This window comes from Brassica rapa, chromosome A10 (genome assembly GCF_000309985.2).
Source record: "Brassica rapa cultivar Chiifu-401-42 chromosome A10, CAAS_Brap_v3.01, whole genome shotgun sequence".
Taxonomy (NCBI): domain Eukaryota; kingdom Viridiplantae; phylum Streptophyta; class Magnoliopsida; order Brassicales; family Brassicaceae; genus Brassica; species Brassica rapa.
In genome coordinates this window covers 5,611,398-5,755,576 of record NC_024804.2, presented here as the reverse complement: position 1 = coordinate 5,755,576, position 144,179 = coordinate 5,611,398, and the positions used below count along the sequence as shown (strand labels likewise).

General features: G+C 41.8%; 3 protein-coding genes, 3 long non-coding RNA genes and 3 other non-coding genes across 14 annotated transcripts; 6 read left to right on the top strand and 3 right to left on the bottom strand.

The window, feature by feature from the left end:
- Positions 1-5,319: 5,319 nt before the first annotated feature.
- LOC108870410 lies at positions 5,320-26,801 on the bottom strand. Of its 5 annotated transcripts, none has more exons than XR_004452479.1 (3): positions 14,908-26,801; positions 14,696-14,807; positions 5,320-7,339 (listed from the first exon to the last, which is right to left on the bottom strand). It is a non-coding gene; the product is annotated as an uncharacterized LOC108870410 (long non-coding RNA). The 5 variants fall into 5 exon arrangements; XR_004452480.1 differs by lacking the exon at positions 5,320-7,339 and having other exon boundaries at positions 13,969-14,807; positions 14,908-15,045; positions 15,150-26,800; XR_004452481.1 differs by lacking the exon at positions 5,320-7,339 and having other exon boundaries at positions 13,969-15,045; positions 15,150-15,344; positions 18,044-26,793.
- A 16,358-nt stretch (positions 26,802-43,159) lies between these two features.
- Positions 43,160-46,706, top strand: LOC103848390. The gene is made up of 8 exons (XM_033282868.1): positions 43,160-44,053; positions 44,178-44,789; positions 44,873-45,013; positions 45,116-45,238; positions 45,280-45,426; positions 45,504-45,838; positions 45,931-46,012; positions 46,098-46,706. Exons 1-8 carry the CDS (start codon positions 43,160-43,162, stop codon positions 46,704-46,706), a joined length of 2,943 nt encoding a protein of 980 aa, XP_033138759.1.
- Positions 46,707-58,905: 12,199 nt separating this feature from the next.
- TRNAK-UUU lies at positions 58,906-58,978 on the top strand. The gene has a single exon. It is a non-coding gene; the product is annotated as a tRNA-Lys (tRNA).
- Positions 58,979-59,799: 821 nt separating this feature from the next.
- Positions 59,800-60,664, bottom strand: LOC117128959. Its single transcript, XR_004452483.1, has 2 exons — positions 60,299-60,664; positions 59,800-60,236 (listed from the first exon to the last, which is right to left on the bottom strand). It is a non-coding gene; the product is annotated as an uncharacterized LOC117128959 (long non-coding RNA).
- A 12,369-nt stretch (positions 60,665-73,033) lies between these two features.
- LOC117129391 lies at positions 73,034-73,140 on the bottom strand. Its single transcript, XR_004453040.1, has one exon. It is a non-coding gene; the product is annotated as a small nucleolar RNA R71 (small nucleolar RNA).
- Positions 73,141-78,753: 5,613 nt separating this feature from the next.
- LOC117129421 lies at positions 78,754-78,859 on the top strand. Its single transcript, XR_004453070.1, has one exon. It is a non-coding gene; the product is annotated as a small nucleolar RNA R71 (small nucleolar RNA).
- Positions 78,860-92,014: 13,155 nt separating this feature from the next.
- Positions 92,015-104,696, top strand: LOC117128960. The gene is made up of 2 exons (XR_004452484.1): positions 92,015-92,193; positions 101,829-104,696. It is a non-coding gene; the product is annotated as an uncharacterized LOC117128960 (long non-coding RNA).
- A 10,416-nt stretch (positions 104,697-115,112) lies between these two features.
- Positions 115,113-143,920, top strand: LOC103848982. Of its 2 annotated transcripts, XR_004452477.1 has the most exons (3): positions 115,113-121,779; positions 123,362-125,371; positions 125,472-143,920. XR_004452477.1 is itself a non-coding variant. In XM_009125811.3 (2 exons), the coding sequence occupies exons 1-2, from the start codon at positions 120,879-120,881 to the stop codon at positions 123,862-123,864; spliced, it is 1,404 nt and encodes a 467-aa protein (XP_009124059.1). In that variant the 5' UTR covers positions 115,113-120,878; the 3' UTR covers positions 123,865-143,920. The 2 variants fall into 2 exon arrangements, 1 of the variants encoding a protein (XP_009124059.1); XM_009125811.3 differs by having other exon boundaries at positions 123,362-143,920.
- LOC117129303 (protein FAR1-RELATED SEQUENCE 6-like) lies at positions 127,354-128,586 on the top strand. The gene has a single exon (XM_033282867.1). The coding sequence runs from the start codon at positions 127,354-127,356 to the stop codon at positions 128,584-128,586; it is 1,233 nt and encodes a 410-aa protein (XP_033138758.1).
- Positions 143,921-144,179: the final 259 nt, after the last annotated feature.

Genomic DNA, 144,179 nt, shown 5'->3' with positions numbered 1-144,179 from the left:
CGGTAGGAGGCCGGACGACAAGGAGAATGATAACAATCGTCACAGAGTCAACTTGATCATTGGAGGATCACAATACTGCGTGATACTGTTTCGGCCATCAAGGCTTACCAACGGAAGGCAGAGTCAAGTGCAAATTGGCCTACATGGTCTCCTCCCCGAGATGGCCAAAATTGCTCGATCACCTTCACAAAGGAGGAAGCCGGCGGCATCGATCAACCTCAATGCGATCCGCTCGTCATAGATCTCATCATACGAGACTTAGAAGTCGGAAGGGTACTCGTCGACACGGGAAGCACGGTCAATGTAATCTTCCGCGACACTCTCAAGCGGATGAGCATCAAACTCGGAGAAGTAATTCTGACGCCGAAACCGCTCACGGGTTTTTCAGGCGAAGTATCAATGACTCTTGGATCAATACAGTTGCCAGTCATGGCCAAGGAGATCACGAAAATCATCGAGTTCGCGGTAGTCGATCATTCCGCTATCTACAACGTGATAATGGGAACTCCATGGCTCAATGCCATGCAAGCAGTTCCATCAACCTACCACATGGGTCTCAAATTTCCGACCCCAAGCGGAGTCGCGGCTATCTGGGATGCCAAAAACAGTCGCGGCTATGCTTCTTCGCAGAGCACAAGTTAAGGCAAATCACGACTTCTGCAACTGCAAATCGCAAACGCACGAAGATAGATCGATCTTCGGCCAAAAACGCCGCAAGGAAAGACGAATTAACATCGTCTGCCGACGCAAACACATTGGGCGTCGAAACTCAACACGAGTCCGAAGCCGACGCTACAACTCAACCGGAACATCCGAAAAATAGCGTTGACCCGGCCACGATCAACACGGTCAAGGCGGTCAGCGTGACGTCTACCGCCGAGTAAAAACGCTCGCGGCATGAAACAAAACTACAAGATGGCTTGATCCTGGAAAGGGGTACGTAGGCAGCTCGTCAAAAGACGAGTTCAGCTATCCCCCTCTCTAAAAGGGGGGGGGGGAGTGGGTGCGTATACTCGTATACTCCCACTTAGAAAAAGATTCATTATTGTAATCGAGTTTTTAGAAACTTCAAAAACTTTTACTACAATTTACGTTACTCCTTTTTATCAAAAACGTTTACGCTTCAGTTAAACGCAAAAACTTTCAGAACACTCCTGGAAACGTTAAGACTCTTGTCTGCGGCCTCATCCGGCCCAAAATCGCAAAATTATCACCTTTCAACACTTAAAGATACACACATAATCCTCGAAACAACTGCGAGACGTCGCAAAGTTAAAATTCGAAGATAATGCGAACAAATTGTCCGAACGCGACCACCAAAACCTTACACCCCGTTCGTCGATTGGCCCCGACGAACACGCCAGCCGTCTTAAACAAACGCAATTTGATCACTCTTTTGATCTTCAAAACATCCAACACAAGGGCGAAAGCGCGCTACAACAAAAATCCGAAATTTTTGTTTAGCACTTCCAGTTGGCTTAAAAATTGCCTCTGAGAAGATGCTCGATTCGTACCATACAAGTCATATAAGCCGAGAACCTATCGCGGACTTTAAATCAGTACGAGTCAGGAAGAAATCGCAGCAGGAAAAACGATAGCCGGCTAGTCACCACATAAACCTTAAACCGAAAGTAAACCTAGGTCTTGCCCTAAACCCAACTCTCTGGTCTCTAACATCTCAAGGCATGATATCTAAAAATTGATACGAGATCTTAAAACCATGTCTCGCCGTTCGTTTCTAAACGTTCACAAAATTCTGCATCTTTTACGAACAGACGAAAGAACGCTACACTATGAGTTAGGTATGAGACGACAACTCATATTCTTTTATCTCAACAAGTTAAAAAAAATATATATATATATATATATATATATATATATATATATATATATATATATACGCAAACTGAAACTCTTGAAACATCCATCATATATATAAAACCGCGTAAAGCGGTAAGGGATTCAAAGCCACCAACGGCCAGTCCCGATAAGCAATAAAAACGGCCAAAACAGGCCCATACAATTTCTCGAAATAAAGGCCACATTCGGCCACAAACATAGAACAGAAAGACAAGCATCTCCCTCTCAATAATCACTCCACCTCTCATGGTCCAAAGTCAAAATCCCCGGACAACGAAGCACCAAACGCATCCGCGGGATGATCCACTTCCTCGCCACCATCGGGAAACCCGGTTGGAACCTCCTCAGTATCAGGGGAAACCGGGATGGAATCCCAGAACCCTTGGATCCTCTCGTCGATCGAGGTAATGAGCGCCTCAGCGTGGGCACGTTCGTTCATGCCGCTCTTCATCAACCTCATTTCCTTCTCGAACACATAGTCATCGGCTTGCGTCCTCCAAAGACTTCCGACTGAACCGCGGCACTCACGGAAATCGCCCACCGAGGTAAAGGCATCCTTGAGGTTCCCATACTCGACCTGGAACTGAGAGGCACGAGTCTTCATCACCTTGATGATTTCCCTTTTGCCCTTCCTTTCCGCCTTACGGATAGCCCGCGCATGATCGCAAGCAAGTTGTGCTTCTCGCTCCAACATCTCGCCTTGCACACGAGCGAGATCTCGTTCCGCTTTTCTCCACTTTAAAACGATAGACCATAGCTTCCCTATGGCTCGCCTCAATGGCCGAGCCAAGCAAGTTAAGGCCCTGCGAAACCAAATTAACACGTTATAAGCAGAAAAAGAAACACCTAGGCAATCACAAACATTTACGAAAAAATCATACCCCGTTGATAATACGAGACCCTTCCGCGACAACCTTCGGCCTCCCTGTTTCATTCGTAGGTGGAGGAGCATCGAAGCCCGAGGGTAGACCAGCGAAGAAATCATCAAAGTCCGGAATAGGAACCTCGCTAGAACCGCTTCCGTCGCCATAAGCAAGGTCTGGATCCCATTCCGGAAACATGGAATCGTCCATCGAAAACTCTATGTCACCAAGATCGATATCCTTCCCCTTTGAAGAGTTCTACCCCGTCGCAGGAGCGGGAGCAGCGTCGGGACTCTGATCATCAGGCTCGGAGTCGTTCCCCGCTTCCGCAGGGTCGGGACACACAAACCTTAGCGCCTACCGAACTCGTTTCGGCGTAAAGGAAGTCCAGAAAAACGGACCATTCCTAAGAAGGTCCCTCACTTCAATGATATCTTCGGGGAACGGGGCCAGCGGGTTGATGAAGGGACGATCGTTCGGCAACCTCCGGAGTGTGGGATACAACTCTCTTCGATAGACGCAGCGTCTATACGAACAAAGAAGAAAAATTTCTTCCACGAGTTGAAGTTGGAGCTGAACCTCTTAACCACCGACATGAAGCTTCGAGGGACCAGCCTATACTTGTCCCTATCCTTGACAAGCTGTAGCCTCAAAAGCACTTCAAAGTGATCAACGGAAAGGGAGAGACCATGCTCATAGCTCAGGATCAGAATTCCAATAAGGTGCTGAATGGCAAGAGGATTCAGCTGGTTTATCGCTACCTCGAAGCGATCCAATACTCGGACGACGATTTCTGGAATCGGGAACCACAGGCGACAACGCACTACGAACACTTCGTAGCAAGTAAAGTAACCCTCCGGGGGGTTATCAGCATGTTCACCTCGACTAGGAACCCGAAACTCCACCGTACTCGAAATGCGGTAGAACGATCTCATGATCTCGAGGAACTCGCCGGTACTCCTGCTCGGTGCCCCTTCTTCGATCGCACGATGGGTTAGGACCAGGAACGAGTTCTCTTTGGGAGGAGTCATCGAACCGTAATGCGCAACCCACCATGCCTCATTCTCGGCAGGATCTACCGAGTGAGGCACGAACTCTATCTTCGGAACAATGAGCTCTTCATGAGCACTCGCGGACGAAGACCCTTTTTCGCAATCTTTTCTAACTTGACATTTTATACTTCTCTTTTGGGAAAAGAGAGGGAAAGGATGGAGAGAAAGAAAGAAAGTTTTTCTTAAGAGAAATTTTAGGGAAAACAAGAAAGTGAAATTTTTTTGAAACAAGTTACCTTCCTTCTTATAGGTATGAGAATTTACTATTCAAACTCGGACTTTCGGATATTGATTCCATCCAACATGCCTAACTTGCCAAACATGCCTAACCGCACGCTAGGACCCGCTCGGTCGCTACGTAGAGACCGAGCTCGAGCCAAAGCTCGGTCGCTACTTAGCGACCAAGCTCGAGCCAAAGCTCGGTCGCTACGTAGCGACCGAGCGTCCCTCCCGCTCGGTCGCTACGTAGCGACCGGGCTCGAACAAAGTTCGGTCGCTGCGTAGCAAACGAGCTCTTCCGAAACGTCGAGACGACACCAGTCCATGCATTCTCGTCTATCTTACAATGATATCTCCCAAAGACCGTAGCAAAGTCAGTTCATGCCGTCCGACCATTCTGAGACATCAACCAAACTTCGCGGTAAAAACTGCGGAAAGTTCGTTCTTTATCAAAAGAAATCTTAATAAACGTGTCGAGTGGGAAGACGGCCCATAGGGACCTAAGATACGACTCGAGGCCCAACTTGCGATTTCTTAACCAAAACCCGTAAACCGTAGGACGGTTTACGCTTGGTCTACAAGGAAAGATAAATGTCAAGTTTCTGCGGATAAATACGGAAGTTTGAAGATAATTGCGAAGATCAGAGAAAAATGGAATATCTCCATTTTATGTTATGACGGCTTAAGGGCAGAAGAGTAAAAGCGTAAACCGACCTTGGAGCTAGTATATAAGGAGTCCTAGGCGAGGAGCGTGAAAGAGACGATTTTTTCAGAGAAAACTTAGCAATTAGAGCATTTAGGCAATTTTCTGTTTTTGTTATTTCGAGCTGCGACTCAATTAGGTTTAGCCGTCTTAGGGTTGGTAGAACTAGGAATCTCGCCGACAGCTCTCGAGCCCAGACTTATACCTTGTTGTAAACGCTCATACGCAGATTCGGAATAAGATCTACTTTGCTCTCTTTTCGATTTCTTATTTTTATTGTTGTTATTCTCGTGTTCTGATTGTTTGACGTGTGGTATTAGCAGATATCCGGATCCTCTGAGAAATTAGGGTTTTCCTAGTTTCCTTATTTAAACGGAAATCGACAGTGCGAATTTTGATTCCCACACTGAACATGATGGTTGCAAATTAACGCGTAGCAACACTAAGACCAACTCCATCGGGAGTCTCCTAATAGGAGTTTTAAGCAAAAAAAAAATGAAAAATGCAAAATAACAAAGAACCGCTGTCTAATTTGGGCTTATTAGAGCATGCCCATTAGTGAACTCCCCCTTGGGGTTCATAAGAATTTTTAATTAATTTTTTGGTGATGCTATGAATAGTGTTGAACCTGTATAATTTTTGCTCTTGCATTAGTAAACCTGAAGAAGGGTTCATAGGAATAAAAAAAAATTAAAATATTTTTTAAAAGTTTTTATTTAATGTAATGAGAATTCATAAACATACAAAGATTATTCATCATGATTACCATATTTTTCCCATACATTTTCAACTAAATCAGATTTCAAACGATCATGTATCTGTGGATCCCGAATTTGATTGCGAATGTCAAGCATAGGGATATTCAAACTTTTTCTCCTTTTAACCTTGGAACTTCCGCTTGACTCTCCTGCTTCGAAGTCAGATGTATCATACTGAGTGTATCTGTCGCGTTCGTTCTCTACTATCATATTGTGGAGTATGACACAAGTTTTCATAATCTTTCCTATCTTTTCCTTATCCCATAGTAGAGCTGGGTTTTGAACTATTGCAAACCTCGCTTGCAATACTCCAAAAGCATGTTCGACATCTTTTCTGACGGATTCTTAACGTCGAGCAAATAGCTCTGCTTTAGGACCTTGAGGAAGTGGGATGGATTGGATAAATGTTGACCAATTCAGATAAATTCCGTCCGTAAGGTAGTACGCCATATGATATTTGTGGTTGTTGACCTTGAAATTAACTCGAGGAGCTCGACCTTGTAAAATGTCATCAAAAACTGGTGACCGATCAAGAACATTTATATCATTGAGGGTACCTGATAATCCGAAAAATGAGTGTCATATCCAAAGATCATGTGATGCCACAGCCTCTAAGACAATTGTCGGCTTTCCTGTACCACGGGTGTACTGGCCTCTCCAAGCGGTTGGGCAGTTTTTCCACTCCCAATGCATACAGCCGATGCTGCCTATCATCCCCAGAAACCCGCGTGCCTCTCCATTGTCGAGTAATCGTCGAAGATCATCCGCTATAGGTCTTCTTAGATACGCATCTCCAAACAATTGTATTAACCCATTAGTGAAATTTTCCAAACATAAAAGTGCAGTACTTTCACCTAGTCGGAGATATTCGTCATATGTATCTCCCGATTGACCATATGCCAGGATTCAGATAGCTGCTGTACACTTTTGAAGTGCAGATAGCCTGTACCTGCCGTGAGCATTTTTTCTTTGCTCAAAGTATGGAACTTCATTATTGAGGCGATCGACAATGCGAAGGAATAAAGGCTTGTTCATTCGAAAACGCCACCTAAACATGTCCGGTGGGTATGTAGGATGTTCCTTGAAATAGTCGTTCCATAGTTGATTGTGGCTTTGTTCCCGATCTCTTTCGATATAAGCTCGTCTCTTCGGTTTGTTGGCTTGAACATCAACTAGGGAGTCAATGATATTATCAAATTCTTGGTCGAACATTTCTTCAACAGCTTCATCTACGCCATCTGACGATGAGGATGACATTTTTTTATTTTGGAAATTTTGTTAAGTGTTTTAAAAAAAAAGTGATAGAAGAAGAAGATTTGGCTAAGTGTTTAAAAGAAAATTAAGGGAGAGATAGACCAAGGAGGGAGTGTTTTGTGGTATATGAAACTTGAGATACAAGTTTTTAGAAGAGAGGGGAAGAACTTAAAGAACAGAGAGGAACAAGTTTATAGAAGGGGTAGTGTTTTGATGCCGTGGCCTTGATGGAGTGGCCTTGATGGATTATTGTTTTTTTTTTGCAGGTTGAGATACAAATTTAAAGAATAGAGGAACAACTTAAACAAAGATGAGAGACAATTGATAAATGAGACATACGACATACATTTTATAGTCCTTCCTCTTACAATACCCGTGAAGCGTAGAAACAAACAAAATACTACACTTTTACACCCGTGACACAAACATGCATAAGCAAACGTACTTGAAAACGTGTTGTCACTACTACAACCCGTGACAACTTCACCATCCTCCTACTAGAACCCGTGACCTGCCGCGAAATGAAAATACATAAACTGATAACCTGTGGCACCTACTACCCGTGACAACTAGAACCCATCAACTACAAAATAGAACGTGCTGCACCAGTAGAGAAGTAGAACCCGTGACCTGCAGAAGTACAACCCTTGACCTTCAAAATAACACAGAAGAAGCAAGACAAGTTGTTAATCAACTAGAACCAGTGATCAAGTAATCAAGTAAGCAAGTAAGCAAGTAATAAAGTAACCAATTTATGAACTACACAACCTAAACAACTACGCGAGTAATCACCTAAACAACTATCACTGATCAGATCAAAGCATCTCAGAAACGATTTTGTCCTTCAGAGACACCTCACTATCAGTTAGAGTATCTTTTTTGGATAGGAGACGTTCTAGTAATTTCTGTTTGGATATGTTCTATTTCAAGTCTAGAATGCTCTCCGGTCGATCAAATGCTGTTTCATTCCCATGCTTCTTGCGTTTGGCTGCTTTGCAAACCTTAACACCAGGAGGCCTAACCTCTTCCGAGTGAGGCACCGTCTCCACAGGTTCCTTCCTTTTCTCCTTTGCACCATCTTTTGACACAGAGTTTGATCTCCATTTTTGATCAAACCGCAGCTCCCTCCACGCATGTTCAAGTGTGAACTTGACCTGGTAGTCGTTTAAGAAGATGTCATGCGTACACTTCATGACATCGTTCTCATTTTGGCCACTAGATTGCTCCTTCAAAGCGGCCTCATAGCTTCCCACAAACTTACACACCTGCTCATTCACCCTTCCCCACCTCTGCTTACACTGACTCCACTCTCTAGGAGCAAAGCCAGTGAGCTGAGGGCTTGAATTAAAATATTCCTCTATTCTTTCCCAAAACGACCCTAACTTCTGCTGGTTACTAACTTTGGGATCCTTGCTGGTGTTCAACCAAGCACTGATGAGCACAATGTCTTCTTGTGTTGTCCACTTTGTCCTTTGTGGGAACCGAAATTCACACTGTCGATTTCCGTTTAAATAAGGAAACTAGGAAAACCCTAATTTCCCAGAGGACCCGGATATCTGCTAATTACCACACGTCAAGCAATCAGAACACGAGAATAACAACGACAAAGTATAATAAATCGAGAAAGAGAGCAAAGAAGATCTTATTCCAAATTTGCGTATGAGCGTTTACAACAAGGTATAAGCCTGGGCTCGAGAGCTGTCGGCGAGATTCCTAGTTCTAGTAACCCTAAGACGGCTAAACCTAATTGAGTCGCAGCTCGAAATAACAAAAACGGAAAATTGCCTAAATTGGTCTAAGTGCTAAGTTTGCTCTGAAAAAGTTTTCCCATCTGCTCCTCGCCTAGGACTCCTTATATACTAGCTCCAAGGTCGGTTTACGCTTTTACTCTTCTGCCCTTAAGCCGTCATAGCATAAAAATGGAGATATTTCATTTTTCCGATCTTCACAATTATCTTCAAAACTTCCGTATTTATCCGCGGAAACTTGACATTTATCCTTCCTCGTGGGCCAAGCGTGAACCATGCTGTGGTTCACGGGCTTTTGGTTAGGAAAAATCGTAGGATGGGCCTCGAGTCGTGTTTTAGGTCCCTTTGGGCCGTCTTCCGACTCGACACGTTTACTACGAGTTTTCCGCGGTTTCTAATCCGCGAAGTTTGATCGATGAATTAGAATAGCGGGAAACATGGACTGAGCTTGCTACGGTCTTCGGGAGATAGCATTCGAAGGTTTGACGAGAATGCAAGGACTGATGTCGTATCGATGTTCGGAAAGGTTCAATCGCTACACAGCGACCGAACTTTGGCTCGAGCCCGGTCGCTACGTAGCGACCGAGCGAGACGAGTGCTCGGTCGCTACGTAGCGACCGAGCGGGACGATCGCTCGGTCGCTGCGTAGCGACCGAGCGGGACGATCGCTCGGTCGCTACGTAGCGACCGAGCTTTGGCTTGAGCTCGGTCGCTACGTTGAGTTCCTCTCGTTCGGGTAAGAACCTTCTTCGAACACCGGGAAATTCTACTTCTGCGGGAATCATGCATTCCGTGCCGTATACCAGGGCGAAGGGAGTCTCTCCCGTTGCTCGCCTTGGGGTGGTACGGTGAGACCAGAGGACTCCCTCGAGTTCGTCGGCCGATCTACCTTTTTGGCTTCTAAACGTTTCTTCAGTCCGTAGAGAATGGTCTTGTTGATTGTTTCAGCCTGTCCGTTGCACTGCGGATATCTGGGAGTTGAGTTGTTGAGTCGTATCTTCCATTTTTCGCAGAATGCCTCGAATCGGGTGGAAATGAACTGAGACCCCTTATCGGTTACGATTTCGTAAGGAACTCCATGCCTACAGATGATGTTTTTCCATTCGAAATTCTCGACTTGGACGTCTTTTATACTTGCGTACGAGTCCGCCTCTACCCATTTTGAGAAAAAATCGGTAAGGACTAGAAGGAAACGTTTTTGCTTTGAATTATGCAGAGGTCCGACAATATCCATGGCCCAGCGCATAAAGGGATAGGGCGATGTAATGGAGGAAAGAACTTCGGCCGGTTGTCGGATAGTTGGCGCATGCCTTTGGCATTTTTCGCATTTTCGTGCGAATTTCTCGGAGTCTCCGATCATTGTTGGCCAATAGTATCCGTGGCGTTTGATTTTCACGGCTAGTGATCTCCCGCCGGAATGGTTGCCGCAGGAGCCGGAATGTATTTCCTCCATTACTTTCCTCGCCTTTTCTCCTTCCAGGCACGTCAGGAGTGGTCCGGAGAATCTCCATTTGTAGATTTCGCCGTCCACTGTTACATAGCGTGCGGCCTGTGTTCGGATCTTGCGAGCTGCCCATTTTTCGGCGGGCAGTTGCCCGTCGACAATGTAGTCTCGAATCGTCTGAAGCCATGGGGTATCACAGCCGTAATCAGATTGCTCCGATGGTGGTGGTATCGTAATTTCTTCTTCCTCGTCGTCTTGACCCTCTATGAGATTGACGACGACTGGCGGTCCGATACTCGGATGTTCGATGAATTCGACCGGAATTACCCTTTTGAGTCCTGGATCGGAACTTGATGCTAAGGCCGCGAGGGCGTCCGCCTGGACATTCTCGGAATGGGGGATCCGGGTAAGGGCGAAACAGTCAAAATCTTGAGCTAGACCTTGGACCAGTTTGAGGTACGCGTCCATCCGTTCGTCTCTGGCTTCATACTCTCCGCTGAATTGACTGGCCACTAACTGGGAGTCGCAGTAAGCGTGGAGATTACGTATTTTTAAGCCGTGAGCCAAACGTAGACCTGCGATTAATGCTTCGTATTCGGCCTCGTTGTTTGAGGCATGGAATTCCAGCCTGAACGATTGTTCCAAGATCTCGCTCGTTGGAGATGTGAGACGGATCCCGATACCCGATCCTTGCTTGGATGAGTATCCGTCGACGTGGAGGAGCCAGGTGGAATTTGGTTCCTCATTGGTTATTGCTCCCGTTGGAAGTTCGACCAAAAAGTCTGCGAGCACTTGTGATTTTGCGCTCGTCCTTGGTCGGTATTCGATGTCATACTCGCTCAACTCGACCGCCCACTTAGCCAATCGGCCTGATTGACTTGGGCTATGCAAAATTGTCCGTAAGGGAAAAGTCGTGAGGATGACAATCGTGTGGGATTGGAAATATGGTCTTAGTTTTCGGGCCGATGTTACGACCGCGCATGCCAATTTTTCCATCAACGGATACCTAGATTCGGCATCCAGCAAGGTTTTGCTTATGTAAAAAATAGGTTTCTGCTCCCCGCGTTCTTCCCTGATCAGAACTCCGCTTACGGCTGTTGCCGACACCGCGATGTACAAGAATAAAGGCTCCCCTTCCACGGGTTTTGCGGGGACTGGAGGAGTAGCTAAATAACGCTTCAGCTGTTGGAAGGCGTTTTCGCACTCTTCCGTCCATTCGAATTTTTTATTTCCTCGCAGGACGTCGTAGAAGGGCAGGCACTTATCTGTTGATCGTGAAATAAATCGGTTAAGTGCTGCGATTCTGCCGGTCAGTCTTTGGACTTCCCGTTTATTCTTCGGTGAAGCCATCTCGATTAGAGCGTTGATCTGTTTTGGATTTGCTTCGATGCCGCGGTATGTGACCAAGTAGCCGAGGAATTTCCCTGATGCCACGGCGAATCTACATTTTGTCGGGTTGAGCTTCATGTTATGGGAGTTTAGTTGTGCAAAGCATTCTTCGAGATGTGACACGTGATCTCTTACTTTGAGGGATTTGACGAGCATGTCGTCGATATAAACCTCCATCGTTTTTCCGAGTTGTTTGGAGAACATTCGGTTCACGAGTCGTTGGTAAGTCGCACCAGCGTTTTTGAGGCCGATGGGCATTACCTTGTAGCAATAAGTTCCGCGATCGGTAATGAACGCAGTCTTTTCACGGTCGTCGGGATTCGTCCTAATTTGATTATAACCTGAGAAGGCATCCATGAAGGATAAGAGTTCGTTGCCCGCTGTTGCTTCTACCAATCGATCGATATGTGGTAGAGGGAAGCTATCTTTTGGACACGCCTTGTTTAGGTCGGTAAAATCTACGCAAACTCGCCACTTCCCGTTTTTCTTTTTGACTACTACGGGGTTGGCGAGCCAGTCCGGGTATCTTACTTCCGTTATCGACCCAACTTTAAGCAGTTTTTCGACCTCATCGTTTACTGCGGCCGCACGTTCGGTCCTAGCTTCCGTCTTTTCTGTTTGACGGGTTTGAATGTTGGGTCGGTATTCAGCTCGTGACATGTTATGTTAATGTCGATTCCCGGCATATCTTCCGCAGCCCATGCGAAAGTATTTAGGTTCTTTTTAAGACAGGTTATGAGTTATGTCCTTAAAGGCTCGTGGAGATTGGCTCCAATCTCGACGCAGCATTCTGGGAAGGCTTCGTCGAGACAGATCGTTACCAAGGGTTCGCATGTTGGCTCGCGTTTTTCATCTAGAGCTGCGATGCTGCGAGACTGCCAGAAGAATTCCGCTGAATCCTGACTTAGCGTATCTTTGCTGGGGGTCTTTTTCTCCGCTCTCTTAGGAATGATTTCGAGGATCGGTCTCTTTCGTTTTAGTTCCGCGGCGAAACAAACCTGTGAAACTCTCGGATTTCCCCAAATTACCTCGACTCCGTTAGGGGTCGGGAACTTGAGGCAAAGATGATAGGTTGATGGGATTGCGCGCATGGTGTTCAGCCATGGCGTTCCCATGATAACGTTGTAAGATGCGGGGCGATCATCGACTAGAAACTCTGTGACGTTTGTCACGGTTCCGGCTTTGACAGCGAGTCTAATCGATCCATAGGCCATGGTCGTTTCCCCCGAAAGTCCTAGCAGTGGGCTTGGACATTTCGCGACTTCGGATTGATTGATCCCCATCTTTTCAAGAGTGTCTTTGAAGATGATATCGGCCGAGCTTCCGGTATCGATTAGCACTCTAGCGACGTCGATATCTCGAATCGTCAACTCGATAACAAGGAGATCGTTTCGAGGTTTGGCTCGATCGATCGTTTCTCCCCCTTGAATGAGATGACGTTCGCACACGTCGAATCTTGCATGTCGCTCCTGATCGTTGAGTGGTTTTTGCGGGTTAGATTGATCCGTAAGTCCCCCTCCTTCTAGCGCCAAACTGTGGGAACCGAAATTCACACTGTCGATTTCCGTTTAAATAACCCTAATTTCCCAGAGGACCCGGATATCTGCTAATTACCACACGTCAAGCAATCAGAACACGAGAATAACAACGACAAAGTATAATAAATCGAGAAAGAGAGCTAAGAAGATCTTATTCCGAATTTGCGTATGAGCGTTTACAACAAGGTATAAGCCTGGGCTCGAGAGCTGTCGGCGAGATTCCTAGTTCTAGTAACCCTAAGACGGATAAACCTAATTGAGTCGCAGCTCGAAATAACAAAAACGGAAAATTGCCTAAATTGCTCTAAGTGCTAAGTTTGCTCTGAAAAAGTTCTCCCCTCTGCTCCTCGCCTAGGACTCCTTATATACTAGCTCCAAGGTCGGTTTACGCTTTTACTCTTCTGTCCTTAAGCCGTCATAGCATAAAAATGGAGATATTCTATTTTTCCCGATCTTCACAATTATCTTCAAAACTTCCGTATTTATCCGCGGAAACTTGACATTTATCCTTCCTCGTGGGCCAAGCGTGAACCATGCTGTGGTTCACGGGCTTTTGGTTAGGAAAAATCGTAGGATAGGCCTCGAGTCGTGTTTTAGGTCCATTTGGGCCGTCTTCCGACTCGACACGTTTACTACGAGTTTTCCGCGGTTTCTAATCCGCGAAGTTTGATCGATGAATTAGAATAGCGGGAAACATGGACTGAGCTTGCTACGGTCTTTGGGAGATAGCATTCAAAGGTTTGACGAGAATGGAAGGACTGATGTGGTATCGATGTTCGGAAAGGTTCAATCGGTACACAGCGACCGAACTTTGGCTCGAGCCCGGTCGCTACGTAGCGACCGAGCGAGACGAGTGCTCGGTCGCTACGTAGCGACCGAGCTTTGGCTCGAGCTCGGTCGCTACGTAGCGACCGGGCGGGACGATCGCTCGGTCGCTACGTAGCGACCGAGCTTTGGCTCGAGCTCGGTCGCTACGTAGCGACCGAGCGGGACGATCGCTCGGTCGCTACGTAGCGACCGAGCTTTGGCTCGAGCTCGGTCGCTGCAGGATGATCGCTCGGTCGCTACGTAGCGACCGAGCGGGACGATCGCTCGGTCGCTACGTGGCGACCTGTTTCGAGCTTTCGTCGGACATCTTGATTCTTTCTTCCGTAAAGCTTTTTCGTAAGAAAGAGTCTATTTCGAAAAGTACTCTTCGGAGAAATTCTTATTTTCTTCCTCGGATGTTTTGGATGTTAAATTTGTCGTAACCGTTTTTGACCCCAACATCCTTTCCACCGGTTTAGGAATATCAGAAGACCCTACTTCTATGGTTTGACTGCTCTGGGAAGATAATACGTTCATAAACCCGAGAGAATTAAGGGAAAACTGATCTATTTTGGTTTCGGGTGGTGTTTTAAACTTTCTTTGTCTTTTGAGAAGTTGGTTTGAGTTTAGGGTCGAAAGGATTTGCTATGTTTTTAAACTACTATTTTGCTTTGAGTTTCGGGTGGTGTTTCTAACTACCAAACATTGATTATACTTAATTAGACAACAAGTTGTTCACACACTGCATTCATTACACATCAAATCAGTTTTTAAAAACTCGAACAAAAAGTAGACAGAGAGCATTCATCAGAGCATTAATCACAGCAACCAACTAACATAGATTTAATGAAACCTAGTTCAGTTCCTACTCTAGAGAGCATCACATCACATTCAGAGCCTTTCAAATAATACAACACGGAACCTAGCATTATGAAGATCTAGTTTAGGTCCTAGTCTACCTAGTTAAGTTGAGTTCTACTTCAGCAAGCAACCTACACGGGAACATTTTTTTAAACTAAATACTACTTCTACTTCAGTTCAGTTTAGTTTGAGTGTTTACCTTTAGGATTTCATTCGAAGCAGACCTTTTCAAGATCATCCACCTGCACAGTGAGGTTATAAACGTCACTAGTGAGGTTATCAAACAGCAAAGTGAGCCTTTTAACCTGTGCCTGCACATGGAAAAAAAGAAACGTTGTTAGTAACTTAAAAAAAACCTAACTTTACAATTATTAACTTGCTATTCGATACTCTCAAAAAAACTTCACTAACCTCAACACTCTCAATCTGTTTATTGAGATTGGGCACCCACTTGATCACCTGCTCAGCCTCCTCCACACGCTTACGCAGGCGTTCCATCTCCTCCTGGACACCTATCACCCAAGGCTGACGATAATGAAACCCATCAGCCTTGTTGATAACATAAACACATCAGACTCGTACAACTAAAATAAAATTTATACTAATTTGCCAAGTGAGAGTAATGCATGGAAGAAGCGGTTTGTATCTCTTACCTCGTAGTTTATGCAGGTGAAGAAACGCTTCCCAGGAAGAGTGTCGTACTCCTCCTTCACCCGAACCTCGTCAATGATTCTCCCACCACAGGGAAATCTTCTGGGAATCCTGTATTGTGAATCAGCCACGTTTCCCAACATGTTGAAGTACTCCTGTTGCCTCTTTCTATCTCTTCTCTCTTCTGCGGGATCCATCTGAACCAGAGAAGCAAACTGATTACAACATAATCACGAAAAATATGATGAAATCAACACTAAATCGAACCCACATGACGTCTTAAAACCACTAATCGAAAACCCCCAAAATCGATTTTGAACCCTAACTCGAAAACCCCAATTCGATTTTCAATCACTGAGAAACCAACCATAAATCGATAAATCGAACCCACATGACGTTTTAAAACCACTAATCGAAAACCCCCAAAATCGATTTTGAACCCTAACTCAAAAACTCCAATTCGATTTCCAATCACCGAGAAACCGATTTTGAACCCCCAAAATCGATTTTTAACCCTAATAAATCAATATTTCGAATTCCCGAGATCGATTTCGACCCAAAAAAGCTTCTATCTAACCGTGAATCCACTCGATACTCACCTGAGCTCGTGGATGAGACACTCCGTCGTCGATTCGAAGGAGAAAATTGGAGAAAGGTCGGCGTCGCACGAGAAATCGCCTCTCGAACTGAAACCCTAGTTTTTTTCAGAAATGAGAGAAAATGATTTCTCTCCGCTTTCCTCCTCGTGAACTCAATAACGCGTCTCCAATGGATGGCTGACACCTGGCGTGAACCCGTATCATACGGGGTCACTCGTAAGACGCGGGTCGCGGAATTAAACCCATTTTCTCTTTTTTTTTTTGCTTTCGGGCCTATGAACCCGAGCCCATGAACCCCTTTACAACTCTCAATGTGGCTGCTCTTAGAATTAGTAAGAAGCCCTTACGTGGCGGTTTTCTATTGGACCCGCTTAATGTATCTCTCTCTCTCCTTCTCCGGCGTTTGTGCGAAAGAAATCAGTTTCTCTTCCCCCTCCATTCTCGATCACTCTGTCTCTTCTCTCAATCTCATATGATCCTTTTGGGTTAGGCAAAATCTCCTTATGAGGCTATGATGAAGATCAGAAGGGAAGAAGGCTTCAAGAAAAAGCAAAGATTCAGGGAAGGATTAAACTCAGACAATTGCTTGCCGTCGACCTCAGCGACTATTGGTACAGAGCTTGCTCAGCTGATGAGTTCTTCCACTTCACCAAACTCAATCCTAAAGCCGGTAATTTTATGTTAAGCATCTGATTTAAGTTGGTGAGATTTTTATTTTGATGTTGTTGTTTCCATTGCAGTATCTATGGTTAATGAGGTCAGGTTCCGTTAAGAGCTTAACATAAAATTAAATAACAAAGCTGCAATGGGAATCAAAAGCTTTACAACAATAGAGGATAAGAGCTTGAACATATTCAGGAAGGGATGGTCAGGTTCAGAGGACATGTACAGAGAAAAGGTAACGACTTTCTCTGTTTTAATCTGTTTCAGTTTCAAGAAATTTGGATTTTTTTTAATACGACTTGTCATCAGGGCTTGTCAATGTGGATGTTACTGAGACTATCATTCCAAATTCTAGGCATAGTTTACGGAGATTTAGGGACTTCTCCATTGTATGTTGTGACAACCTGTAGCGCACCGACCCTAACCCCTCACCGTGGGAGGAACTGACTCCACATCTACCGGTAGGTTATTGATGCGCTTGGCGTTACTCGAACCCAAGACCTCACCTTTTAACAACTCTCCACAAGACAAGTTGTCACCAATTGATCTGCAGTTCAATTGGTGACAATTTGTCTTGTGGGAATACTGTTAAAGGGTGAGGTCCTGGGTTCGAGGTTCACCAACAACCTAATTATGGAGTTAGAGATAACTCACAATGGAGGGATTAGGGTCGGTGCGCTGCAGCGCTGTGAGCCTAGGGCCCACGGGGCAGGTAGTTCCCACGGGACGGGTTGTCACAAATTGTAACACCCGTATTTTCCAAAATAACTTAAAAAAATATTAAGTCTGAAATCTCCATTTATTACTTCTCAAAAGTCAACTCCAAAGTCGTAAATCCAATAAATAACCATAAATCCAGATAACATAATAAATTCCAAAAATATTGAGAAAACCATAAAATCTGCATGTCTGAAAAAAAAAGAAATAAAACTCCCAAAGCACCAATACGATAGCAATCACTCCTGCTCGCCAGTCTCACCTGAAAGGGGAAAGGAATAGGAGGGGTGAGTAACATGGGAGTTACTCCGTGAGGTATGGGATGCTAAACACGCAAACCACTGACTTGAGTAATAGAACTCTCACTATCGAAATTTAGCTCTAACATGAACAAACAAGACGCCTAAAGCATCACAAAACACAAGCAATGCGATGATAGCATATAGCTAGTCCATACACTCCACATCTCCTCATACAGATATATATATATATATATATATATATATATATATACATACGCTGCATCGCTAGTACAGTCTGTCTCTGTACCCCCGCCCTCCAAAGCTGCGTCGAATGCAAACGTCTCTGCACCCACGCCCCACACAATATGCGTCGCTAGCCCAGACGTCTCTGAGCCCCCGCCCACCAAAGCTGCGTCGCTAGTCCAGACATCTCTGGACCCCCGTCCATTCACATAGTCCCTACTCATAACTATGTATACATACATATATATAGCATCTCTTAACATCACACAATCAAATCAACGGTTGAATCCTCTAGACCCCTAATTCCAGTTTACAATGAATGAAGTAACTAACAATCAAGACTCAATTCAAACAGACTGACCATGATTCGAAATCTAGACTAACATAGAGAGAATTCTACACTGGTACGAGATTTACGGAATGGACCCTCACCTTTGCCAAAGGTTCTGAAGAAACCTGAGGAAACGCCGAATGGACCTTGACAGCTCTAACAAAGCAACTCCGGAACTCTTTGAAATTAGATCAATATGGTATTCTGGCAGAACTGAACCATAGAGCAAACAGATGAATAACTGAAGAACTGACCGTTACCTTTTCGATCCCTCCGGTCCTAATGTAGTCCTCTATGTCCTCTATCTATAGACACCATGTTTACTCCGATCGGACACCATTTGCTTAACCAAAGTAGTTTCATGTCCAGGCTGGTCGTAAACGAAAACTGCACCAACACCTCTCACGAAAACAAGCATAACTCTCAGAAAATAACTCGGAATAACGATCCGCTTGCAGGAGATGATAGATAAGAGAATTAATACTTACTGACAAATTTCCAGACTGAAAGATTTTGTTTCTGTAGACCGTTTCTCACTTACACCGACACTGGTCGGAACTGTCTCTGCAACTCAACAGCTTTATTCTTCGCCAAGAAGAAACGTCAATAACTTTCTACCCGTACGTCGATTTGACGATCGGATAGATGATCTGAAAACCTGGAATCGAGATCTTTCCAATGATATCTCGCCCGTTCCCTGGTTCCTTCTGTATCAACGGTAAAACGCTGATGAAGTTGACTGTTCGCGGATCCGATCTGTAGATATCAGTCCCAAAGAAACAACCATAACTCTTAGATAAAAATTCCAAATGACGATCTGCTTTCTGATACATAATGATCTATGAGTGTAGAACATAACCTCAAAATGTAGCTTCAAAATACTGATATTTGATCGATCGTTCTTCTGTTCTCCCAAAACGTGTCTGCTGAGCTCTAATCTCTCTTTTCGGATGGTGGGATGGCTTCTCTTTCATGGTGGCTATTTGTGGCTGTTTCGGTGACGTTCCGGCAGGACTTTTCCATCCCCAAAAGTCTCTGTCAGAGGCCACCACAAAGTTCCATCTTAAATAAGAAAACTTTAGGGTCTTTCTGCAATGTAATTGGGTCTTACTGGGCTAAAGTTTTCCGGGCCGAGATTTGGGTCGTTACAATTATTCCCCAATTACGAAGAATTCGTCCTCGAATTCAAATCCTGAGTCGGCTATCCAATACCATCCTAAAAAAAATAATCTTCGGATAGTCAATCCTCATCTGAATTTGATCTCACTTAGATCACGCCATGGAAGTTTGATACACTGCTGATAAAATAACTCCAATCAACTGCTCCAATTCGCTCCACTAGAGGATACAGTCCAATGTAGCTCGGTTTTAGTTGCTTCAGCTTATGAGCCTTAAGTCCTCTCTGAAATGTCATTATTATCAGGTAGACTAGATTGCCCATATGTAACTCCAAATCCTTACGACGCTTAGCTGCATAAATCATCTGCTGTCATGGGTGTCCCAAAGACAGTCCTTGAACATGTCCATTTGCTATACCATCTCTTGAACTATTAATAGTTCTAACTCATGTCACTCCCTCACTTTGGTCCAACAAAGTGGTATACGACAAGGTCTACCATCAATAGCTCATACGGTGTCATCTCAATGTTCGAACGATAGTTGTCGATGTAGGCAAACTCTGCTAGATGTAATTATTTCCGATCTTCCATCCCACTGTAAGATACAATCCCTTAGCATGTCCTCTAAGTCTGAATAGTCTTCTTTGACTAACCATCTGTATGCTGATAATATGTTGTATTCATGTGGATCTTTGTCCCAAGTTCCTTCTGAATGACTCCAAAAATGTAGACGTGAACTTAGAATACCAATCCGATACTATGTTGACATCCATGAAACCTCCCAAACTCAATAATGTAGGTCTGCTCCAACTGATTAGCTATGGATGTCTTCTTAATTACTTAGGAAATGGGCTGACTTGGTAAGTCTATCCATGACTACCCATGTGGCATCCTTTCCACATATGGTGATTTAAAATCCAATACCAATGTCCATAATCACCATGCCTCATTTCCACTCCGGCAACAGCAAGCTCAAAAATAACATGATAGATAATTGATCTTCTGACATAGCCATCTGACATGTCTGACACTGTGATGCAATGAAGCTACAACTCTCTTCACACTAGACCAATTATAGTTGATACTTCATATCTTTGTATCCCTTGGTGTACCCGATGGGTAGCAATATCATTCTTGGGATGGACTAGTTATCACGACATCAAGTATTGTTGGATTGCCTGAGGGAAAGAGTTCATATTTCTGGAGTAGAGCAGATTTTATTTGCATATACATGCAGAGGAGTTATTGGATATGGGGAGTAGATGGATTTTGGTGATCATTTCGATGGTCAACATGAGTTGCAGGATCTTCTAGTTATCTCAGAGTATGGAGATGTAATTAAGGCCTTTGGAAGGGCCGTCACCAGCTAGAGGAGATGTTCTTACGATCGAGTTAGAGTCAGGAACAGCACCGGTTTCACGAGTTCTATACCGATTAGCGCCAGTAGAGATGGTTGAGCTGAAAAAACATATGGAAGATTCATCAGACAAGAGATTTATCAGGTCGAGTAATTCGCCGTGGGGAGCACCAGTGTTGTTTGTAAAAAAAGATGATGGTAGTTTCAGGCTTTGTATCGATTACATAGACTTGAACATGGTAACCATCATATTGATGACTTGTTGAATTAGCTGCATGGGAGGTTCATGGTTCTCGGAGGTTGTCTTGGCATCAGGACATCATCAGATTGCTATAGTTGAGGAGTATGTACGGAATGTGTGTTTTCGTATACGTTATGGATATTATGAGTTTTGGTGATATCATTTTGGATCGACGAATGCACCGATAGCATTTGAGAAGCTTATGAATGATGTCTTTCGCGAACACTTGGACAAGTGCGCGATTGTACTCATCGACGAACCCATTGATTTATTTTTGGAGTAGAGGGAGCATGATGAGCATTTGTGGATTGTGTATTGATGCATAAGAATCAGGTCATTCCATATACATTGCATCAGTTGAGACCTCACGAGACCTACTACCCTATTAATGATTCGTAGTAGCTGCAGTGGTTTTTGCGTTATAGTTTTGGAGATTGTAATTGTACAGGAAGGAAGTTCAGATTCTCTAGGATCATTGGATTCTGAAATCTATCTTCATTCATTAAAACTTATACTTGGACAGTGCAGTTGAATTGAGTTGTTAGCAGGCTACAGTTTGGATATTGCATACCATCTGGTAAAGACAACCAGGTGACAAATGCCTTGGGTAGGCACATGAGCGACGTATCATGAGTTTACTGGGACATTTTCTGGTCTCAGATTTTGTGCCATTACTATTGATGGAGAGACAGATGGCCTTGGGACTTTGGAGCAGGCAGTTTTGCTATGGAGGATACGGCAAGCGCATGTTAGCGTTATGGCTTTGTAAGACGATCGAGATTGGGAGTATTGGATAGCATAAGTGTTGAACGGGATAGTTTTGAGCGGGATGTACATGTACCGAAACCGATTTGTGTGTTGGACGATAAGCTGTTAAGAAAAGGGATCTTACAGCAAATACATCACTCGTGTAACTCTAGTTGTCGCACCCCAATCCAAAAGCGATCCCCATGAGTTTACAAAATAACCATGCCTCCAAGGTAGTAAATATACTCATACACACGAATAACACATGCCAACTCATGGCTCACATCTCATACCACATAATCTCCAATAACAAAAACTCGTGGAGCGATGACTTGAAGTTAGGGTGGTGGCAACAATGTCACATATCCACATGCAGACAATCTCTGAACACGGCTGACGAAACTGATACACACCTGAGCAATCTGTCGAGCTGTGGCATCATCCATCTTCCGAACATCTGGTTGAAACCCTGTTAGCTAGAGAAAGGATGACGATGATAAACTCATCATCAATAAAAAAACACTTGGGTTAGAAGTTTCTGAACGGAAAGGTGCTGTATTTTTCTTTTTCTTAAAATGACCAAATCCCCAGATTCAAAAATCTTTAAACCTGATTAAGCCGAATTAAAACCGAGCAAAACCGAGTCGAAACCACGTCCCAACAAATAGCCATCCCGGGTCAGAGCCGGGACGGAACCCCGCTCTGATACCAAATTGTAACACCCGTATTTTCCAAAATAACTTAAATAAATATAAAGTCTGAAATCTTCATTTATTACTTCTCAAAAGTCAACTCCAAAGTCGTAAATCCATTAAATAACCATAAATCCAGATAACATAATAAATCCCGAAAATATTGATAAACCATAAAATCCGCAAGTCTGAAAAAGAAAGAAATAAAATTTCCAAAGCACCAATCCGATAGCAATCAATCCTGCTCGTCAGTCTCACCTAAAAAGGGAAAGGAATAGGAGGGGTGAGTGTAACGGCCCGGCTCATGGCCCAAAATTTTTCATAAGAAAATGGGCTTCTCTACGGCCCATTTGGCAAAGACCTAGGGTATCCCTTCCCCCTTCCTATAAAAAGAGAGGCAACCCTCCTTTTTGTCGGAGTGAGAAACTGAATCAAAGCTCTGCAGAGAATCCCCGGAGACAGAAAACCCTAGCCGTCGAGCTCTCTCTCTTTCTCTCTTGCGCCGTCTCTCTCTCTTCTCTCTCTCTCCTCCGTGCCGCCGCACTCTCTCTCTCTCCTTGCCGGCACCGTGTGGTGGTGGTGGTGACCGGATCTCAACCTTCTCTTATCCTTATTTCTAGATCCAGATCTAGGCTAAGGTGGAGTGTCTTGAACCCATCTTGTTCTCACGTACTGTATACTCCTCTATGTTGGAGTTAGGTTTGATTAGATCCTGTTTGAGAGCTAGGATGATAGAACATGGTTATTACTAGGTTGATAGATGAATGGATCATGATGCATAAGAATCCTCATACTGTTAAATGGGACTTAATGAACTGTCTTGTGTTGTTGTGGTGATGATTGATTGGTAATTGATACTTGTATGTTTGGATGTGTAGTCCCATGAGTGGTTTGTGATTAAAGCTAGGATGCTAGAAAGAAGTGAATGCTAAGTTGATAGTTGAGAATTGATGGTTAAGGTTATTGAGTGAAACCTGAGTGTGATGTGTATTGTGTGTGATCCGTGGAATGTAACTACTGTGGCAAGATAGGACATAGATCCGTGGAGTGTCGCAGGAAGGCTATGGGGAAAATCAAGCCAACTTGACTTAAGCTGATCTGTGTGCTGTGGTCACAGAAGCTAACATAGTTGAAGGAAACCCAAAAATATGGTGGTACGACACATGTGCCACTACACACATCTGTATTGACAGAGAGATGTTCAATACCTATCAGAAATGTAAGTTTGATGATCAAGTGAAGATGGAAAACGTCTCCCAGTCCAAGATCGAAGGTATTGGAAAAGTTGTGCTGAAGATGACTTCAGGCATGGAGGTCACTCTCACCAATGTATGATACCACTCAAATTACTCTAAGGAGTGATTTATACTCTCAAATAAGAGGTCGAGTTGTAGTACTTAGGGACTGAATTCACAGGGAGCTAGGAAACCTAAAAAATCTAATATGATTTGTTAAGCTAGATGGTTGCAGAGATTTAAATGTAAATTACAGTTTTATATTGAACAAGTGTTTGTACAATAGATTGATTGAGGTTTTGGTGCTTAAAAAGAAAATAGTCAGACTTAGGGTTTTTATTCAAAAACTTGGGGTTATAATCCTACAAATGCCTAATGAGTTGCATGCATGATAATGTAAAGCTCAACTACTTAGTTAACAAGTCCATCAGCATTCACAATGTTTGGACTTGTCTATTAACTAGATCTAATGATCTCAACTATCGTATGTCGATCAATAGAAAGTGTCTTCGCTCCGTCGATCGATTATTCAATAATGATATCGATCGACGCGCTTCTAGTTAAGCTTTATGCGCGGGTTGAATGAATGCTTACTAAGCTCACTAGATCAGCTCTCGCCTTACTCATATCAAGAAACTTAGCTCAATTAGAATGTTTTCAGGATGAGAATGTAGCTCTCGCTTTTATCTATCAATGCTAGGGCAAGTTCTAGGTAGCTAATATAGAGACAAACAATAATGAACAATCCTAATGATAATTACTACAACTGAGCAATCTATAGTTGGGGTTAATCCCTCATAACTTATTTAAACCCTAAAATCTAACAATGGAACTACTCAGACATGGCTAAGCAATTCATAACATCAATTAGGTAAGAAACTTCATTAGAATAGTAAATAGATATTAATGGAGTTCCAATAACAAATTATTACTTTGGATCTTCTCCCCAATCTACCAAAATCCTAGAAAACCTTGCTGTAAAAATAATAAAACAAGAAAATCACACTTTGCCTCTAACATGGTGGCAAAGCTTATGTAGTTAGGTTAAAACTCGTCAGGGGTAATCTTGTAAATTGGTGAGGACTTGGGCTTCAAGTTGGCTGTGATCAAACGGGTTTTCTGCGCGCTTCGCTGACGATCGATGTCAAGATATGAACATCGATCGATTAATCCTCTCCAATATCGACTGATGGTCGAGCTCGATGGTCATCTCGGGTGATTGCTCCAAATATCTCCAAAATGCTCCAAAATCATCACTTGTCTCGAAATCACTTCTGATCTTATAAATATAATAAATAGACTAATATAATAAGTATTAGTAAAAACATCTATAAACCATGGTCTATCAACTCTCCCAGACTTACCATTTTTTTTGTCCTCAAGCAAAACAAATAGGCAGTTTCTCTGAAAGAGGTTTTAAAACAGCAGAGACTCACATGATTTAAAACTTAGAATCATAACCTCTACAATATTGCAATCCACATCTAAAAAGTCATAATCACAAAAGCACATTATACAACATCCTACCTTAGCAACCAAATTCATCTAGCCAACAACTTAGCAAAACTTGTCTGACATTCCCCTCTACCAACCACATTTCTTTGCATAAATAAAAGTATAGGCTTTACCTTGGGGGTATCGATCACATGATGCAAGGATTTTCAAACAAATATCTGGACCTGCATGTAAACATTAGTTCTTATCCTCTCTCTCTAGTAATTTTCTCTCTTAGTCAAAATCTGCTTATTTAGCAAGATCATTGACCAAGATTGAACATGCTTCCATGAATCAAGCCTTAATGGTGGTTACCACCAAGTCCTGTTCACTTCTTTGTTACCTATATCCTAGGATTATTTGTGAAGCAAGCCTCAATGGTTGTAACCACCAAGTCCTGTTCTAATCCTTTACCTATAGAATTCTTACTTAATAGTTGTAGCCGCCAAATTCTGTTCGAATTCCTTCCTAATAAATCTCTAATAGATATATATATTATTATATATATATATATATATATATATATATTTATCTATCTATAATTTCGAAATAGAGAGAGAAAGGGTGATTAATCTATCTACACAATGCTTTACTTTCAAGACTTGTTTGAAGAATCCGATCCATGCATACCAAGCCCCAAGACAAGCAGTTGTGTCAAGTTTAGTGTTGGAGGTCAGCTTTGGTTTCCTCAAACAATCTCAGCAAGTGTGGATAGTTGACAGGTTGATCCACTTTAGTATCTTTAGTACTATCTGCAATCAGTAAGTCTAGAATGGTGCTAAAGAGTGGTTAGATAACAAGCAAAAATCTATAAGTTCATTATCCCCTACTTAAGTCAATAAAACTTTTTGAAAAACATTTCAATAAAATTCATAAATAAATTACTATCACTAAACCTTCCCCTATACTTAAACTACACTTTTCCAAGTGTAAATTTAGTCGGAGTTATGGTGATAACTAAATCATAAGGACTCAATGTAACAAGTTAGAACGATATACCAGACCGGAATGGATGTCGACCGATGTAGGGATGTTGATATCGGTCGCGACAGGTTAGACAATGTCGATCGATGTCGACAACTTCTCGACGATCGATACTCACGGCAATCGTTTACTCAGAGCTCTTTTTTTTTACTTTTTTTTTTATTTTTATGACCTGCAATAATTAAAAACCAACATAAATAGTATATCAATAAAAACTAAATAAATATAACCTAGTCATGGGTTGCCTCCCGCTCAGCGCTTTATTATAGTCATTTAGCTTGACTTTGGAGGTGATTGGGCTAGTAGTGTTGAAAGCTAGAACTTGTTGGAAAACAAGTATCCATCTCTTCTTTGCGCTTGTCGAACCATGTACGCCATTTTTCCTTCATTGTTGCTGTTGTGTTTTCCATCCTCTGTAATCTTTCTTCAAGACTCTCAAGGTTGAACTGATGTCTTCTAAGTGTGGCGTAAGTGTTAGCTGAGATCTCCTCTCCATGGTAATGTGTGTCGGACATGTCTGATGTTATCTTTGGTACTAGCCGGGCTCGGTTTGTAGCGTCGTCGACCGATGTTCGATGATGAATGTCGGTCGATTTGTTGTTTTGTGTGTCGATCGATGACGATGCTTCTGGTCGACGGGCAATGTAACTCTGAATCTCCACCAATACTCCTTGTATAGCTTCAATCTTGGAAGTCAAAGCACTAATGTCAAGATCCATTGGGAAATAGATGTCATCACATCTCCCATCAAGCCTTTCTTCTGTATTTTCCAGAGCTCTATAGATCCCTTCTACCAGCTGATCTATCTCTTCCCTGGTGTGAAAATTTTCTTGAGATTTCATCGTATTTGGGCGTGGTGGATGTGGGAACCGAAATTCGCACTGTCGATTTCCGTTTAAATTGGGAAACTAGGAAAACCCTAATTTCCTAGAGGTCCCGGATCTCTGCGAGAGCCAACGACAAGTGACCAAATATATGCGGAAATCATGAAAAGATAACAAACGAGTTTAGAGAAAACAGTTGATCTTATTTCGAGTCCGCCTAAGAACGTTGCGATCATTACAAGAGATCATAAAAGCTTTGGCCGAAAAGGATGTCAGCGAGTTACTTAGTTCTAGCGGCCTAATAGCTCAAACCTAGTTGAGTCGCAGCTCGATAACAAATGACGAAATAGATACATAAAAGGTTTTTGATTGATTTCGGACTGAACCTTGTTAAAGGCTGCCTACGTACCCCTTTCGAGGATCAAGCCGAACGTAGTTCAATTGATAGAGCTGGACAAGAGATCGAACTGCCTGGGCGACTTCGTCTAGTAATTGAGTGCCAGTCATAGAAGCAGAACTTGTCGAGAATAAAGCCTAAAGTTTCTAAGTGCAGAGAATTCCAAGTCTAAAAAGTTCTCTCATGCCTCTCGCCTAGGACTCCTTATATACTCACTCCAAGGTCGGTTTACGCTTTTACGCTTCTGCCCTTAAGCCATCATAGAATAAAATGGAGATATTCCATTTTTTCCGATCTTCGTAATTGTCTTCAAAATTCCGTATTTATCCGCGGAAACTTGACATTTATCTTCCCTTGCGAACCAAGCGTAAACCGTCCTACGGTTTACGGGCTTTTGGTTAAGAAATCGTAAGATGGGCCTCGAGTCGTGTCTTAGGCCCCTTTGGGCCGTATTCAGACTCGAAACGTTTATTGCGACTTCTTTCGATAAAGAACGGACTTTCCGCAGTTTTTACCGCAAAGTTTGATCGATGATTTAGAATGGCGGAAAACATGAACTGAGTTCGCTACGGTCTTCGGGATATAGCATCGAAGGATAAACGAGAATGCATGGACTGGTGTCGTATCGACATTTCAGAAGAGCTCGGTCGCTACGTAGCGATCAAACGGGACGGACACTCGGTGGCTACATAGCGACCGAGCGGGATGGACGCTCGGTCGCTACGTAGCGACCGAGCGGGACGGACGCTCGGTCGCTACGTAGCGACCGAGCTGTGTGCATGCTTGGTCACCGCGTATCGATCGAGCTTGGCTTGTCTGCGGTCCGATTGCCATACTCGAGCTTGTCCGCGGCCGATTTGGATACATGTCTGTTGCCTTCGGACAATCGTATTTAGTGGTTCGATTGAGATTTGAACAAGATTTTACCGCAAGGCTCTTCGTAAAGATATCTTTACGAGGATTACTTTTTGTAAAAATGTTCATGCTGATTTTTAAGGACTTTCAGACATTGATTTCGTCGTGACCGATTTTGACCCCAACAGTTAGCCCCCCAGCTCGTTAGAACCATGAGCTTCTAGCGTGAGGTTCTAGCGAGTGGCTTGGCAAGTTAGGTAAGTAAGGTGAGTTAGGCGGAATTAATGGTTGAAAAGGTCAGTGAAAAGTGGTCTTCTCGCTCTTCTAAAAGTAGAAAGCGATAAGATTGGGGCTGCGCCTTATGATGGCTGCCTACGTACCCTTGTTGAAGGGATCAAGCCTTTCGTACTTCGTCTTGGAGTTAAAGTTCTTATGCCTAGTTTTCCAGCGAGACCTTTACGGTCTAGTTTTTATGTAGCGGTTATTAGGAGTGTTGCTGCCGATGACATTTTGTATCGGTGTAGAAGGAAGACTACGAGTTGTCATCTCGTAATCTAACTCTGTTTGAACTGCTATATCTGTAATCTGTTTCGAGAGTTTTCCGCAGTGTGTAAACTTGCGGTATTTTCTGAAGACGTTCGAAATATTGGCAAAGAGACAAATTTTGAGATCTCGTATCAGGGTGTTTGATACTATGCCTAGAGATGTTAGAGACCAGTGCGCTGGGTTTAGGGCAACACCTAGGTTTACTCTTGGTTTTAGAGGGTGCGATGACTAATTCGACTTACGTATCCCGTTTCAGTTTCATCCTGATTCCATACCGATTTAGAGTCCGCGATAGGTTCTCGGCTTATACGACTTGTATAGTTGGAACCGAGCATCTCTCCAAGGATAATTTTTAAGCCTCCTGGAAGTGCTGACCAAAAATTTTGGGTTTCTTTTATAGCGCTATTATCCTTGTGTCGGATGTACGAGAGTCATCTCTACGAGATGGCTAAGTCTGTTTAGGACGTTGAGAGTTTGTTGTGATCAGCAACAAATTTAATGGTAAAAAATACCGTTTCGAGTCTTCGCGAAGGATATGTTTTAAGAAGATGTTAGTGCGTATGACTGTCTGGTCTTCCAAGAAAATGTTTTTATCGAGGAAGGAAATTTCGTCAAAGAACGAATCTTCAGGCGTCTGCGACGTCTCGCGATGCTGAAGATTTGTTATTCTTTCGTATGCTGCGTTTCGTGCTTGAAATGTTCGCGGGCTTGAAGATGTTTCGCGATGTTGCAAGGGTTTAGTCTTAGCCCTGCGTTTGAGAAACGTTCTTGTTTGACTACGGATGTTCGCAGCAAAAATTGTTGTTCCTGTTTGGATGCTAATAATTTGATTTTTGATCGAGGAATTAGGATTGAGGTGTAGCGTAAATTTATCCATGGGAAGAAGCGTTTTCCTTCATAATGTCTTTTGAAGTGTTGGCCTTCCGAGATCTATTTCGTGCATTTTTGAGGATGTTTCGTATAGCTCTAGAAGCTTTGTTACGAATTTTTGTCCTTACAAGCCGCGTATTATAGGTAAAACGTTGCGGGCTTAAAGTGAATTGTGGAGCGTATTGAACTTGGTCAATTTTCGAAAAGTTTAGATTTTCCGTTAACCGTTTGATTGTTAGGACTTAGTTTCGTTACGAAGAATTTATCATATGCTTTCCGACTGTGGGCTATACGATAGTTTATCATAACATATAACCAGTTTTACGAAGGTTGTAAATCAGTGATATGTATACATATGTCAAAGTAGCGTTGTTTCTGCGGGTTTTACGAGAAACGTTTCTGCTGTGATTTTGATCTTAGGCGAAAGTTGCTTGGAGTTTCTCATGGAGTGTTACCGAAGTTTATTTCAATACGATCTAGTCGCAAAACGTTTTTCATAGGTTTTTTTTTTAGAGGATTCTCATGACACATTCGTTTCTTGAACGAATTGGTCAACCAGAGGTGGATCTAGCTAACCATCGGGAGGATAGTGCTCCTTTTAATGTGCACGATGCTACATCTATTCTCGAGTTTTTTTCGTCGCAAATGTTTTCGATGCTTTTCCGTGACTTACTTGGTACAACGGAAACTAAAAGAAATGCTTTGGTGATTGAAGATTTTTCGTCGAAATTTTTAAAACGAAACTGGCTTTCTGAAGCCGGAAAAGGCTTCAATACTTTGGCTAATCGTCGAGTTTCAGTTTGATATTGGTACAAGTTTTCTGTACGCATGATTGCGACAAGAAATGATGTATAGTTTTTGAGATTATGTTCATGATCGTCTGGATATGTTGATAGCGTTTAGACGAATATTAAGATTTCCGTTTGCCTATTCTTGACGATTTGCAGAAGTTTTTGAAGTTTGGGAGTATACGAGTATAGTATACGTACCTACTCCCCCCCCCCTTTTTTTTACGAAAGAAAACGGTTGAACCGATACTTTGAAGGATTGTGTACGTTTCTTCTTCTGATGTTTGGAATGATCGATAATTCGTGACGATTTATAGACGACGCTTGGACTGTGATTTTGTTGTTTCCACGTTCACGACTTGGGATATGTCGGTTCCGAGAAAATTGCCAGAAACAAATCGGTTTTAAGACAACGTTCATGTCTCTTACTTTTTCTCTCTTAAGGAAGCGAGCTTGATATGCGTGGCGATCGTTTCTCGACTTTCGGAGAGTTTAGATCGGTTTGCAAGATCTGGATGAACAATTATGGAACAATATATCGAGACAGGAAAAATCGCTAAAAACTTAGTTCGCTAGACTATCCGCCTAGGTTTTACGTTCCCTAAAGTTCTATGGCAGCCTCAAAGTAATTTCCTACGAAAATTCCAAGTCTGATTTCAAAAATTTCAAGTCGGAAATACCTTAGTTCTCTCGAAGATGCAGTTTTGTCTCTTCTCAGTTTTGCTTGCTCATTTTCCTTTCCTCTTCTCGTGTATGTTTGTCATTTCCGATATTAGTGTTTATCCTTTGAAACTTGACATTTATCTTCCGAACTTGACTGTTATCTTCTCCTTTAGATAAGACGTCGATTTTTGTAAAAAGGTTAAACGTAATCGTATAGTTAAGGCGGCTAAGATGTTAAGTTAACCGTTGCCGTTTTATACGATTAATCTGAATCCATGCGATAAGACGTCGATTTTTTCAAGTTTTTTTTTTTTTTTATCGTAAAGTTTCAATGGTAACTCCGATAGAAACAAGAGACGTTTCGATCGAGATTTGAAGGTGAATACAAAGCTGGAGGTAAGGGCGAGTAGGAGCAAGCGAAGGAGTTTAGACGAGTCTTATTTGTTTTTATCGTAAAATCTCGACGGAAACTCCGACTGAGACGAAACGAAAAGTGTTTCGATCGGGATTCAAAAGAGAACACAAAGGAGGAGCTTTTTGAAGCCTGAAAGGTCGCAATGTAGCGAGCTGGGGGTCTGACAGGTCGCTACGTAGCGAGTGGAAGCAAGCCAGGAAGAGTCCTACTTGTTTTCGTCGTAAAATCTCAACGGGAACTCCGATTGAAACGAAACAAAATTCGTTTCGATGAGGATTCAAAAGAGAACCCAAAGGAGGACTTTCTGAGGCCTTACAGGTCGCTACGTAGCGACTGACGGTCTGACAGGTCGCTACATAGCGAGTGGAAGCAAGCCAAGAAGAGTCCTACTTGTTTTCGTCGTAAAATCTCAACGGAAACTCCGATTGAGACGAAACGAAAAGCGTTTCGATGAGGATTCAAAAGAGAACCCAAAGGAAGACCTTTCTAAGGCCTTACAGGTCGCTACGTAGCGACTGACGGTCTGACTGGTAGCGAGTGGAAGCAAGCCAAGAAGAGTCCTACTTGTTTTCGTCGTAAAATCTCAACGGAAACTCCGATTGAGACGAAACGAAAAGCGTTTCGATGAGGATTCAAAAGAGAACACAAAGGAGGAGATTTTTTGAAGCCTGAAAGGTCGCAATGTAGCGAGGTGGGGGTCTGACAGGTCACTACGTAGCGAGTGGAAGCAAGCCAGGAAGAGTCCTACTTGTTTTCGTCGTAAAATCTCAACGGAAACTCCGATTGAGACGAAACGAAAAGCGTTTCGATGAGGATTCAAACGAGAACTCAAAGGAGGACCTTTCTGAGACCTTACAGGTAGCTACGTAGCGATTGGAGAGTTGGCTTGAGCTCGGTCGCTACGTAGCGACCGAGCGGTGTGCGTGCTCGGTCGCTACGTAGCGACCGAGCAGAGTGTGCGTGCTCGTTCGCTACATAGCGACCGAGCGGTGTGCGTGCTCGGTCGCTACGTAGCGACCGAGCAGTGTGCGTGCTCAGTCGCTACGTAGCGACCGAGCAGTGTGTGTGCTCGGTCGCTACGTAGCGACCGAGCTGTGTGCGTGCTCGGTCGCTACGTAGCGACGGAGCAGCGTGTGCATGCTCTGTCGCTACGTAGCGACCGAGCAGTGTGCGTGCTTGGTCGCTACGTAGCGCCGAGCTGTGTAATCGTTTTGTTGTGTTTCCTTTTTCCGCGATTAACCTAGGGGTTTTTCAGCGGTTTTTGGAAGAACAAGTTTTATCCTTCCGAAATGTTTTCGGAAAACGTGTTTTGGTAAAACCCTTATGCATCGAGATTTCTTTTGTTCGGTAATGAGCCAAACTTACGGGGTTTGATAAGATTTATCGTTTCCCTTTATGTTTAGAAAGAGAAATCGTGAGCTTATTTTAGTGCTCTTCCTGTGGCGGAAGGTCGCAACTAAGTTTTCGATTTTGTTGAACAATACGGCATTTGCGTAAGCGTTAACCATAGGAGCAGTCAGTGCTGCGAGTTTGTCTTTCATATATCCAGACATCGTTTCGATCAAGCGTTTTGTGGCCATGAGTAATAGTAATCCGTAACCCCCCCTCCCTCTAGCGCCAAACTGTGGGAACCGAAATTCGCACTGTCGATTTCCGTTTAAATTGGGAAACTAGGAAAACCCTAATTTCCTAGAGGTCCCGGATCTATGCGAGAGCCAACGACAAGTGACCAAATATATGCGGAAATCATGAAAAGATAACAAACGAGTTTAGAGAAAACAATAGATCTTATTTCGAGTCCGCGTAAGAGCGTTGCGATCATTACAAGAGATCATAAAAGCTTTGGCTGCAAAGGCTGTCAGCGAGTTACTTAGTTCTAGCGGCCTAATAGCTCAAACCTAGTTGAGTCGCAGCTCGATAACAAAAGACGAAATAGATACATAAAAGGTTTTTGATTGATTTTGAACTGAACCTTGTTAAAGGCTGCCTACGTACCCCTTTCGAGGATCAAGCCGAACGTAGTTCAATTGATAGAGCTGGACAAGAGATCGAACTGCCTGGGCGATTTCGTCTAGTAATTGAGTGCCAGTTATAGAAACCGAACTTGTCGAGGATAAAGCCTAAAGTTTCTAAGTGCAGAGAATTCCGAGTCTAAAAAGTTCTCTCATGCCTCTCGCCTAGGACTCCTTATATACTCGCTCCAAGGTCGGTTTACGCTTTTACTCTTCTGCCCTTAAGCCGTCATAGCATAAAATGGAGATATTCCATTTTTTCCGATCTTCGTAATTATCTTCAAAATTCCGTATTTATCCGTGGAAACTTGACATTTATCTTCCCTTGCGAACCAAGCGTAAACCGTCCTACGGTGTACGGGCTTTTGGTTAAGAAATTGTAAGATGGGCCTCGAGTCGTGTCTTAGGCCCCTTTGGGCCGTATTCCGACTCGAAACGTTTATTGCGACTTCTTTCGATAAAGAATGGAATTTCTGCAGTTTTTACCGCAAAGTTTGATCGATGATTTAGAATGGCGGAAAACATGAACTGAGTTTGCTACGGTCTTCGGGATATAGCATCGAAGGATAGACGAGAATGCATGGACTGGTGTCGTATCGACGTTTCGGAAGAGCTCGGTCGCTACGTAGCGACCAAGCGGGATGGACACTCAGTCGCTACGTAGCGACCGAGCGGAACGGACGCTCAGTCGCTACGTAGCAACCGAGCTTTGGCTTGAGCTCGGTCGCTACGTAGCGACTGAGCGGGATGGACGCTCAGTCGCTAACTCTCGGTTGCTACGTAGCGACCGAGCGGGACGGATGCTCGGTTGCTACGTAGCGACCGAGCATCCGTCATGCTCGGTCGCTACGTAGTGACCGAGCTTTGGCTCGAGCTCGGTCCCTACGTAGCGATTAAGCTGTGTGCATGCTTGGTCACCGCGTATCGATCGAGCTTGGCTTGTCTGCGGTCCGATTGCCATACTCGAGCTTGTCCGCGGCCGATTTGGATACATGTCTGTTGCCTTCGGACAATCGTATTTAGTGGTTCGACTGAGATTTGAACAAGATTTTACCGCAAGGCTCTTCGTAAAGATATCTTTACGAGGATTACTTTTCGTAAAAATGTTCATGCTGATTTTTACGGACTTTCAGACATTGATTTCGTCGTGACCGATTTTGACCCCAACAGTGGATTGTCGTCGACCGATGTTGGCATCTGGTTGTCGATCGATGTGTGTTGATGAACGTCGATCGATTGATGTTGATCTTTGTCGATCAATGACGATTGAGCAAGGTTTATATCATGCTGAATTCTGGCTATGTCTTGCTTCATCTCCTCAAGGCAAGTAGTTAGCCAACTGATACTGTCATTCAATGGGTAGTAGACACCATCAAGTTTCATCTGGAAAGCTTCTTTGTTCTTCTCTTATTCTCCACAGACTCCATAGAACATCTCATTGATCTTGTCCTTGGTGTAGATCTCTTGTACCAGCTTGGTCTGTGTGAATAAGTTAGCATGTTCAGGAAGACATATGTAGCTTGGCTCATCTCTCGTAGCTCTCTCCAGAACTCTTCTGATATCCATGTTGTGAAGACGAATGGTGTTTCCATCTAGATCTCTAGCGTATCCATGTTCATCTCTGTAGACGCCATACTCATCCTTCTCTTCCAAAAGAATTTCCTGGTACCGTGGGAATCGAAGGCTCTTCTGCAGAATTATGGCTGTGTGTCGACCGATGTTGGGACGTCAACGTCAATCGATGGTCGAGTGGGATTGCGAGACCTTAGTTTGAAGCTTTTCTCTATGCCACCAGCTGCGTCATAGAACTCCTATGTATCCTTCTTTTGGTATTCTGGAATGTTGTATTGATGAACGAACAAATTTTCTGCTCCATAGGCTGTCTGAATGATGTCTTCAATATCTTTTCGAGTTACATTTAGTATACGTCCATCTATGTCTCTTGCGTGGCCATCTGGGTCCTTGAAAATACCAAATTTGTCTGGAGTTAGATACTCGTTATTAAATTTATCTTTTTTTCGCTTAAATTGGTTTTTTGGTTTAGAGCGGATGTCGATCGATGTTGAAGGATTTATATCGATAGATGTTGAAGGCTTTATATAGATCGATGGTTGGTTTGCTCTGTCGATCGTATGCGTGTATCGTGTTCTTCCTCAACCTGTTTCTGATCGATGTTGATCTGCTTCATCGCGTCTTTGTATGTTTAAAAGTTCCTCATTTGTGAAACCTTCATGTACTTCATCTGCTCCTGGCTCATATATTGTTGTTTCTACTGCATAGCTTTCGTGATGGTGATCATCTGCCCAACTACCAATTGAGTAGTATCCTTCTCGCACTCGGTTCTCTTCTGTGTCGATTGATGAGTAGTTGGCAATATCGGTCGATGCTTGTTTCCGGTTTCTCTGATGAGGTTGAGTATCGATCGATGGTGGGCCAGGTATGTCGATCAATGGTGTATTCCTCTTACAAGAGGAATGATATAGAAGTGTATCCTCATAAAGGATGGCTTTATACTCAGTAGCTCGTTCATTCTCATAGTCTTCATCATACTCTTCTGTATGCATGTGTTGTCTGGTGTATGCGACAATAATGGGGTTGTAGCAGTCGTTCTCCCAATCATCTGGACGACTATCGACCGATTTTTCATGTGGTGTGTTGGTTGATTTCTGATGGCTACTGTCGATCGATGTTGCTGTGTGAGTGTCGATCGACGCTGAATATTCTGTCTCATACTCGGCTCCACAGTGGCAAGCTGCAATGATTCCTGGATCATTGATTCTTCTGGAGGACATCTGTGGCTTCTTGACTGGAATGGGGTCATAGTGGGCATTAGGATCTATGAGTGTTAGACACAACTGATTGGTTTGCAAGTTGCACACTGCTCCCACTGTTGACAAGAAGGCTCTCACAAGTAGTAGAGAAGAGTTCCAGTTTAGCTTGATATCCATGACATAGAAATCAACTAGAACTCGGGCATTACACATCTGCACCTCCAGGTCTCTTACAATTCCTCCTGAATCCACAAAAGTGAACAATTCCTGCGAAGGCTCCACCTGCAAACCCAGATGGTCTGCTATAATCCTAGGTAGGATGTTGACTGCTGCTCCTGTGCCACACAAGGCATGTGGAAATTGAATACCCTTCATTGTGCATGGTATTGCAAATTGCCCATGATCACTCTTCTTCTTCAATGTAATCCTCATCCTCATCTTCTCTCTAGCTTCACATAACATTATCTTGATGTCTTCTTCTTTCTCTCTAGTTTCTCAGAACAAAATCCACAATCTGTGGGTCTAATAGGCCTCTTCGAATGGCTTATCTAGAGGAATCCTGAAGATTCTCTTTCAGAAATTTTCCTTATCCTTTTCATCAGTCCCCCTCTTCAGATGTTTCACCACTTTTTCCTATATTCTCCTCAGGGTTCTTCGAATAGGAACCCTATCCTCTTCCATAGGATCTTCTTCATCATTTGAAGGTGTCTTGACGGTCTCTGGTGGGTTTTCTGAAGGTTTCGGTTTGAGCCTGAGTGCATTAAGACGTGCTACATCTATCTTTAGCATCTGCACTCGGTAGGTAATAGGTGCTCGTCGATCGATAGGCGCTGGAGGTTGTCGATCGATGGCGGCCTCTGTTTGTCAAGCGATAGTAGATTCTCCATGTTGATCGATAGAGGTTTCAGCTCCTCGAGCGATTCTTACGTTATCAGGGCTGGGCGGTTGTGGGTGTTTTGCTGTGAACTCCTCGTGAGTCAGGATCCTCACGGCATTGCAAGATGCGGATGACTCCGTAGGTGTCATCGGTCGATACTTTGGAGATCCTGTCGACCGATTCAAACTAGGCGACATCGATCGATGTTCAAAGTCTGGCGTCGACCAATGTGATCCGCCAAAACTCATCAGACTTTCCACTTCGAAATCTTCTTCCTCCAGCTGCTCTTCCTTCACCACTTGCCAAAAATAATACTCAATGATAACATTCACGTGGTGTTTCATCACATCATCCCCTACCACTCTTGTCGAGGCTTCCTGCCTCCTGACAGCATCTCCTGTCTACACAACTTGCATCTCCAGCTTCTTCACATGAGTGCTCAAAGTCTCAAACTTTGTGTTCAGGTTGATGTAGACATAATCAATCTCCCCATTGAAGTCCACTGTCATTCTCTGTTGTGCCTCAAGAACATTATCGAGCATCTCTTCAATTTTGCTCTCTTGAGTAGGCGGCGGTGGTTTCTGGTAGTAGGAACTTCCATAATTTCTGTTGTTGTTGTAGCTGTTGCTGTAGGGTTTCTGATACTGCAAACTCTGGTTGAAATTACCCCTATTTCCATAGGAATTTCTGTTTCAACCCTAGTTCCCAGAACCTTGGAATCCAGTTCCACCAATGTAGTTCACCTCTTCTTCTTCCTCTGCTCTACCCTCTGTGTCTACAGCTTCTGCATTTTCAACCAAGCAGACCTGCTTCGTAAGAAGCTTGTGAACACTGTCCAGCTTTGCCTTCATCTCATCCATCTGATCATTCCCAAGGATGGTGGCAGACTTCTTCCTCTCAAAATCAGTGTTCTTGGTGATGTTGTTAGATGCTAGGTTTTCAATGACCTTCACTGCTTCTCATGGATTCCTTGTGTTGAAGTTCCCATTGCTGAAAGCATCAAGAGCCATTTGGTACTGCACCGCGATGCCTTTTTAGAAAGTACTGAGTAGTTGTACTTCATTGAATACATGGTGTGGACAGTCTCTCTGATATGACTTGAATCTGATCCAAGAGCCTTTGAATGATTCTGCAGGCTCCTGAGTGAATGTGGCAATCTTGCTCCTCAAGTCTTCAGCACGTGCTTCATCAAAGAAATTGCATAAGAATGCATTCTTGATGTCGCTCCAAGATGTGAGAGATCCTGGTGGTAGCTGCTTAAGCCAATGCGAAGCTTTTCCAGCAAGAGAGAACTTGAAGAGCTTGCATTGGAGATAATCCTCAGGGACTCCTTTGACTTTAATAGCAGATATTAGATCCTCGAATCTCTCTAGATGGTCCATAGGATTCTCGTGAGATAATCCATGGTAGGGTATCTGCCCCACGAGTGTGTAGTACTACGCCTTCAACTCAAAATCCCTCTGAATAGTGGGAGGACGAATGGCTGATCTGTTGGTGTAGAATTGATCTGGACAGTTGTAGTCAGCCAACGTCTTGGGTCGCGCAGCCTCATTTACAGGTTAAGTAGTTTCTGTAGCATTAGCATCAGACTCAGGGATTGCAGCCCCCTGAACATATATCCTCTGACCTGCTGCATTACACAGATGACCATACTGGTCATGCAGGTCACCATTATCATCTCGAACATGTATCAGAGTCGCAACCATGTCTCTTGGCTCTGTATCGATCGGTCTGGGATGGAGTATCGATCGATGTCGGATGGACGTTGTCGGTTGATGGAAGATGAGTGTCTTCGGTCGACGGTGGTGAGCGAGTATCGGTCGACGGGACTAGTGTCTGGGTCGACGGTGGTTGAACGAAATCGAGCGACGAACGGGTGTTGTTGTTGATCGATGAGGAGCGCGCTCCTTTGCGGATTAAACGCTCCAAACTTGCAGGATCTGGTGAGAATAGTAGTTGGGTTTCCTTGTTGCTTCTAGTACTATTGGACATGTACCTGAAAATCCAAAAAAAAATATTTTGTGTGAGAAACTTAACAAAAATTAGATCGTAAGTCTAACCATTTTCTTTTTAAGCACCAAAACCTCTATCAATCTATTGAACAAACACTTGTTCAATATAAAACTGCAATTCACATTTAAATATCTAAAACCATCTAGCTTAACAAATCATATTAGATTTCTTAGGTTCCCTAGCTCCCTGGGAATTTGATCCTTAAGTACTACAACTAGACCTCTTATTTAAGAGAGTATAAATCATTCTTTAGGGTAATTTGAGTGGTATCAAATTTGGCGCCGTTGCCAGGGAGCTTTAATTGCATATTCGATCTTTTTATTCAGGAAACTTGGGATTATAATCCTACAGATGTCTAATGAGTTGCATGCATGATAATGTAAAGCTCAACTACTTAGTTAGCAAGTCCAACAGCGTTCGCAATGTTTGGACTTGTCTATTAACTAGATCTCAACTATCGTATGTCGATCAATAGAAAGTGTCGATCGATGATTCTATAGGGATATCAATCGATACACCTTTCGCTCCGTCGATCGATTATTCAATAATGATATCGATCGACGCATTTCTAGTTAAGCTTTATGCGCGGGTTGAACGAATGCTTACTAAGCTCACTAGATCAGCTCTCGCCTCACCCTTAGCAAGAAACTTAGCTCAGTTATAATGTTTTAAGGATGAGATTGAAGCTCTCGGTTTTATCTATCAATCCTAGGGCAAGTTCTAGGCAGTTAATCTAGAGACAAGCATTAATGAACAATACTAATGATAATTACCACAACTCAGCAATATATAATTGGGGCAAATCCCTCCTAACCTATTTAAACCTTAAAATCTAATAATGGAACTACTCAGACATGGCTAAGCAATTCATCACAGCAATTAGGTAAGAAAACTTCATTAGAATAGTAAATAGATATTAATGGAGTTCCAATCACAAATTATAACTTTGGAACTTCTCTCCAATCTACCAAAATCCTAGAAAACCTTGCTGTGAAAATAATAAAACAAGAAAATCACACTTTGCCTCTAACATGGTGACAAAGCTTATATAGTTAGGTTATAACTCGTTAGGGGTAATCTTGTAAATTGGTGAAGACTTGGGCTTCAAGTTGGCTGTGACTAAACGGGGTTTCTGCGCGCTTCACTGTCGATCGATGTCAAGATATGAACATCGATCGATTATTTCTCTCCAATATCGACCGATGGTCGAGCTCGAAGGTCATCTCGGGTGCTTGCTTCAAATATCTCTAAAATGCTCCAAAATCATCACTTCTCTCCAAATCACTTATGATCTTACAAATATAATAAATAGACTCTATAATATAATAATTATTAGTAAGAACACCTATAAACCATCGATGAAAATGGATCAAATCCATGGTCTATCATCAAGCATGTTTCAGACATGATGTGTGTAATGACATGCTGATCCTCAGGAAGAATGGTGTTTTAGAATCAACTTACTAATTTCTGAATCTCTCATGAGTAAGAACGATTTTGGAATCAACTTCGAATCCGACCAGCTGATCCTCAGGAAGAATGGTGTTTTTATTGGAAAAGGTTTTGTTAAATCTTGACTAGTCAAAAAATGTGTGTAATAACTGTCCTTAAGAAAAATGATGTACCTACTTCCAAAGTTTCAATGAATAAGAATTCAGTTGCTTATTGATATCACTCAAATTACCCTAAAGAGTGTTACTCTCGTCAAAAGAGGTTCAGATGTAGTACTTAGGGATCGAATCCACAAAGACTCTAGGATTACTCAACAGACTTAAATAATTAGAAATGAAGATAGACTAAAAAGTTTTAATAGTTTTAAAAGCAGTAAATGATAAATCGAAAACAATAGTGATTCAATAGATTGAATTGAAGTGGTTTCAAGATTGGGAAAGCAGCTAGATTCAGACAATTCTCAGGTATAAAATGTATGCACTTAGTTTAGACTAAAGGGTTTGATGGTTCTTGAACTAAACATTGATTTAACCGGATAGGTTATCTTCGCTAGATCTCGGATCTCAACTGTCGTATTTTGATCTCGAGAGAGTGTCGATCGATGTGACTTGATGTACATCGACCGATACACCTTTGTAACGATAGACCGACAGAACGATAGTTGCGTCGATCGATGGTTATTCTAGCGAGCTTTACGAACGGGTTTAACTTGTTCTCTAACCTTCTCAGACCAACTGTCGTTGCGCCTGAGTTAGTTAGATCACGCAAATGGGTTCAAGTATTGAGGGGAAACGGTTAGTTGGACTCAATTAATCCTAAGATCTAAAATGAAGGTGATCAATCTCAATTTTAGCATTAAGTTCATAAGCAATGAAAGAACAATCAAAACACCTTTTTAATAGTCATATTAGCAGTACATAATTTCAACCATGGTGAGAAACCTAAATCTAACAATTGGTTTACTCAAACATATTCATGAGAGACAAAGTCATGATGGTGTGAAATAAACTCAAATGAAACATGGAACACAAAATGATAGAGTAATAGAAATAAAGGAGTTCAAGATCTTCTCTGTTTTGCAGTCTCAGATCTATCTCTCCAATCCTAAGCCCTCCTAATGGTAGCCAAAATGCTCCTTCTCCAAAAACTAGGTCTTTGCAAGTGTCTGCCTAGAAATGATACAAAACCCTAGTACATATAGCCTAACAGGCGGCTAGGGACTTAAGTTGTAAATAATAGATCTTCTGGGAAATGAAATCTTTTAATTTGCGATTTCATTCGTGTGACTGGGCATTGATCGATGCACATGTGTGTATGTCGATCGATGGTAAGTGATTATGATAGACCGATGTTGCTCTTCAAGCGTCGATCGATTTTCCTTGCGTAAAAGCATTCTAAAATGTCCCAAAAGTATCATTTCCTTCCATCAGATGAATAAACCTGTATTTGCTTTGAAAAGACTCTAAAACATGATTAATACATCTTAAAACCTTTATATACCATGTATAAAAACGGGTGAAAATCATGGTATATCAACTCCCCCAGACTTATCTTTTGACTTGTCCTCAAGTTAAACCAACGAACAATCTCTCTGGAAGAGGGTTGAAAACATCAGGGACTCACAGATTTGAAACATTGAAATTATCACCTCTATAATATTGCATTCCACATCTAAGGTTCCTTCTTATAGATATACATTATGCAATATCCTAGTTTAGCAACCAAAATCATCTAGCCAACAATCTTAACTAATCTTATCATCAATCTCCTCAACCAACCTCATTTCTTAATGTAAAAAGTGTAGGCTTTACCTTGGGAGTATCGATCACAGGATGCAAGGATTTCAGAAAAGTATCTGGAACTGCAGGTAATAGTTAGTTCCTAATTTCTCTCTCTAATTTCTCTCTTGAGTCAAAGTTAGCCCCAAGACTAGCGGTGAAGTCAGGTTAGTGTTGGAGGTTAGCTTCGGTTCTTTCTAACAAGCTAGCAAGTGTGTATAGTTGACTGGTTGATCCACTTTAGCATCTATAGTATTATCCGCAGTCAGTAAATCTAGAATGGTGCTAGAAAGTGGTTAGACATTCAAGTAGAAATCATTAGTTCATAATCCCCTTCTTGACTCAATAAAATTATTTTTGAAAAGATTTTTGACAAAAACTCAAGAAAGTGGTGTTAGTAACTACCTCCCCCAGACTTAAATTGTACCGACTCGGTGCAAATTGTCCAAGGGTAGGTTAAAATCAAGTTAGATGTTCGAGAATGTTAGAGTGAGAATGAAGTACCTATCCGTACTACACATCGATCGATGTAATCCTCTCCATATCGATCGATGTTACTCGCCCAGAATCGATGGATGTAATCCTCTCCATATCGATCAATGGCGAAACACAAAAAATTTTGCATGTGCTTGGAGTAAACTCGAAGTTCCTTGCCTAATGTTAGCTCTGTTAGACATCCAAGCATAAGAAATAATAAGCATCGTCAAACATAAAATATAAGTTTAAAAACATAAAGAGAAATTAGGACGTATACCAAGGTATTATACCATAATTAACACCACACCAAAAGACACTTTTCTGACCACTTATCATAAATTTTCTAGACACTGCTACCCCTATATGTACCACTTCGGCGTGAGATTACGAAATCTAAAATGGAAGATATGAAGTACGTAGTTTGAGATTTTGTCAGTCCTTAATATTTAAGAAATCTTAATAGATTTAGTGAATCTTTCTCTTCTCACATATATTCATATATTTACTCTCTGAAATCTCATTCCTCTTTCCCCGATACAATCATCCATCTCTCTCATCGTTATCATCGAGGTTCATCACCAAACCCCAATTTCTACAAAATCAGTAACAAAATGGAAGAAGAAGATCGCTCATCTCCACCTCTACGCATTCCAGACAGGATTTTCGCGGTGGACCATGAACCAGTCGGCGTTAGAGTAACGCCATACCACAAACCCTATGCCATTAGGCAAATACTCAACGCTCTCGATCCTGAAGAAGTAGACACCATCAGGGGCTCATCGTTTGGGAAGCTTATTGAGATTGGGGAGAAGCTTTCTTTCTCCGGACGTTTTGGCCGTTTCATAATCTCCAGGCAGCTATTAGTCTCAAGCAAACACGAAGCTTGGTTCATCTTCGCAGGCAAACCTGTACGTTTTTCTCTTCGAGAGTTCGCCTATGTAACTGGGCTAAACTGTCGCAAGCTTCCCAAACACACAAAAAAAAGAGCCAAGAAAATTATCTCGGAAAAACCATACTGGGGGGAGCTTTTTGGGACACTGAAGGAGGTCCCCGTCACTTCTGTTGTAAGAATGCTAAAGAAAAGAACCGTCAAAGATAGCTGCATTCGTGTGAAATACGCTCTATTAGCTTTACTAGCTGCTGTTATTCTACCAACCACGCACACACCGCGTATCTCACAAGATCACGCAGAGCTTATCAAAGACATAGATGATTTCTTTGCATACCCATGGGGCAGAGTATCCTTTGACATGGTTATGAGTAGTATTAAAGAGAGGAAGGAGGTTTCACTGTCGCAAAAAACCATTGCTCTGAAAGGATTTGTTCTTTCACTACAGCTTGTAATGGTCGAAGCCATCCCCGCTCTAACAGAGGTTGTCAACGATGGATCCTCATCTGGCTCAGAAAGTGACGGCTGTGAGGAAGATGATCTAGTAGATGAAGATAAGAATGGGAAGCGGAGCCTCAGCCCGGGTCATGCTCGCGCCATCGACGCAGCTGGAGAGGTACATATTACCATTACCCATACTTATTCACGTCCTCAGTCAAAATGTGAAATAGTACAATTTGATCACTGTCTCCATTGCAACCAACACTGACTTCTCGTTACTTTTTTACTTTGCGTGGTAGGTCGCAGTTCATTCTATAATAGTAGAAGACAAAGAACACTTCAAAGCGTCACCTGATCTTGGCTGGTCGGACGACGAGGAGGATCCTATCGTGGACAATTTGATGACTCTACTCGAGCAGCAATTTCCCTTCAACAAGTCAAGCTTTACCGGCGGCGTAACTAAGCTAGAGGTCAATAGGATGCGCGAAGGTGCAAAAACAGAGGCAATTAACCGGAAAACAGTGAAGCCAAAGCAGACAAAACAGACAACAACCTCAGAAGTCATAGATGTTGAATCAGTTGCATCGATGGTCAGAGACAAAGTTAGAGAAGATCTTTCCCGGATTGAGAGGAAATTAAGCACACTTTCTGAATCTTTCATCACCTTCCAAACCAATGTCCTAGAAAGCATCCAACAATTGGTTCGTAAATTGGAGGTTTCTTCTGGCCAGATACCAGTTAGCTCTTCAGCGCAGACTGAAAATGTTTCCAATGTCTCTAGAGATGGCCAACATCGAGACATCAGGCGCACTTCACCACACTGTGTAGGTATTCATACCGAATCCGCCCAAAATGATATTATCAACGACGCTATCCGATTCGCAAACCAAACAACATCATTGCCTGTCGATGTAAGTTTTTCAATAACCAGACAAATATTATGTTAACCGGATAATTCTCTGAGGTTGTATACATAATATTCACCACTTTGCAGGGCCTGAACGGAGGACAAGGGATTCAGCCAGTGATACACACCGGAAATCAGACACAGCGCGACAGCCATGAAGAGATGATAACTGACCATCCCCCCGTTGCAATCCTATTCTCAAATCAAGCAAATATATTTTCTGTCGATGTAAGTTTCTCAATAACCGGCTACACTATGATACCAGCCGATTAACACGATGACTCACTTTGATTCTTTTCTAAGTCTTTAGTGATATTTTCTTGTCAATAGGTTGCAAGTAACACATCCGCATCGTTGGTCGTTGACAATCCCCCACCACCATATTCCCTTGGCCGTGAAGGAAAAGTTGCTGATCATAGGCAAAGTTCAGCAGATTTAGGTAGCACTGCGCCAGTTCTGTTCTATTTGCCTAATTGAGTCTAATTACTTTGCAGAACCTTGACCCTGAGTTACTATTCACAAAACCAACCTTCTCCCTAGGTCTAACTCAGGAGGAACGTCCACACCTGAAAGAGACTGTCACTGAAGGGGTTAGCATGTGTGAAAATGACGTTTATCATAGTCAAAGCTCACCAGATACGGTACGTACAACTTTGTTTCAGGTTGCACAGCGCCACACTGCTCCCTCTGCCTAATTTGAGTCTAATTAATTTTGCAGAATCTTGACCATGAGTTACCATTCCCAAAACCAACCTTCTCCCTAGGGCTAACTCAGGAGGAACGCCCGCACCAGAAGGAGGCTGCCACTGAAGGTGAAACTACGTGCGCAAACGCTGCTGGCAAAGAAATTTGCGAACAGGATGATCAGCTGGGTGCCTGCCGGAAAAGTAAGAGACTTAAGGCCCTACCCAAGTCTCTGGTGGGACAGTATGAATGCGACATGCGTCTCCTCAATCGGGCCCGAGTAGCATTTGTAGATCCCGACAAAACAGGCGGGAACATTGATTACGCTGCTAAGTTCTCTTCCCTCCTCGATAAACTGAAGACACCATTGTAAGTTTATATTCTAGATGGTCAAATTAATTGTTAGCTGTATAATTATTTAAGATACCGTCTACTAAACTTTCTTGTCCGTCCTCATGTAGTACAATACGCATTGGCCAATCAACGCTAGAGAGCAATGACCTAAATGAGCTTGTTCAAAGATCCTCTCCCTTGCCACCAAAGGTTTGTTCATCTGCCCTGCAATGTTATTGGTGTGCTGCTAGGAATATTGTACCTTAATATTATTGTTTTTAATTTTCAATAACAGGTGGTTGATGTTCTCATTGGCCATATCAGTTCACAGTTTACGCTAAACTCACCCCCAAACCAGTCCAACCACCCTGTGTTCATGGACACTCAGTTTGTTTCCCAGCTCTCAAAACTGTTTACCAAGTTTTCTAAGATGTCGAAGAAAGAGTCCTTCTGGTTTCCCAGCCATATACTTGAGCGAGTTCGAAGTTATCCAGACGCTGACCGTTACTATCTTCCTTTCAATCTCGACAGAAAACACTGGGTCGGTGTTTGCGTTGATTGCAGCAGCTGGTCAATTGTTCTGATGGACTGCAACATAGCACTCAGGACTGACAGCATGATGGTGAAAGAGGTTACTCCCATTGCTCAGATGTTTCCATACCTGCTGAAACAAGGGGGTAAACAGCTTCTGCACAAAGATGCTAGAGCATTTCCCATTGAGAGACCTCGTAGCATTCCGCAAAATACATCTCATGCGGACTCTGCTGTGTCAGCCCTTCTTCTCGTGCAAGCTCACGCCGTCGCAGGTGTCGACCTCTGCAAATGCATTACCCCTGATAAAATCGGCAGCGAAGTTGAGAGGCTGGCGATTATGTTTTACGAAGCCACCGTGGGAATGCTCTAAACCGTCCGACCGTCACTCCTTTATGTCATGCACATGTGTGTTTGTTGTTTTTGCTAAGTCTCTCTATCTATGAAAACGGACTATCGTACTGCTTATCATACTCTTATGCTTTTTATTAGGTCTTTTCTACGTTTCAATAACTCTTATGAAAAATAAAGAGAATCATGTTGATCGAACTCTTATAATGTCGATTTAAGTTTAATGAGGGTGTTATATTTTCTGTAGCCATATACACTATGGACTTCCCTTAAATTATTAGCCAGCTATTAAATCGAATGTGTAGCCAATATTCTTTTCATCATTGGTTACAAATCTCTAACACATGTGATGAAAAGAATGCAATATGTTCAGAAGTAGGTGATGCATGACAAGTAACAATATTGTTTCTGATTGTTGTATGTTTTACAACTACTCAATTCCAGTATAGTTACCTGGTTCTACTCGGAAACGGGCGGACATACGATGAACCATGTTATTGTCTCGCAATTGGGCACTACCCCTCTAAATTTTCTATTTACCGTTATTCGAACATGTTAACCGGCTATTATGTTAACCGTCTAACATTACGGATGGTTGGTTTAGCTATTTCTTTTTGTTTTTAAACATGTTAACCGTCTAACATTATAGGTGGTTGGTTTAGCTAGTTCTTTGTGTTTTTAAACATGTTAACCGTCTAACATTACGTATGGTTGGTTTAGCTAGTTCTCTGTGTTTTTTAACATGTTAACCGTGTAATATTATGATTAACCGTATAACCTTTAGAGTAGACTTTATTTAATATTTTTCTACTAGCCAACCATCCATCTTTCAGAAATGTATGTGTTTCTAAATATAAATTCAGTTTACAGTTTATAAATTGATTTTCCATCAAACCACTATCATCACCATCTTTCTGAATATACAATTCCTACTTGTCCAGACAAGCGTCAAATTTAGTAGGGAAGAAAACCTTTATTTATCATAACATTGCGATATTACCACTAATCCAACAACCCATACAAAGCAGAAAGCTACAATATAATACATAACAAAAGTTTTATTTTAGCCCTGCTGAACTGAACTATCCTCTTTCCATACAACTCTCCCACGCAACCATCTCCTTCCCTCGGCTTGCTACTTTTTCTTATATTGGACGCTTGCATGTCGCCTTGTTATGGTTCAGACCCTTGCACCTGCTGCTTACAATTCTCCTACGGACGCATTTCATCTGATAAGCGACACAACACCCATAGCCAACCCATCATTATATTAGTTTACGTAATGCAAATATATATGAACAAGCGATAAGTTTGGATTGATAGACATTACCAATTTCTCTCCACGCGAGAAGAACCTATGTTTCTTCGGCCTACCCGGGGGGCGTCTCGTTGCTGGAGGACTAAGGCGCCGGCCATTGAAGATAGCATCATTCTCTGGAAATCCACTGTAATCCCCAACCGGCACTATCCTCTCCTGATAAGCACCCCTCAGCATACTTACGTTGTAAGCTTCCATCACTAAACTCTCAACCAACACACCAGACTGCAATGCCGCAGCTATCGCGTGTGGACATGGGATACTGAGCATCTGAAACGCAAAACAGCTACAACATTTGTTAGCGAGTTTCACATGAAAGCTTCCTCCCTTCTTGTCCCGCACCTCGAACTCGCCATCAGCAATATTAGTTACCTCGTAACCCCCTGTCATCTCAAAGTTTCTTGTTACAATCCCGAGCACACGGGGCGATAGGGCGTTGTTATTCCTATTTGCTGAAGTTCTCCTGCTTGCAAACCACTCCGTCAGCTTCCCTCTAACGTAATCAACCAACCGGATAACCGGGAACTCTCTCGCTTCATTTAAAACTGCATTCCACGACTCCGCTAGATTACTCGTCATTATGTCATACCTATCTCCAGGAAAATGCGACCTTGCCCAATGTTCAAACCCTATATCCAACAGGTATTTTGCACAGCCCGCATCCATTTCTTTTATTTCGTTGAACGTTTTGTAGAAGTCCTCTAGCCGGTATGATCTAGCTGCTTTGGCAACCAAGAAAGGCAGGTGCCTTCCTTTGAAATTCGTCCGGATGTTTCTCTTTAGGTGGACGATACATACACAGTGCCCTGCGCCAGGATATACCTAGGGATGCACAATAGTAATTTAAGATTAATGCTCACCGATAACATTTGCATTCACTTATAACACTCTAACCAGCTAACAAATATTATTTATGGCTACATTTGCATGCACCTATAATACTCTACCAGCTAACACTCTAACTGAATTACATTTATCTGTACCTATAACAATCTAACTAGCTAACAAATATTGATTCTGGCTACATTTACACAACTCTATAAAACTATAACTAGCTAACAAAAACGGACTTTGGCTACACATTTCATTAACCTACTAATTCATACTAGGACAGAATAATACAATTTACATTATGCCAAGGATCGCGACCTTTACCTTGCTTAGGCCTTTGTAAATTGAAGAATTCCGGTCAGAAACAAACACTAAACCCCCAATGTTCGTCACAAACGTTGTTAGCTGCTTGATAAACCATTCCCATGATGTGTCGTTCTCACTATCAACCACCGCAATTGCCAACGGAAATATTTGGTAATTACCGTCTTGTGCAGAGGCCGTCAACAAGCAACCTGCATACTTCCCTTTCAAGTGAGTCCCATCAACCACAATCACTTTTCTCATATACTGATATCCTTTCACAGAAGCTCCCAATGCCACAAACATGTACTTGAAGCGGTGTCCTCCATCATCTGTTGGCTCTGCGCAAAGATTGGCTATGGTTCCTGGATTCACGGTCACAAGCTTGTTCAGATACGATGGCAAGTGAATGTACGATGCGTTACACGACCCTTGTACATTATCTATTGCCAAATCTCTCGATCGCCAAGCCTTCCAGTATGAGATATTGACGTCATGATCTCCCCGCATCATTTGCCTTATTTCTCCCGGGCGGGGCCCACCCCCAGTACCAGCAAACTTTGTCCTCATTAGCATGCCAATAACAGAAGCTGTGGCTTGATTCTGGTAACCTCCACACTCGTCTATTGTACACTGGTGCCTACTCTCGTAGGTTCTTATTTCAAACACATCACAATCCTTTAACCGAACCGCATAGACGCGCCATGGACACCCCCTTTCGCAGCACTTTAGGATCATCATTGTTGGATCGGACTTTGCATTTCGGAAACAAAACTTCTGGCTGATTGCGTATAAGGCCATATGCTGCTTGAAATCCTCTCTTGTTCTGAAAATCATTCCAACAGCCAACTTCCCTTCCTGATCACCAACTTCTCCTGAACACCCAAAAAGGTTACATTTTGTTACTAGTGATTTATTAGAGACAAAAGCTATGTTACATATATATTATGGAAGCGGCGGACAACGTAATCATTATGAGTAATAATTATGAAAAAGCATGGTTGGACAGTCTTAACGCTTTAGTTAAATTTAAATTTTCACAACTATATGGTCAAGCGGCATTCTCTTTAATGAATAGCTTAGTCTAATGTTGACACATATACCCTAAATTTAACATAACTTTGCATTTCCATTAATACATTATTTTAAAAGTTATACAACTAACATCATCATTACGAGAAATAAAACTAAAAAACTTGGTTAGACAGTCTTAACTCTTTAATTAATTTTCCAAAACAATATGTTAAAGTGCCATTTTTCATAAATAGCTAAGTCCAATGCTGGAACGGTTAAAATACATTGTACACAGATAAATGTAAACATAACTTTGCATTTCCATTCATGCATTATTAGGAAAGTTACACAACTTTCTTACATAGGTTCATATTAAACATAAACGTTTACCCAAAAGTTTACCCCAACAAAAGCCAACCATCCCGGCCAAACTTTATGTTAACCGTTTCCAAAATCTGTACCCTCCTTATTGCAACATAAACAAAATATGACATAATTTAACATTTAAACCCATAAGCTGGTGATGGACTTAAGCGTTTCCAGACCCACCTTTTTGTCGCTTGCATGAGTTGATCCCTCTGTGGTCTTAGTAGACTTTGTTCCCACCTTTTCTTCCCCTTCTCCGCAAGCTAAGGTTAGCATCAGAGCCGGTGGAGGAAGCCCCTGACTTCCAGCAAAAAGGTTATCACCTATCGGTGGGATTTTAGCTGCGTTGCGTCCCCCTGCATGGAAAACACAACGTATATAAATCATCACTTACGTAAGCTTAAAAAATTAAGTCACCTAACAGAATTTAATTTGGTCTATACCTTTGTCCTCCAATGGGTCCACGCTAACAGATCCAACACCCACTGCAGTTTCGACCACACCACGCACTTCCATGCGGACTGATGTTGCCTTTGGACCAACCTGAGTGCAAATCACTGCAGTGTCGCTGGTTGATGAGGAACCATCATCACCCGTGACCACAACAACTCCCTCCTTCACAACAGCTCCACCTTTTTTGAATCCAAGACCAACAGCACCACCTCCATCGCATTCAGGTAAATCCTCAGTTGACTCTGTCTCATCAGTTGACTTGGTCTCCTCACGCAAAACACCCTCCCAAAACGCATTCCTACTTGCCTCCATAGCAGCAGCACGCTCACGGTTGCAAAACTCAGGGAAAGTCAGAACATCTATCCCCACGTCCCACAACACCGCGGGTGCTTTGGTCTGACCCACAGATTCCTGAATGATACCCTTTCCTTTATCCAGAGTGCCTTGTCCCCCTGTGCAAATTAGAATAATTTAGTTCTGATTAACATTAACCAAACAAAATACATAGTAACATGATATAATATTTGTTAGCGTATCTTATTAACATTAACCAAACAAAATTCATAATGACATGATATAATGTTTTGGTTGCCATCATTTTGTACATGGCTAATTATAAGCACGGCTAGCCGTTCAGGAATTAATTTAACCAGCGTATCTTAATAATGTTTTGGTTGCCATCATTTTGTACATGGCTAATTATAAGCACGGTTAGCCGTTCAGGAATTAATTTAACCAGCGTAACAAAAAACGTAACCGTCCTATATTTTAATTAGCTCATCTACGACTTATGTTTTCACAGCTAACCAGTTTATTGGTTCTGATCCGAATATGGTAACCATCCAATATTAAACGTTTATTAGCTGGATACAACATTTGTTAGGTTGAACCACTTACTATTCATACCTCCCATGGTTGAATCCATACGCCCAACACCTTTGCTGGCGTCTTCCATATCAGAGTCCTCATCAAGACAAATCAGCCAAGGCCCTGGCTGTGCCTGCTCGTCCATCTGGCGAGTGTTTTCCTTCTCAGCAAACTCCATCTCCATTGCAACTCTGTAAAATACCACCATCTCTTCCTCACCGAAGATCTCTGTCATGACCTTCTCACTTGTTGCCATCCTTTTGCCAAACACCAACCCTGAGACGTTGATATTTACACACCCACTATGTTAGCCAACTGCTATAACCTTATAAACTATAGACTATGAAATATACTCTAAATTATATACTCACTCTCGTAAGACGCTTTTGCGTTTGCATCTTGCGTTTGGTCAACAACAAAAGATGAGGAACCGATGTAAAACGGTGAGCGGCGGTTGAAATGGTATTGTGCAACACTCTTCGCCCCCAATGTCACCAACAATGTGAACTCCACCATCCAAGGTCTTCCGGCCATCAGGTCAACGAGCTCGGTCGTACTTCCTATGGTTAGAGGTGGAGTATGACCACTTGGGACAACCATCCAGTCAGGTAATCCATATGTGATTAACCATAGGAGTGGTCTCACTGACACCATAATGGGTCCTCACAATCCCCTCAACAGTGGCGAAGCTCTCACCCTCATCCATGTACAAAGACAAACCGAGATCGGTTTGTACCGGAACAAAATGCCAGTACTGGGAATCATTCTTCCTCCACTCTCCACGCCAGATTCGCAACATCCTCCCCATGTCCTGCGACAAAACAGTAAAAAAAAAATTAGTAATCAGTAAATTTGAACTTATGCGTTTCATATTCATAAACTCAGCTACGGATTTTCAGTTACGACCCATAAATGCTGTAAATTATTGATTCAGTTTGGTACACCTGAACATTAACTGATTCACGACAGTAAATGATGGTATACAAATCCAGAACAATAAACGAATAAATACAACGCAACGAATTAACTGTTATAAAAAACTGTCGGGATGACTAAAAAAGGATGAAGCTAACCTTTCTTCAGATTTAATCTCTACAAATTTCTCTGAGTTTTTTTCTGAGCTTAACAGACCAGACACTACCATTTATAGATGCCCAATGTTTTCTGAACAGTACAAGTATTTCATTACCCGAAGTTGTCTGCGTTTTCTATGCAATCTCTTCACTGGATTTTCTCTTTTTTTTCCCTGAGTCTTATGTGTCAGACAGTTAGTGGAGAAGGTTATGCAGGACCTGCAGGAGAGCACTGGTCACTCACTCTGATCGAGATATATTTTACAAATCTATTCCCATATATTTTCCAAATCTTCTTGTACTTAGTTAGATTTAGGAAGATTCTAACTGTACTTCACTGAGCCCTATACGAAAGGAAGATCGCTTTTGTTGAAGGGTAGTCTGGACAAATCAACCTCTCCATGTAACCAACACATTTTCCTGTTGCACTATTTTTGGCATTTTTTTAGTTTCCATGTTTTCCTTGGTTTTTGGACAAATTATCCCAAACATAAATCCTACAAGTTCAGAAAATAAATAAACAAGTTCATAATAAGAGGAGAAGAGATAGAGATGTGAGGACTAGTCGGTGTCCTCATCAGTCGCCTCATCATCCTCTGGGAAGGGTCCCTGCGTGCTGCTGGTGCTGGTGCTGCGCTCCTGTGGCTCTCCTGCTCCGACAAGAAACTCTAGCCCAGATGGCCTGAAGAGCGTCCACCACGAACCTCTGAAAGTTTCCCTGGTCGTGCATAGGGATGTCCGATATGTTCGGGAAGTCGGGGAGAGGAGGTGCCTGTGCGTCCTGAGCTCTGGTACGGCGAATGCTGGGAGGTCGGCGTGACATGTTCCGCGGGTTGCGGAGGAATGCCTCGTCTGGCATGCATCGAAGCTGCTCCAAGTTGTTGCCCAAGTCAGTGATCCTTCTATCTGGTAGGGGTAGAAGGCGATGCTCATCGCGGATCCTGAAGCACCAGAGTTTCCCTTCCTCGAGCCATAGTGAATGCACCAAGTGCTGCTCGTCGAGGAAGGCGTGATGGCGGTCGGCAGAGCGAGAGTCAAGGCGGATGCCGAGATACTGAAAAATCGGGGTAGAGGTCGTAAGCGCGAGAGGGCATGGTACCGAGTCCTAGCTGTGTGATCATGTCCTTAATATCTCCCTCGATCCCGAGCTTCTTCAGGATGGGTCGGTCAAGGAATTTGGTGGGCTCGATAGAGACTCCTAGCCATGCATTGTAGAAGAGGCTGTCGTAGTCGTCCCAGTCATCGGACAGAGGACGCTGACGGCACTCGTTGCTGTTGATCGCTGCCTTAGGATCATCATAGCCCGGGACATCGAATGGTGTGTTTTCGGCGCGAGGCCATGGATGACGCTGTGGGTTGGAGGAGCTGCTAGTCTCGTCGAACCTCCTTTTCAACCTGAGTTCTCTGTTTCGTGCGTTTGTCTCTGAGCTGCTCATCTGAAACCAAGAAGAAAAGAAAGTTAACATTGTCGATAAAATGTAATATCGATCGATGGGTTGTACTGAACATCGATCGATATCGTCGTGTCGGAACAATCGGACAAGAGAGCATCGGTCGATGCGAACAAGTTCATATCGACCGATGTCGAATCGCGAAACCTGCAAAATCACTCAACTCCAAATTGCGTTTATACGAATCAAAAGGCATGGAAATCACAAACCGAACTCTAGATAAGCAATATGAACTACAAAAAATCTCTCAATCACACTAAATCAAGCGTTCTAATCCAACTCAAAACGAAAACCCTAATTTTTCGAAAAATTGAAAATTTCGAGTGCATACCTTGAATGTTGATTTCGGGAGTGGATTTAACAGTTACAGAGTGAAAAATCGAGTAGATTTAGGAGAAGAACAGACGAAATCCGTCAAGAATCAAGAGAGAAAAGGGGTGTTTCTGTTTTCGGTTTCGTTTGTGAGTGTGGAAGAGGAAGTGGGCTGATATCGAGTGAAATAAGTGTTAAAACCGTCGATATGCCCGCATCGATCGATGGCAGTAATCCTCGTCGATCGATGTCCTCTTTAAAGACAAATTCTAATTTCTAAATTTCCTAAATACTGCTAATATTAAGAAATACGGAAATTACTATTAATTACTATTAAATAGAATTTATTAATTTTGATTAATGATTTTTTAAATTAATTTATTATTATTTTTTTTTTTTTATTTATTTTTTATAAAAATGGGTTGCCTCCCATTCAGCGCTAAATTTTTAAGTCTTTTGCTCGACTTCCTGATTAAACTAATTATCAGGTTCATACAGCACCATGGGCACTTTCGCTGGTGGTTTTGCCCAATAATGCTTAACTCGTTGGCCATTCACTGTAAATTCCTGGCATTTATCATTTTGTAAGGTGATAGCTCCGGAGGGTTGAATGTTCGTTACGGTGAAGGGTCCAGACCAACGGGATTTTAGCTTTCCAGGAAATAAAGTTAATCGAGAGTTATAAAGGAGGACTTGATCATCCGGTTCGAAGTGCCGGGATACGATTTTTTTATCGTGATAAGCTTTAGTCCTTTCTTTATAGATTTTTGAATTTTCAAAAGTTAAATGTCTGATTTCATCAAGCTCGTTAAGCTGGATGAGTCTCCTTTCTGCAGCTGGTTTGATATCAAAGTTCAAAAGTTTGGTAGCCAAGCTGCTTTATGTTCCAGTTCGACTGGTAGATGACATGTTTTTCCATAAAGGAGGTGGAATGGTGTTGTTCCTAACGGCGTTTTGTAGGCGGTCCTGTAGGCCCAAAGTGCATTATCTAGTTTCCTAGACCAATCTTTTCTGGAGGTTCCTACGGTTTTCTCTAAGATTTCCTTAATTTGCCGGTTAGAGACTTCTACTTGTCCACTAGTTTGTGGGTGGTAAGGTGTAGCTACTCTATGATGAACACCATTCTTTTTAAGCAATCTATCAAAGATTTTGTTAATGAAATGAGTTCCACCGTCACTAATGACTACTCTTGGAACTCCAAATCTTGGAAAGATTATACTCTTGAAGATTTTAATAACCACAGATGCGTCATTGGTAGGAGAAGCTACTGCTTCGACCCATTTGGATACGTAGTCTACAGCGACTAGTATATATTTGTTTTCATATGAAGACGGGAAAGATCCCATAAAATCGATACCCCAGCAATCAAAGACTTCAACTTCAAGAATGAATTTCTGTTTCATTTCGTGTCTTTTGCTGATTTTTCCACGTCTTTGGCATCTGTCACATTGGGTTATAAATGCATGGACATCGCGAAAAATGGTTGGCCACCAAAATCCTGCTTGGAGAATTTTCGAAACCGTTTTAAAGGTAGCGAAATGTCCTGCATAATCAGCTCCGTGACATTGGTAAATAATGTCTGGAATTTCAGCTTCGGATACGCATCGTCTGTATATGCCATCAGAACAATGCTTATAGAGGTAAGGTTCATCCCAATGATAGCGTCTTACTTCTCTGAAAAATTTCTTCCTCATATATCCCTTGAGTTCGTCTGGCTCAATCTCAGCTGCCAAATAGTTAAATATGTCGGCATACCAGGGTCGGTTATCCGGGTTTCTACCAATCGCGTTTACCTCCCGTTGTGATAACACCTCAGGTGTGAGATTAATCTCATCACCGTAAACATTAACTTGTAAACCGAAGTTGATTTTAATAGACGGGGGTTCGTGATTTTGGTTATCGGGGAGATGAGAAATTACATCAGTCTCGTCATCGATCGATGTATCACAAAGTGAATCGACCGATATGCCATCTCTCTCATCGATCGATAGATCTTCCGATGTGAGAGATATTTGACCAACGAAGGATGTATCTATGTGTGCAACATTCTCTGTGGGAAAGAAATCGTCTATAGGGACATAATCCTCTATCCTTATCCTAGAAAGATGGTCACCGACCCCATTATCTACTCCTCTCTTATCCTTAATTTGAATGTCAAACTCTTGGAGTAGTAGAATCCAGCGTATGAGTCAAGGTTTAGCATCTTTCTTTTGCATTAAATATTTGATGGCAGCGTGTCAGTGTGAACTATCACTCGTGAGCCAATCAAGTATTGACGGAACTTTTCAAAAGCATAAACTACAGCTAATAGTTCCTTTTCTGTTGTTGCGTAATTCCGTTGTGCTTCATCAAGCGTGCGGCTTGCGTAGTAAATGGCATGTAGCTTTTTATCTTTCCTTTGGCATAGAACTGCTCCAATTGCGAAATCACTCGCATCGCACATGATTTCGAAAGGAAGATTCCAGTCGGGGGCTTGTACGACGGGGGCAGTGATAAGGGATTTCTTTAAATCTTCAAAAGTTTTCATGCATTCGGGGGTAAAATCGAATTTAATATCCTTGCATAGTAGGTTATTTAAAGGTCTAGCGATTTTGCAGAAGTCCAGTAGAAATCTCCTGTCAAATCCGGCGTGTCCGAGAAAACTTCGCACGTCCCTAACAGTTTTGGGTGGAGGTAAACTGGTCATTACTTCAATCTTAGCTCTATCGACCTCTATTCCAGCGGCGGAAACCCTATGTCCTAACACTATTCCATCGTTAACCATGAAATGGCATTTTTCCCTGTTTAGGACAAGGTTCTTTTCTTTGCATCTTTCCAATACTTTGCATAAATTGTCGAGGCAACTCTTAAAATCTGATCCATAGACTGAAAAGTCATCCATGAATACCTCCATGAAGTCCTCGATCATAACTGTAAAGATTGACATCATACAACGTTGGAAAGTAGCGGGGGCGTTACATAGACCAAATGGCATTCTGCGATATGCGAAAGTTCCATAGGGGCATGTAAACGTTCTCTTTTCTTGATCATCCGGGTGTATAGGAATTTGGAAAAATCCGGAATATCCATCAAGAAAACAGTAATACTAGTGATTAGCTAATCTCTCCAGCATCTGATCAATAAAGGGAAGGGGAAAATGGTCTTTCCTAGTAGTGGCATTCAATTTCCTATAATCAATGCACATCCGATGACCAGTAACGGTACGAGTCGGAATGAGTTCGTCTTTTTAAAGAACCCTTGAACCCATGATTGCCTACCTTTTAAAGAAGATAGGAAGATTGGATGGAAAATCGAGGGTGGGAGCCGAAGGCCCCATGAAGACTGGTCCAACCATGAAGACTGTGTTCCCACTGGGTGAAGAATCAGATTTATGACCATGGATAATAAGATCCAATCCAATTGATTGATGGAAGTCGACTCGACGATCAGGTAGCCTCATCCCATTCTTTAAAGCAGTAGCGAACAAAGGACGCCGACAAGGAAGAGGCGTTTCTCGAAGTGAGAAAGCTCAATCCAAGACATGAAAGCGGAATCACAACTGTGCTTAAATCCCTACTTCCACCGAGGGAAAAGTCCTCCTATTCCTTTCACCAGTTCAGGGCAAATGATGAAGGGGTTTCCGGCGCTAATGAATAGTAAAAAAAGATCGATTCCTCCTTGCAGTTGATTCACTTTCACTTTAGTTGGACATGGCAAGGAAAGCAGGAATGTCATCAGGCTCAGACCTATTCTTGCAAATAAAAAGAGACTCGCTCTAGTCCTGTAACCATTCGTAAGGAGGGGGCGGTGGTCGAATGAATAGAATGTCCGAGTAAGGAGAACTAGCCAAGCTTCTTCACAAGCGAAGGAATTGCAACCTAACCATCTGTGAGATCGGAGACTTCGAGAGGCTCTGACGCCCTCTTTAACGCCACTCTTTCCGAGTCTCGGACATGAAGCTTACGATTGATTTTGTTAGTGAGAAGCTCAGTTCCGCTTTAAGCCCGACAAGCGGGTGGTTTGGTTGGTTGTTGATAGAGGACTCGAAATAGCTTTATTTGCACCGTTCCCTTCTTTATCGAATAGGGGTTCCTCCGTCACTTCAAATTTTACTAGGGATGAGAACCAGAGAACGCTCTCCACTAAGACTCCCGTATGATATGCATGTTAAAGCTCCCGTTTCAGATGCTGAAGGCTCGTTGAGACCTCTTCTCTTTTCCGCACCAATCTTAATTGACTACTACATCTTTATTTGGGTGTATAGCTCAGTTGGTAGAGCATTGGGCTTTTAACCTAATGGTCGCAGGTTCAAGTCCTGCTATACCCAAACCTACCTTACCACTATATAGTAAAGATGCGTAGTAGCGTTCTAAGATCACTGAGGGGAAGGTTGGTCATAAATTTGGAGAGTACACGGAAACTCAGACTTTCGAGAACAAATATTAGACCGGGGAGAAAAAAGGGACAGAAATCCATAAAGTCAAAAAATATGGCACGAAAAGGAAATCCGATTTCGGTAAGACTTGGAAAAAATCGTAGTTCAGATTCAAGTCGGTTCAGTGAGGGCGACCGCGAAAGTCACCGAATGGGTAAGTCTTTTCCTTCAGTTTATCCTATATTTTCAAAAAAAGCGTGAGAGGACGTTGCAGATGTCCGGGACGGACACGACTTCTTCTAACGCTAGAAGACCACTGGAAAACACCCGGAACCAGAGCATGTCGTGAAAGAAGCACACTGGATGGGCGTGCTTCGACCGTGTCTCCGGGGCACAGTTGAATGTAGATATCATTAACGCGAGGTGGAGGATACCAGGCCGAGAAACCCAGGCAACCCAACCCCCCCCCCCCCTATGCGCCGATCGCTAGCGCATCCAGGTCCCCGGCACCCAGCTCTGCGGGGGACAGAGATAGATAGAAAAAACTAAACAAAGTGAAATATCATAAGAGAAGAAAGGCCCACAGAAAGTTTGAAAGCAAACTAGAAAAAGCCTTGTTCTTCTTAGCTGAGTTAGCTTTCTCTACCCGAAGGTTCAGTCTCTCGAAAGTGAAATCTCATAAGAGAAGAAAGGTCCACAGAAGGTTGGGAAGTCAGTACGCCCGCTTCACGAGGTTCTACCACTGCAGGGCCCAATCATAGTCAAAAGAAGAGTTTGATCCTGGCTCAGAAGGAACGCTAGCTATATGCTTAACACATGCAAGTCGAACGTTGTTCCCTGGGAGCTAGTCAGAAGGAATGGAGGCTCCTAGCTCAAGGTAGCTTGTCTCACCCAAGAGGTGGGAAGAGTTGTGAACAAAGTGGCGAACGGGTGCGTAAGGCGTGGGAATCTGCCGAACAGTTCGGGCTAAATCCCGAAGAAAGCTAGAAAGCGCTGTTTGATGAGCATGCGTAGTATTAGGTAGTTGGTTAGGTAAAGGCTGACCAAGCCGATGATGCTTAGCTGGTCTTTTCGGACGACCGTTTGACTTTGGCACATGAGGTGGCGGGTTTGGCTAGGTAACATAATGGCAATGTATCGGACTGCAAATCCTGGAATGACGGTTCGACCCCGTCCTTGGCCTCTCCTTTCAGTCGAGTTGCTAAAGCACCTCTCTAGACAAGTGCTCGAGTCACTCCGAGGAACGCCTTTTCAGTCGAGTTGCTAAAGCACCTCTCCTTTGCTGTTCGAGTAAACAAGAAATGCTCGAGTTACTAAATACCCCTAACGGGGCCCCTCTCTGATAAAGAAAAAAAACGAAAAAATCTCAAATTTATGAAAAATTATGTTATTAACAATCTAGTTCGACTATTGTTACTCCTGCTCGGTAGTTCCGTAGCCCATTTTTTCAAACGTTTTCTAGGATCAGAAGGAAGCGCTATTCTGACAACTATGTGTGTTTCATTCTTCGCACTGGTGGGCTTCCTATTTTTATTTCGAATTTATTACTTTCGTTTGAAAGGACCACTGAGGGAGATTCTCAATCTCGTCTTTCTAAATGCTGTTGAGATTAAGAAACCTGCTACGGAACTGGTCTAAAGGACCACTATGACCGATACGATTAATTGGTCTGTGTGCCTCTCTTATTACTTTTTTGTATTCTCCTGTTCCTCGGATACAATTCGACTCTTCTACTGCCAAATCTCAATTTGTGGAAAGCCTTCGATGGCTTCCTTATGAAAACATCAATTTTTATTTGGGTATAGACGGTATCTCTTTATTCTTCGTGAGAATGTCGGGATTGTTGTCTTTGGTGGTGATACCGCTATAAAAGAAGGAGATCTTGTCAAGCGCACTGGATCTATTGTGGATGTTCCCGCGGGAAAGGCTATGCTAGGGCGTGTGGTCGACGCGATGGGAGTACCTATTGATGGAAGAGGGGCTCTAAGCGATCACGAGCAAAGACGTGTCGAAGTGACGTTCGTCAGGATGGCTCGACGTGGATCCCTGTTTTTATTCCTAGTTCCACCTTCTTGACATAGTTTCCGTCTCTTGAATACAACCTTTCTGCAGGGGTGGATTGAGCGGTGGCAACGTCCGAAAGGTATGATTTTGTAGTAGATGGCCCCTTCCCTTCCTGAAACGGCTTAAATAAAGCTCGCCCTCGAGAAGAAAGATAGAAAAGAAAGAAGGTACGCTCCCCATTCTCTCTTAAATAAAGCTCGCCCTCGAGCCCTGGGCAGGTCGGCCGGGTCTTTCCCTGCTGTTCTGTTCCTGCCACGAGAAAGACGCCCGGAAGAGGTATGCCCAGCGCGCGGAGGATCTGTTAAGAGCTTCTCTTGTCTCGGTAGGGAACTGTACGAGCTTTTCCCCTATTATATTGAATCAATAAAAAAAGAGGTCAGTGCTACGGCCCCTATTGCTTGTTTTGTTTGATCCAATATTGACCGGGGACGAGCCCCTAATGCCTTTATAGCTAAGAAATCTGCACTCTGAAATTAAGTTTTTGATGAATGAAACTTTCAGGGAAGGGTAAGAAGATGCTAGCGTTGTTCCGAAGGCTTCTATTCTAATAGGACTGCTTCCTCTTTCTCCCGTTGAGTTGGGCTACCAGTTGTAGAGAACATAGGACTTCCCGGTAAGCGTATCCCCGAAGTGTAGCGCAGGGCTGTCCGAGTGGACCCACGTTGACTAACGTATCTACAACTACATCCCCGAGCGGGAGTCAAACGGAGGCGTGAATGCAAGATGCCAGCGGAATGATCGGCCGGACAGAGGCTAGGGCGACTTCCCACCGCGTCCTTCCCTGTGATACCTCCTTTTTTGGGTACAACATGTACGGGGCTTACCCATTTGCTATCCGAAATAGGGTAAATAACTCCAGCATCAAAGAGTTTTATAATTTCCTTTTTATCTACTTCCTTTAGATTTGGATTTAGGGCCTGACTGGTTCAAACGCAGCGGTTGCGGTTGCGGCTGCGGGCGTTTGCGGATGCGGGTGGTTGCGGTTTCTAACGGTTTTAAGAGATTTGTACGACTGGTTCTGCGGTTAAAAATTGGTGCGTTTGCGGGATAATTATGACTGGTTAACTTCCAAATACAGCAGCGGTTAAATAATAAATTAACAATATTTACATTTTATATAATTATAAAAATATCAAAAATCATAATATTATAATAAATATGTAAATTATATTTTCAAAGTTATAGTTTTAAATTTTTAAAATTATAGAAAATATTTTTATTTTAAAATTTTATAATATTAATTAAAATATAATAGATATATTTTAGTATTTTTATAACTCCGTTTTAAAAAATTTATTGAATATTTTTATTTTTGTATTTATATTGTTTTTAAAGAAAAAGAAAAAAAAATTATCCTCCCGCAACCGCCCGCAACCGCAAACGCTAGCTGGAACCAGCTTTTGATTTTAAGAGGTTCGGAGCGGTTTGAAGCGATTTGTAACGGTTTGGATGATTGTTTCGAAACGCTGTCAACCGCTACCAACCGCAAAAGCTGCGTTTGCGGGTGGTAGCGGGGAAACCAATCAAGCTCTTAATCTCCTTTGCTGTTCTATTGACGTTTTAGCGTCATCTTCCAAGTTAATCCGATGCATGCAAAGATCGGGAGAGATTCCAGGAATGTCATCGAGAGAATACCCGATCGCTTTCCTGTACTTGCGTAATTTGTTCAGCAATAAAGCAAGTTCTCCGCTAGTGAGATTGGCGTTGACAATAACAAGGTAGGACTGATCATAAAGGTAAGCGTACTTAAGACCGCTGGGTAGAGGTTTGAATTCTACCTTTGGTGCTTTATCTTTAGACCAATTTGATTGCGAGGGAGGTTGTCGATCGACGATATCTCAAAGGTATCGATCGATGACAACTTCGTAATCGTCATTTTTTTCTACATTTGCAACTTCGATGCTAGCGTCCATTAGTCGCATGTAATCGTCTGTCCTATCTGATATGCTGAAAACTTCATTTTCCACGTGGTTAAGGGTGTCTTCTAAGGGGTTGTCTGAACACATGTTTATGAAAGAGTCTCTTTCATCCTCAGAAACTTTTTCCACGTAGAAGGCCTGGTCATCTATTAGGGTTTGCTTAATCAGTTTTTCCATATCAAAAGTCATCGAGATATCCCCTATGTTCAAATTAATTCGTCCTTCTTTGACGTCAATGATTGCTCCAGCTGTAGCTAGGAATGGCCGACCCAAAATGAGGGGGTCTTTGGGTTCTTGTCTGTATTTCAACACAACAAAATCTGTAGGCACGATGCAATCGTTAATCTTTATGGGAACATCTTCGAGAATTCCTTCGGGTACCCTAATAGATCTATCAGCTAAAACCAGGGTGATCGGAGTTGGCATAAACTCTTTATATCCTAACGTCACTGCAACAGAGTAAGGCATAAGGTTTACGCTAGAGCCGAGGTCACATAATGATCTAGGGAAGCGCGTGTTTTCTATTTTACAATCTAGGACGAAACTACCAGGATCTGATCTCTTCGTTGGAGTTTCTCCTTTAATCATAGCACTTACTTCTTCTGAAATCATCATCACGCTATGTTCTGCAATTGGATAGTTTGGAGATGTCATATCCTTTATATACTTCTTAATTGAAGGTGCTATTTTTATAGCATCACTAAGGGACATCTCGACAGTAATCTTATCTAAGGCTTTCTTGCAGATTGCGTTTTCTAATGATTTCTTAGTTTGCGTCTTAGGAGGAAAAGGGGGTAAGGTTCTATAGACTCTTTAAATTATGGGCTCGGGTTGAGTAGACCGTCGATCGACGGGTTTTTCAGGTTGTCGATCGATGGTAGATGTCTTGGGTCGATCGACGTCAGTTCCATACTGTCGATCGATTTTATCCTCAATCTTCGTATCTTCTTCTAGTTCTAAGTCTATTGCCTTTTCCTCAGCCTTTTCAGCGGTGGTTTTCCGGTTCTCTTGAGATGGATTTGGGTCAAGATCGTTAAGAAGAGTAGGATGAGAGTTGCTTTTCCCGGTCTTGTCGGTGTCGTCAGGCTTTCCAACATCTGAGTTATTCCTCGTATCTGCTGCGAGGTTTTTCCCGCTGCGCAGCATTACGGCACTGACTTGACGTCTTGGGTTTAGATCAGTTCTTCCGGGAAGACATCCAGCGTCTCTCTTTATGGCAGTTGCAATCTCAGCTACTTGACCTTCTAATTTTCGGATTAGTTCTCCTAAAGAATCTGCTTTCTCCATCAATTCTCCGTAAACCATATTTATCATTCCGTAAAACTCCGATTTTGTCTTACTGATACCACTCAAATTACCCTAAGGAGTGTTACTCTCATCAAAAGAGGTTCAGATGTAGTACTTAGGGATCGAATCCACAAGGAACTAGGGAACAATTAAATCTAGTGTTTATTAATTCTAAAGGTTATAAATGTTTAAATGAAATAGCAATAGTAACAAGCGAGTAAATAATAAATGTAACTTGGTTGGAAATGATATTAGATGCAGGGCCACTATTCAGGTGTTGGAGATTATAATACCTATAGATGCCTAACTGTTGCATGCATGATATATTAGAGCTCATTCGCTTAACTCAATGATCAGCTGTCGCATGTACCACTGGTTAACAGACTAGATCTCGTGTCTCAACGGTTAGTATGCAGACAACGAGAGAGTATCGATCGATGGTCTATTAAGACGTCGACCGATACACCTTTGCCAACGTCGAGCGATTGTCAGTTGAGGACGTCGATCGACGGGTTCTAGCCAGGCCTATGCGCGAGTATGAAATGCCCTACTAAGATGCTAAATTAGCGGTTACCCCTCTCTAGCAATCCTAATATGATAGATAGATGTCATGATGGGATAACAAGGGTACTTGAGTATGCAATCTTATGATCAAGTTCTAGTTAGCAAGGCTAAAACAAGCAATGAATACAAAGCTATCATGAATTTCACAACAAGGCAGATCTATAGTTTGGGGCTAATCCCACAAACCTATCTGAACCATGGATCTAACAGTTGAACTACTCAGACATAGCAAAGCAATTCATCACAATAAAAGAATAGAAACTCATAGTATAGATGAAAAGAAATAGAAACAAGGAGTTCCAATCACAAGTGATCTTCTCTTCCCAATGAAACTTGTAACAAAACTAGGTCTAGAAAAAGCTCTCTTCTTCTGCCGTCAAAAAACTTAGGCAGTATATATTCTACTAGGTTAAAAACTCGTCAGGGCATTTTGGTAATTTGGCTTGGCCTTGGTTTTTAAGTCTGCTGAATCCAAAATATCGCGTCTGGTGTCTCGACATCGATCGATGGTACTTGTGTACATCGATCGATATTAATCTTCATCTGTCGAGGCATTTCCTGATATCGATCGTCAGCACTGATGCGCATCGATCGATTGTTCTTCCTCTCGTCGACCTCTAAGTGGTCAGCTCGGGTGAAATGTCCTTTAAGCTCCAAAATGCTCCAAAGTCATAGCTTTACTCCGAAATGCACCTGAACCTGAAAACATACCTAGAAGAGTAGAAAACATAGATATATATATATATATATATATAGTAAAATACTTATATTCCATGGATAAAAATTGGTCAAATCCAAGGTATATCAACTCCCACAGACTTACCCTTTTGCTTGTCCTCAAGCAAAACATACAGGCAGTCTCTCTGAAAGAGGTTTGAAAATATTTGGGGATTTAAGATTTTAAAACATAGAAATCTTTCCTCAACAATTTTGCAACCACATTTAAAAAGTCATAATCACAAAAGCACACTATGCAATATCCTAGCTTAGCAACCATTTCTAACATAACACAATTCATCAATTCACGTCTGACATCCCCTCTACTGATTTTATTTCTTAGCATAAATATAAAGTGAATGCTTTACATTGGGAGTATCGATCACATGATGCAAGGATTTCAGACAGGTATCTAGAGCTGCAGGTAAAAGTTAGTTCCTAGTTTCTCTCTCTCTGAATTTCTCTCTTGAGTCAAAGTCTGCTTCCATTGCAAGATCAGTGACCAAGATTGCACAGGCTTCCATGAATCAAAACTTAATGGTGGTTGCCACCAAGTCCTGTTCACTTCTTTTTGACCTATATCCAAGAGTTCTTTGCGAAAGCGAGCCTTGAAGATTGCCGCCTCCAAGTCCCGTTTTGAACTCTTTTATTTGAGTCTTTATGAATCAAGCCTTAATGGTTTTAGCCACCAAGTCCTGTTCAGACTCATCCTAATTAAACAATAGATCTTTTTTAAAAAAAATACTCACTAACTAATCTAGGGTCGAAATTTAGAGAGAGAAAATGTGATAAATAATCTAAACCAGGCGTTACCTTACAGACCTGTCTGAAGAATCCGATCCCATGTATACCAAGCCCCAAGACAAGCGGTTATGTCAGGTTTAGTGTTGGAAATCAGCTTTGGTTACTTCATACGGTTCAAGGCAAGTGTGTAGTTGATAGGTTGATCCACTTTAGCATCTTTAGTGCTATCTGCAATCAGTAAATCTAAAATGGTGCTAAAGATTGGTTAGATATTCATGTTTAAATCAATATAAGATTATAGTCCCTATTTTCAATAGCTAAGCATAATTTATTTAAAATTCCTTTTCACATAAGAATAAAATAAATTATATCAGTAAATCTCCCCCCAGACTTAAATTACACTGTCCCAGTGTAACTCAGCCGGAGTTATGATGAATATTTTATGATGTACGAAATGTAACAAGTAAGGAAGATACATCTGACCGGATTAGATATTGATCGATGGGTAAGTGTTACATCAATCGTCGTGTGGTTGACTATGTCGAACGATGTCGACGTCTCGTCGTCGGTCGATATTCAGGTCCTCCTACTTGGGTCTCCTAAATCTGAAAGAAATGAAACAAAAGGAATTAAATGCTAGCTAATAAAACCTAAATAAAATACCTAATAGTGGGTTGCCTCCCACTCAGCGCTTGGTTTAAGTCATTTAGCTTGACTGTGGTAGTGATTGGCTATTGGGTGGAGAAGCAGCTGCTTGTTGCAAAGCAAGCATCCACGTCATCTCTGTGCATTCTGGACCAAGATGCAATGAAACTTCTTGTGGCCTCATCATTTCTTGTCCATTTGTCATCCATCTTCTCAAGTACATTAGAGATGTTCTGTAGCCTTTCGTGAACGTTGTCAATGCTGACATGGTGCCAGCCTATGTTGTCATAGGCGTATGCTGAAAGTTCTGTCAGTTCCTTTTGCATTGACTCTACCGTCTTGTGTATCAGCTGCTCGCCGATTGGTGTAGACTCGGCGTCGATCGATGCGATTATGTGTTCGTTGGTCGATCTCGGCGAGTTGCCATCGATCAATTTTTCTAGTGTCCTGTCGATCGATGCTGATATCTGGTGTTGAGCTGCGAGTTGCCTCTGAATGGCTTTGACTTCTTTCTGTAGCCATTCTGCGTGGCTGTCTAGTCCACTGATTTTGTTGTCGAATGGAAAGTAGATGTCATCGCAGCGTTTGTCAAGTCGTTCCTCCATGGTGTCTAGAGCAGTGTAGATCTTGGATGTGATCTTGTCAACCTCTGCTGCTGTGTAAGGAAGTAACTCCACAGGTTTCTTGCCATCGATCCAAGGCCCTCGTAGCCTGTCGATCGATGCTGATTTTGCCTGCAAAAAAGTTTGATTAGTAATGTTCTCAATATCCTTTTGGGCATGAAGTAATTGACTAGACAATTTGTTTAAATCTATCATGACTGGTGATATAAAGCGGTCATGCATATCCTCGTAAGTCCTCAGCCTCTCATTCATGGCTGAGACTTTAGCGTCGAGCGATGTGAAGGTACACATGTCGATCGATGTGGCTGGTTGTTGGTCCTTCTTGCGAATGGTGTCCAGATCTTGCTGTAGTAGCTCGAATTTAGTGCTTAGCCAGTCCACGTTGTTGTTGAGAGGGCAGTAAACGTCGTTTATCCTCGTGTTGATGTATGAGACTTCCCATTCATCCCTGTGTTGTGTTGAACATTGCGGTTCTGCAGGGGTCTGAGCTGTAGGAAGACTGACGTCGATCAATGTTGCATGTGGTGCGTCGATCGATGCTGAGGTCGTAGCTTCCTTCTCAAGTTGCTGACGTAAACTCTCAATTTCTGTCATCATTTCTGCCATACATCTGAAAAGCTCATTGTAGCCTCTATCCAAAGGCTGATGTGTATCTTCTACCAATGTTTTAAGCTCTTCTCCCAGTTTTTCCTGAGCTCTACAAATACCAAACACCATCTCATCGATTTCATCTTTGGTGTAGAGTTCTGGTGCCAGCCTTGTGAGTGTGAAGGAAGTGGCATGTTCTGGAAGACAGATGTGGCTCTTTTCAAAAAGAGATGCTTTTTCCAATAATTTCCTGATGTTGTCCTTTGTGACAGGTATCATCTCACCAGCTACGCCTCGTGCATGTCCACACTCATCTCTGTAGACTCCATACTCGTCCCTTTGTTCCCAAGTGAACTTTCTGGCTCCATACATGTCAAAAGCACGGTTCCCGCATTCATAACGTCTGTCGATCGACGTCGGGTCATCTCTATCGATCGAAGTTGGTGTTACCCTGTCGATCGATGTCTCCGTTGTACCGTTGATCGATGCTTGCCCTTTTGGTTGGTGTGATAGATCTGGATTGATCTCTGTTGTGGCGACTCCTACGTGGTTGTTAGGATCTGTTTGAATGACGTCTGGAGTGCCACGTTGCTGTGAGAATAGGTTGTCAGGTCCATTGGCTACTTGAAGGATGTCTGCTATGTCCTCTCTGGACACTTGTAAAATCCTTCCATCCATTGCACGTGCATTGCCATTTGGGTCCCTGAAAATACCAAATTCATCAGGTGTTAGAAAACCGTAATCAATGTTTGCATAATCATTCAATTTAGAAATAGAAAGATTAGGGTTTAGAGTAGTATCGATCGATGTAGATACAATTACATCGATCGATGGCAGAGTAATTTCTGCAGAACTTGTGTTCTTGAGATGATTGATCTTCATGGATTTTTCTGTTGATGTAGAAGGAAGAGTATTCATCTTTTTTGTTTGTGTGTTTTCTCTGATGTGTGTAGGTGGTTTCGGAGGTGCAAAACGATTTATATAGGTATCTATAAACCTAGTTGGGGAGGAAATATTCTCCTGCTCCTGAATTTTCGCTGCGGTGCGAATATCGAGTGATGTTCCTTTACGAATGTCAATCGATGTGAGCGGTTGTTTTGCTGGACGAGGGTGGGTATCGACTGATGTGGAGTGCACAACGTCGAACGATGTGGGGAACGTGTTGGTGAATTTATGTGTTTCAAGTCTTTCATCTTGGAAATACATTTCTATTGCACGTTCTTTCCAATAATCCTCATCGAATTCCTCTGTATGTTCCTCATTAGGTGAAGTAATTACAGTGTCAACTGCAAAACTTTCATGGAAACCACTGTTTGCCCAACTGCCTATGGAATAATCATCATGTCCTCTCTTGCTTGGAGGTTGGAAGGCAAAATGTTGGTAACAATGATTAGGTGAAGCGAAATGGTCAACTGGGTGCATTACGTCGAGTGACGTGTTGTTGCGGTCATCGGTCACCGTTGACACATTGGAATCGATCGATGGAAAGGTTGGGGTGTCGATCGATTCCGAGTACTCTGTTTCGTACTCCGATTCATACTCTGCTCCACAATGGCATGCGCCAATGAAGCCAAGTTCTTTCCCATAATCCACAGAATTAATGACCTTTCTCTTAGGTCGGATGGGGTCGTAGTGGATGTTTGGGTCTATGAGCGTTAGACACAATTTTTTTTTTCATGTCACATACAGCTCCTACTGTAGCTAGGAAAGATCTTCCAAGCAGAAGTGAAGAGTTCCAGTTAAGCTCGATGTCTAGGACATGAAAATCTACAGGGACAAGGGCATTACCAATCTGTACCTCCAGATCTCTTATGATTCCTCCTGATCGTTTCTCTGAAAGATCCACGAAGGTGAAGGATTCCGTTGAGGGTTCGATGGTCAAACCAAGCTGGTCTGCCATGATCCTAGGGAGGATACTAACTGATGCTCCTGTGTCACACATTGAATGGGGGAAATTCAACACCCTTGACTACGCATGGTATTGCAAACTTCCCAGGATCACTCTTCTTCGTCAATGTGATCATGTGCTTCATCTTCTCTCAGACTTGATGAAACATTCTCCTAATGTCCTCCTCAGTTACCTTTGTTTCTCTGAAGAACATCCACAACCGGTGTGTGAAGTAAGCTTCATCAAAAGGTTTTTCGATTGGGATTCTGAGGACTCTTTTAGTGAAACCATCCATCTCCTTATCATTAGCTTCCCGCTTAAGGTTTTTAGGAATCTTCTCCTTTCTTTTCCTTAACCTTCTCCCTTCAGATTCTTGTTCTTCTTGAACTGATTCTGGTGAACTATCTAAAGGGTTGGGTTTTGGTTCGGGTGGGTTTGCTAATGGTTTAGGTGGTGGTCTGAGTGCGTTGATGTAATCATTATCGATTGAGGGCAACCGCACTCGGTATGTCAGAGGTGCATGTCGATCGATGGGAGGTGTGTTGTGACGATCGACGTCGAACTCACTCTGTCGATCGATGGTTGGCTCAACCGATCGATCGATTTTATCATAGAAAGGGGAGGGTGGGTGAGGATGCTTAGCTGCGAATTCTTCATGAGTTAAAATTCGAACCGCATTGCACTCAGTCGATTTGGCAGACGATGTTGATCGATGTCTAGAGTAATCCGCCATCGATCTTCATCATGGTCTGTCGATCGATGCGAGTTCATCGACATCGGTCGACACTGATAGCTTGCATATTTCTATTGTTTTATCCATTCATCCATGTGCATTTTGATCGTATAGATTAGGATTTAGCCATGTTTAGGTTGCATTTTGCATACATGAGTCCTTATCAGGTATTGGAGTACCACATGGAGTTCTTGGAAACACTTGGAGGCATTTGGAGCTCAAAAAGGAGTGTTTAAAGTGGTCATTGGGCGAGCAAGGCATGGAGCGACCAGTCCGGAGCGACACCACCAAGTCGCTCTGACCTCCCTATTGGAGCGACCTTACCAGAGCGACAGGGAGAAGTCGCTCGCGGTTTCATCACTCGGAGATGCGAGAACGAGCCCGGAGCGACCTCCCGGAGCGACACCACGAAGTCGCTCGCATCTCACACCCCTCTCGGAGCGACCTCCCAAAGCGACACCCCGAGGTCGCTCGCGTCTCTATGGCGAGACGACACGAAGCGAAGCCTGGAGCGACCTCTCAGAGCGACCCACTGAGGTCGCTCCCGAAGGCCGGAGCGACTTGTCGGAGCGACATGCCGAGGTCGCTCCGCGCCTATTATCTGCTCGATTTCTATTTTACTTAAGGGCCTTTTTGGTCATTTCATTATGCACGTTTTACATTTCTAAAACCTATGTTTTAAACATCTTTTGTAGCCACCAGTGGCAGATTATCTTTTATCTTTTGATCTATTGAGAAATACACAAGAACTCTCTTGAGAAGTTCATCTCTTGGGTTTTGATTTGTTATGTTCTTGTGTTGATTTCTTATCTATTTCTTTACATGATTAATCTGAAATCCAATATGGGTTTAAGAGGAATCATGGAGATTAGTGAGTAATCACCTTTGGAATTCATGGGTTAGGGAGATTAAGGGTGATTAGGTTAGAGCTAGGATGTTTTAGTGTAGATCATTCATATTTCCTTGCTAGTAGAGTAATCATAATGCATCTTCTGAGTTGGCCACTCAGTTGTTGATCCTTAGGCATTTCTCACCCGAAAGGTGTTCGATGAAATGCCCGAGACAACTCTCCTAGGCTTTTAGTATACTTTGCCAAAGACATTTGTTGTTAAAGGTGCTAAGATAGCTAATAGACTTGTTAGTAATGATTGCTTTCATATTATTCAACCAAAGACATTTGATGTTTGAGATGTGTTAGCAAATGAGCATTCATCTAGACATAGAGCTTGCTTAGAATTGTGTCTAGGCTTAAGGTTGATAGTTTGATTGATCATTTGCCATCCTTAGTTCGATACTTGATCACCCAAGGTCTAATCCCTATGCCCATGAATTCTCTTTTCCCTTAGTCAAGAAAGTATCATTCTGTTATTGCTTTTTAGTTTTAGTCATAGCTTAAAACCCATCTAAATCATTGGTTGCACTTAGATTAAGTGAGTACTTGCATTCTCAGTGCTTTGATATCCCTCAGAACTGGTTCGACAATCTTTTATACTACAACATTTGTCTTAGGAGCCTTGAAAACTCCTAACATCAAATTGGCGCCGTTGCCAAATTCTGAGTAGATTTGAACATTGAGATTTAGTCACTTGCTTGAGACTAAGTCATTTTTATTTTCTTTTGTTACTGATTCTCTTTCTTCACCTCCCTTTAATCTACAGGTGTATGAACTTGAGGAGCAGGGGTCCATCAAACCTAGTTCCAATAGCTGCAGACATCAGAGCTTTAGAGAGAGAGTGTGCTAGAAATAGAAGAGAAGAAGAGCAACAGGCTCAATTGCAGAGATTGCACACTGATATAGGAGACATACATCAGCATGATGCATGCGTAAATGGCGCTAATAACAATGCTCCAGCTAACCAACAGCGAGCAGCTCGACCAATTGGCACTTACGACCGTCCCAACATTCATGGTCATAGATTGGGAATCCGAGCACCCGCTGTGGCAGCCAACAACTTTGAGATCAAATCAGGACTCCTCAACGTGATCGAGAACAACAAGTATCATGGCTTGGCTCTAGAGGATCCATTTGATCATTTGGACAGGTTCGACAGCTACTGCGGGTTGTCAAAAACCAATGGTGTGTCCGAAGATGCCTTAAAGCTCAAGCTATTCACTTTCTCTTTGAGGGATAAGGCACGTCAGTGGGAGAAGTCTCTACCCAGTGACTCCATCACCACTTGGGATGACTGCAAGAAAGCATTCTTGGAGAAGTTCTTCTCTACTTCAAGAACTGCTAAGCTGAGAAACGAGATTTCCAGCTTTCAACAGAAGAACTTGGAAGGTTTCAGTGAAGCCTGGGAGAGATTCAAGGGCTACCAAGCTCAATGCCCACACCATGGTTTCTCTAAGGAGAGCTTGCTGAGCACATTCTACCGTGGTGCTCTTCCTAAGTACAGAGCCAGACTGGATACAGCTAGCAATGGGTTTTTCTTGGGGAGAACTGAGGAGGATGCAGAAGAGCTGGTTGATAACATGGTAAAGAGTGATGCAGTCTACAGTGGAGACCACGACAGAGGCAGTAGAACAGATGATAAGCAGACGAGGAAAGAGATCAAAGCTTTGGAAGACAAGATCGACCTTCTCATTGCTGAAAAAGCCACCCAAGAGCAGCTGAAGTTTGTTGGTAACTCCAAGCAGGAAGATCCACTTGCTGTCAATGAGGTTTAGGGTTTGGAAGGTCAAGAGGAGTTGTGTTTCATTAACAACAATGGTAGCTGGTACAAAAAGGAGCCCAACTTTCAGTACAACAACTACCAACAAAAATCCTATCCAAACAACCAACAGAGTGGCTATCCGCCAAGAAACAACCAGCAAGGCAACTATCAGCCTCAGCAAAACCCCTCGTCTGGTCCCTCTGCTCCTCAAGAGAGCAGCACTGATACCTTACTGAAGCAAATCTTGGAGTCTCAGACTAGAAGTTAGAAGCATGTTGGTTATGAGTTGAAGAACCTTCATTCCAAGATTGATGGGAGCTACAATGAGCTCAACAAAAAATTCTCACACCTTGCTTCTACAGTCAAGAATTTAGAGAATCAGTTTGCTTCCATGAACACTCACCAGAATCGCCAGCAAAGATCTCTACCTGGAAAATCTGACCAAAATCCCAAGGAGGCCAAAGCTATCACCCTTAGGAGTGGTAAGCAGTTACCTCCTAGAACCCTCACCAAGGATGCTGAGAAACTAGGTGAGGGGGTTGCCATCAACATAGATGATGAAGTGGTGATTGTTGATGAGAAGATCAATGACGAGATCTTGGAGAAGATAGTGGAAGCCAAAGGTAAAGGAAAGGTTGGAGAGAAGAAGAAGACAATAAAGGATGGTGAAGTTGTTACTCCAGCAAGTGAAAGTTCTTTTGTTCCTCCTCCCTATGAACCCAAACTTCCATTCCCTGGTAGATTCAAGAAGCAGCTGCTAGAGAAATACAAAGCTCTGTTTGAGAAGCAAATGAGTGAAGCTCAGGTTGCAATGCCCATCATCGATGCTTTCATGTTGATTCCTCAATACAACAATTTCCTGAAAGATGTTGTAGCTGCAAAGAAGAAGGAGATGGAAGGCATGATGATTCTTACCCATGAGTGCAATGCCATCATCCAGAGGCTTGATGTTCCAGAGAAATTAGAGGATCCAGGAAGCTTCACACTACCTTGTGCTCTTGGACCTATGGTATTTGAGAAAAGTCTCTGCGATTTGGGAGCTAGTGTCAGCTTGATGCCTTTGTCTGTTGCAAAGAAGCTTGGATTCACTCAGTACAAGAAGTGTAGACTCTCTCTGGTGTTAGCTGATCGTTCAGTGAAGTACCCTGTGGGCATCTTAGAGGACCTCCCTGTGAAGATTGGAAGGTATGAGATACCTACAGATTTTGTGGTGCTTGAGATGGGTGAGGAGGCTCAAGATCCATTGATTCTAGGAAGGCCATTCTTAGCTACAGCAGGAGCTATTGTTAATGTGAAGGAGGGCACGATTGATCTCCATTTGGGTAAAGAGAACATCCTCCACTTTGACATCAAGGGGAAAATGAGGAAACCAACTGTGTTCGGGCAAGCCTTCTACATTGAAGAGATGGGCACTCCTGCTGATGAGCACCTTGAAGAGTTACCACCTGAGGACGACGAGGAGGGAGCATCTCCCTCTACTCATTCCCCATAGAAGGTAACCCACCACACTCCCTTGTATATACCATTTCATTTTTGCATATTAGTCTTCTTTTCGGTATCTCTCTCTACTTGACGACACAGAGACTGTGTAACTCAAGTTTGGGGGAGGTACCAAGTATTTGATCATGTTTGCTTTGATGTTGTTTCATTGAGTCATGCATTGCATACCTATTTGCATAAAAACAAAAAAAACCAATCATTTAGTTTGCATCATTTGCATTTTTAGGAGAGTCTAGAGCATATAGGTTGCATTCACTTGCATTGGGAGCAATGATTTTGAATGCCTTGTAAAGAACATTACGTTGCACCTGAGTAGCTTTTGCACCTCTCAAAAAGACTTGTATGTTTCGAGCCTTGAAAACTCTTCCTGAAACTTGTTGATTGCTGAAACTCAGTCTTTGAAGCCAACTACGACCTTATTTGAACTGAACAAACTTAATGCTTCTTGCTCATGGTCCCTTGTGTACTGAGTCATGGCTATACACACTTGAGTTGTCACATCTTTTATACAAATCTTTTTTGACAAACTCTAGTGGTAGACCACTCCCAAAACCTTTTCCTCCTTTTAAGCTTTCATTGTTTGATGAGTGCGGCCTTTTTCGGAAAGTCTTACATGTGCATAATGTTGAGAGTATCGGGAACGACAATGCTTGATCTTCATTCTTGCTAGATTGGGCACTCTATTGTCTAGCTATAGGTGGGGGTGAGTGTTGTGATTATGATTTGGGAGAAATGAAAAAGGAAAAGAATAGACTCTTTGTGCTTAAGTGAATTGTTTTATTGGGACCAATATAGAAGCCTCTAGCTCAAGTTTTGAAAAGTCTTGGCCCCCAGCCTAAAAAAAAAAGAAAGAAAAAGAAAAACGAAAAAAAAAAGAGAAAAGAAAAAAAAAAAGAGAAAAAGAAAGAAAAAGGGGCTAGCAAAGTTGTTAGGAGCTAAAAAATGTTTTGAGGTTGTGAAAAATCCCTTATAGATTTCAAAGAGAAAGAGCTGATGTTTTTAGAATCTTTTGGTGAGAGATGTGAGTTGGGTTTGACATTGAGAAATGATTGTGTAATTGTATGTTTGGGAAAAGGGTAGAACAATGGAGATTGAGCATTGTATGCATGAGTTGATCCCTTTCTTAGATATATTATGTGCACTGTCAAGGCTACTTGTTTCGAGAGTAAACCACCTTAAAGATCATATGTTTTGAATCTCTTGAATCACTTGAATAAAAGCCTTCCCTTACCCAACCAAATGACTTGGACCAACTGACCATTTGCAAGAATTCACCTGATGTTTTGTGCTTAATGAATGTGAGAGTTGGTTGATTTGAATGTGTGGATGCTTGATGATGAGTGTAAGAACAAAAAGAGTTAAGATAGGCCTAGAGAAGCTAGAGTGTAATAAGAGAGTGTGCTAGTTGTGTTTCTTTTGGCTATGTGCTCCCTCCTTCAACCTCTCTCCCTATGAGTTCTAGAAAGTTCACTTGTGGACAAGTAAAAGAACAAGTTTGGGGGAGTTGATAGCTTGCATATTTCTATTGTTTTATCCATTCATCCATGTGCATTTTGATCGTATAGATTAGGATTTAGCCATGTTTAGGTTGCATTTTGCATACATGAGTCCTTATCAGGTATTGGAGTACCACATGGAGTTCTTGGAAACACTTGGAGGCATTTGGAGCTCAAAAAGGAGTGTTTAGAGTGGTCATTGGGCGAGCAAGGCATGGAGCGACCAGTCCGGAGCGACACCACCAAGTCGCTCTGACCTCCCTATTGGAGCGACCTTACCAGAGCGACAGGGAGAAGTCGCTCGCGGTTTCATCACTCGGAGACGCGAGAACGAGCCCGGAGCGACCTCCCGGAGCGACACCACGAAGTCGCTCGCATCTCACACCCCTCTCGGAGCGACCTCCCAAAGCGACACCCCGAGGTCGCTCGCGTCTCTATGGCGAGACGACAAGAAGCGAAGCCTGGAGCGACCTCTCAGAGCGACCCACTGAGGTCGCTCCCGAAGGCCGGAGCGACTTGTCGGAGCGACATGCCGAGGTCGCTCCGCGCCTATTATCTGCTCGATTTCTATTTTACTTAAGGGCCTTTTGGTCATTTCATTATGCACGTTTTACATTTCTAAAACCTATGTTTTAAACATCTTTTGTAGCCACCAGTGGCAGATTATCTTTTATCTTTTGATCTATTGAGAAATACACAAGAACTCTCTTGAGAAGTTCATCTCTTGGGTTTTGATTTGTTATGTTCTTGTGTTGATTTCTTATCTATTTCTTTACATGATTAATCTGAAATCCAATATGGGTTTAAGAGGAATCATGGAGATTAGTGAGTAATCACCTTTGGAATTCATGGGTTAGGGAGATTAAGGGTGATTAGGTTAGAGCTAGGATGTTTTAGTGTAGATCATTCATATTTCCTTGCTAGTAGAGTAATCATAATGCATCTTCCGAGTTGGCCACTCAGTTGTTGATCCTTAGGCATTTCTCACCTGAAAGGTGTTCGATGAAATGCCCGAGACAACTCTCCTAGGCTTTTAGTATACTTTGCCAAAGACATTTGTTGTTAAAGGTGCTAAGATAGCTAATAGACTTGTTAGTAATGATTGCTTTCATATTATTCAACCAAAGACATTTGATGTTTGAGATGTGTTAGCAAATGAGTATTCATCTAGACATAGAGCTTGCTTAGAATTGTGTCTAGGCTTAAGGTTGATAGTTTGATTGATCATTTGCCATCCTTAGTTCGATACTTGATCACCCAAGGTCTAATCCCTATGCCCATGAATTCTCTTTTCCCTTAGTCAAGAAAGTATCATTCTGTTATTGCTTTTTAGTTTTAGTCATAGCTTAAAACCCATCTAAATCATTGGTTGCACTTACATTAAGTGAGTACTTGCATTATCAGTGCTTTGATATCCCTCAGAACTGGTTCGACAATCTTTTATACTACAAGATTTGTCTTAGGAGCCTTGAAAACTCCTAACATCAGACACCATTGGGATCTGCCGAGACTCATGGAGCATTCGATTTCGAAATCTCCTTCCTCAAGCTTTTCATTTCTCACCACTAGCCAGAAATCATCATCTATGATGGCATTTACGTGGTGTTTCCCTTTGTCGGCTCCTGCTTCTCTAGCGAAAGCTTCTTGCCTCTTTATAGTCTCGCCCGTCTGAATTACTTGGGTTTCAAGTTTTCTCACCTGAGTCCCTAAGGTCTCGATTTTGGTGTTCAGATTGTTATAGGCGTAGTCTATTTTACCGTTGAAATCCACGGTGATTTGTTGTTGTCCCAACAGTTCTCGATCAAGCATCACTTCGATCTTGCTTTCCTGAGTCTGGGGTGGTGGATTTTGGTAGTAAGAGTTCGAGTAGCTCTTGCTGTTGTTGAAGGGTTTTTGAAATTGTGAATTTTGGTTACTTCTTTGGCCATTTCCAAAGAAGTTTCTGTTTCCGCCCTGGTTTCCAAATTTCTGGAATCCGGTACCTCCGATGTAGTTCACATTTTCTTCTCCTTCCGTATCTGCTACTTCTCCTTCAGCTGAACAGACTTGCTTCCTAAGAAGCTCGTGCACCACATCTAACTTACCTCTTACTTCGTCCATCTGTTCCTTCCCGATAGAGGCTACAGACTTCTTCCGTTCAGAGTCAGTGTTTTTGGTGCTGCTACTGTTAGCAAGGTTTTCGATAAGTCTCACAGCTTCCAACGGATTCCGAGTAGTGAAGTTTCCTTCACTCGCCGTATCAAGGGCCATTTGATACTGTAAGGCGAGACCTCGGAAGAAAGTACTTAGCAGCTGCACTTCGTTAAATCCGTGGTGTGGACAGTCTCGCTGGAAGAACCTAAATCTAATCCACGCATCTTTGAAGGACTCTCCAGCCTTCTGCGAGAATGTGGAAATTTTGTTCCGAAGTTCTTCAGCGCGCGCCTCATCGAAGAAGTTTCGTAAGAAAGCATTCTTGATGTCGCTCCAGGATGTTAAAGATCCTGTGGGTTGCTGCCTAAGCCAGTGCATCGCTTCTCCATTCAGCGTGTATCTGAAGAGCTTGCACAGCAGGTAATCTTCGGGGACTCCTTCCATCCGAATAGCAGCGATTAGATCCTCGAACCGTTCCAAATGGTCCATAGGATGCTCGTGCGGTAACCCAGAGTAGGGTATCTGCGACACGAGAGTGTAGTATTGAGGCTTCAGCTCGAAATTCTGCTTCTGGATCTCCGGAAGTCGGCCAGTGGTTTCGATCGAGCGTCCTCATCTACAGGTTGAGCAGCTCCTGTAGCATCAGCATCAGGGATTACAGTTCCCTGAGCATCTATTTTCTGACCTGTTACATTACGCAGATGACCGGCCTGGTCATACAGGTTTCCGTTCTCGTCCTGAGTTAGAATAATAATGTTTACCATTTTTGACGACACGATATCGATCGACGTACGCAGTGTAGTATCGATCGTTGTCGAGCAATTGGGATCGATCAACGATGATGGTCTGGTGTCGGTCGACGGTTGGTTGTGCGTATCGATCGACGACGAAGTGGTTGCGTCGAGCAATGTGGAACGTTGACCTCTACAGATGGTGCGTTTCAAATGAGCAGGATAGTCTGAGAACAGCAAGTCTATCTCCTTGTTGCTTCTGGTACCGCTGGGCATGCACCTGAAAAGACAAGAAAAATATTATTAGAAAGGGGGTAAAGAAAAGAATAAGAATCAGTAAAACTAAATCTAATGGCGATCAAAGCTCCCCGGCAACGGCGCCAAATTTGATACCACTCAAATTACCTTAAGGAGTGTTACTTTCATCAAAAGAGGTTCAGATGTAGTACTTAGGGATCGAATCCACAAGGAGCTAGGGAACAATTAAATCTAGTGTTTATTAATTCTAAAGGTTGTAAATGTATAAATGAAATAGCAATAGTAACAAGCGAGTAAATAATAAATGTAACTTGGTTGGAAATGATATTAGATGCAGGGCCACTATTCAGGTGTTGGAGATTATAATGCCTATAGATGCCTAACTGTTGCATGCATGATATATTAGATCTCATTCGCTTAACTCAGTGATCAGCTGTCGCATGTACCACTGGTTAACAGACTAGATCTCGTGTCTCAACGGCTAGTATGCAGACAACGAGAGAGTGTCGATCGATGGTCTATTAAGACGTCGACCGATACACTTAGGCAGTATATAATCTACTAGGTTAAAAACTCGTCAGGGCATTTTGGTAATTTGGCTTGGCCATGGGTTTTAAGTCTGCTGAATCCAAATGTCGCGTGTCTGATGTCTCGACATCGATCGATGGTACTTGTGTACATCGATCGATATTAATCTTCATTTGTCTAGGCATCTCCTGGTATCGATCGTCAGCACTGATGCGCATCGATCGATTGTTCTTCCTCTCGTCAACCTCTACGTGGTCAGCTCGGGTGAAATGTCCTTTAAGCTCTAAAATGCTCCAAAGTCATAGCTTTACTCCGAAATGCACCTGAACCTGAAAACATACCTAGAAGAGTAGAAAACATAGATATATATAGTAAAACACTTATATACTATGGATGAAAACGGGTCAAATCCAAGGTATATCACAATCCTATGATCAAGTTCTAGTTAGCAAGGCTAAAACAAGCAATGAATACAAATCTATCATGAATATCACAATAAGGAATATCTATAGTTTGGGGCTAATCCCACAAACCTATCTGAACCCTGGATCTAATAGTTGAACTACTCAGACATAGCAAAGCAATTCATCACAATAAAAGAATAGAAACTCATAGTATAGATGAAAAGTAATAGAAACAAGGAGTTCCAATCACAAGTGATCTTCTCTCCTAAATTAAACTTGTAACAAAACTAGGTCTAGAAAAAGCTCTCTTCTTCTGCCGTCAAAAAACTTAGGCAGTATATATTCTACTAGGTTAAAAACTCGTCAGGACATTTTGGTAATTTGGCTTGGCCTTGGTTTCTAAGTCTGCTGAATCCAAAATGTCGCGTCTGGTGTCTCGACATCGATCGATGGTTATTGTGTACATCGATTGATATTAATCTTCATCTGTCGAGGCATTTCCTGATATCGATCGTCAGCACTGATGCGCATCGATCGATTGTTCTTCCTCTCGTCGACCTCTAAGTGGTCAGCTCGGGTGAAATGTCCTTTAAGCTCCAAAATGCTCCAAAGTCATAGCTTTACTCCGAAATGCACCTGAACCTGAAAACATACCTAGAAGAGAAGAAAACATAGATATATATATAGTAAAATACTTATATACCATGGATAAAAATGTGTCAAATCCAAGGTATATCACTTACGGTTGCCAGTAAGAGCTTGTCTGATATTGAACCTCTCTCTTCTGGTACGTGATTTTAAAGTAGTGTCATAAGCTTGGGTAAAGCTATCGACATGAAGCACAGAGTAAGGATCAGAGCAGTTCATTCCTTCATCCGAATAATCATCGGTGTCAGACAAAGCGTTGTCGTCGATCTGGGCTATATCAGATCGGTGTTTGTTTTGAAGAAAGGAATGAAGGGATTTATGGGAATTTTTAATTTCTATTAAATCAGAATTGTGTTTTGGACTTGTGGTTTTTTCTATCTCTTCATCCATCTTTTCATAGGATCTTCCCGTCGTCATATTCTTGATAAGGCGTCTAGCTCCTTCGGGATTCCTAGTGAAGAAATTTCCATCACTCGCTGTATCGAGTGTGGTTTTATAGCTCAAATTAACACCTCTATAAAAGATGTTAAAAAGTTGGGGTTCTGAATAACCATGATGGGGACATTCAAGTTCATAGCCTCTGAATCTTCCCCAGGCGTATTTAAACGATTCGCGTGGACCTTGGCGAAATGTAGAAATTTGTTTTCTTACTTCCCAGTAGCGTTCATCAGTGAAAAATTCTCTAAGGAAAGCTCTTCTAATCTCTTCCCAACAAGTGAGTGATCTTGTTGCTAAACAGTTTAACCACCTGAGGGCTTCTCCTTCTAGGGAGAATGAGAATAGTTTGCAACGATCATATTCATCTGGTATTAATTCTTCTAAAGTTTCAATGTGATCTTGTGGGTGTTCTGGGAAGGATCCACGGAATGGGTTTTGACGAACCATACGGTAGTAATATGCGTTAAACTTAGATTTTTTGGTATCGTCTCCTGGTATTTTAATAGCGGACCTATTGGAATAGGTCCTACCAGGATCATGGTAGTCTTGTATGGACAATTTTATATCTTCACCTTTAGTTAAGGTGGAATTTTCCTTAACAGGGATTTCAGTCCCCTGTTCAGTTTGGCTAGTTTCATTGCTCGTTTGACCATTTAGTTCAGTTTGGACTACTTTCTCATTAGCAGGCTTGGTAAGAGAAAACTTACCTGCTTCCGGCTGGGCGGTATCGATCGATGTTGGCAGCTCCGTATCGGTCGATTCTTCTGACTCATTGTCGCTCGATGGAAACGTTTCTCCGTCGATCGATGGTTGGTCACGCTCTGTGTTCTCCATTCTTTGTGTGTGAGTAACAGATTAAGAAAGAAAACTTTAGCAAGATTTTCGTAACAAGTCTATACTAAATTCTAAATTAAATCTAATGGTAATAAGAAAGAGTCCCCGGCAACGGCGCCAAATTTGATATCACTTAAATTACCCTAAAGAGTGTTACTCTCATCAAAAGAGGTTCAGATGTAGTACTTAGGGATCGAATCCACAAAGACTCTAGGATTACTCAACAGACTTAAATAATTAGAAATAAAGATAGACTAAAAAGTTTTAATAGTTTTAAAAGCAGTAAATGATAAATCGAAAACAATAGTGATTCAATAGATTGAATTGAAGTGGTTTCAAGATTGGGAAAGCAGCTAGATTCAGGCAATTCTCAGGTATAAAATGTATGCACTTAGTTTAGACTAAAGGGTTTGATGGTTCTTGAACTAAACATTGATTTAACCATATAGGTTATCTTCGCTAGATCTCGGATCTCAACTGTCGTATTTTGATCTCGAGAGAGTGTCGATCGATGTGACTTGATGTACATCGACCGATACACCTTTGTAACGATCGACCGACAGAACGATAGTTGCGTCGATCGATGGTTATTCTAGCGAGCTTTACGAACGGGTTTAACTTGTTCTCTAACCTTCTCAGACCAACGGTCGTTGCGCCTGAGTTAGTTAGATCACGCAAATGGGTTCAAGTATTGAGGGGAAACGGTTAGTTGGACTCAATTAATCCTAAGATCTAAAATGAAGGTGATCAATCTCAATTTTAGTATTAAATTCATAAGCAATGAAAGAACAATCAAAACACCTTTTTAATAGTCATATTAGCAGTACATAATTTCAACCATGGTGAGAAACCTAAATCTAACAATTGGTTTACTCAAACATATTCATGAGAGACAAAGTCATGATGGTGTGAAATAAACTCAAATGAAACATAGAACACAAATAGATAGAGTAATAGAAATAAAAGAGTTCAAGATCTTCTCTGTTTTGCAGTCTCAGATATATCTCTCCAATCCTAAGCCCTCCTAATGGTAGCCAAAATGCTCCTTCTCCAAAAACTAGGTCTTTGCAAGTGTCTGCCTAGAAATGATACAAAAACCTAGTACATATAGCCTAACAGGCGGCTAGGGACTTAAGTTGTAAATAATAGATCTTCTGGAAAATGAAATCTTTTAATTTGCGATTTCATTCGTGTGACTGGGCATCGATCGATGCACATGTGTGTATGTCGATGTATGTCGATCAATGGTAAGTGATTATGATCGACCGATGTTACTCTTCAAGCGTCGATCGATTTTCCTTGCGTAAAAGCATTCCAAAATGTCTTAAAAGTATCATTTCCTTCCATCAGATGAATAAACCTGTATTTGCTTTGAAAAGACTCTAAAACATGATTAATACATCTTAAAACCTTTGTATATCATGTATAAAAACGGGTGAAAATCATGGTATATCACTTATTTTGTTGAGTGTTCTAATATTTGGCACGAACGCTTAGGCCATGTAAATTATAAATCTGTGCAAATATTGATGAATATGAACATGATACCAAAGTCCAAAATTGGCAAAGACAAATGTGAAATTTTTGTCCAAGCAAAACTCACAAAAACACCATCACCTCATGTTGAAAGAACAACCGAACCTCTAAGACTGATACACACAGATTTGTGCAACTGAGACTATGTACAAACTAGAGGAGGTAAAAAATATTTTATGACTTTCACAGACGATTGCACAAGATATTGCTACATATATTTGTTACGTAGTAAAGATGAAGTCTTGGAAAAATTCAAAGAGTATAAAACTCGAAGTTGATAATCAGCTGGAAAAGACTATCAAAATAGTCAGAAGTGATAGAGGATGTGAATATGATGGACCATTCAATGCAATGAAGGTGATCAATCTCAATTTTAGTATTAAATTCATAAGCAATGAAAGAACAATCAAAACACCTTTTTAATAGTCATATTAGCACTACATAATTTCAACCATGGTGAGAAACCTAAATCTAACAATTGGTTTACTCAAACATATTCATGAGAGACAAAGTCATGATGGTGTGAAATAAACTCAAATGAAACATAGAACACAAATAGATAGAGTAATAGAAATAAAAGAGTTCAAGATCTTCTCTGTTTTGCAGTCTCAGATATATCTCTCCAATCCTAAGCCCTCCTAATGGTAGCCAAAATGCTCCTTCTCCAAAAACTAGGTCTTTGCAAGTGTCTGCCTAGAAATGATACAAAACCCTAGTACATATAGCCTAACAGGCGGCTAGGGACTTAAGTTGTAAATAATAGATCTTCTGGAAAATGAAATCTTTTAATTTGCGATTTCATTCGTGTGACTGGGCATCGATCGATGCACATGTGTGTATGTCGATGTATGTCGATCAATGGTAAGTGATTATGATCGACCGATGTTACTCTTCAAGCGTCGATCGATTTTCCTTGCGTAAAAGCATTCCAAAATGTCTTAAAAGTATCATTTCCTTCCATCAGATGAATAAACCTGTATTTGCTTTGAAAAGACTCTAAAACATGATTAATACATCTTAAAACCTTTGTATATCATGTATAAAAACGGGTGAAAATCATGGTATATCACTTATTTTGTTGAGTGTTCTAATATTTGGCACGAACGCTTAGGCCATGTAAATTATAAATCTGTGCAAATATTGATGAATATGAACATGATCCCAAAGTCCAAAATTGGCAAAGACAAATGTGAAATTTTTGTCCAAGCAAAACTCACAAAAACACCATCACCTCATGTTGAAAGAACAACCGAACCTCTAAGTCTGATACACACAGATTTGTGCAACTGAGACTATGTACAAACTAGAGGAGGTAAAAAATATTTTATGACTTTCACAGACGATTGCACAAGATATTGCTACATATATTTGTTACGTAGTAAAGATGAAGTCTTGGAAAAATTCAAAGAGTATAAAACTCGAAGTTGATAATCAGCTGGAAAAGACTATCAAAATAGTCAGAAGTGATAGAGGATGTGAATATGATGGACCATTCAATGCAATGAAGGTGATCAATCTCAATTTTAGTATTAAATTCATAAGCAATGAAAGAACAATCAAAACACCTTTTTAATAGTCATATTAGCAGTACATAATTTCAACCATGGTGAGAAACCTAAATCTAACAATTGGTTTACTCAAACATATTCATGAGAGACAAAGTCATGATGGTGTGAAATAAACTCAAATGAAACATAGAACACAAATAGATAGAGTAATAGAAATAAAAGAGTTCAAGATCTTCTCTGTTTTGCAGTCTCAGATATATCTCTCCAATCCTAAGCCCTCCTAATGGTAGCCAAAATGCTCCTTCTCCAAAAACTAGGTCTTTGCAAGTGTCTGCCTAGAAATGATACAAAACCCTAGTACATATAGCCTAACAGGCGGCTAGGGACTTAAGTTGTAAATAATAGATCTTCTGGAAAATGAAATCTTTTAATTTGCGATTTCATTCGTGTGACTGGGCATCGATCGATGCACATGTGTGTATGTCGATCAATGGTAAGTGATTATGATCGACCGATGTTACTCTTCAAGCGTCGATCGATTTTCCTTGCGTAAAAGCATTCCAAAATGTCTTAAAAGTATCATTTCCTTCCATCAGATGAATAAACCTGTATTTGCTTTGAAAAGACTCTAAAACATGATTAATACATCTTAAAACCTTTGTATATCATGTATAAAAACGGGTGAAAATCATGGTATATCACTTATTTTGTTGAGTGTTCTAATATTTGGCACGAACGCTTAGGCCATGTAAATTATAAATCTGTGCAAATATTGATGAATATGAACATGATCCCAAAGTCCAAAATTGGCAAAGACAAATGTGAAATTTTTGTCCAAGCAAAACTCACAAAAACACCATCACCTCATGTTGAAAGAACAACCGAACCTCTAAGTCTGATACACACAGATTTGTGCAACTGAGACTATGTACAAACTAGAGGAGGTAAATAATATTTTATGACTTTCACAGACGATTGCACAAGATATTGCTACATATATTTGTTACGTAGTAAAGATGAAGTCTTGGAAAAATTCAAAGAGTATAAAACTCGATGTTGATAATCAGCTGGAAAAGACTATCAAAATAGTCAGAAGTGATAGAGGATGTGAATATGATGGACCATTCAATGCGTTTTGTCAAGTAAACGACATTATCAATCAATCGACTGCTTCCTATTCACCAGAAGCAAACGAAGTTGCGGAAATAAAGAACAAAAATCTAAAGGAAATGATGAATGCAATGTTGCAGAAATCTGGCCTAGCCCAGAATCTATGGGGGGGGGGGGGGGGGAGCGCTGCTCACCACAAACTGCATCCTCAACAAAATACCTCATAAGGTAAAGTGTAAAACACCGTATGAACTTTGGAAAGGTAATGTACCTTCATACAAATACCTCAAAGTGTGGGGGTGCTTGGAAAAAGTCGCAGTACCACCTCTTAAAAAGGTCGATTGGACCTAAAACCGTGGATGTTGTACTCATTGGTTATGCACACAACAGCAGTGCTTATCGGTTTCTGGTAATCAAATCAGATATACCAGGCATCCATGTCAATACGATCATGGAATCAAGGAACGCTTCATTCTTTGAAGATATATTTCCTTATAAGAATAAGAAATATCTTAAACGCACTCATGAAGAAAGAGATGCGATTACCTCCACAATTGAGGCAAGTACTTCTGGAAATTCTGTAACTGAAGCAGAAGATGTTGAAGACAAACCTAGATGAAGTAAAAGAGTTCGTAAGGAAAAGTCTTTTGGTGAAGATTTCATGATGGTATTTCTCGCTGAGAATGAGCCGAGATCTTACGCAGAAGCTATGTCTAACCCTGGCGCAGATTTCTGGAAACAAACCGTCAAAAGTGAATTTGATTCAATAATGCTGAATCATACCTACGAGATAGTTGATTTAGCTCAAGGGTTTAAAGCACTAGGGTGTAGATTGATATACAAAACCAAGTTGAAAACTGATGGCTCAGTTGATAACAACAAGGCCAGACTTATGGTGCAAGGATTCAGACAAAAGGAAGGTCTGGATTTCTTCAACACTTATTCTCCAGTTACGAGAATAACTTCAATCAGACATCTGATTGCAATTGCAGCCTTAAGAGACTTAGAAATCCATCAGATGGATGTTAAAACTGCCTTTCTAAACGGAGATTTAGAAGAGAAGATATACATGAAACAGCCTGAAGGTTTCGTGGTTCCAGGTCAAGAATACAAAGTCTGTAGGTTCGTGAAGTCGTTGTATGTGCTGAAGCAAGCTTCGAAACAATGGCATAATAAATTTGACGGTGTAATGATGTCAAATGGTTTCAGCATCAATGAATGTGATAAATGCATTTACTTCAAGTGTTGTGCTTGTACGTAGATGACATGCTCATCATGGGCAGCAACAAATATATCATCCAACAAACCAAGAACATGCTCAATAGTCAGTTCGACATGAAAAACATGGGTTTTGCGGATGCTATTCTTGGCAGTAGACACTATGTTGATCTGAGGGAAGCACTGAAATTACTCAGTTCCCACTATGACAAACAGTGCTTCCTGTAAGTAATTAAGGTAAAGCAATGGCTTTTTAATGAGATAAGACCATAAACTTTCATATATATGTATATTGAATATAACAGGATACCTTCTGTATATGATAGGTTTTAGTGGCACAAACTGTGATCTAGACATGTCAATTAGGGCTGAAGCCTGGAGCCCGGGCCCTAAAGATTACCGGACTTGAGCTTAGTTTTATAAGCCCATAAGAAATTGAGCCTTTCGGCTAGGGCCGGCCCGAAACCCGTTTGGGTATTTTGGGCCTAAACCCGTTTGGGGATTTTGAGCCTAAACCCGTTTGGGCTAGGGCCGTCCGAAAACCCGAAATTTTATAATATAGCTTAAATATTATCGTTCTTGCAATCAAAACCATTATTAGTATTTACATATTATTTACTATTTTTATCCAAATTCTAATAAAGAAAATATAAAAATTGTTAATGCACTTTATTATTTGATCATTACAAGTGTCATATTTTAAATTTTGCAAATGCATCTTCTTCTTTTATGTACAACATATTTTTTTTTTAAATTTCAAAATACAAAGTATTGAAACGTTTGACCGTGTTAATTTTGTTCTGTAATATATTTAGTTTAAGTTATATTTCATCATTTAAATTTTATTAAATTTGGTTTGTTTATAATACGTTTTTAAAGCATACGAAAAACTAAAAAATATTTGATAAGAAAAAAGTTTAAACTAACTTTATACTTTAAAACAAAAAAAACTGTTTTTTAGTGAAAATTCACATTTATTAAAACGATGGAAGTGACAATGATAAATTAATTTTTGAAAAGCCCAAAAATGCCCGAAAAATGCTATAGCCCTATTAGGGCCGGAGCGGGCTTTGAAGTCTAGGCCTAAAATATTTCTGGGCCGGGCTCAAATATTTACGGACTTAGCGGGTATGGGCTGCTCCGAGCCGGGCCAGCCCGAATTAACACCCCTACTGTGATCTCTTCATGTTTTGTAGTTTACTTATTAACATTCCTGGTAGCAAAATGAATCGGACCAAACTGAGCTGCACTGGAATATTATCTAGTGTGATGGTTTTATTTTTCAACATAAGAAGTGTGGATCTATCCCTACTTTTACTTCGGTGAGTGTAGCTTTGTCAAATCCATTATTAATATGCACACTTCTAGAACACTTCTCAGGCAAACCGTTTTTCAACTTCAGGCAAGTTCTTGAGATGGTGGCTGGCTATAAAGGACTTGGCGATGTAAATTCACTAAACTAAATCTTGTATAACAACACTTGCAGGCATGTTTGAAGATGGAAGATGTGTGCCCTAAAGTAGTCACTAACGTGGTTTCTGACACATACGATATGTTATATAGTGAAGATCATATGGAATCAAGATGTTGAGCTAGAGTCGTAGAGACTTGGAGATCAAGGGAGTATTTTTGAAAAAAATGCAAGAGGAATAAATTTGGAGAGCAATTTTATGACTTAAATGAAGTGGAATAAGTGCAATTCCAAGAAATGAAAAGTTGCACTTATTGTTATGGAAGATGTCCATATTTGTGATGCCTTGGACAAAAACAGAAAAGGCATTGAAGTACATGGAGTTAATGATAAAATAGTTCTGAAGCTCGTCGGGATAGACAGAGACATTACAGGCTGATTTTATAGAAAGAGAAAAGCTCTTGAGTGTTGTTTTGGTCGTGCCGAAGAAGCTGCTGAAGTACTTGACGGAAGAGAGACATAAGCGTTGTAGCTTAGAAATCTTTCAGTATCGTGTATTAGGGTGTTAACACTAGACGTGTAAAAGCTGAATTAAGAAGATCTTGTAATAGATTGCTTAAAAGGGATTCTAATAAAGGATAAGTGTTTGCTTGTAGTGTTTTGTTTCTCAGTTTACTTTCTGCAGTACTATTAGGGTGTCTCCTTTGCATTAACAATTAGTATCAGAGCATGTCATCTAAGTCACTGGTGAAGTTCCCGAAGGCAAGAGGAAAGAAGGAAAGACAGAGTACAACAGGAAGCAGCATGAAGTATGGTGGCTGAGTTTATGCTTGATTCTGAACGATATATTTATTTAAAAGTGAAGATGAAGGCAAGCTTACAAAGTATTGATATGGATGTTTGGGCACAAGTGGAAGATAGCTATGAAGTTTCCAAAACAGTAGATAAAGATGGTGTTGTGGTCAACAAACCATTAGCTAAATGGACAAAGCGTGAGAAGGAGATATCAAGGTATAATGCAAAAGCTCTATGTGGTATTTTTACATCTGTAAAAAAAAAAGCAACTCGATGATTCGAGGATGCAAAAATGTAAAAGAGGCGTGAGATATTGTGTAATTACTCTTTGCAAGAACTAAAAAGGTTAAGAGTTCAAGGATGAATTTTTTTCAAATCAAAATTTGAGAACTTGAAGATGGAAGAACACGAATCTGTATCAGATTTTAGTTCTCAACTCAGTGTGTTAGCACAAGAGGCTCGTGTTCTGGGCATGCAATACAAGGACAAGAAACTGGTGAAGAAGTTTATAAGGTGTCTGCCAGAAAGATTTACAGCTCATAAGGTAGCAATGTGTGTGTCCCTTGACATAGGTAAATTCTGCTTTCACAAAGTTGTTGTATGTTAAAAGCTCATGAGATGGAGCTTGATGGCGTGGAAAATCATACTGAAGTCAATCTGTCAGTTGTAGAAAAAACAAATCAAAAATCAGAGAATTAAGATGATATGGTTTAGATGATTCGCATGCTTCACCAAGTACTACGGGAGGTGATACAGTCGCAGGACAAAAATAAAAAGTACAGAAAACTGAAACTTCGTATTTTAAAGAGTATTACATGACAAGCTCCATGCAAGGGATGTGACACCCCGATCGTAGATGACCGGAAATGACACAGTCGATGTTCTTCGACGGTCGATCCGAGGTTCTTAGAATACTGTTGGGGTCAAAATCGGTCACGACGGAATCAATGTCGGAAAGTACTCAAGAAAAGTATATCTCTTTAAAAAGAAAGAGATAATAGTTAAAAAATAGCGGGAAAACCAAAATTGAGTTTCGTATGAATTCTGAAAAAGATTCATACGATAAGCTTTCGAGAAACGTTACTCGAATCCTCTGACAAAAGGATCCTGGGAGTCGAAACAACGAAACGAGCATAAGGCTCGATCAACCTGGCTCGCCATCAGGGCGAGCTGGATGCACGTTTAACTCGCCCCAGTGGCGAGCTAGACCGAACAAGCTGTCCAAATCGCGGAACAAGCGAGTTGGACCTAATGAGCAGTCCAACTCGCCGAGCGGGCGAGTTGGACCGAACGAGCAGTCCAACAAGCCGAACATGCGAGTTGGACCGAACGAGCAATCCAACTGAATGGGCGAGTTGGACAGAACAGCATTCTAACTTGCCCATTTGGCGAGTTGGATCAACTAACCTATCTTCGTCCCATCCCCGTAGCTCCCTCCTTCGATATCGGATCGAACTTGCTCTTGTTTCATCATGATCGTAGTCCGCAAGAACTCGTTATCTCGTATGAGATTCAAATTGATAGTATAAAACGGCAACAGTTAACCAAACACCTTGAACTGCCTCAACAATGCGAGAAATCGAACTTTCTTCGAAATCAACAACGTTTTGGAAGCGCACTTTCGATAAATCGTAATAACGCTTAAGTCAAAAAACGGCCCGAAAGGGTCTAGAACGCGGCTAAAAGCCCACTCACGATTTTATAAGAAATCGAGCCTAATCGTAATGACGGTTTATCTTTATTCTGCAGGAGAAGATAAATGTTAAGTTCGGAGGATAAATGTGAAGTTTCCAATGATAAACACGAAGATCAAAGGAAAATGGAATATTTTCGCAAAGCGATAAACTCGACCGAGGGCAGAAAGGGAAAGAGAAAACCGCCTCTAGGAGGACTATATAAAGACGTCGAGGTTGAAGAGGCAAAGGGACATTTTTTTTTACTCTTAGAACTCTCTGCACTTAGAAACTTTAAGCATTATTCTCGACATGTTCTGTTTCTATGACAGGCACTCGATTACTATAAGAACTCTGATATACCATGGATTTGACCCATTTTCATCCATGGTATATAGGTGTTTTACTATCTATATATTATATATTCTATCCTATTAGGTATGTTTTCAGGTTCAGAAATATCTTGGAGTAAAGTGATGATTATGGAGCATTTAGGAGCTTAAAAGAGATTTCATCCGAGGTCGATACAAAGAAGAAGAAATCGATCGATGTACATCCTGTACCGTCGATCAATGTCGAGACGCAGAACATGCGACTTGGTTCCAACCGGCTTTAAACCCAAGGCTTCACCAAATTACAAGATTACCCCTGACGAATTTTTAACCTAATAGTTATATACTTGCCTAAGTGTTAGGAGGCAAAAGGAGAGTTTTTTAGAGAGCTTTAGCCACCATTGTATTCTTACTTTTCAGAGGAGAGAAAATCATAGAGAGATTTGTGATTGGAACTCCATTGATTCATCTATTATTTCCTGTGCAGTTTTTATTTATATTTTGTGTCATGAATTGCTTAGCCATGTCCTAGTAGTTTACTTGTTAGCTTCAGGGTTCAAATAGGTTAGAGAGATTAGCCCCAACTATAGATTTGCTAAGTTGTGATATTCATTGATTGATTGTTCTTAATGCTTGTTTTAGCCTTGCTAACTAGAACATGAACCTAGGAATTTGCATGTGTCAAGCATCCTTGATCATCCTGTCCTGAAACTAATCTGTCATGCTAGGACTGCTAGAGAGATCTAACCGCTGATCTAGGAGACTAGTGAGCATTATCAACCCATGCCTAGGGCTTAGCTAGAAGCATCGATCGATATTGTCTTCAGACAATCGATTGATATTTGCGAAAGGTGTATTGATCGATATTCCTATAGGATCATCGATCGACACTTTCTTGTGATCAAAAAACGACAGTCGAGATCCAAGATCTAGTTAGTTAACCAGTGAAACATTGCCATCGCTGTTCACTGTGATTAAGCAGTTGAGCTCTAATATATCATGCATGCAACTGTTAGGCATCTATAGGATTATAATCTTCAACACCTGAATAGAAACCCTGCATCTAATATCTTCCAATAAGTTACACCCCCAATCATCTTGTTAGTCGAGCAATAGACTTGCTCAATTAGGATTGCTATTTACTTTTAAACCCATAAAACAACAAACACTTAGAATTAATAACTTTACTAGATTTAATAGGTTCTCTAGCTCCTTGTGGATTTGATCCCTAAGTACTGCAACTGAACCTCTTATTTGAGAGAGTAATTATGTCCTTAGGGTAATTTGAGTGGTATCAAATTTGGCGCCGTTTCCGGGGAGCTTTGATCGCCATTAGATTTAGTGTTATTGATTCTTATTATTTTCTCTACCTCAATTCTGACACAAAATGTTTTCTTGTCTTTTCAGGAACATGCCTAGCAGTACCAGAAGCAACAAGAAAAAACACCTGCTATTCTCAGAAGATCTTGCTCACTTGGAACGCACGATCCGCAAAGACCAACGTTCCACATCGTTGTTCGATGCAGCAGCTTTCACGTCGACTGATTCTCACACCCAACTGTCGACAAACACCCGACCTTCATCGTCGACCGATTTACATCGTTCGACTTCGATCGATACTACACCATGTACATCGATCAATCATCAGTCGCGAAACATGGTTGCGATTGTTATTCTCAGACACGACGAGAATGGAAACCTGTATGACAAGGTTGGTCATCTGCGTAATGCAGCAGGTCAGAAACTAGACGCTCAGGGGAATGTAATCCCTGATACTGATGCTACATGAGCTTCTCAACCTGTAGAAGAGGCTGCTCAACCAAGGGCACTGGCTGACTACAATCGTCCTGATGAGTACTACGCCAACATATCAGCTATTCGACTTCCGGAGACTCAGAAGCAGAATTTCGAGCTGAAGCCTCAGTACTACACACTCGTGTTGCAGATATCCTACTCTGGGTTACCGCACGAGCATCCTATGGACCATCTAGAGAGGTTCGAGGATCTTATCGCTGCTATTCGTATGGATGGAGTCCCTGAGGACTACCTATTCTGCAAGCTCTTCAAGTATACTCTGACTAGAGAAGCGATGCACTGGCTTAAGCAGCTACCCACAGGATCTGTAACATCCTGGGCCGACATCAAGAATGCTTTCTTGCGAAACTTCTTCGATTAGTCACGCGCTGAAGAATTGAGGAGCAAAATTGCTACATTCGCGCAGAAGACTGGAGAGTCTTTCAAAGATGCGTGGATCAGATTCAAGTTCTTCCAGCGAGATTGTCCACACCACGGATTCAACGAAGTGCAACTGCTGAGCACTTTCTTCAAGGGTATCGCCTTGAGGTATCAGATGGCTCTTGATACAGCTAGCGAGGGAAACTTCAACACCAGGAATCCGGTGGAAGCTGTGAGACTGATAGAAAATCTAGCAAACAACAGCAGCCCCAAGAACACTGACTTTGAGAGGAAGAAGTCTGTTGCATCCCTAGAGAAGGAGCAGATGGACGAAGTTAGAGCAAAGTTAGATGTGGTTCATGAGCTTCTTAGGAAGCAAGTCTGCTCAGCTGAAGGAGAAGAGGATGTAGACATGGAAGGAGAAGAAGATGTGAACTACATTGGAGGTACTGGATTTCAGAGGTCTGGAAACCAGGGTGGAAACATAAAGTTCTATGGCAATGGTCAAAGGAGTAACCAGAGTTCACAGTTCCAGAAACCTTTCAGCAACAACAACAGAGTCTATGGAAACTCATTCTACCAGAATCCACCACCACAGGCTCAGGAAAGAAAGATTGAAGCAATGCTTGATAGAGTTCTGGAAGGATAACAACAACTCACTATGGATTTCAATGGGAAGATAGATTCAGCCTACAACAATCTGAACACAAGGATTGAGACCTTAGGAACTCAGGTGAGGAAGCTTGAAATGCAAGTGGTCAGACTGGAGACACTGTAAAGAGGCAAGAAGCCTTGGCTAGAGACGCAGGAGTTGAGAAAGCAAAACACCACGTAAATGCCATCATAGATGATGATTTCTGGCAAGTGGTGAAGCATGAGAAGCTTGGAGAAGGAGACTTCGAAGTTGAAAGCTCCATGAGTTTCGGCGGATCACATTGGTGTCGACCGATGTCAATGGATACACATCGATCAACAGACCATGACGAAGATGAATCGATAGACCACACTGGACATCGATCGATGTCATCTGCTAAATCGACTGCGGAGTGTAGTGCAGTTTGAATCATCTCATGAGGAATTCGCAGAAAAACATCCTCACCCACTCTCTCCTTTCTATGTCAAAATCGATCAACCGCATGAGCCAGCCGTCGACCGACAGAGAGAGACCAATATCGATCGACCCCCCTCACCTCCCATCAATCGATGGGCACCTCTCACCCACCGAGTGCGGTTACCATCTATTGATAGTATCCGAATCAACGCACTCAGACTACCACCTAAACCTTTAACAAACCTACCAGAACCTACAACCAACCCTTCAGACACTACACCAGAGCCTATGCAAGTTGATAAGGCAACTGACGGAAGAAGGTTAAGGAAAAGGAAATATAAGATTCCTAAGAACCTTAAGAGGGAAGCTAATGAGAAGGAGATGATGGTTTCACTAAGAGAGTCCTCAAAATCCCGGTGGAGAAACTTTTTGATGAAGTTTATTTCACACACCGGTTGTGGATGTTCTTCAGAGAGACTAAGGAGACCGAGGAGGACATTAGGAGAATGTTTCATCATGTTAGGGAAAGGATGAAACTAAGGATCACATTGAAGAAAAAGAGTGATCATGGGAAGTTTGCAATACCATGTGTGGTGAAGGGTATTGAATTTCTCCATGCACTTTGTGACACACAGTCAACATACTACCTAAGGTTATGGCAGACCACCTGGGTCTAATAATAGAGCCTTCATCAAAATCTTTCACCTTCGTGGACGTTTCAGAAAGAAGCTCAGGAGGCATTATAAGAGACCTTGAGGTACAGATTAGTAATGCCCTTGTCCTAGTAGATTTTCATATCCTGGACATCAAGCATAACTGGACTTCTGCTTGGAAGAGCTTTTCTGGATACATTAGGAGCTGAATGTGACATGAACACCAACAGATTGTGTCTGACACTGATCGATCCAGACGTCCACTATGACCCAGTTCAGGTTGTGAGACAACAGGTCAACCTCGTGGAGCTTGGAAATGATCTTGGCTACATTGCAGCATGTCATTGTGGAGCAGAGTACGAAACAGAGTACTCGGAATCGATCGACACTCACACTACGTCATCGATCGATTCCAATAAGGCACCGATGACCGATGAACGCTATCCCACATCGCTCGACGGGAAGCAACCGGTAGACCACTTCACATTACCAGATCAGTGTTATCCATACTTTTCCTTTCAACAACCCAACAAGAGAGGACGAGATGACTATTCAATAGGCAATTGGGCAGAAAGTGGATTCCATGAAAGTTTTGCAGTAGAGACCATAATTCCTTCATCCAATGAGGATCCTACTGAGGAGTATGATGAGGATTACTGGAAGGAAAGAGCTATAGAGATTGCTATGCAGGATGACAGATATTCAAGCCATTCCTTCAACAACACGTCTCCACCATCGATCGACAGAGTCCACTCAGCATCGGTCGATACCCACCCTCATCCAGCAAAACAATCTTATGCATCAATCGATACCATACCTGGTACATCGATCGATGTTAAAGTCGTCGCCTTTGAAAATGAAAAATTAAATATTCCATTTCCAAGTAGGTTTACCAATACCTATATAAGGAGTTTTGCACCCCAGATTACTTCTCACGACACCAAAGCAGAAAAGATGAACGCTCCCACAAACCTATCAGAAGGAACATCCAGGAAGAGCATTCAATACAGAAACCCTAATTCAGCAGACAAAAGTTTATCCTCGATCAATACCCCAGTATCAACATCGATTGATTCTCATTCTAAACCTAAACTTTCTTTATTTACTAAGAAGAATATGAGTATTGATTACAATTTTCTAACTCATGATGAGTTTGGTATTTTCAGGGACAAAGATGGCCATGCAAGAGCTATGGATGGAAGAATTCTACAAGTATCCAGACAGGACATAGCAGATATTCTTCAGTTGGCCAATGAACCAGACAACTTGTTTATGCAGCAACGCAGCATTCCAGACAACATACCAGCTGTTCTAGACGAATATCCAAGAGCCAACACAACAAAAATTGGTTCACATCAATCGTGCAGACAAGTTGGCCAAGCATCGATCGACAAGGTTGCTTCCACATTGCTCGACAGGGTAACACCAATGTCGCTCGATAGGGCACCTTCACCATCGATCGATAGAGGTTACGAATGTGAACGTCACGCTAATGAGATCTACGAAGCCAGAAAGTTCAGATGGGAACAGAAGGACGAATATGGTGTCTACATAGATGAGTCTGGATATGCAAGGAGCATAGCTGGTGAGATGATCCTTGTTACCAAGGACAACATCCGAAATTTTTTGGAGAGAGCATCCCTATTTGAAGAGAGTCACATATGTCTTCCAGAACATGCCACTTCTTTCACACCTACAAGAATGGCACCAGAGATCTACACCAAAGATGAGATTAATGAGATGGTGACTGATATTTGTGTAGCTCAGGAAAAGCTAGGAGATGAACTCAAGACATTGGTAGATGACACCTATCAACCTTTGGACAGAGGTTACAATGAGCTTTTCAGAAGTATGGCAGAGATGAGGACAAAGATTGAGAGTATTGCGGGAACCAAAATTTGCACTGTCGATTTCCGTTTAAATAAGAAAAGTAGGAGGGCCCTACTTTCCAAAGGTCCCGGATATCTGCTAATGCTACACGCCAAGCAATCAGAAAATGAAATAAAGACGAGAAAAGATAATAAATCGAAAGGAGAGCAAAGTAGATGTTATTTCAAATTCGCGTTTGAGCGTTACAACAAGGTAAGAGTCTGAGCTATGAGAGCTGTCGGCGAGATCCCTAGTTCTAAAACCCTAAGACGGCAACAACCTAATTGAGTCGCAGCTCGAATAACAAAAACAGAAAATTGCCTAAACTGCTCTAAGTCCTAAGGTTGATGTGAAAAAGTTCTCCCCCCATGCATCTCGCCTAGGACTCCTTATATACTCCCTCCTAGGTCGGTTTACGCTTTTCCCCTTCTGCTCTTAAGCCGTCATAGCCTAAATGGAGATATTCCATTTTTCCCGATATTCGTAATTATCTTCAAAATTTCGTATTTATCCGCGGAAACTTGACATTTATCTTTCCTTGCGAACCAAGCATAATCAGTCCTACAGTTTACGGGATGTTGGTTAAGAAATCGTAAATTGGGCTTCGAGTCATGTCTTAGGTCCCTTTGGGCTGTCTTCTGGGTCGAACCGTTTATAACGGCTTCTTTTGATAAAAACGAACTTTTCGCGGTTTTTTATCGTAAAGTTTGATTGATGACCTCGAATGTCGAGAAACATGAAATGGATTTGCTACGGTCTTCGGGAGATAGCATCAAAGGGTAGACGAGAATGCATGGATTCGTGTCGCACTTGACGTTTTGAAAAAGCTCGGTCGCTACGTAGCGACCGAACAGTACGCACGCTCGGTCGCTACGTAGCGACCGAGCTTGGCTCGAGCCCGGTCGCTATGTAGCGACCGAGCAGGACGTGCGCTCAGTCGCTACGTAGCGACCGAGCTTGTTCGCTACGTAGCAACCGAGCGGAATGCACGCTCGGTCGTTACGTAGCGACCGAGCTTGGCTCGAGCTCGGTCGCTACGTAGCAACCGAGCGGGATGCGCGCTCGGTCGCTATGTAGCGACCGAGCTTGGCTCGAGCTCGGTCGCTACGTAACGACCGAGCTTGGCTTGAGCCCGGTCGCTACGTAGCGACAGAGCGGGACGTGCGCTCAGTCGCTACGTAGCGACCGGGTAGTGTGCATGTTCGGCCGTTGCATAGTGACTGAGGTTGGCTTGTCCGTGTTCCAATCATCACACTCTAACCTATCCGTGGCTGGTTTAGATATGTTTCCGTTACGAGATCATGTGTCGTGACATAATTTGTCGCGGAAAGAGATTTACAATTGTTTTTGCGGAGGTTTGAATATTAACTTCGTCGTAACCGTTTTCGACCCCAACAAGTATGCAACACAGCCTTCAAAAAGAAGCTACGACATCACCATCGATCGACGCCAACAAAGCAACATCGATCGACGTCAAGCCACAGACATCCCGAATCCATGCAGAACCGGAAAGATTGGCAGAGAAGAAGGATGAATGGGAGATCGCATACATCAACGCGAGGATTAACGACGTATACAACCCTCTCAACAACAATGTAGACAGGTTAAGCACGAGAATTGATCTGCTACAGCAAGATTTGGACACCATTCGCAAGAAGGATCCACAACCAGCCACATCGATCGATATCTGCACTGTCACATCGATCGACAGCAAGTTCGCAGCCATGGAAGATAGGTTACAATCTTATGAGGATATGCACGACCGTTTCACCCCACCTATCATGCGATACTTGGACACCTTGTCTACACAGATGATGAATGTCCACAGGGACTTTAGTAAGCTTAATGATCAACAGGATTTTCAGGAAGAAGGTTCAACATCGATCGATAGGTTCCGCAATGCATCGCTCGACGGCAAGAAACCTACAGAACATCTTCCCTACACAACAGCAGAAGTTGACCAGATCACATCAAAGCTTTACACAACTATAGACACCATGGAGGAAATATTTGAGAAGCGGTGTGATGACATCTACTTTCCATTCGACGTCAGATTCAGTGGACTGGATAGCCAAGTAGAATGGTTCCAGAAAGAATTCAAAGCCATTCAGAGGCAACTCGCATCTCAACACCAGATATCAGCATCGATCGACAGGGCACGTTCCAAAACGATCGACAGTACGGCACCAGCAACGATCGATAGACACTTGGTCGCATCGATCGATAACACGTCTACACCAGACGATGAGCAGCTGATATAAAACAAAAATGGAGTCAATACATGAGGAACTGAACAAGCTATAAGCATACACCTACGACAAGATAGGATGGCATCAGTTTAGCATTGAAGACATCTTTGAAAGGCTACAGAACATCTCAAATGCAATACAGAAAATGGATGAGAGATGGACCATAAATGATGAGGCCACAAGAAGTTTCATTGCAGAGATGAGGTGAATGCATGTTTCCTAACAAGTAGCTGTCTTTCCACCAACTAGCCACATAATTCCACAATCAAGCTAAATAACTATAACAAAGCGTTGAGTTGGAGGCAACCCACTATTAGGTAATTTTAATTGGTTTTCTTAGTTACTCGTATTTACTTTTGTTTTCATTCTTTTAGATTTATTGCAAGACCCAAGTAGGATGATTACCAACATATCGACCGTGGACGAGACGTCGACATCGATCGACCTACAATCACATACGACGATCGATGCATACCGATGCACATCAATCGATTCCCACTCCGGTCAGGTTTATCTTCCTAACTTGTTACATTGAGTACCTATGATTTATTTCCACCATAACTCCGACTTTGTTACACTGGGACAGTGTAATTTTAGTCTGGGGGAGGTTTACTGATATAATGTATTCTGATTCTTATAAAAGTATTTTAATAAAATTATGCTTAGCTATGTTAAAGGGACTATGATCTTATTATTGACTGATACTTGAATGTCTAACCACTCTTTAGTACCATTCTAGATTTACTGATTACAGATAGTACTAAAGATGCTAAAATGGATCAACATGTCAACTATACACACTTGCCTTGATTGTTTGAAGGAACCAAAACTGACCTCCAACACTAAACCTGACATAATCGCTTGTCTTGGGGCTTGGTATACATGGGATCGGATTCTTCAGACAAGTGTGGAAGGTAACGCCTTGTGTAGATTCATTTATCACATTTTCTCTCTCTATTTCGACTCTAGAGTAGTTAGCTTTTATCTTAAAAAAATCCGAAATTTATTACTTAAATAGGACTTAGGATCTAGTTAGGAGGAGTCTGAACAGGACTTGGTGGCAACCACCATTAAGTCTTGATTCATAAAGATTCCAATAAAAAGAATTCGAACGCGATTTGGTGGCGGCAATTTTCAAGGCTCGCTTCACAAGGAATTCTTGGATATAGGTCAAAAAGAAGTGAACAGGGCTTGGTGGAAACCACCATTAAGTCTTGATTCATGGAAGCATGTCCAATCTTGGTCACTGATCCTGCAATGGAAGTAGACTGTGACTCAAGAGAGAAATTAGAGAGAGAAAGAAAATAGGAACTAACGTTTACATGCAGTTCCAGATATTTGTTTGAAAATCCTTGCATTCTGTGATCGATACTCCCAAGGTAACGCATGCACTTTTATATTTATGCTAAGAAATGAAGTTAGTAGAGCGGAATGTCAGACATGATTTGCTGAGTTGTAGACTAGTAGAATTTGGTTGCTAAGCTAGGATATTGGATAATGTGCTTTTGTGATTAGGACTTTTTAGATGTGGTTTGCGAAATTTTAGAGGTGATGACTTCTATGTTTTAAATCTGTAAATCCCTGCTGTTTTCAAACCTCTTTCAGAGAGACTGCCTATTTGTTTTGCTTGAGGACAAGCAAAAGGGTAAGTCTGGGGGAGTTGATATACCATGGATTTGACCCATTTTCATCCATAGTATATAAGTATTTTACTATCTATATATTATATATTCTATCCTATTAGGTATGTTTTCAGGTTCAGAAGTATCTTGGAGTAAAATGATGATTATGGAGCATTTAGGAGCTTAAAAGAGATTTCATTCGAGCTGACCATTAGAGGTCGATACGAAGAAGAAGAAATCGATCGATTTACATCTTGTACCATCGATTGATGTCGAGACGCAGAACCCGCGACTTGGTTCCAGCCGACTTTAAACCCAAGGCTTCACAAAATTACAAGATTACCCCTGACGAGCTTTTAACCTAATAGTTATATACTTGCCTAAGTGTTAGGAGGCAAAAGGAGAGTTTTTTTAGAGAGCTTTATCCACCATTGTATTCTTACTTTTCAGAGGAGAGAAAATAATAGAGAGATTTGTCTATTGATTCATCTATTTTATCCTATGCAGTTTTTATCTATATTTTGTGTCATGAATTGCTTAGCTATGTCTGAGTAGTTTACTTGTTAGATTCAGGGTTCAAATAGGTTAGAGGGATTAGTCCCAACTATAGATTTGCTAAGTTGTGATATTCATTGATTGATTGTTCTTAATGCTTGTTTTAGCTTTGCTAACTAGAACATGAACCTAGGAATTTGCATGTGTCAAGCATTCTTGATCATCATGTCCTGAATCTAATCTGTCATGCTAGGACTGCTAGAGAGAGCTAACCGCTGATCTAGGAGACTAGTGAAGATTATCAACCCACGCCTAGGGCTTAGCTAGAAGCATCGATCGATATTGTTAGTCGAGTAATAGACTTGCTCAATTAGCTGATCACTGAATAGAAACCATGCATATAATATCTTCCAATAAGTTACACCCCCAATCATCTTGTTAGTCGAGTAATAGACTTGCTCAATTAGGATTGCTATTTACTTTTAGACCCATAAACCAACAAACACTTAGAATTAATAACTTTACTAGATTTAATAGGTTCCCTAGCGCCTTGTGGATTCGATCCCTAAGTACTGCAACTGAACCTCTTATTTGAGAGACTAATTCACTCCTTAGGGTAATTTGAGTGGTATCAAACTCGCAAAGGCGGTTCAATCTCTTATTCTACTCTTTCAATAGAGCTACGTTCGGCTTGATACCTCGAAAGGGATAGTCTAACGAACTAAGTCATAGGCGATTTTTCATGTCTCGATATATCTTTCCATAACAGTTTAGCCAGGTCTTTCAAACCGATCTAAACTCTCAGAAAAATTGAGAAACGATTGCCACGCATATTCAGCTCGCTTTCTAAAGAAAGAAAGAAGTATAGACACGAACGTCATCTTAATACCAATTCGTATCTAGCGATTTTTTTAAAACCGGCATATTCCAAGTCGTCAACCTGAAAACAACCAAATCACAGTCCTAGCATCGTCTTTAAATCGACACGGATTGTCGATCATTACGATCCTCGGAAGAAGAAACGTACACAACCCTTCAAAGTATCGGTTCAACCGTTTTCTTTCGTAAAAAAGGGGGGGGAGCAGGTACGTATACTACACTCATATACTCCCAAACTTTAAAAAATCTTTCCTCGTCATCAAGAAAACGCTTTTGTCAAAGCAAACTCTTGAAACAATAGGCAATACGATGCCACACTAAAATCGTCCCAAAAAGGCAAACGACAATCTAAAATTTGTCCAAACGCCAGCAACATACCCAAACGATCATGAACATAATCTCAATGACTATACATCATTTCTTGTCACAATCATGCTTATAGAAAACATGTACGAATATCAAACTGAAACTCGACGATTAGCCAAAGTCTTGAAACCCTTTCCGGCTCTATAAAGCCAGTTTCGTATAATAAAAAAATTACGAGAAATCTTCAAGTATCAAAGCATTTCTTTCAGTTTCCGTTGAACCAAGTGAGTCACGGAAAAGCATCGAAAACATTTGCGACGAAGAAAACTCAAGAATAAAAGTAGCAGCAAGCACATTAAAGGGAACAATTTCTTTCTGATTGTTGGCTAGACCTACCACTGGTTGACCCATTCGTTCCAGAAACGAATATGCCATAAGAATCCTCTCAAAAGCCTATAAAAAACGTTCTGCGACTAGATCGTGGAGATATAAACTTTGGTAACACTCCATAAGTAACTCCAAGCAACTTTCACAAAATATCGAATTCAAAGCAGAAACGTTTCTCGTAAAACCCGCAAAAACAACGCTACTTTGACATGTGTATACATATCACCGATTTACAACCTTCGTAAAACCGGTCGCCCATTACTTACGCGAAAAATCCTTCGTACAATCAGATCAAGTCATACGAAGAAACTTTCAAAAGTAAACATAATAGGTTTTACGAAGGAGTATTTTTCGGATAGCAAATACAAAGCTGTAAGATCTGACTTTGGATGATCAATCTAAAGAGAGATTTCTTTGCATTACGATCTAATAGATCTCATTTTTACCCATGCGGCTTGCTGGCTTCTGCCTTTCTTTCCCCTCGGTCACATCCGAGAAGGCAATCATCCCGCAACTGACTCCGCACTGGTTATGTACCAAACCTCTTAGGATTCCTCTTCGTCAGACAAAAACGAATCAATTTTCATAAGACTATAGGTAACATTATACGAAGCATTCATCGTATAACTGAAACCTAAAGTGGAGAATCGTTTTCTACGACTATCGTTCATCTTAACACAGATAACCCCGACAAACTTGGCCTTTCAATCTCGACAAACGCTCTTTGACCCTCGGTCAATTACGCCTTCCAGTAAAATTCTGAACAAGAATTCGGCATGCCCTATAAGGACAATTGTAAACTAACATGATCTTCATGTTAACACGAAAGTACCATGGTCTAATCTTTGACCTACAACGTCCTTGGCTATCTGAGTGAACACATCCTTCACGCCAAGCCAAAGTATTTGAGTAACCATCGCTCCATCACTTAACGGTTAAACGACAATCTGCGATTTGTCTAAAAACGTCATGTGACTATTAAGAAAATAATTATCATATAACCCATATTCGGAAATCATATGATAAATTCTTCGTAACAAAACTCAGTCCTAAAAAAACAGTTAAAGAAAAACCTAAACTTGTCTACAATCGACCAAGTTCAATACGTTCCACAATTCACTTTAAGCCTCCTACGTTTTACCCATAACACGCGACATGTAAGGAAAAATTCGTAACAAAGCTCCAAGAGCTATACGAAACATCCTCAAAAATGCACGAAATAGATCTGACAAGACCAACACCTCGCAAAGCACTATGAAGGAAAACACTTCTTCCCATGGACAAATTTACACGACCCCTCGGTCATAATTCCTCGATCGCAAATCTTATCACTACCATCCAAACAACAACAGTTTTGGCTGCAAACATCCGCGGACAAACGAGAAATGTTTCTCTGGCGTAGGATTAAGACTAAAATTTTGCAACACCGCAAAACATCTTCAAACCCGCAAACATTTCAACCATGAAACACGTCATCCAAAACAAAAACCAATCTTCGGCATCGCGAGATGTCGCAGATGCTTGAGAAATAAGTTTGTTTGACAACAATACCTTCCTTGATAAAAACACCTTCTTGGAAGACCAAACAGTCATACGCACTAACATCTTCTCAAACATGTATTCTTCGAAGACCTAAAAACGGTAATATCTACCGATAAGTTTGTTGTTGAGCACAACAAACTCTCAATGTCCTAAACAGACTAAGCCATCTCGTAGAGATAGCTCTCGTACACCCGACACAAGGGTAATTGCGCTATATAAAAAATATAAAATTTTGGTCAGCACTTTTGGGAGACTTAAAAATTGTCCATGAAGAGATGCTCGATTCCTACCATACAAGTCACGTAAGCCGAGACCATATCACAGACTTTAAAGCGGGACTGAATCAAGTCGAAAAAGATAAATGAAACATAAGTCGAAGTAATCATCACACCCCCTAAAGCCGTGATTAGACCTAGGTCTTGCTCTAAACCTAACACACTGGTCTCTAACTTCTCAACAGTCATACGCAGTAACATCTTCTCAAACATGTATTCTTCGAAGACCCAAAAACGGTAATATCTACCGATAAGTTTGTTGTTGAGCACAACAAACTCTCAATGTCCTAAACAGACTAAGCCATCTCGTAGAGATAGCTCTCGTACACCCGACACAAGGGTAATTGCGCTATATAAAAAATATGAAATTTTGGTCAGCACTTTTGAGAGACTTAAAAATTGTCCATGAAGAGATGCTCGATTCCTACCATACAAGTCACGTAAGCCGAGACCATATCACAGACTTTAAAGCGGGACTGAATCAAGTCGAAAAAGATAAATGAAACATAAGTCGAAGTAATCATCACACCCCCTAAAGCCGTGATTAGACCTAGGTCTTGCTCTAAACCTAACACACTGGTCTCTAACTTCTCAACAGTCATACGCAGTAACATCTTCTCAAACATGTATTCTTCGAAGACCCAAAAACGGTAATATCTACCGATAAGTTTGTTGTTGAGCACAACAAACTCTCAATGTCCTAAACAGACTAAGCCATCTCGTAGAGATAGCTCTCGTACACCCGACACAAGGGTAATTGCGCTATATAAAAAATATGAAATTTTGGTCAGCACTTTTGGGAGACTTAAAAATTGTCCATGAAGAGATGCTCGATTCCTACCATACAAGTCACGTAAGCCGAGACCATATCACAGACTTTAAAGCGGGACTGAATCAAGTCGAAAAAGATAAATGAAACATAAGTCGAAGTAATCATCACACCCCCTAAAGCCGTGATTAGACCTAGGTCTTGCTCTAAACCTAACACACTGGTCTCTAACTTCTCATCGCCTTAGCCCAACAACCTAAGAACACCAACGCTCCTATTGGATAGCACTCTAGGCTTTACAATCCGAAAAAGAAGTACCCGACTGTTTGTTCATCTGGATCATGCGAAAATTACTCTGGTGGAACGTCCCTCGCAGTCAAAATCAAACTGCACGAGCACTATTGGCTAATGATGATTAAAGATTCCCTAAACTTTGCGCGAAAATACGAAAAAGAGCCATAGGCACGCTCCTATTATCCATCAACCCGCAGAGGTACTCTCGTCGATCTCAGCACCATATCCCTTCATGCGATGGTCAGTGGACATAGTCGGACCCATGCACAGGTCAAAGCAGAAACGATTCCTGTTGGCTTAACGGATTTTTTCTCAAACTGGGTCGACGCCCAATTCGAAAGATTTGTGTCGAGAATTATCATCTACAGCCATGGAGTCCCATACGAAATCGAATCGGACAACGGATCTCAATTTATTTTGATCAGATTTGAGGCTTTCTACGAAAAGTGGAAGATACGACTGACCAAATCAACTCCTAGATACCCACAATGCAACGGCCAAGCTGATACTATTAACAAGACCATTCTTGATGGTCTTAAGAAACGATTGGACACCAAAGACTGCAAGGCACGAGGGCGCAAGAGGACGTTTCGCTCGGCGGTGTTCTGGAAAACTTTTCGTAGTACTAGGTCGCCTTCTTTGAACAAACCCACGCCAACGCCGAGCTCCCGTCCTCTTCCGTTCTGGTCGTTGCTCCAACTCACGAAATTGAGGTTCATGTCCCGCAAGGTACGGGGGCGCAAGTCGAAGCGGGCGTTCCGTTCGTGCCAGACGCTTTGGCGCAGCCTTCTGGATCCTCTACAACTCTGATTCTTTCTAAGAGCAACAAAAAGGCCACTGAGTCGATGCCTCCTCCTCCAGCTAGGAAAGATATTGTACTGGCATTGTGTGCCCCTAGCGCTACTCCGGTTGTTCAATCAATGGGCCGGAATTGAAAGTGCTTCAGGGGCAACGACGGAGAATCTTCGCAGCAGGAATGATTAAATCTAGCGTCAGGACTCCGCGGAAAGGTTTGTTCTTCATTTTGGCTTTTTACTCTTAGAACGTGAGATCCTGTTTAGTCATGTTTTGCTCCGCATCTCTTAATTGTTTTTCCTCACTTCGCAGTTTGTGTTGCTGATCGATGGGATGATCAGCGAATGCGGTTCCGAAGTCAGTCGTCTTGCGAGGGATTTTTGACCGAGATGCAGGGCAAACTTTCCGAGTCCAGAGCCATGTTCAAAGCTCTCGAGGATTCTCATTCCGCAAAGGTGTCAAAGCTCGAGGTTCAGATCGGAGAGCTCGAGAGGGACCTTGGGAAGACGGCGAGTTATCTGCTTAAGGAGAAGAAAGCCAAGAAGACCAAGTCCTCGGAGATACATCGACTTCAGCGTCAGATCGAGGAGGCCAAGGATGCGCTTCGTGTTGAGTTTCAGACCCGTTTTGCGAAGATCTCCGATCTTCTAGGTACCCTCGAGTGCATTCGCAGCAGGGACTTGGCCTGGTCGACTATCGATGGTGGGATGGCCGTGGTTTAGACACTCCAGGGTGAAAACCCTTCGTCCCTTCAGGCCGAGGAAGCCAGGTTGTCCGCTTGTAAGGCAGATATGGCGGCCGTGGACGGAAGTTTCAGCCCTATCTTGGCTTTGATACCACTCAAATTACGCTAAGGAGTATTACTCTCATCAAAGAGGTTCAGATGTAGTACTTAGGGATCGAATCCACAAGGAGCTAGGGAACAATTAAATCTAGTGTTTATTAATTCTAAGAGTTGTAAATGTTTAAATGAAATAGCAAGAGTAACAAGCGAAGTAAATAGTAAATGTAACTTGGTTGGAAATGATATTAGACGCAGGGCCACTATTCAGGTGTTGGAGATTATAATATCTATAGATGCCCATTTGTTGCATGCATGATATGTTAGAGCTCAACCGCTTAACTCAGTGATCAGCTGTCGCATGTTTCACTGGTTAACAAGCTAGATCTCGTGTCTCAACGGTTAGTATGTTGACAACGAAAGAGTGTCGATCGATGGTCCTATAGGGACGTCGACCGATACACCTTTACCTACGTCGACCGATAGTCAGTTGAGGACATCGATCGACAGGTTCTAGCCAGGCCTATGCGCGAGTATGATATGCCCAATTAAGATACTAAATTGGCGGTTAGCCCTCTCTAGCAGTCCTAATATGATAGTTAGATGTCAGGATGGGATAACAAGGGTGCTTGAGTATGCAATCCTATGATCATGTTCTAGTTAGCAAGGCTAAAACAAGCAATGAATACAAATCTATCATGAATATCACAACAAGGCAGATCTATAGTTTGGGGCTAATCCCACAAACCTATATGAACCATGGATCTAATAAATGAACTACTCAGACATAGCAAAGCAATTCATGACAATGAAGAAATGGAAATTCATAGTATAGATGAAAAGAAATGAAAACAAGGAGCTCCAATCACAAGTGATCTTCTCTCCAAAACTCTCTCTCTCTCTCTCTCTCTCTCTCTCAAAGTAAAACTGTAACAAAAAGCTCTCCCTGCCGTCAAAACACTTAGGCAGTATATAATCTACTAGGTTAAAAACTCGTCAGGGCATTTTCGTAATTTAGCTTGGACTTGGGCTTCAAGTCCGCTGGATCCAAAATGTCGCATGTCCAATGTCTCGACATCGATCGATGGTACTTGTGTACATCGATCGATATTAATCTTCATTTGTCGAGGCATCTCATGGTGTCGATCGAGTGCACTGGATGTGCATCGATCGATTGTTCTTCCTCTCGTCGACCTCTACATGGTCAGCTCGGATGAAGTGTCCTTTAAGCTCCAAAATGCTCCAAAGTCATAGCTTTACTCCGAAATGCACCTGAACCTGAAAACATACCTAGAAGAGTAGAAAACATAGATATATATATAGTAAAACACCTATATACCATGGATAAAAACGGGTTAAATCCAAGGTATATCAACTCCCCCAGACTTACCCTTTTGCTTGTCCTCAAGCAAAACATACAGGAAGTCTCTCTGAAAGAGGTTTGAAAATATTACGGATTCACAGAGTTTAAAGCATAGAAATCTTTTCCTCAACAATTTTGCAACCACATCTAAAAAGTCCTAATCACAGAAGCACACTATGCAATATCCTAGCTTAGCAACCATTTCTAACATAACACAACTCAGCAATTCACGTCTGACATCCCCTCTGCTGACTTCATTTCTTAGCATAAATATAAAGTGAATGCTTTACCTTGGGAGTATCGATCATAGGATGCAAGGATTTCAGACAAGTATCTGGAACTGCAGGTAAAAGTTAGTTCCTAATTTCTCTCTCTCTAATTTTATCTCTTGAGTCAAAGTCTGCTTCCATTGCAGGATCAGTGACCAAGATTGGACAGGCTTCCATGAATCAAAACTTAATGGTGGTAGCCACGAAGCTCTGTTCACTTCTTTTTGACCTATATCCAAGAATTCTTTGTTAAAGCGAGCCTTGAAGATTGTCGCCTCCAAGTCTCGTTTCGAACTCATTTATTGGAGTCTTTATGAATCAAGCCTTAATGGTTTTAGCCACCAAATCTTGTTCAGACTCATCCTAAGTAAACAATATATCTTATTTTTATTTTATTTTATTTTATTTTTATTTTTATTTTTAAAAATAGATAGCACTGAAATATAAATCGCTAACTATTCTAGGGTCGAAATTTAGAGATAGAAAATGTGATAATAATCTACACAAGGCGTTACCTTCCAGACCTTTCCGAAGAATCCGATCCCATGTATACCAAGCCCCAAGACAAGCGGTTATGTCAGGTTTAGTGTTGGAAATCAGCTTTGGTTACTTCATACGGTCAAGGCAAGTGTATAGTTGATAGGTTGATTTGCTTTAGCATCTATAATGCTATCTGCAATCAGTAAATCTAAAATGGTGCTAAAGATTGGTTAGATATTCAAGTTTAAATCAATATAAGATCATAGTCTCATTTTCAATAGCTAAGCATAATTTATTAAAATTCTTTTTATATAAGAATAAAATAAATTATATCAGTAAATCTCCCCCAAACTTAAATTACACTGTCCCAGTGTAACTCAGTCGGAATTATGATGGAATAATTCATAAGTACGAAATGTAACAAGTAAGGAAGATACATCTGACCGGATTAGATATCGATCGATGTGAAAATGTTGCATCGATCGTCGTGTGTTTATCTATGTCGAGTGATGTCGACGTCTCGTCGGCGGTCGATATTCAGGTCCTCCTACCTGGGTCTCTTAAATATGAAAGAAATAAAACAAAAGTAAATAAATGCTAACTAATAAAACCAAAATAAAATACCTAATAGTGGGTTGCCTCCCACTCAGCGCTTGGTTATAGTCATTTAGCTTGACTGTTGTGGGAACCGAAATTCGCACTGTCGATTTCTGTTTAAATAAGGAAACTAGGAAAACCCAAATTTCCCAGAGGACCCGGATATCTGCTAATTACCACACGTCAAGCAATCAGAACACGAGAATAACAACGATAAAGTATAAGAAATCGAAAAAGAGAGCAAAGAAGATCTTATTCCGAATTTGCGTATGAGCGTTTACAACAAGGTATAAGCCTGGGCTCGAGAGCTGTCGGCGAGATTCCTAGTTCTAGTAACCCTAAGACGGCTAAACCTAATTGAGTCGCAGCTCGAAATAACAAAAACGGAAAATTGCCTAAATTGCTCTAAGTTCTAAGTTTTGCTCTGAAAAAGTTCTCTCCTCATGCTTCTCGCCTAGGACTCCTTATATACTAGCTCCAAGGTCGGTTTACGCTTTTACTCTTCTGCCCTTAAGCCGTCATAGCATAAAAATGGAGATATTCTATTTCTCCCGATCTTCACAATTATCTTCAAAAGTTCCGTATTTATCCGCGGAAACTTGACATTTATCCTTCCTTGTGGGCCAAGCGTAAACCGTGCTGTGGTTTACGGGCTTTTGGTTAAGAAATCGTAGGATGGGCCTTGAGTCGTGTTTTAGGTCCCTTTGGGCCGTCGTCCGACTCGACACGTTTGCTACGATTTATTTTGATAAAAAATGAACTTTTCCGCGGTTTCTGATCCGCGAAGTTTGGTCGATGAGTTAGAATAGCGGAAAGCATGGATTGAGCTTACTACGGTCTTCGGGAGATAGCATTTGAAGGTTTGACGAGAATGCATGGGTTGGTGTCGTACCGATGTTCTCGGAAGAGTTCAATCGCTACACAGCGACCGAACTTCGGCTCAAGCCCGGTCGCTACGTAGCGACCGAGCTTCGGCTCGAGCTCGGTCGCTACGTAGCGACCGAGCTGGACGATCGCTCAGTCGCTATGTAGCGACCGGGCTTTGGCTCGAGCTCGGTCGCTACTTAGCGACCGAGTGGGTCGGACGTTCGGTCGCTATGTAGCGGCCGATATCGGCCTGGACTTGATTGCTACGTAGCGACCGGACGGCGTGTATGCGCGGTAATTACGCAACGACCGAGCTTGGTTTGTTTGGTTTTAATCTTCAAGGATACTTCTTCGTAAAAACTTCGTATTGGTTACACGTTACGAAAGTTATATCTTTCTTTTTACTATCTCTTTCGGAAATACGATCTCCGAGGATTTTCGGGTGGTAATTCCGTCGTAACCGTTTTTGACCCCAACAACTGTGGTAGTGATTGGCTATTTGGTGGATAAACAGCTGCGCGTTGGAAAACAAGCATCCACGTCATCTCTGCACATTCTGGACCAAGATGCAATGAAACTTCTTACGGCCTCATCATTTCTTGTCCATTTGTCATCCATCTTCTTAAGTTCATTGGAGATGTCAATGCTGACCTGGTGCCAGCTTATGTTGTCATAGGCGTATGCTGAAAGTTCTGTCAGTTCCTCGTGCATTGACTCTATTCTTTTCTGTATCAGCTGCTCGCCGGCTGGTGTAGACTCCGTGTCGATCGATGCGATTAAGTGTTCGTCGGTCGATCTCAGCGACTTACCATCGAGCGATTTCGCTCGCTTCCTGTCGATCGATGCTGATATCTGGTGTTGAGCTGCGAGTTGCCTTTGAATGGATTTGACTTCTTTCTGTAGCCATTCTGCGTGGCTGTCTAGTCCACCGATTCTGTTGTCGAATGGAAAGTATATGTCATCGCAGCGTTTGTCAAGTCGTTCCTCCATGGTGTCTATAGCAGTGTAGATCTTGGATGTGATCTTGTCAACCTCTGCTGCTGTGTAGGGAAGTAACTCCACAGGATTCTTGCCATCGATCCATGGTCCTCGTAGCCTGTCGATCGAAGATGAGTTTGCCTGCAAAAAATTTTGATTAGTAATTTTATCAATATCCCTTTGGGCATGAAGTATTTGACAAGACAATTTGTTTAAATATAGCATGACTGGTGATACGAAGCGGTCATGCATGTCCTTGTAAGTCCGCAGCCTATCATCCATGGCTGAGATCTTAGCGTCGAGCGATGTGATGGTACACACGTCGATCGATGTGACTGGTTGTTGGTCCTTCTTGCGAATGGTGTCCAGATCTTGCTGTAGTAGCTCGATTTTAGTGCTCAGCCAGTCCACGTTGTTGTTGAGAGGGTAGTACACGTCGTTTATCCTCGTGTTGATGTATGAGACTTCTCATTCATCCTTGTATTCTGCTGAACATTGCGGTTCTGCAGGGATCCGGGCTGTCGGAAGATTGACGTCGATCGATGGTGCATGTGGTGCGTCGATCGATGCTGAGGTCGTGGCTTCCTTCTCAAGTTGTTGTCGTAAACTCTCAATTTTTTTCCTCATTTCTAACATACTTCTGAAAAGCTCATTGTAGCCTCTATCCAAAGGTTGATGTGTATCTTCTACCAATAATTTGAGCTCCTCTCCCAATTTATCCTGAGCTCCACAAATACCAGTCACCATCTCGTTGATTTCATCTTTGGTGTAGAGTTCTAGTGCCAGTCTTGTGAGTGTGAAGGAAGTGGCTTGTTCTGGAAGACAGATGTGTCTCTCTTCAAAAAGAGATGCTCTTTCCAGTAATTTCCTGATGTCGTCCTTTGTGACAGATATCATCTCACCAGCTACGCCTCGTGCGTGTCCACACTCATCTCTGTAGACTCCATACTCGTCCCTTCGTTCCCAAGTGAACTTTCTGGCTCTGTACATGTCAAAAGCGCGGTATCCAAATTCATAACGTCTGTCGATCGACGTCAGGTCATCCTTATCGGTCGACGTTGGTGTTATCTTGTCGATCGATGTCTGAGTTATCCCGTCGATCGATGCTTGGCCTTTTGGTTGGCATGATAGATCTGGACTGATTTATGTTGCGGCGACTCCTACGTGTTTGTTTGGATCGGTTTAAATGACGTCCGGAGTGCCACGTTGCTGTGAGAATAGGTTGTCAGGTCCATTGGCCACTTGAAGGATATCTGCTATGTCCTCTTTGGACACTTGTAAGATCCTTCCATCTATTGCACGTGCGTTGCCATCTGGGTCCCTGAAAATACCAAATTCATCAGGTGTTAGAAAACCGTAATCAATGTTTGTATTATCATTCAATTTAGAAATAGAAAGATTAGGTTTAAGAGTAGTATCGATCGATGTTGATACAGATGCATCAATCGATGGCAGAATAATTTCTGCAGAACTTGTGTTCTTGAGATGATTGCTCTTCATGGATTTTCCTCTTGATGTAGACGGAAGAGTGTTCATCTTTTCTGCTTGTGTGTCTGCTCTGGTGAGTGGAGGTAGTTTCAGAGGTGCAAAATGTTTTAAATAGGTATCTATAAAACCTAGTTGGAGAGGGAATATTCTCCTGCTCCTGGATTTTCGCTGCGGCGCGAATATCGATCGACGTTCCTGTATGGGTGTCGGTCGATGTGAGCGGTTGTTTTGCTGGACGAGGGTGGGTATCGACCGATGTGGAGTGCACTTCGTTGAACGATGTTGGAAACGTGTTGGTGAACTTATGTGTTTCAAGTATTTCATCCTACAAAGACATTTCTATTGCACGTTCCTTCCAATAATCCTCATCGTATTCCTCTGTGTGTTCCTCGTTAAGTGAAGTAATTACAGTGTCAACTGCAAAACTTTCATGGAAACCACTGTCTGCCCAACTGCCTATGGAATAATCATCACGTCCTCTCTTGCTTGGAGGTTGGAAGGCAAAGTGTGGGTAACAATGATTAGGTAGAGCGAAATGGTCAACCGGTTGCTTTATGTCGAGCGACGTGTTGTTGCGGTCATCGGTCACCGCTGACTCATTGGAATCGATCGATGGAAAGGTGTGGGTGTCGATTGATTCCGAGTACTCTGTTTCGTACTCTGATTCGTACTCTGCTCCACAATGGCATGCGCCAATGAAGCTAAGTTCTTTCCCATAATCCACAGAATTAATAATTTTTCTCTTAGGTCGGATAGGATCGTAGTGGATGTTGGGGTCTATCAGCGTCAGACACAATTTGTTTTTGTTCATGTCACATACAGCTCCTACTGTAGCTAGGAAAGATCTTTCAAGCAGAAGTGAAGAGTTCCAATTAAGCTTGATGTCCAGGACATGAAAATCTACCGGGACAAGGGCATTACCAATCTGTACCTCCAGATCTCTTATGATACCTCCTGATCGTTTTTCTGAAAGATCCACGAAGGTGAAGGATTCTGTTGAATATAGATACCTCCTGATCGTTTTTCTGAAAGATCCACCGGGACAAGGCACGACCTCTTCTATAAATATAGGTTTCTAAACCTAAAAGGAAAGGCCAAGACGTCCATAACAAGAGCTCACCAATTTTACAGCCGCCAAGGCAAGATTCTACACATAGAAGACCTTCTTCTCGGACAAGCCTAGGGGAGGCTGATCCTGACGGTTACTATCGACCAGAGGAAGATATATGCTCCCTGCAGCACGTCTACAACTCTACTGACTGGCTGAGGCCACAATCTCCAGCTCATCAGAAAGGTCCATCCATGCTCACTGAAACACATCGACGCTCCATGCTCACTGCAGCATATCGACAGGTTTACCATCTGTTCGGGCTATGTGCCCTCAAGAACGGATGACTCCAACAACCTACAGAGCTACGTGCTCCCTAGGCCATGTGCCTCCATTAAGGCTATGCTCCTCCAACAGGCTATATGCCTCCATCAAGCTACGCATCCATCTAGGCTCCGTGCCTCTACATACATGAACTACGAACGGCTTGATCCCTCACTGAAGGATACGTAGGCAATCCCCATTGGAGGATGCAGCTATAAACCCAAACACCTTTCATGGTTCCACCCCTAGACGCTCAGGGACCGCCCCTGGTGGTCGGAACCATCAACTACAGATCAGGAGGCATCCAAGGACTGACCCTGGAGTCGGGACCATCAATTGCAGATCCAGAAGTCCATGCGATCGTCACTACAGACAGGCGGTTCCTGCCTAACAGCCGACCTTTCTTACTGCTACTAAGGCACTAACGACATATACCAGCCCATACCCGTATGGCCCTACCCTCAGAGCAGGATCTCCTGGCTTATCCACGACCGAAGCAGGCGAAAGTATCACGGCGACCAGTATCCTTCTTCCTATCATTCCGTAGTGCTGAGCACGAATCACTTGTACACAAAAATCCACTAACATAGGCTTTCTCATATTGATTACAGAACCTCAAAACCAGTCAACCGAACAACTGCCTTGTTGCAATTTAATTTACCTACCTTATTGATAAACTGTTTAAGATCTTTTGTGTGCCTCAGCTCCTTGTAGATTTGATCCCTAACTACTACAACTCGGCCTCTTTTTTGAGAGAGTACAAACCACTTAGGATAATTTGAGTGATATCAACATGTTCCCTTGAGTAAACTTGGGAATAAAGTATGTCCCTTCGGGGTCCTACACCGGGTCCAAGGATCTAATCAAGCACCACAACGCTCACTGAAGCCAACAACGTCTCTTCAGATGGCTTCTACATCAGCCCAAGGGACACTTCCAGGCCCGAGCCCTGCAAGATCATCTCCAAACATGTCCAATACCTACTATATGCCCCAGTCAATCTAGAGGAATCTAGGGTTCCGCCAGGTTCGAACACGGTCCAGGCCTAAGAAAAACCTGGAAAATGGAAAAACTGGAGCAATATCCTGCCTAAGGAAAGCCTACTGAGATAGAGAAACTTTGGTTAACTCAAGTGCACAGGTTATCTACCGAATTCGATGACAAACTGGAGAAATATGGGGCAAACTGTTGGGTAAAAATACTCTGGTATAAGAATTCCCCAAGCCTCGGGCAGGACACCAGCCTCCAGGTTCCTGTTAGAAAAAAGTTTTGGTTCCTACCCTTGCTTTCGTCTGCGCCTCCGGGTAAAATGGAATTTTTCTACTTAGGAGATTCTTCCATATTTCCGAATATGGATGAGTTTAGCCTACTTAAGCGACATCTCCACGACTAAATAAGGGGAGCCCATACCCTAGAATAAGGGATAGACATTCAGAGACTAAGAGATTAGAGTTAGGCAGCTAGAACTAGGGTTTACACACCAACTGTTGTAGTTCCTTCTCATTCAATCAATAAAACATCTCTTTGCTCTTTATTCTTGCTTGTTTTCCAGCTCTTCTATTGTTCTATAGTACTCACAAAGATCCTACACAAAAATACCCTAACTCTTGTCTTTCCAGCTCAAGTTTTTATTTTTTTATTTATAGTCCGTGGTGACTGTTTTGCGATTTTTTTTAGGATGGAACTTTCATCGACGAAGTAGTTTATGCTGGAAAGTTTATTTCCAGAAATCTGCAAGGTCTCGCATTTTTCCGAGAAATGTGTTCTTTCAAGTAAACCGGATTTTAACGTTCTCATAACGTGTCTAGAGGAGTATCTGCATTGGCCTGAAGGTCATGTTTTTAGATTGTGGCCGAGAAATGTTTTTAGCTTGTGCGAAGTTTGTTTGAACGTTTGCCGAAGAAAAGTAGTTTTGAGCCTGACGTAAACCTTTCGGTTTGTGATCGATGAAATTGGACCGAGAGGTCGTGTAAGATATTCCCCGGGAAGAAGCGTTTTCCTTTGTGAGGACTTCGGTCTTTCAAGATTTGTTTGTGTAATTTTGTAAAAAAAAACATTTTGTATAACTCGGAGAGCTTCTTTTAAGTGAATTGTTTTCATATGCCGCTTTTATGTGCGAAAATTTTGTGGAATTAGGATGCTTTATGAAGCGTGTAGAGCTTTGATTGATTGACAAGTAGTTCTGATCTGTGGATCATGTATTCCGTTAACAGTTTGGTTCTTAGGAATAATTTTGTTATGGAGACTTTACCGTATGATCTCCGTTTTAGATTATATGAAAGTTGTTTGCTTAGTTATTGTTGTGTGTTTGGACAAATCATAGATTATGGTTTTTCCGTTTGATGTCTCTAATAGATTGTGTCGTATAAGAGTTGGCTAGGCGTTAGAGCCAAAACGCGTTTTCTTATTGCCGAAATGTTTTTAAAAGTATCAAGTACATAGAAGCAAATATTATAAACGTGGGAGTATATGAGTATATGTATATGTACCCACTCGCCTCCCTCCCCTCTTTTTGAGAGGGGAAAAGGTAAACATGTCTTTCGACAAGTTGCTTATGTATCCCTTTCGAGGATCAAGTCATCAAGTAGTTGATTGTGTTTCGGTGAGGGATTAACTCAGTTGGCGAAGTTACATCGGCTATTTTACTCGTGTCGACTAATCCTGGGTCGGTGGATTTTTCCAGTGTTGAGCAAACCGAGTTGTCGAGAGCGTTGGGCTAGGAAACTTGTTTGTTCCTTTGTTTACAGCCACTTCCTTAGTTGACAATTCTTGTTCATCCTTTTTGAAACGTGCTCAACTATGGGGTGATTGAACGACGTTTTTTGTGTGTTTGTGGTTTGCCGTAGGTGAAGTCGCGTCTTTATGCAGATTGTGTTCGGCTAGGAAACAGAGGCGCAACTGTTTTTGGCATTCCTATATCTTCTCAATTCTGTGTGGACATATTTATTTTGGAGAATTCGCGGGTTTCTTCTAAAGAGTTTGTCACATGTTTTTTTATTACAAGCTTCACGGAAGCGGAATTTTGCTGGGAGAGTATCGATAGATATCATAACTCATAATATAGAAGGAGGAAGAACAGAGGAGGTTCGAAAAGGGAGGATAATGTGAAAGTGGCCGGTGGAGAAAAAAATCTGAATTAAAAGATTTATTTGAAGACTCGGCTTCAGAAAAATGGTTTTCAGTTAAGAGTATCTTAGCTCAAGAACACTCCCATTTTCATAAGTAGCCTATGAAAATTTGATTCCTATATTCTAAGAAGAGCCGGTGTTACGAATTTAATGACTTGAGGCGAAAAAAAAAAGTTAACAACATTTTGGGAAGAAAAAGAAAAAAAAGTAAATAAAAAGTTTCTGGGCCACTAGTAGCCTCCATCTTTGGTTGTTTAACATATCATGGATTACTGATTACCGCTAAGCAAATAAAAACTAATATTAATATGTGGCAGAAAATAATTGATAAAACAAAAGGCTGGAAGCATTTTTTCCTTTGCTTCGACCGCACTGCTTCTATGCTTGTATGTTGTTGAAAAAGACGTCATGAGTCTTCTCTCTTAATTACCATGATATGAATGAATGTTTTACTGTCATTATGAAATTGTAGTTTTTTCATACTTCAAGATTTACGTAACACTCCGAACCGGCTATGGCAAATAGGCCTTCCACGTCCACTCACTCGGCCTATGGAAACGGACTGTGTGTTAACTCTTTGGAGGCTGGAAAGACTTGTTCACTGATCCTACAATTGCCACATAATCTTTCTCCACACTTTGGTTTCGCTAGCAAATATCGTGAATTACAACCACATAGGTTACCCATCTTTCTATTAGTCCAATTCAAGCATTTTAATTTCAGAAGTTCTAAATAGATTGGTGACCGGAAAGTTAAGTCCACTTTGGTGACATAGGTAGGCAAATAAATTATTTTTTAAGTTTTCCGTATATCACAAACCGGAATGTTAAAATTCATCCCATTTCAGAGAACGCAACGTCCTTGTTGCACTCTATGATCGTTATCCACTTTAGTGTGAGCCCTCACATGACTTCACACTCGTCTGGGTTTGGCTCTGGATACGGCTAATGGACCTCTCATGTCCGCTCATTCGGACCGTAGGCCCCATTTTGTGTGACCGGTGGTGCATTAATTTTTCGAAAGTTAGAAAGTCTTGTTTTGCTGACCATGCAATCACCACAAGACCTTGACACGTGTTTTAGTCTCACTCACATGATACTACAAATGATTTTTCGGTAAGTTAACCATCTTTTCATTACTCCCACTCAAGCATGCTTAACCTTGAAGTTCTAAACGGATGTGTGACCAAACAGTTAAGTGCATTTTAGTGATAAAGTTAGTCAAATCAATTTTTTAAGCATTTCCATATAATCAAACCGGGATATTATAATTTAACACCTCTCATAAAACGCACGTCCTCATGGCGCCTCTAGATCTTTACCCATGTTAGTGTGAGCCTACAAATGACTCCACTCTCGACTAGGTTCAGCTCAGATATCACTTGTAACGATCCGGCAGCTACAGTAATTGACCTCCCACACACGTCCACTCAGCTAGTGGATTTTATTCCATGCGAATGTGCATTAATTTTTCAGAGGCTGGAAAGACCTGGTTACGGTCTGAAATCAACTCATGACTTTCTCTGTGTTTTAATCTCACTTACACAATATCACAAATTACTTTCCGATAAGTCATCCAACAACGTTTAATTCAGGAGCTTTATATAAACTTGTGACGGAAAAAATAAATACACTTAGATGATATAGATGACCAAACCAATTATTTTTTAAGATTTTTCATGTATTACAAACCGGGATTTTTTTTTCGACGAAAGGCTTTACAAACTGGGATGTTACACTTTTTTTTATTAATCAATCAGAGTTACATAGTTGAGGATAGCATAAATCTATCAGCATCTAGGAGCTGGTGTTCTTACTCAATTTTTAATTGTTTACAATAAGTTCCACAATAATTTGTGAATAACCATATCTTTTGAAAGTTTCTATCATTTTGATATTTAATCGAAACAGAGTACCCTCGTTTTATATTATGTCCCTAAAAGTCTATATAGCTTAATCGCTTATGAAAATTCTATTTTGTGTAGATCAACATCATTTTTGATATTTTTAAAAAGAAATTCATGAAATTTTCTAAACTTGACTTTTTCTCAGAACAGTTTCATATTGTTTTTGTATAATACTTTTGATCTCCCAACGTTCTTGAACGGGTCCAAGTCCACTACTCCTTCCTCGCATGTCCTTCCCCTTCCATCTCTCTCTCTCTGTCTCAAAATTTCTTTTATCTCAGAGATGCTTCGATGGGCTCATTTAACTGCAGGGATTCTCTCCATTGTCATCCTGTCTTCACTCCTCGCGGTCTTCCTCCGCCGCTGGTGCTGTCTCCGGAGACCAGAGGACTCCACTGCCCATAACACGTCTAGCCCCATTCGGCGCGATAGCTTTCAGGCTAGAATCTCCAAACTCCACCAAACCAGCCTCAGTCACCAGTTAGATATATCCGACATGAAACGCAGAGGAAGTATAAACAATTCTTGCGTCTCACGTAGGGCCACGGGCGGATTGCCATCAAAATCTGGTCTATTTATCTGGACAGACCATCCGGCTTTGGTGACAGAAGCGGTTGAGAATGGGTGGACAGGGTTCGGATTCGCTGTCCATACATCAACTCGTTTTGTGATTGGAGCCTCTCCGCGACCTGCTCTTCTAGGGCTTTCCACGACAGCTGGGAGCGATGATCCTGGTGTAGTGATCACATGGGAAGTTTCAAACGGTTCCGAGGATTTCACACAGAAGATCAAGTTTAATCAAGTATTTAGAGAGACAATTAACGGGAAAACCCCATTGATGCTTCTCCGAGCAGCTCTACCGCTTCCCGGACCACAACTCATATGCTCTGCTTTTCCACAGGAGGCTTACTTTGAAATCACACTTCTGGAGATCATTGGCCGCCGCGGTGTTGTTAGTGACGTATGCAGTGACCCTGCATTAGTGGAAGGTGAAAAAACTATGTTGTTCAAGAGCCAAGGACCAAACCCCGTGACAAGAAAAAAAAAGGATGGGGAAAATGAAGAAGCCCTTTTGTCTCTAGGACTAGGGACTGGTGGTTCCGTTGAGGTCAGCGAGGCACAACTGCCCGGAAAGTTCCCCGCTTCTATTGGATTTCAATCGGATGGCGCTGTATATCTTGATGGTATGTGTTTGGCATTTGTTTTTTTTTTTTAATTATTTACTTTCATGATCGTAAATTTACTAAGGAAAAAAATAAATCAAAGCTACAGCAGAAATTTAAACTGCACGTAGAGTGAGAAGTACAAAAAAATTAGTAAAAGGAACCAAAAATTGCCGTCCTTTGAGAACTTAATTTTGTTAGTGAGAAATAGTGACAACTAAGGAATATAAAGTCGTGGTCACAATGAATATAAAAGTCGTCCTTCGTTCCAAATCACCAAGAATTCTCATTTTTAACAAAAATAAAATAAAATCATACCTCATGGCTTCCGTTGACCTTAAACCAGCAACTGTATTTAAACCCAAAAAAAGTTTGTTGTTTATTCTTTTCCTTCAAATAATAGTTATTTCTAAAAGCTTTAATAGTTTATATAGCATCTTTTCAGAAAACACTGTAAGATATTCTTTGTTTGCTATTTTATCTCAAGTTCACGCAAATATTAATCAATAACGAATTTACCAAATATAATCTGATTAAAATATAGGATATATGACACATACTAATAATATAATATGTAAGGATATCAAATCCACTTATTTTTATGTAATTAAACGGACGTCATATATTCCATTAATTTCCGTACTCCATTTTTGCTCTAAAATTTATAATTATTTTAGATAGTCAATTTTAAAATATAATATCATTTTAATTTATATTTTATAACGTTCCGAGCTCCCATGGTTAATGGGTCACCCACATCCATTCTCGCGGCATGTGGATACTATTCTGTCCAATAGGCGGTGCGCTAACTTTTCCAAGGTCCGGAAATTTTGTTTACTGACCCTGTAATCACCACCCAACCTTTCTCTGTGTTTTGGCATCACTCGTATGGTATCGCGAATCACTTCCCCATAGGTCACCCATCTATTCACTACACCAGCCCAAATACGCTTAACTATGGAGTTCTAAAATGACGGAAAAAGTAAGTCAACTTTAGTGATATATGTAGCTAAATAAATTATCTTAAATGTTTCCATATATCATAACTCGAGATACAATTCACCCCCTCTCAAAGAACTCAACGCCCTCATTGCGCTCCACGACAGATCTCAAGATGCCTTTCGGATCAGAATCGAGATGGTTAACCAACTCTGATACCATTTATAACGTCTCGACCGGCTACCACTAATGGACCACCTACGCCCGCTCACTCGATCCATGGGCGTCATCTCATCTGACGAGCGGTACTTTAATTTTTCCAATGCCCAGAAGTCTTGTTTATTGACCCTGCGATCACCACCTGACATTTTTCCGTGTTTTGGCCTCACTCGCACAGTATCGTGAATCACTTCCCGATAGGTCACCAATACTTTCACTACTTCAGTTCAAACACATTAACTCTGAAATTTTACACAGATGTATGAAGGAATAAATCACGTTTGATGACATAGGTACTCAAATCATTTTCTTAAATCTTTTCATATATCACAACTCGGAATATTACACATTTACTTTATGATCTTACAGTTGCATGCTCTTATTCAAATGATCTCATATGGATACGCAAGTTAAAGTCTTAATCATTACTCTCTGTCTGTGACAGGAATGAAGTTGGTTTGTGAATCAGAGAAATATGCGTGGGCGAAGGAAAAGAAGGTTGTTGGATGTGGTTATGACCCGAGGAAGAAGAAGGTTTACTTCACAGTCAACTCACACTTGGCTCACGTCATTAACTGTAAAGCAGACGAATTTGGGACACCTCTCTACCCCATTCTAGCTTCCAATACAGAGGCCACTATTTTTATTAACTTGGGGCAATCTCCATTTTATTATGGCCCGGCAAACGGGCAACGCACAACGAACCCGTGCCGTAGTGCTGTGGCCGGGCTTGAGGACAGCAAAGAATTGTTTTCCATTGGGAGATTAGATTCCCAGTATTTAAGAAACTTCTTCATAAACAGAGGAAACAGTGAGATGATTGCAAGCGGGAGGACCATTGTGGGACAAAGCCATAGACGTAAGTTGGACTATGACGAAGAATCCGATGCTGATCTTTTTGAAATTGCGCTAGAATTTTCTGGTAAACCAAATATTGCCAAGTTGTAGCATTTATACGAAGAACATTATCTCATCTTGAATTGTTTCCTTATTGTACAAATAATTTATGAATCCAAGTTCATTCTATTAATGATCAATTATACACTCGTATAAATCATTATTATCATATTATCAGTACTAGAGACTTTTTCCGGGCTATGTCCGAATTTTTTGTATATATAAAATAAATTTCGATGGACTTTTTTATAGTATTTAAGTATAATATAATAATTCATTTGCCCAAAACTCCAGTCTGAGAGTATTTTACCGAATTGGACCACTTATCTAATCTTGATTGGAGCTGTTGAAGGCTACATAACATGAAATGGATTGTTGGGAGAGGAAGACGGTTTTATTTCCTCTGTTACGTTTTTTTCATCAAAAATGTTTTAGTTTTTATAATTTAGAAATAGTTCACTAATAAACTAATTTGAATAGTGTTTAATTTTTGAAGTGTATTAGTTGAATTGGTTATTAAGTAACTGAAAATTGTTTTTAGTTACACTGAAATAATAAAATTTATTTAAAATTTCATATACTTTATTTTCTTTTAATTTAAGTACGTTTTGTAAGCTAAAAGTACGTTTGTTTGTTAAATTTTTGTCTTAAAATTTTGATTATTTAAGTTTAGTTAAAAATTTTCTTTGTTGTGTATTTTTATATATTCATGTAATGGTATTGGGGAAGGTAAATATGATTTCACATATTAGTTCAAACTCCAGTTTTACATTTTTAATGTTCTTAGACTATGAATTTCTATGGGATATGTAAGTTACAATTAATTAGCAGGATATTAGTGATTGATATAATATCTTTGTGATTCCATTATATGTATATTTTATCTTTTTATATATATTTTTTTTAGTTTTTGGCTTATATTTGGAATAATAAGAGTATAATTCCATACTTCTAATTTTATTTGGCTAAGTTAGGCCTCTGTTGTTGAGTTGCTTGTGACATAGGGTCACTTCAAGTTTTTAATTGGCCAAGTGGGTCGCTGCAAGTTTTTATTGTCGAAACGGACCGCTAGGGGGGAGAGAAATAAATCGGTGACGAATTTGGCCTTATGACCCGTCATGTTATGGGCCGTGACCCATGAAACTCTTGAAAGTGACCCACACCAAAAGACCCTAAGACTTAGCGACCCAAGCGGCCCAGAAGTTTTCGCACGTGTGAGGTCGAGATTTTTTTTTTTTTTTTGGCTGATCGGTAACAAAGGTTAAAGGTAATATTAACCTTTCCTTTTCCCGCCGTTTACTGTTTTCTGATATTTGTGGTAATATTAATTATACTAATATGTTATAAAACGCTAACTGGGTAATGGTGAGAAGCAGCTAAGAACTGGTGTACAACTAAAAGAAACAACCCTACGATAAGAAGATATTCCCATCCTCTGAGGCCGTCGATGCTTATCCACCGTAACTGAAAAGGATGGAAACAATTAGCAGTGGTCGGAACGTCGGGTCAAGTAGTGGTGGCACAGGCAGTAAGGAAATCAGGACCAACACCGGCGAAGGTACAGAGTTTGAGCTCTAAGTTTCTGTATTTGTTTTTACAATTGTGTGCTTCCTCTATTTGGCAAATGACCCTAACGGGTGCTCATGCTTGGACCGTAGGTCTGTGTAATTCTTGCATTGTGGTTATGGCTGGGAGGTGGATAATGTTTGACAATGGAGCTTGGGATTTCAAGATAGACAATGATAGAATGGGTAGAGCAGTCGATTCGTCCAGAATTAGAGGTGCTGAGGAGTTAAAAACGTGTATTCTAGCAGCGTATGGGCTTTTGGGAAGGGAAGTGTCAGCCGAGATGTCGTATTGGCTAAATGATGGAGAGAGTGAAATGGTGGGCCTAGTGGCTTCTCCCGTCGAGATAGCAACAGACAAAGATTTCAGGATTTTCAAGGCCCTTCACCGGACAGACAAATCCGTCAATCTCTTCATAACATTAAGAGAAAGTGTTGGAGGAGAAATGATATTTCTAAGGTCGGAATGAGTAATACGGGTCCAAATGAATGCACCCGTTCGACCTCCTGATGAAGATGTTGCTTTTTTGATGGAAGTTCAGCAAATCGAAGAACGCTACAAACGCAACTCTCAGTCTGGCGGCATGGTTGCGACGTCAAAGGGCCAAGACAAAAGCGGAGAAACTCTTGACGACGGGAGTGGGGCTAATTCAGAGAATTGCGAGCAAGAAAAGGGGAATGTTTATGGAGATGACTTGGCAGTGGATAATAGAGAGAATAAGGAAGAAAAAGTCGAAGAAGGAGACGCAGTAAAAACGGCGTCAGATAATCTGCCTCAACAAATCTGTCTCATAGAAGATACGAGAATGCTAAGTGTTGAACAGGTTTCAGTGGAGAATGGAAATAATGGAGGAGCTCACGAAAATGTTTCTGCAGAAGATGAAGGCGATGATAGCGATTACGACTACAATGACTGGCATGATTATTGTAGAAACGATTGCGTGACGGACGACGACGACGATTTTGTAGAAGGTCCAGGCAAAGGAAGAAGTGGTGGACAGTCTGGTGGTAAGGGTATTCGGCGTCCTGGCGGTATTGGTGGAACAGGGGCTGCAAAATTGGCGTGTGGTAAGAAGCAACGATCACGTGGAGGTGGATATATATCCAAAAATAACGATTCTTCTGTGGAAATCACCGATCTAGCAAGAGATCTTGGATCACCCTCCAGATTGGACACATAAGTAACAGAGACCGAGGTAGGTGTTGATGTTGTTCTTGTGACGCCCCCTCAATCTAAAAACAAACACACCCGGGTGACTGAAGATAATGATGATGATACTGTTGTTGACACTCCTATTCCCCAGCCGGCCGCATTTCAGGGTGAAGAAGTATTGACGAAAGCCGGAGATAATGTGAGTGGTACTTCTACAGACGTTGGTTGTGCGCCCAATCAAGCAACAGAGGCCGTTGAAAGTGGTGACATATGTCTCGAAACTCCCCCAAAAAATATAACGCGCACAACCGTGAGCTCGAAGATAAGGACAATGTTGATCCTCCTGTCACCGCAACTAGACAAGTTCAGGATGGAGAAGCATTCATGAAAGGCATACAAGTACCAGAAATGTATGGATATAATGATGTAGATGGTGTGTATAATGAAATGGATGGAAGCAGCTGCAACCCTCTTGACATTGACTTCAGCAAGGAGGACTCTGACATATACGTGGGAAGGACATTCAAAAACAAAGGGGAGTGCAAGTTGACGTTGGCTATCTACGCAATTGCGAAGGTGAGCACGTTTAAGCTCAGAAATTGCAAACGCCGACTCACGGCGAAATGCTACGAAAAAGAATGCAACTGGAGAGTAGTGGCTGTTCAACTCGGTGATTCTCCAACTTATCTGGTTAAAAAGGCAATTCTGAATCATGTATGCGTAGCCGACGTTAGAGGGAAGTATAAAAAACATGGTACAGCCAAAGTGCTTGCAGCTCTATTGCGTTCGAAATAAGAGAGGCTCTACTCTGGGCCGCGTGCTATGGAACTTCCGGAAATGTTGCGAACGGAATTCAACTATACATGCTCATACTGGAAAGCTTGGAAAGCGAAAGAACTAGCGATTGCATTTGCGCAAGGAACAGAGGAGGATTCATACAAGATGCTACCACAGTACTTCCATGTACTCAAGCTAGCAAATCCTGGAACAATCACCGATATTAAAACCGAAAAAGACAAAGAAGGAAAAACAAGGTTTAAGTATGCGTTCATGTCCCTGAAAGCATGCATCGATGGATGGAAGTACCTGAGGAAGGTGCTAGTGGTGGACGGCACCCACATGTTTGGAAAGTACAAAGGTGTTTTGCTAAGTGCCAGCGGACAAGATGCTAACAGCCGCGTATTCCCGATTGCTTTCGCAGTAGTGGAAAGCGAGAACACCGAATCTTGGACATGGTTTTTCGAGAGGTTATCCACTATTGTAGAGGATGGTTCTGATTTAAGTATAATATCAGACAGATGCGCAGCAATTTTCGCAGCGAAAGATAAATGGTACCCACGTGCACACCATGGTATTTGTCTCGTACACCTCCAGCGTAACGTTCAGGATAAGTATAAGGGGCTGCAACAGAAAGCAATGGTAGGCAGAGCTGGGGAAGCGTTCAGAGTTTCAGAGTTTAAGGAGATAATGGAGCTTATTAAACTGACGGATTGGAGATGCTGGGATTATTTGGAGAAGATCGACAAGAAGCTATGGACACGTTCACATTTCGAAGGGGAGAGATTTAACGTGATGACTTCTAACGCTGCTGAATCATTGAATAATGCTCTTCTGTCCGCTCATGATAGTCCTATAATGGCATTGTTCGAGTTTATTCGCCGAAAGCTGTGTACATGGTATGTGAGCAGACGCAGCGAGATCAGTAAGATGAAGGGAAATGTTCCAGATAATATTCAAAAGATACTGGTCGAACAGCTGGTGCTGTCAACGGGCCTTCTAGTTATGCCATGTTCGACTTGGTTATTCGAAGTTACGCACAGGCCAACTAATTTTGGTTCACGGTTGATCTGGATAAACGAACTTGCACTTGCCTCGAATTCCAAAAGCTTGGTTTGCCATGCCGACATGCCATTGCTGCTGCTTCTTACCGTAATATGCAGTACAGCATGTTTGTTTGCAAACACCATCTCAAAGAGACATGGGCTGAAACAGTTAGGGGTATCATACTTCCGGTTCCGGATCCAAAGGATGTTGAAGTGCCAGCCGAAATACTAACTGTTGATCTTTATCCACCAACGACCAAACGAACGAAGGGAAGACCAGGAATCAAACGTAAATTGTCCCCAGGAGAGATACCGGTAAGACTGTTGTGTTGACTTTGAACAATATTTCAATAACGTATAGTAAATTCTCCAATTATAGCAACTTTATTGTTTACATCAGGGGGGGGGAGCAAAAAGCATAAGCCGAACAAGTGCTCAAATTGTTTTAAGGAAGGTCACAAGAAGACCACTTGCAAGGAAGTTAAGCCCTGAATAGAGGATGTAGAAAGTCTGTATTTTGATAAAAACGACCAACCTCATTTTGGAATGTATTTTATTGTAGAACACCGATGAACCTGTGTTTGTTTGGATATGGTGTACGAAACTAGTGTTGAGGTGTACGGGCTTTTCGTACTAAATATATTATGGTTGTAGCACATATTTGTTTTACACCTATAGTTGATCAATAGATGCATAACATTAATAACAAAAGTAGATATTATATCCGAATAAAGTAACAACACAGAGGAAAAAAAAAGTACTTAGTGTACTAGCCGAAAACAGAACTTGGAGTAGCATAGAGTTTGTCAAAAAACTGCAGACAGAAACCGAAGCTATTACATGTAATTATAGTTATCAATCATCAGAATGGATACGACCTCTTCTCCCCCTACGTAGTGAAAGATCCGCCTCGAGTCCGCTAACATTTTGAGGCTGACCAATTAGGGGTTCATCACCTGGAAGAGCCAAAATGTCCCTCTGAAGATTGAGAGTCTGATAGATCAAGTTGGAGAGAATAATTTTCTTGTCGGCATCAGACTGATGAGACATTTCGATGATCTGGTCATAAGCCAATCGACCAAAGTTTATATCGGCTTGTTTCTTACAAACGCGAAGAGAAAACGAAGACGCTTTTTTAGCATTGCATCTACATGGAATCCAGGTTGCCAGTTTAACTCACACAGTTTGTAGAGGCAAAGATACTGTGGGAGGAGCTCTGTTAGGGAGAATGGCTCCCAGTGAGTACAGCGACCACCGGTGAGGAACGTAATTGCCTGCGACAGATCATCATCCTCCCATGTGTGAGGTTGTTCCACAATTAGAGTCATAAATAGTTGATTAATCACAACGGGGTCGAAATCGAAACGGCATCCCCTGATATAAACGCCCGCGTCCGAACCGTATAGGTTAGAGATGCATTCTCTAACCACCCTTGGATAGAAAGGCCGCACATGCAATACAGTGTACATCCACCCAACATTTTCTACTATTGAGCGAGCCTCAGCAAATCCTGGATCATCTAACACTAACTTCCCTGGACTAAAAACCCTCGTATGCAAAGTTGTTGATACTTACGGAAGCTTACTTCAGTTAAATGACGATTAGACCATGGGTTTGGCACCGGTGTGCCGGCGGTAAAGTACCCCGACTGGCTTGTAGCCGCGCTTCAAATGTCATAAAACGAGGTTCTTCCTCGGCCGGCTCAGGTGAGGAACTTGAGCGGTCATCTGAACTTGTGGTGTTGTATTCACGACTGCGGAGATGGGTGGAGGCAGATGACGAAGTCGACATTTTTAGGGTTTCAATTTTTTTTTCTGAAATTGGATCTAGAAGATGAGTACGAAGGAGAAACAAATACAGTTTCCGAGAGCAGATAGTGTATTTCAAACAGAGCAACCGTCAAGTCGGTCTGTCTTCCTCATTAATGAAAAAGGTTGATGAAGGGACCACCAACGCAACGAAAACATAATCTTTGGGCCATACGTGTTTAAATCCCAAATTAAGTTAGGCCCAAAACTAAATCCAGCAACCGGGGTTGATTTAAGCACCGTTGTACAATGATAAATTGAAAGCAAGATTTTTAGCGTATATAATGATTAAATGTATTTTCATTGGAAATATGCCGTTGTAACTAAATTGTAAAAGTCAATATAGCCGTTGTTAGTCATTTTAAACGAATATAGCCGTTGTATATGGGTTGGAAAAGATTATAACGGTTAGAATTAATTCCTATTTAAGGAGCTGTGCCTCCCTCGCACTCTACTCGCAACACATTGAAATTTTTTTAAAATCCACCAACTAAGTGACCGATTGGTAAATGACGGATATGGCGGATCCTTACTATGTGGAGATGAAGCAGCACAAACGGGATGCTGACTGGCTCTTTGCTTGCATGTATGCCAACTACTGCATTCCTAAGAAATGTACGTGCGGTGGTGCTATAACGGTCGAAACTGACGAGAGAGGTAGAAACTACTATGTATGCAAGGTTTTTGAGGTTAGAATGGTTGTTACGCTAATCAATAGTTCAAATTTTTTTTAACTTCCGTCAATTACATAAATATTATTTTCCTTCTAGGATGATGGTTTGCACATCCGACATATCTGCCTTGACGCAATCGAGGAAGAGTTTGATGTGTAAATTTCGCGAGGAGGTCTCGCTCCACCGTAAGCTGCAATTTGAAGTTGAGGAAATGCGTAAGGATATCCAAGAGCTTAAGAATTTACTGATGAGGGGTCGCTGATCGAATCTTATCTTCAATTTAAAATTTGTGCCGTGTTTGATGTAATGTTATTTAATATCTTTTGTAATGTATGTGGGGTCGTTTATCGGAACAATTGTGTCATTTATGGTGGGTCTTTTTTGAATAATAGCTTCAGTTGTATAACACGAAACGGTGCCTAACTATGTTTAACTTATTTCCCACAAACATATAAATATAACGAATGGTTCGGTTGTTTATGAACACACAACCTTAAAATGAAGCAAGGAGATTCTACAGTTAGAGAATACAATACATTGTTCCTAAAATCTGGACTCCTTGAAATACACCAACAGGAGACCTTGGTAAGGATGTATCGAGATGGTTTATGCGAGGAGATACGGGCAGAGCTTGGGTTTCACGTGTTCTCAACCATTGACGACATAATGCAGGCAGCTTTAGATGTTGAAGAGGGTGATGAATCTGATGAATCAGGGAACCGGTCGAAGGAGAAATCCCGAAGCGGAGAATGTGAGACGTCGGGTGATACCGATGGCTCTACAACCGAATCTGACGAATCGGGGAACCGGCCGAAAAAGAAAGCCCAAACCGGAGAAGATTTCCTTCAGAACTTAGACGGAGAGGAAGAAGATCCCGGCCAGGCGGATGACAATGATGCTTTTTACGACAATGACGGGTCTGTTCCGCAGGGGGTCGGAGAGAGCGATGAGAAATCCGATAGTAAGGTTGATCTTGAAGACTATAAGGAGTACCTTGAGGAACATCACATGAGCGAGTCCGAGTCAAGTCGAGAACCCAAGTGACCAGAAATATGGCAATAGATTTATATGTATTAGATTTATATCAACTTAATTTATGTATTAGATTTATATGTGTGCTACAATATATTCTACACTTTAACAACAAAAAAATGTACACCTTTGATAATATTAACTAAATTTATGTATTACATATTACCGAGATGGGTATACCTGCATAGATTTTAAAAGCAATCATAATTAACTATAGATTTTAAAAGCAATCATAATTAACCATATTACCGAGATGGGTATACCTGCATAGATTTCAATCATAAACCCGTACACCTGCCGCTTATATCCTTACATACCGTACCTCTATCTAAATTAACCATATACTGAAATAAATATAATATATAAACACAAATAAATAGTGTCTGCAATTTAGCTACACAATGAATTGTACACCGTTTAGAATAAGTTGTACATTTTAATTATTTAAAGAATGTTGTATACATGGATAGACTTTAATACAAAAGTCAATCGGAAACACAGTTTTAGTCCACAATAATGTATCTGTACTCTTTCTGTTGTAAGACCGACGCATCATTCGGCCCAATGTAACTGGTATTGAAGAATGAAAGTTGGTGTAAACAATTGTTATACCCGTTAAACGGTTAATTGTCCTCATACCCGTTAGACGGTTAAGTATTTTTATCTTGCATCATTTCGTTTCATCCCTATGATACTCCTTCGCTAGTCACATCATTTCATCTCTGTTTGTTATGTAAACCTCGATTATAAATAGGGTTGACCCTATTCGATTTTTGGAAGCGGTGACACATTCTAGTCGGAATGATAAACAGAAATCTCCTAAAAATAGAACAATTCCCTATACTCAGCCTCCCGACAGAGGTCCAGGGGTTAGTCGTTAAACGGGTGGCACATAACTCCTTCGAAGATCTTTTCAGACTCCGCGCTACTTGCAAGGCTATGCGTTCGTTGGCAGACGATGAAGACGTTTATGCTTCGTTCGATTTGTTTAAATACCCGTGGAGGCTCCGCGGGTTTAGGCTCCGTTACCTATTGAGAAGATGCTATGCCCAGGGAAACCCAAGTACACTTTACATCAAGGGCGTTGAGTATTTTTAAAGGTGAAATATGTACGTTGAGGGTCTTGATTTGATGAAGAGAGCAGCCGATGCTGGATTCGAGCGAGCCTCGTATACCTACGCCATGACAAGAAAATTATGGGATGATGATGGCGATCACTTCGGGGGATTTTCAAGAGACTACGTCGCTAAGATCGGACTACTGGTAAGATCCTCGGCTGGATTGTGGAATTGAGACCATAACGACTACTTCCACATAAGGAGGCACGTCTTTATATCAACAGTCGCACCGATATTTTTCAGCTGTCCTTGTTCTCCTCTATTGGACGGACATTGGGCATTATGGGACATCGACAATAGGAAGGCTGAAGACATGTGTAACCGGTGCTTCTGGATAAAAGAGGTTGGTCTTTTTCTACGTGACTTCAAGGCATCCACCGGTCATCCAAACTTTAAAACGTGGCGTTAAGACTTGTTGGATGGTGGTAATCTTCGTGCACACTACTTTATCCTACGTACACCGTTGTTAAATTGTTGCACACCAACTAATATTTCTAATCTTTCGAAGAGAATACTATTATGTCAATTGAAACGTAGGATACTATTATGTCAATTGAAACGTTGGATACTAATACGTCAATAAAAAATCTTGCACACCATATATAAAAGTTGCACACCATATGTCAGCCGGAATAGATAATACAAAATAAATGCAACAAGATATTATATTAAAGTTTTTCAATAATTTCCTTGAGTAATGCAATCTCCTCAGCGTTTTTCTTCAAGACTTTCTCCATCTCGTGGATCTGATAACCAAGGTGTGCAATCTCACCGTCGTTTTTTGGGCATCTTGGTCAATTCGATCGATCCGATATTCAACACGACCTAAGCTACGTATCCTGGATTCGTGGTCGTCAACTGTTTTCTTCAAACGTCGGGTTTCGTCTTCGATTGCGGCGGTCCATTCTTGCTGCAACCCGTCATTCTACAAATAGGATTACAACTTACCTTTAAATATTTGGAAGCAAAGCCAACAATTACATAAAAGATTACAACTCACCTTGAAATCTTTGCATACAAAGTATTTCTTCGGAATGGCTGCCGCTTCTGTAGTGATCTGAATGATAATTGCGCTTCCGCAAGGACAACGATCCGGGACTCCAAAGTTGGAGTCGTTCACAGAGTAAAGCATGTCCACATACGAGGCACCATCCGAGCTGCTGGAAGTCGACATCGAGGGAATTTTGCTGGTAAAGGAGAAAGGGAGATGTTATTAGGTCGATGTTGGAGAAAGGAGAAAGGGAGATGTTATTAGGTCGAAGTTGGAGAAAGTGCTCGTCACTGTGCATCTTATTTCAAAATTTAAATTAAAGTAAATTGAAATATCGGTCCGGGTTGCCAAAAAATCCGGCCCATTCGAAACCCAAAACCCGACCCATTTACATTTCTTCCCAAAATTCTTTTCTCCAATTCGATTTCAGTCCTTTTTTGGTGTTCATTAATTTTCTCCAACTGGGAAGAGATATGGAATTCGGTGGCAGATCGAGCTATAAGGGAAAAGGAAAGGGAAAGGGAAAGGGTAATGAAACCGATGCGCGTTGTTTCTGTGCGTTGCCGGCGAAGAAATGTAAATCTTGGACAGACAAAAATCCTGGTCGAAGGTTCTACGGGTGTGAACGCTGGAAGGTAGAATAGTAGTATTGTGTTGTTATTTATGGAAAGGATTTTCATTTCGTTTATCTTGTAGACTCCACTTGATTGTGGGTGTTTCCAATGGATCGATGAGAAAGAACCTTTCAGATGGCAAAAGCAAGCTCTGATTGAAGCTAGAGACAAAATTTCAGAAAAAAGGCGGACTATCATGGAATTGAAGAAGACCATCTCGCACCTCCAGAGTGATTTGGGCAAAAATGCAGAAATAGAAGAAGACATCATTAACGGGTTTCTAAATATGTGAAGAGATGTTTAATTTGTCCTGCAAGCTTGTATTTTGGTATCTCAACATCTGCTGTAAACGTGTTGCACTTTTGTAATGTTGGTTACGAAGACAACTAATGTGTTATAACCTATGAATTAGTTATTTAAATTTGCAAAGGTATTGTTCTAACAGAAATTATATGTAGTATTGGGATCGAGGAACTACATTTGGGAGGAAATGGCAGATGTTAAAACATAAATGACATAGGAGAAATGTTGACGCAAATCCAAAATAGCCTGCAGTTTTTGCAAACACCTTCTAAGTTGTCTGCGTAATCATGGCCATACACGCACCTGGGTGTCTTGATTAAGCCATCATCCGGGAACTTGAAAGATTCCCCATATTTGTTGCAGTTCAGGTCTTCCGCTCCAAAGGCTTTCAATTGGTTCTCTATGGATTCTCCCATTTCAGAAGTTTCATCCGATCGAAGGTCATGGTGATATGCTGCGAACAGCTGAAACACTTTGCTCGCTTCCTTGTCGTTGCCAAGACAAACATTGAATATGGCGACAGCTAGGGTTGACAATCCATGCATTGGGACATTTGGTTCCAATATTGTAATACTCTCCTCAAGTCCTATGCTCTGTGCTGTAAGGAGACCTTCATAGTAGATTGCCTTTTTGTTGCCAGCACTGACACACTTGAGATGAAACTCCCGGAACTGACAACCTTGGCGTATTTGACATGTGTCGAACCTGTCCTCCATTTCACTAACATCGCACTCCTTCAAGACTGAGGGCTCGTGTGCGAGGGCGTAACCGCGTTTTCCAGCCCGCAGAAAAGGGCCAAGATTGTAAAATGATTCCTCTCCGACAAGCTTAATGATTTTGCACACAATTTCGTGGGGAAGATTTGGGAGTACGTGAGCTTCCATACTATTGGGGTCACTTGTTGGAGTTTTTTTGTGGTCTGTTTTATGGTAGGTATGAGAGGGATTATAGAAATTTAATAGACATGTTTGTAGAGAAAACGTGTGAGGTTAATACCAGAATTTATTGTCCCACCCACATTTGAAACCTAACACTGTCAAATCATGTTTTAAAACGGCCATAATGTACTTGTAAACAATTAAAAAATCCATTATTTCGTTTGTCTCGGTATAGGGTCAATGCGTCTCCTCGCTATAATGACTTATACGGGCGTGACCATCGTAAATAGACAACCCTTCGTTTGCCTCCGTCCACTCACTATAATTACTGAATTTTGGACATCATTTGCACAACGCTGAAAACACAATCTTGCTATAATGGCAGAGACCACTTTTCTAGATCTCCCTTCAGATATCCAACAATTGATTGTCTCCTGCGTCGCAAAAAAATTCCTTTCAAGATCTGTATAGACTCAGATCTACTTGTAAGTCAATGCGTGCGCTGGCAGACACGCCTGACGTCTATTCTTCGTTTGATCTGTATAAATACCCTTGGTGGACAGGCTTGCGTGATACGTTGTTGAGAAGATGCTACGATGTCGGAAACCCAAGTACTCTTTACATCAAGGGTGTTGAGTATTTCTACGCCCTACAACGCCACGAAGAAGGTCTTGCTTTGATAAAGAGAGCAGCGGATGCTGGATACGAACGAGCGTTGTATACCTATGCAATGACTCGCAAACTCTACTGGGAGGATGAGGAATGCTTCGCTAGTTTTACGAGAGAAGCAGTTGGTACAATTGGATGGCTTGTTAGAATGGATGATGTTCCGTGGGTGCCGGTCGTTAACGAGGGGTTCTTAACAAAGAAGTTCGTGTTCATGTCAACAGATCGACCCTTGTTTTATAATTACCCATGTGCACCTACGTTGGATTTCGATTGGGATCTCTGGCAGATGGACTTAAGCAAGACTAAAGACATGTGTAACCGATGCTTCTGGATCAAAGAAGTTGGTCTTTTCCTCCGGGATTTTCGTTGCGCCATGAGTTTTCCGGCCTTCGACACTTGACAGTAATTATTATTTGTTGTAATGCATTACCACATTAAGCATTGTTCTAATTCCGTTGTCGAGAATAACATTTGCTGTCATTTTGGAAAGTGACGTATACCTTCAAAGCTAAGGAGACAAACTCCAACATCGGTCTATCATTTCTTTACTTATACAATTATCATTAAAAGATAAGACTCGATGTACAATATTACAACAACGGTGTACAAGATTTAAAAACCAAACAATGCGTTTTACATAATATAATACAAAAAACGTTACAAGGTCTAAGAAAGTCAATACATATGGTTGGTGTGAAATGTAAGACTTGGTGTGCATCATTACGACAATGGTGTACGATGTTTAAAGACCAAACAAAACGTTTCATTTTATATTGTACACTAAACGTTACAAGGTCTACCACCGACAATACATGTAGTTCATTTTGTTCAATGATGTGACTTTATATAATACAATCAAACATCACGAAAAATTCTAATTATAACACAATAACATTCGCAATCATTTTGTTCAATGATGTATACCTTCGAAAGTAAGAAGACAAAATCTAATACTGGTCTATACAGTCTTTACATAAACCATTACCATGAACAGCTATGACTTGGTGTGCAACATTACAACAACGGTTTACGAGGTTTAAAAACCAAACAAAACGTTTCACGTAGTTACAACAACATTACAACAACGGTGTACGAGGTTACAAGGTCTACCAAAGTCAATACATGTAGTTGGTGTGCAGCGTTTTAACTCAGGTGTACATATCTACAAATACCAAAGTCAATACCGTCAAACTTTTTGTTTCTCGAGGATCATAAACGCATAAACACACAAACACACCATAAATATACCATTAAGTTCCATTCGGTTCACACAAACATAAGTACCATTGGGTTCGAACAGCATTCTGACAAAGAAAACAACTTCAAGTTTACTCATTGTTTACTTTAGCATCGCCCACGAATTCTTCATAGCAGTCCATTGCATACTGCTCTCGAAATCTGTCAACTTCTTTGTCGGTAATCCGACTCATTTCCTCCGTTAAGCCGGCAGCATGCATCTCTATGAACTTGGCAGCACATGGCCTACAGTCGCCACCCCTTTTGTTGTGATAAATACCTTCTGCCGGCTCCAAGAGTAAATTCGAAGACCTTCCTTCACCTTATAGCATTTATGCCCCGCATATTTTTCTAATATATAAGGCAACGACTGTAAAACCGAACACATATGTCCTTCCGCAACCTCGATCTCAGTATGAGGAACATAGGAATCAAATACCGTCACATGACCTTCATTCAGTTTAATGCAAAGACCAACCCAGTGATCTCCACCCCAATTCATCGGGGTGTACACGGTGTCGACATCGCGGCCAAGTCCCAACTTCATTTTCTGCCCCTTGCTCTTTCCTATCACGTACTGTGCTACGTTTTTCCCCCATTCGAACTGCAGCTTATCATTGTCTGCGCTAAAGGCACTCCAGATTGACTGAATGGTTTTTATAAAGTACTGATCCAAGATCACCATCCTCTCCTTCAGTAGATAAATCCCGCGACGCCTCCACAACATATTCATTATCACATGTATGTGCTGTCCCAAAAAAATATGTAACAAATATTAGTTACATAAGGTGACTGTCAAAGGTATAATGTGACGACGATGCAGAGCTTAATAGTACCTCGTCAGACATCCATTTCCCCGGTTCAGCAATTTCAAGGAAGAAGCGATTACACACAGAGTGACCGGTAGCGATATCCCACATCCTGCAAATTTCACCAACAATCAGGAACTTATGCGCGAGTGTATGTATATAACCTAAAAAAGAGTTAGAAACTTACTGCACGGGATTTTTCCTCAAAATTTCGGCAAACTTCTTAAACTGTGCTCGATTCGTTTTGGCAATGGGCTTATACTCAACCTTCTCCTCGCTCTTAAACAACTTTTTCACCCTTGGGTCAGGGGTGTACACTCCATAAATCTTGCTGGATCTCATGCGATGCCGTTTACCACCACTGCCCACATCTTCAGAGTCCGCATCCGTTTCAGCACACAGATCACGTCGGTTCTCTTGTATCTGGCTATCAGTGGACATGTCGTCTTTACAACTGTCATATCTCTCTTCGTCCTCCGTTCCCTGTAATTCAGCGTTGATCTCTTTAACACTTGCCTCAACACCCGCCTTGGGAGGAGCAACTTTTCCAACCGCCTCCACAGGCTTTGGAAACTCCATATTTGATGTTTCAACGGAGTCAACAGATTGGGGCTGTTTGTCTGGCGTCCTCGCTTCTTCACCACCGTCAGGATCCTCCTCAACGAACTCACCACCGTTGTCGGCACCCGTTTTCTAGATGGAGTCAGTAACCTATGTCAACAGGTGTACACCAAAAATAAAATGTGGATGTGTACACCAATAATAAAATGCACATCACCTGCGCAAAGTCAATCCCGGCCGGTGGTGTCATGCGGGCAGCCACCGACTCGTTTTCTTTTGGCTGTGCACCCTCCCCACCCCTCGGTGCCCTTATTTCCTGAAATTTCAAATCAGTTAATTACGCTCTCTGAGAATTGTCGAACAACAACAGACCTAAACCATTGCCTAAGATATAACTACCTCGCCCGTCCCCGGGATTTCAGAGTTGATCTCCTTAACAAGTGCCTCAACAAACCTCATAGGAGCAGAGACTTGTTCAAGCCTCTCTCCATCATTCTGATTTGATGTTTGACCGGACTCATAGCCCACCGGTGGAGCACCTCCCCATTTTTGAAGGCCCTCCCCACCTTTTGGAGCACTTCTTTCCTGCATCAAATCCGTTAATAACGCACTTCAAGTAATGTACAACAATAACAGACCAAACTTAATGTGACAGATATAACTACTGTCTATGATATAATCAGTAGCGGACACGTTTCAATTCCGGTGGATGCAACCTTAGATTTCGAGGAGGGGTTTCCATCCCATGAAGGATGAAAGGAGCTTACACTACCAACCGAACTGTAACAGTTCGGCTTTGTTTTCTCCCATGCGACTAGGGAGCTTTGCTCATACCGGTACGTTGGGTTTCTTTTCTGCCATGCCCCCGGGGAGGTTACCACATGCTGGAAGGTAGAAGGAATCCGCAAATATTCACAACTATTGTTATTACCACTACTTAGCCAAACACTACACAACTAATTAAGATGCAAACGAACCTCTGCTGGTAACACATAGGACTCAGGCTCAACATCTAATACATCTCCAAACAGGACGAGGGCATTCGATTGTGTTTCTTGCTGCTGACCATCCCCCCAGCGCTGGGTTAGAAGTCTAAGCAATAACACAACAATAAAACTATCTATCACATTACCTGATCGCCTTTGTTTCCGCCGGATGGTGGAAAACGAGCATTGTCAGACTCGTTTTCTTTTGCATGATCATCATCATTCTGGTGACCACTATCTCTCTCTGATGAGGGTGGGTTGTTTCTTCTCACTTCCTGGAAAACGGCAAAGGTGTCAGGCCAGTAAATGACCACGAATTTGTATATTATGCGAAAAAATAACTTCGGCGTACAACCTTTGTCACCTCCTTTCCACCTCCAGATCGACGCCGAGGCAACATTTTTTTCACAACAAGCCGAGTGCCAACCGTTTTCCTTTTTTTCCCCTTCCTGTTTTTCCCCTCGGTTTCACTCACAATACTATCATCAGGAGACGGAGTGCGACGCACCTGCGGATCATCGATCGCTTTCCTCTTCCTAGCGTTGCGTTTGCTCCCCTCGGGCAGACCAAAACTCTTGCAAATCAGTGTCCGCAACTCTTCAATATTGTTCTCCATCCCCTCAAACCGCTGGGATATCCAATGTTTTAAATTTTCATGCGTACACCTCTCTGAGCATTGACGATTCCCTTCTCCGCTGTTTCCAGAAGAAGAAATCTCTTGAACTTCAATGGGCACTGCATTACGCGGTCGCAAATTTCTCTGGTGTATGGGAGTGGGACAAGCTCCCTCCTCCTGCGCAGCGTCTGGAAAATCCTCAGGTTTGAATGTTTCCCCACAAAGCAACTTCTGCACCAAAGAAGTTACTTGCCTATCTTCATTCTGGTCCAGCAACATCAGCCGTTCCTCATCAGGAATCACGGTGAAGTGGACAGAGAGCTGTAGACATGCAAAAAGCAATGGAAGACACGTTAACACCAAAAGCCGTAACCGTTTTACTTCACTGTATTTGCATCCGCTGTATTTAAAACAAAGGGAAAACAAACTTACGTCTGGGTCTTCTTCGACAGCGACTATTTCGTTGACTATGAGAATAGTCGACGGCGAAGAGCAAGCTCCGGGGGAATCAATGAAAGTTGCGGTGTTCCCTGCGTCGGGAATTTTCTCCAATAGCAGAGGCACAACATCAAATAAGAACAACTGCAGAGCAAGTGGAAACCCATAGCAAACTGTTGTCTTTTGCGATAGCCGATCACGCATCACTTGCAGTGAGTTCGAACGTGGTGCGACAACAAGGGGAGGCAGGAAACGCGGCACGGTCGTCAAGAACGACTCTCGACCCCACGGATACGCCAAAAAGCTCTCAACGTCTGACAGCATCTCAACGTACCTGGGCGTTAGTTTAAGATCTTTGCTACTGGGGCAGAGAACACCATCAACCAACGCGATCAGAGCCAAAGGGAGCCGTTTCTCCACAGCTAGATATTTATTTCCCAACATGCACAGTACACTCAGGACTGTTATCTTACCGACAGCCGTATTAAAGAGCTTGTTCCACATCGTCGGAGGAACAGATTCAGATGCTTCCGAATCCTGAACATCGAAAGCTCCGCAGTTCAAACCTACAACATCTCGGAATTCATCCAGCGAGAAACGGAGTGGATGGGGCCCGAAGGTGAACCAGAACTCGTGTCTGCGAGCAGTAACTAGCTGTCGGCTGAGGAGGCAGCCGATGAGCTTCGTAGAGTTCTGGCAGCGTACAATGGGAAGCTCAAACAGCCCCCAAAACTGGGAAGCCATCAAAGTGTCCATCGCATCAGTCCCCTTTAGAGCAGCAGCAACAGAACCGATGACGTGTGATTTTGAGTAGATGTTTACTCGCAACTTTGTCGGGTATGCACCATATGCGAACAGTCTCCGGGGCAACACAGATGAGGGCACCCCATCAGAGAATTGTCCCCCTGAGGAATCACCACCATCGGGGCCGTCCTCAGATCCAGAATCTACAAATCGAACAAAAATCGATAACTCAAATAAATGGCTTCAAACACAAAACGGTGTCGACTAATCAAGAGACAATAGCTTTTCACAGCGAGGACCTAAAACCATTACTAAAGAATCTCTCCGATGACATGCAAAGACGGAATCCACATGAACGAAGGTGGACGAAACACATACCCGGATAGCGCTGCTGTTTCGCAGGAGGGCACTCCGGGAGCTCCTCGCCAGCTGATCTGCTCCGACGACGAACGGTTGTCTCACTTTGCTTGGACTTCGTCATCACTGCAGGCGTCGTCTGGGGTCTAATTATCGCCGGGGAAGATTCTCCAACGGCTGCGACAGGCTAGGGAATACAGGTGGATCTAGGTCGAAAGTCGAACAGTCCTCTCAGTTTTTCATAGTAAAAGAATTTACCAGAAGGCCGTTTACCGCCCAGTGTAGGTAAGACGACGAAGTAAATGATTTCCCGAAAAACTCGACGAAAATCTCACGTGCGAGAGGGGAGTGGCACTTCCGATATTCGACAGCTGGAGAAAGGATCGTTTTGTCTTTTGCTTTCAAGTTGCAATGGGTCACAAATACACGCGACCCATTTGCCGAATAAAAAATTCGTGCGGCCCAAAGTCCGAATTACAAACTTGAAAGTGACCCACTTTGCCAATAAATTCCTCTGTTATTACAGTCCCAACTCTGTTTCGTGTCTGTCATCGTGTCGTTAGACTTGAAAGCTTTTGTCTCTCTTTGTAATGCTTGCCGGACACATATGTCTACAGTTTTGCCATCATGAAGATCGAATACACTAAATCATCGGATGTAGGATAAACTCAAACTCAAAACGCGCCACCTCTCCAGAAAAATCATCAAATCTTCTCTGTTCATGATACATAGCTTTTAAAAAAACGGTATGAAGAGTAGACATAAAAGACTTTTTTTGTGTGTTCGTTTTTTGATACTTAAAAATTAACGATATCAACCCGCAGAAAGAATACAATAGTTATGAGTACATATTGTTTCATCTACTAACTTCAATTATCATGTTTTTCTTTACATAGAGAGTAATCCCAAACATCTTCATCCAGAATCTGTTCCTTCTTAGTGATTGGTGATTTTGTTTCTTGATACTTTAAATTACCATAATATCTCACTAAGCTAACTTCTGCGGCTTCTTGTCAGTTTGGACGCATAGACTTCACAAAGGTAGGTATTACTCTGTCCCAGTACCAGCTCCAACTTCTGAATAATGATTGAAATTCTCAACCACATTCTGAAAGCAACACCAATCCAAGTTTATAAATGATACATACTTACATAGTCCTATTTGAACTATCAAATTATTCTCTCTTATAGACACAATTTGAAAAGCTCACTCTGAATCCTCTGATAGCATGAACAACTGAAATGGTTCCATATCTCAATGAGTATAACTGATTTAAAAGAAGTTACAGCTGTTCATAGGTTTACGCAAAACAAAGAAAAACCAGCGGAATGTTTGTGGTAATTTAAAGTTCTCAAAACAAAACAGAAAACTACACAAGTAATGTGGTAATCCAAATAATTTCTCTTTCCAGTAAGCTAGAGAATATTTTTATACTCGTCTGTGATGCAGTGAGAGTGGGAACATTGAACCTAACCAAATCACGGAACTCGTTTCAGTATGTTTCCCCCATACTTCTCATCCAGCTTTCAAGGTTTTGGTCACCTTAACCGACCATAACCTGTAAGAAACCAAAACACATTGAACATGTCGATAAAAAACATGTCTTTCACTTCTGAAAATAATATCGAAACACAAGTATCTGTTTGGGGCTTTAAAAATGTGCCAAAACAGCAACTAAAGAAGAGGGTAATAATACGGAATAGCGATCACATATACTTGGGATACAATCAAAAAAAAAAAGGAAAAGGAGATATGAAACTGAAAATGAGAACTCACAGACATTTCAAATTGTTAGAGAGCAAATAAAGCACAAAGAAACAATATCAGAGAAAGAATAAGCAAATTACTGAGTAAGAATACTTGGACATGACATTCAGCTTTTCAAAGTCTGATGCATAATATAAACCCTATCAAAACAACCTAACGACCAAAACCTGAGCTAATTCCTTGAGCTATAGAAATATTGGCAAACAAAATGGTTGATAGAAGG

Coding starts and splice junctions, on each gene's coding strand:
- LOC103848390 (XM_033282868.1), top strand. CDS start 43,160: ATGGAAGAAGAAGATCGCTCATCTCCACCTCTACGCATTCCAGACAGG. Junction 44,790..44,872: donor CAACATCATTGCCTGTCGAT/GTAAGTTTTTCA, acceptor ACCACTTTGCAG/GGCCTGAACGGAGGACAAGG. Junction 46,013..46,097: donor CCTCTCCCTTGCCACCAAAG/GTTTGTTCATCT, acceptor TTTCAATAACAG/GTGGTTGATGTTCTCATTGG.
- LOC103848982 (XM_009125811.3), top strand. CDS start 120,879: ATGCTTCGATGGGCTCATTTAACTGCAGGGATTCTCTCCATTGTCATC. Junction 121,780..123,361: donor TGGCGCTGTATATCTTGATG/GTATGTGTTTGG, acceptor TGTCTGTGACAG/GAATGAAGTTGGTTTGTGAA.
- LOC117129303 (XM_033282867.1), top strand. CDS start 127,354: ATGGAACTTCCGGAAATGTTGCGAACGGAATTCAACTATACATGCTCA.